Below are 122,386 nucleotides of genomic sequence, written 5' to 3'. Positions count from 1 at the left end.
GTGGTGTCCAAAAAGCACAAGAGATGAGTCACTGGGAGTGCATGTACAAGTCAGAGCTTGGCCAAAGTATAGTACAAATGATTCAGTGCTGCAGATGATGATTGGCAGAAGGAGCAGAAGTGCAGAAGAAAGGCTAGCGCTGTTACTGTGATAGCATTTTTCTTGTCAAGGTTGTAATAGAAAACTTGTAGCAGGTCCCTGCTCAATTGTGATGGACAAGCAGCAAAGAGAAGCCAAGCCAAGACATGGTGATGTCCTGAGAAAACATGGGATGTGTGCAATGTGCCTCACGACTCTGCTCTAAACTAATAAAACATAGCTGTGTGGACAGAACTGGCATCTGGCCTTCCGCTTCTTTTCCCCAGAAAAAAGAAGACAGTTGCCCATCCTTGATGTATTCCATGTCTGCTGCCAAATTTGCACTCCCCCACTCAGACACAATCCCAAAATAGGATGTGATGCCTTTCCCGTTGACAAAGCCGTAAGTCACTGCGAGCGAGACACACTCAATATCTTCCAATCACTTAAATGGAAAGAGCTCTCCCCCTCTGTTTCCCAGCATTTCAGCACTCATTATACCTCACATTAATTAATACAGGCGGTAAAAAGTGTGATGATAAATTACAAAAACCCATTAACCTGATTCTGTCCAAACTGGTGACATATGGCAACTTGTATGTTAGACAGATCTTCCCTGCTAATGTGAAGTCCTCATGCCTGAACTCCATTAAAGCTACAGCCATGAAAGAATATTCTTAATGTATGTACGTATGGATGTACATACGGAATGTATATCAATGTGCATGGACAGGGCATGCCTGTGGGAACATCAAAATTCATTAGATCAATCTGATATGAGATATATTGAACAGGTTCCATCTGACGTCTGTTACTGGGTTGTTCTGTCCACTCCCAAAGGAGTGAATCATATTGACAGGTTGAATTATATCTCAAGAGATATTTTTCTCCCCTCCTCCAAAGGCCATTTGCAATCGCGGCACATCCACTGCCTCTTAAAAGTGAGCTCATCTGGCACTGGGTTGCATTGAAGTCCTCCACCGTGCTTGAAGAAAGAATGCTTTTGGGTGGTGGGTACGTGGAGAAGATGCGGTCCATCCAGCTGTCCCTCGGAATGCTAGCCATCTTGACCATGACTGTGTATGTCCCATCTACACATGGAGTGCCTTTTTTCCTACTAGGTAAGCTGGAATACAGGCTAGATGACACAGGTAGGTCGTTATCTTTTTGCTTTGCTTTGCTGCTTGTCATGGCCATGCAACACTTGCTTATCCGTGCAAGAAAATTAAAGCAACCATGAGCTATACTAAATAATCAGTCAACATGGCTAGTACCCAGGGACTTGATCATATCAGCACATACTTCTGCTCTGCGGCTGGTCGCATATTCATATATCACACTGCTGAACAATGAAAATAGCAGATCTGGTGAAATCTGGTAGCGGTATTTTCTTCTTTCTTCCTGAGAGAAAATTTCCAAGGATATTACATTAAAATACCAGAGAGTAGCAATCCAAATATGTAGCATATGAGATGTGACAGCTCCTAAATGTCAGGAGTAGGGTGCTGCTGAACTTTTTTTAATCACAAAACTTCTGTTTATATGTTCTTCTCCCATAATTTAAATTAATCTTAGCTTGAACTTATTCCACAGGAAAATGTCAATCATTAATCTTCTTTCTTAGAGAGACTTGGCAGCAGGAAAAAAATTAAAGCGGCTAAATATAGGCTAGGAAACAACACTGCTTTTCAAATGATTTTTCCTCTTATATCACCTATTTATTTTTGTAATGACAACCAAAACATTCCTGAGGCCACCTTCTCTAAATACAGCTTCTGTTTAGTTTTTACTAGAGTGTTTATATACATATATGTATTTTTTTTTTCTGTATCCAATCCCTCAGATGACTAAAAGTGGCTCTTTGAACACTGTAACTGTCTTTCAGGCTTAGGTTTATAGCACATAAACTGCAGGTCTTGCAGAGTGCATAGCCCTGCTCAGCTCCTTGGGTTTGTTTCCTGAAATCACACTCGGTTTCAGCTGCACCATTAGGTGGGGGCAAACCTAGCCACACATATACTGGAAGCATCACCTTGGGGTGCATTCTCACACACTCTTGAGCATCTCAGGGACTCATCTGTCACATTGCTTTGTTTTGTCTGTATCACAGTTATTTGCATTCATCTCATCACAGCTATGTAGGTCTGATGGCTGTCCGAGACCCATTGCTCCCTTCTAATCTCCTTGAAGGGGTTGAGGTGAAGTCCTGAAGATCCCAGGAGAAGAGAAAAAATGTCTTTCTGCATCATTTCTTTGCATTTTATGTGGATTTTGTGGGCATATTCTAGGGCTTGGCAAGGTCTGGGTGTGGGAGTTAGACAAAAGATTTTGGGGAATGGTCACTCTGCGATTTTATGCTCCTCCCAAAAATGAATGCACCACACGAGTTCCAGATGCCCCTCGAAATCTGTTTGGCAGAGCTGGAGGCATCCCAGAGCCTTGTCCAGTCTGCTCATCCGATCCTTGTGTCCATCAGATGCTGCTGAAGCCCTGACCTTCACAACCACTCATTTGAGGGTATAGCCACAACCACTAGAGAAAAACCACTGAGAAAGCTCCCAAAATGGGCCTCATACAGAAGCCCAAATTGCTACAGGAAAGCAGTTTGGGGAGGATTTTTCCTGGAAAACAGGGAAGGAAATTAGGCATGGCTGACAGCAATCGTTAAGAGGATTCCTTGGAGAAAAAGAGGCTCACTTTAAACTCCTCCACACTTTGCCTACGAGCAAAATGAATCGTTTAATACCATAGGCAGCCAGGGAGCCCAGCCCCAGCGCTGGGTGAGCACAGGGCTAGATGGAATGCTGCACGGCTCTTCAGCTACATGCACACAAAAGGAATATCTCCCACCTCCACCAGCCCTGGGGAGATGGATGGGATGATGGGGCAATAAGGGGAGTGCTTGCAGAAGAGGTCTTAGCCTTAAATTTTGTCTTAATGTTGGGGGATGGAGGGTCCATCCGCTTTGGCACTAGAGACTGAGAAAGGCATGTTTTATGTGCTGCAGATAACCGAGTGCTTCCGGAGAGAGAAGATACAAATCACAAGGACACACTGCTTCCTCTGCTTAATAAGAAGTTTGCATGGAGGACACCAGGAAATTTTGGTAAGCAATGGGGATGGGAGATCAAGCTTCATTCCTGTATGAATGCTTTGGATGTAAGGAATCAACTCAGATTTTTTGCAGAGAGGAGGTCAAGATTTTTCTCTGTGTTACATGTACAGACACCAAATTTAAGCCCATCCTGTGTGTTGGGACAGGCTCCAAACTCAGGCTCTCTAAAGAGAAACTTGGGCATTCCACAACACTGCACACAGCAATTGCAAACACCAGATGGATTAACGAGGTCAGAACTTCCCACGGCCACTGCAGTGTGGGAAGGGGCTGGGCCATGGGTGGTGGTCTGAGGGCAGGAAGCTGATTTTCCCTGCAAAAACAACAGAGAATGAAGCTCAGAAAATTTTTTACCATGGAAATCCATTAATCAAAATCACTCAGTGCTCCTCCCCAGCCCCTTGTTAATGCAGTGAGGCAGTAGTTAAACAATCCAGGGACAAATAGATAAATACAAATAAATCAAGTCCTTACACTAACAAAGGCATTCTTCTTGCAAAGGGGACGCATTCAAAAAATAACATTTTTATGATTGCTTTATGGATTATTGCACTTATTACTCCTGGAGGAAAGGCTGCGTTTTATGCCAGACAATTGAATATAATGAATCTCCGAGCAGAGCACAGACAGAGGATTTACAGCAGGCAGTTTCTCAAAGCATCCTCCATAAATTAACTTCCTTCCCTCTGCTTGAGATAATCCGTTCCAAATTTCGACCGCTGCTCATTTTCTATTCATAGCAGCCATTGGCCAAGCTTACTCTTTGTGGGAAGTTGAGCCAAAATCAGCACTTGAAATTCTGAAAGAGGCAAAAATGTGTAGAATAATAATAATAAAATCAATTATAACGATAAGCTCTTAAGGGGCACCTTTTACTTATGGATGCATGAAGACACATTTAAGAGGAATCTGCCTGTGGATGTTGCTGGCAAAGCAAGGGAAGGAGCTGAGCCCCCCTACCTGCCCATAGCCCCAACACTCTGGTGTGATGGGTTTACTTAAGAACTGCTGATTTTTCTGTTTTATATCTATCAGAAAATATTCAGTAGTTTTCAACTAAACTGTTTCTTTCTTGGAGGAGAAACTGAGAACGGAGGCAGTTCTTTTTTTGGCACCTTTCTCCTTAGTTTCAAACGTTAAAAAAAAGCCTGAGTCTGGCAATGTGTGCTGAAGCCTTATCTGAGGTCAGGGGAATGAGCTTCTAAATCCCCCAGGAGATGCAGACCAACACCCACTGCCCCGCCAGGAGCAGACAGACAGCCCAGGGCTGGTGTTCGGCTCCTGGGCTGAACAGAGACATTCTTGAGCAATTTCCTGTCTCTTCTGCTTATTTTAGTGCATATTTTCACAAACTGGCACTGCAAAGCAGCTGATGGCTTTGTATTCTCCTTTCAAAAATGTTTCAGCTATCTTATTCAAAATCATTAACTGCTTTTAAGCTCAGCTTGGCCCTGGAATAGTGTCCCTCACCCTTCAAGAGGAGTGAGATGGGAAACCCACAATCTCTCCTGCAGCTTTCCTATTGCTAACCCAGTTCAGCTGGAGCCTCAGATTCTGTCCACAGAACCTGACTCTCTCCCTGACATCTCATGGCATCTCACTTTGCTCATCTGTGTGCACAGGCTTTAGACAGCCTGGTGCAGCACTCAGCCTGATGATCCGTGAAGATGGTGCCTGGCATCCAGATGCTGAGCAGAGAAGGGCACAGCAGAAGCTGGGCAGGAATTAAAGGGTAAATGGGTCTTTCCTTGTCAACCTATAGACAGGAGATATCATAGAATCAATAAGGCTGGAAAAGACTGCTCAGATCATCTAGTCCAACCATCAACTCATCACCACCATACATGAAGAAGCTGCATCAGATCTGAGCTTTAGGAATTACCAATGTGACTCTCTTCCTTTGCAGACTGGGAGCTGGCAAAGAAATTTGACGACTTTGAACAGGTGAGAGAAGCAAATGCACAGACACATACACGTCTACTGTTGCATAAATAATACCCTAGCTAAGTTGGAAAAAAAGAAAAACCAGATGCTAAAATAAATCTCCATGGAAGACGGAAGGAGAAGGGCAAGTCTTGGTGTCTGCCTGTGCATTGCATCAGCTTCCTCTATCCATGCTGGGCTCCAGCATTCATGGCCCCTGCATGCCTTCCCCCGACTGGCACTTCTCTGTGTTCCCTACCAGCGAGGCAGATGCAGCCCATGCCCTGAGCCTCCCCAGTTTGCTAGAAAAGAGAAGCTGCAGGTGGAGGCAAAACACTTTGGGCTTTCACGTAGTAAGCAAGTCAGCAAAAGCTGTGGATAGGAGGACACAAGGAGGTGCTCCAAGAGCAGATCCTCCTGAAACAGTCCTGCTTCTGTGGGTGCTGCCTGTAGGGCTGCCTACAGCCTGCCTCTACCACGTTGTGTTGATGTGTTGAGTCCCATCCTCCTGACAGAGCAGTTGCTCACTGCTGCGTTTGTTTCTCAACAGCTGTTGAAGTTTAAGGATCAGCTCTCAGCTGAGGAAGGGTCAGAGGTGGCGGATGCCTTGGAAAGTCTCTCAGCATCCCAGCCCAAAAAACGTGGTAAGTGTTGGGTTAGAGGCCTGCCTATGGGTCTGGCTGGCAGCAATCATCCCATCCAGTTCCCTGTTCCAGCATTTCCTATCTGTAGCAGAACAGTGACAATAAGCACGCCCTCAGCACGCTCTGAATAGAGTGTATTGGCACTCAGGACTTCACCAGAGGCAGTTAGAGCAGCAGCCTGAGAATAACTATGGACCTATTCAGAGGGCAGTTTAGTAGGAACATATCCCCACAGGGCACCCCTCACTCTCCTGCAGGGCACAAAGCTTGTGCTGGAGGCATAATGAGGCATGTGGCCTGCATGCGTCCACATCCACCAAGGTCACTGCTTCCCTGCAGAGAAAAAAGCAGCAATTGTTTGAGCTGCTGAAAAGAAGCAAAGAAAAGGATGTGGAAATCAAGCAGGAATGCAGGGAGCTAAGAGCTACTGTGTCCCCAGTCAGCCCCTCTGTTCTCTGCAGCACATCCTGAGAGCTTTGCACTCCTGCAGGGCTGCCCAAGAGCGCAAGGACATGCTGCTCATGTTGGCAGCAGAGGACTCCTTCACAAAGCAAGGACAGTATAGAACAGTAGTCACTAGTTGCAAATCTGGCCTCACCCCAAAAGAGCTCCTTCTGCCCTTACCCCACATGCTCTGTGCTCATGCAGGCTGACAATCTGCCAGACAGGCAAGGGAACATCCCCCTCCGTGCAAGGCTGGCTTATGTGCTTAGGTGATGCTTAGACAATCTGTAATTTGTAAGCAACCTTGGAGACTGTCATTAATTTGGCTTATCTCATTCATGCTCCCACCAGTCTGGGAGAATCAACTGTACATAAAACTGCTTCTCCCAGCCAGGTTTAAATCAGATTCTGCCAGAAAACAGAGCAGAGTGCCTTTGTCTTGTCTATCCATTTTGGGAGGAGCCTGTGTCTCAGCCTGAGCACTGCTGATGTAGTAGAAGTTTTCTCCTACAAAAAAAACAAGTTGAAATTCTTTCTCACACTTGACACCTGTACAGAGTTCAAAGAACCAGGCAGGCTGGCGATACACTTTTTTCCAACACCAAAATCCACATAATTCCCTAATTTTTCTTCTTGTAAGATCCCCCAGTCGTAAGTGTTGTTTGGAAGACAGCTGGAAGCAGAATGCTATAGTGATTGAGCTTTTAAAAGTAATTGTAGGGTCCAGATCAGGTGTTTCCAGGTCAGTATCCTGCTTTTCCCATCAGCCATGGGTGAGAAGCCCTGCCCACAACTCAGGGGCTGCAGAACTGATGTGTAGTACCAGTACACAAGAAAGAAAAAGCTGATTCCTGACATTAGTGAAAGAGAGCAAAAGGAACAGCAAACCATTATAAATCATGACCCCTTCTTTTTACTTTAAGAAACCGAAAGGATCACCTTCTAGAAGTTTTACACGAACTCTTAACACTCCAAATCTCTCAGGATACTGGGCTTGTGAAACCAACTCCAGGAAGCTATGGGAAGTTGGAAAAAAAAAAGTCTCTTGGATGCTAAAACTCTTCTCTTGTATTCCTCTCCAGCCTGCTTTTGGAAATACTGCATCTGAAGGCTTGCTAGGACTTGAAGAAGAAGATGGGTCCTTCCCCAAACTGCGTGCTGGGTGTTAATGTGTTAAGAGTTTGTTCTGTTCTCTCATCTCGTTGCTAACTTAGATGCCACCCTCTGTGACTGCACTACAGCCAAGTCTAAGAGGCACCACAATAGGTGCAGGAAGCTCCCTGCCACCTCTGCTGCTCCTTCTTTCCAGGCCTCACCTTCCAAGGTCTTCTGCTTGGAAGATGTTCCCCAACTTCACTTGCTGTACCATTCAGACTGCTGCCACCATACATTCTTGCCCTTCTCACCAGGTCTCCAAAGGCACCAAACACCAACCCAGCCCCCTGAGCTCGGCCCTCTGCCCACTTGCAGACGTTGCTCACGGTGGGGCCTGGGTTTTCTGTTGTGTCCCATGAGCAGGTCTCAGAAGCCCCAGCACCCTCTGATAGGAAAGGAAGGCAGTTTGAGTGCAATGGGAGGGCTCAGGGCTGCCTGCCTTGGCTTGCTGAGCCAGAGCTGTTGTTCCTTGTCATGTCCCACCAACATATGCAGTAGGTTTGGGGGAGGACGGGCACAGAAGTCTGGATCTTTTGGATGTCACTCCAATAAAGATTTTCTGTTGCACAGAAGCACATGCTGTTTTCTTTCTCATTCCCTCCAGTGGCCTAAAGGGGGAGTACACTTCCATGGATGTGGGCTCTGGTTACATAATGGATCATAAAGCTCCCATTAAACACCTTGTTAGAGCAAGGCAGGTTTGTTTTAACATGCCTCAGGAGCATGTCCTTTCTTTAGCCACAACATGGGCATGTGTGAGGACTGCTGTACTCATGGGACTGGACCATCCCTACTCACTTCTACCTACTTTACCCCAAAAAGATCTAGACGGTTTTTCCTACTGCAGAATTGACTGAATCATAAGGTTTGAAACAGACCATTAAGAACATCTGATCTGATCCAACTGTCAAACTGTCAGTTCTCTGCACCTGTCCTATAGGAAGTGATCACAATCCACCAATCACAATCACATTATCTAAGTTCACTTGCAAAGCAGAAGGATCGTGTTCCCACAGGTCTAAGTTCAGAATAAATCTTGAAGCCATTGATGTTTGCTTTGAGATTTCCAGCAGTATAGATGACAGCAGAATTCAGTAGGCACTGTGAAAGCATGGACTGATTTTCACTAGAATTGAACTGACTCTTCAATCCTATGTAGTCATGTCATTTAACTGCAGCTTGCATGCTATGTATTATCCAGAACTTTACTTTTCCCAAAGTACCAATTACCACGTTACACTAAAAAAAAAAAAAAAGCAGTGATTCAGAAGAAATTTCCCCTTTTGTGTTGCATTTGCGAACCTGAAAAAGCTAAGTGGAAACACACCTTCACATACGCTCACAACAGCAACAAATGCAGGAAAAAGTATGGCCTATTGCTAAGAGAAGGGCATGTCTTCCCTTTAAGCTCACAGTACCCAGACTACTCAAATGTTCCCTACATGCTGCTATGTTGGCTGCTTCTGCTGGAGTGCTGAACATCAATGCTGAAAGCAATTCATTTGCAAGTTCAGAGAGTCTGTAGGGACGTCTTCACTAGATTCACCATTAACAAGGACTCCTGTCTTTCCTCCTAAATGCAGAACAGAACTTCTCCTCAGGTGCCACCTCTACATTATGGCTGTTTGCACATCATCCATGCTTGGGCAGTCAAACTTACTGAAGTTTGGCAATAATTAAAGGATTTTCCTCAGGCATTCTACTTGAGCATGTTGAATTGTTAACAGAAAATCCTCACAGGCATCACAATAGATTTGCAAGCAGGCAATATCCTGCTCGTATATCCTCTTGTTGACCTCCATACTACACATGATAACTGAATCTATCTAGTATTATTTGAAAACAAATCATCGTACCCAACCCTTCAGACATCACCATACTCTAAACAGCACCTGTCAATTTATGGATGTTAAAGGAGACAGCAGTGTGTTTGGATGGGCAGATGAACGGAAAGGCCATTGCTTTCTCCCCATGCAGTGATTTGAAGCTTCCAGGTCCCAGTTTCAGGCAGCACCACCACAGAGATCTCTGTCCGGACTTGCTTTCATATTTTCCTTCAGACGGAGAGCATTTCTGCATCCAACTACAAGCTTTAAAAACCCTCTTTATTTAAAGCCCACACTAATACCAGCTGACTGCTGAAATACTTTAACTATCCAACAGTATCTTTGCAGATCAGATGTGTCACCATTGGATCCCTCTGATGCAAGCCTTCCAAAATATGCCCTACAATAAGTCTGTCCATGCTGCTTTTGAAAGACAACTATATGAGAGGTCAGGAGTACATGACTTACATAATCTGCCCATAGCCCATACATACGGCTGCTTGGCAATCAGATTATCTGCAGACTGTCTGGGTGAGCTCAGTGCAATAAGATAACTGTTTACTGAACTACAGGGCAGGCTCAGGATAGGTGGCTTCAGTAGACTCCAGAGGACAGGGAGCTGAGCTTGTGCTGGAGTCCATTTGTGGATTTGCTTCTAGCATAGACAGAAAATCCTCATCTCAGATCAGCACTCAGTCCCAAATCCTTTATCTGCAAACTTAAAGGTAAAGTGAACAGTGGGACTCAGGGACATGCACTGGATTCTGCCTGCCCTTCTGAATGGGAACCTCATTGCCCACTATAACCTGAGCAGGGGCAATTGCCCAAGTTCCAATCCTTAGAACAGCTTTAATCTCAAGGACTTATTCAGTTAGCTGATAGACAGGTGCCTCACATTAGATCAGGAAGTTAACACTTATTTCTCTCTCTTGCCTTGTTGCAACTCTCTGCCTAACACAGGGTAAGTATGTGGTAAGATAGAGAAGCAAACTGTATTCCTAAATAATCCTTTTTCTGTGGATCATCTTTTGCAATTCTAAGGATTATTTATACCCAGGAATAGCAATCCAAGGCATTTAGCTGATGTAGACTACAGTCTAACAGGGAGGTTTAGAAGAGATCAGTTTGGAATCTGAGCACTGAGATGTCAGCCAACAGCTCTTTTCAGCTGTATTTCATGATCTGGAAAGAAGCGAAAAGCAATGAAGCAGAATTCAAGATAACCTGTTTTACTCTGAATTGAAATAGAGAGAACAGGCACATGTTTACACGTTATCAGACTAAGAAATGCTTGAACTTTTACAGTTGCATATGCGATTATGCCCTATGCACACATCAAGAGACTAAAATAAGGCATACAATGCAGATGGCCTAGGAAGTAGATGACTTCATATTTGGACACTATCCTATGTTATGCATAGGGAGGACTGAAATGCATTTGTTAGCTTACAGGAGGAAGCTGACAGTCTCGCCACATGTCAGGATATGCTGTACAATGAAAACATTTCTAAATTTGGTGCAAGGAAGACTGTTAAAAGCATCAGAGCAAATCCTAAGATTTTTTTCTTTCTTCTTATTCAGATCAACTCCTAATGATATCAGTAAATGTCTTCTCCCAAACAGCAGTTCAAATACAATATGGATTTGTCCCATAGCTATTAAATCCTCCCTTCATCTAACAGAAAAACACCTTCTTGAAATACATGCACAAAGCAAACTGCCTGCACTTCATGGACTGCTGTTGGCTTTTCAGAGAGTTTTATTTTAAATCCAAAAATTCGAACAGTCTTTGCTAGGAGAAGGGATTTCTGCAGGTTTAAGACATAAATGCCATATGATTAAACCATGCATTTTTTTCTGTCTCCTCCTATCAGTGGCACTGTGCTCAGCTGTGAGAGCATTCTGATCTGATGAACTGAATTAGTTACTATTTGTAAATGCAATGTTTGTAAAACACAACGTGAAGAAGGTTTTGCAGGAGGTCAATTCCTTGAGTGTTGAATCATTAGTCAATGACAAGATGTGCTCTGATGCATCTTCCACATTTCTGTGATGTTTCCTGTATGGCATCAGTCATTCAGAACAGAAGAACCTATAGGCAGAAAAGCAGCAAACATTATGCCTTCTCAAATCAGAACTGCAAGGATTAGACAAAGACAACATAAGGAGAAGAAAAAGCTAATAAATACTTCTTGAACGGGAGCAGTACTGATTTAGAGGATTCAAACTAAACTGTGTCACAATCTATGTTATAGAAGAAGCCCTCCTTCCTCAAGGCTCCCTTTCCGAACCTACTGGCATGACCTGAGCATTTCCATGTGATTAAGAGCAGGGGGGGCTCTCCAGCCTGCGCACACCCGGACACTTTGGCTTACTTGCAGGAACTGCTAACCCTTGGTGTTGCCAAGACGATTCACTCCGATTCGATCAAGAGGAACTCCAAACCGTCTCTTAGGCAGCTCAACTGCTTTCCTGCAAGGGGAAAATGGGAAAGAAGGAGGGAAAGAATTATGGAAAGACATCATAGGAATAACCAAAAGCGTTACTACATCTTTGATTCCTCCATTCATCCCACTCACAATTTTACCATTCAGACAGAACAGCTGTGCAGCAGCAGCTGAAGATGTGAGAGCTTAAAAATAAAATACTTCTCTTAAAAATTAATGGATAAAAGCGGCACCTGCTTTACAGACTAGCACTGAAGCACTACCCCGTTTTAATCCCTCAGAACCCTTTCCCCAAAATCCTATCTATCAAACACTTTTACACAGTTCATCACCCCACAGGCAGTACTCTTTCCAACACAGATTAGGCATAAGGTGATGCAAGTGGGACCGAGGCTGCTGAAGTCGTACTGAGCCTGATCTGATAAAAAGAGGCATCAAACCATCTGAGTTGGAAGGGACCCCTTAAAAGACATCTGATTCAACTTCCTCCACTGAACAGGGACACCCACAGCTCCATGCCCAGTTCAGAACCCCACCCGACCTGACCTTGAGTGTCTCCAGGAATGGGGTACCATCACCTCTCCAGGCAACCTGTGCCAGTGTCTCACCACCCTCAGTGTAAAACAAACCAACCCCTTTTTCCTTACATCCAACCTAAATCTCCCCTCCTAGTAGGAAACCATTCCCCCTTGTTCTCTCTCAACAGATCCTGCTAAAGAGTCTGTCCCCTTCCTTCTTACAGCCCCCCTGTAACAACACAGGCTGGTTTACAAGAGATGCATTCTGCATATGCATTGGTTGCAGTATTGCCGTGGTCTGTAGTTAAACAGTAAAATTGTAAAATCACATCAACAAGAAAGGCTGAGCAGCCTGAGAGGTTCTGTGGCTGAGCTTCCCCTCTGGTGGCCATCTGTAGCCATAGCAGGACACTCCACTTACACTGTCTTGTCTGCTGCTCCCTTTCTGCCTTCCAAATGACACTGTACCAATTTCAGCACTTACTAAAGGTAAAGTGATGTATTCCATTTCAAGTGCCCTCTCTTAACAATAATATATACATAAAAAGTTAAAAATTCCAGGGTATCTTTCCACATGCCAGCCACGTGCCAAAAAGTAATCAAAACTGATATTGTTGTCTCAAAGTGATACACAGATAAATAGTTCTACTTAAGGACTTCAGAACTTTATACTTTACCATTTTCAGTTATATTCAAAAAATTCTACTAGCAGGCTGGATGAATAAGTAGAAAAATGACAAGAAACACAAGAGAAGAAAAAAGCACAACAAAAAAATAACTGATATGTTGACTGGCTTTTGGGAGTACTTCCCATTTCCAGATTAAGCTTTAAGCATGTTATTAAATACATTACAGATGGGGGGATTCCATCCAGCAGCAGCAGGAGGGAATAAGACAACTCAGCTCCTTCAGGCATGGTGAAAATCACCGCCTGCTTTGCCTCAGACTTTCACCACCTGTACCAAGTTGTTCTTCAGCCCTCAGTTAAAAACATACTTATCTCCTAACTTGTACTGTGGAGGTAATGGTGTACTGCTGTATTGATTAAAGCCTGACTTGCCATAAGTTGACCAAGATCTTCAAGCTTTTCTCCTTGGAAGACCATTTTGTATCCTGACTGTCCATTTTTACAATATGTTCTTCATCTCAAAATTCCAGATGTGCACCACCAAACCTTCTCTTCACCTCTGCCTCTTTTGCTTTTGAACTTCAGGCATACATTGGCTTTAAATAATTTCAGGACCAAGAAACTAGCTTCAAACTGCTTTTTTTTTTTTGGTACATTTCTTTCTGTTGCTGTGAGCAAATACTCATGTCCTTGAATGTTCTTTGTTATCCAGATGACACTTTAAGGATAAATGAACTACTGTGTATACTATCCATCACAGCTGAAGAACTATATATCACACAGCCAGAATGATCTCTGAAGAGTTTCTGATACCCTGATCAGACGTATCTCACAACTGCAATAAAATTGTTAGTGGCTAAAGCTACACCATTTGCATCCAGGATGACATATCAACAGCTTTCTCCCACCTTTATCACTGGTAGGGCCCAGTTCTTTACCTCTGTTTGCCTTTAGTGTCCACAGATGTCGCAGAAATTCTGTCGATTGGGGAACCAAATCCTGGAAAACTCCTTTTCTTCTTTGTCTCAGTCACATCGTTCTCCAGAGACACCAGTTCATCAAGAAGGAGCAGCTTGGCTGCCAGGCTGGAGGCTGACTTCTCCTCACTGGCAGTAGGATGCACTGCCATGTCCAGAGCAGCAGAAGGGTCCAAAGACTGCAGAAGAAAACAGCAATTTAGTTTGTTGCTGAAGAAAAATGATTTCAGGCACATTCTAATCAAAGGAGTAATATGATGTAATATGCTTGTGGACAGTAGTAGTGGTCCACACCATGGTTGTGGTGGTGGCACTTCCTACTGCTGATGAGTATAACCAGGCATGGATCGTATAGAACTCTGACCTTTATATGAGGAGGAGCAATGATGCAACAATACTTTCATGAAGGTTCTCAAATCGCCCTCTGATTTTCCCTTCTTTCAGTTGCAAGTGCTACTAAACGGTTATTTCTGTTCCTTTTCAGGGTTATAAAACTTTCATAAAGGTCTGAAACAGAACTGTACCTTCAAAAAAAACCAACAACAAAAAAAACCTCACCCTTACAATTAGGGGCAATAAATATCTACAATAATGCAATAATGCTTGAAAGTGGATGGCAAAATATATCCTCTGCTCTTGAGTACTAAGTGTGCTTCTACTCATTTAATCTTTGAAAGGGTATTATGAAATTGCAAAAAGTAAAGAGACTGTTAAATGGTAATCAGAAGTAGACAAAGGTTTTCTTATGGTGAGTCACTGGACAAAGCACAACTTCATAGATGAGCAAAGAAATGAGTGTTGGGGTGAGGGTAAAACAGAGGGTTGAAAAACTTAAGAACAGCAGAGTCAAGTAAGGACTGGCAAAATTAGCAATTTCTTAAAACAAAAAACAACCAACAGTTCCCCCTTTCTTTAGCTGAATTCACTAGATTTAAAATAAACGAGGAGTTACTTTTTTAAAACACAAAATGAAGTAGAATGCATTGTCTGAAGATGTCACAGATAGCAAGATTTTAAACTGCTTTAAAGACATTCCGGCTCCATCAGCAGCTGAAAGAACACCCTGATCCAATGCAGAATCTGGATCAGGAAGTCTCCAAAGATGCTGTGCTCTTACACTCACTTCACAAACATCTGTCATTGACAGAGACAAGATATCAGGTCTCTGTGGCATCAGAATAGCAGCTGGTACAAGGAATGGATCCCTCCAAGCCCTATTTTCTATAACCAGTATTATTTTGTATAATCAAAGCATGCTCACTTGAAGACAGTGTGCAAGGCAGAAGAGAAGTATTTGTCAGTATGCATCTAACTCCTAAACTGAACCATAAAACACCACACAGTCAAACAGTGCTACTCCATTTAAACTTTTAGACCTTTGATTTTTATGACATGCGACCATTACACAAACATCTTTGCTGCCACATCTGTTTTAGGGCAAGGTGACTTAAAAGAGAGTGGACTAGAAGCATTTTCAGATGCAATCCCTGCATATCCTACCAGATGAAGCTAGAGACAGGAGCTCTCCCATTGTGCCCACTGTTTTCCTTTGCCAAATTAGGCAAGTTTCTCTGGCCCTTCTCTCTCCTGGCTCTTGTACTTCCTTTAACTGTTAAGTTTTATGCAGGCAGTGTTCTATCAGAGCTCTCCTTGTAGCTCCAATTCACATTATTATTTGTTTTTAAGAAAGAGGGAAACTTTCCTTTCAGTCTTAGCTTATTACCCCCCTCCCAGCATCCCATTTCCCCCTGCTAGGAGCTCTCTCTCTGAAGTCATCAGAAAGTGTTTTTACACATGGAAATCCTACTGTGTTTCAGGAGAGTCTGCATGAATCAGGGTGAGGCTTCGTTTGGTCTGTCCTCTGAGAGCCATGCAATTTACACTGCTCTTTTCACTGGGGAAGCTGTCTTGCTCCTGATTTGTCCCTTGCAGAATCAATACACAATATTTCCCTTTCAGTACTGTTTGGATATCACAGTATCTTGCACACATAGCAGCCAGGAGCAACCTACAAAGAGTAGTGTTATGTGACAATGACCAGAAATGACCTACCTCTGGAGCTGCCTCTGCAAGGAGCACTGAGTTAGAATGCCACTGCAGCAGGGTGATGACAAGGGCCAGATGGACCACAACAAGCTGGAACTGCAGCATCTGCAACACAGAACAGTTAATGGCTGTATAATCAATGAATGCACAGATGTTATAATTATGAAATATACCAGACAGTTTGGCTAAGCAGGTTGTTATACCAAAAGAGAATAGACAGAATGCTTACCCATATCCTGGGCTTGCTGTAAAACTCCAAAGGAGGGATCTCCAGAAGAGATCCTTCTCCTCTGGTAGTCGGCTCTTAAATGGGTCTAGGAGAGGCAGAACCAGGCTCCACTCCTTCCAGCAGCACAGGTGAATTGCCTTCACCTGTGCTCCTGTGGCTGACTCACTGCTCACCTCAGGTGATCAGAGGTTCAGGCTGTGATTCAGCAGTTCCCATACAACAGCTCCATAGCCACATCCCCAGAGAGAGACGGCAGGTAGCAAACGGTCGTGAAAATTTATACAGATTGACAGTGAAAAGACAAGAAGAGAACACCTTCCTCAAAAGATCCTTAAGAAGTGAAAGGAAAAATCTGTGCCATAGTTGTTAATATATTACATCTTACAAGGCCACTGTGTAAAAAACAGTAACCAGATAGCACTGAGTGTCCTTCGTTGATGGGTACAAAATCAGATTTCTGCTCTGTTAGGACCCTGAAAAGCTTTTAATTTCCTTCTGCACAATCGTGCCATCCTTGCAGTGGAGGGAGTAATGAATGCAAACTTGTGTTAAAACCAGGTGAGTTGGAAAGCAGAGGTGGCCATGAGCCACTCCAAACTCAGGACAGCTCTCTAAAGCTGTTACAGAAATCACAGATCTCCCCAGCAGCATTTTGATGTCTGCAGAGCATCAAAGTAAGGTGAAAAGGTTCAAATTTTGGCAGCATCAGGAAGATGCAGGCATTTCTTCAGCTGTGGTTTAGGCTAAAGTTGTTTCAGTCCTTGATCCACTAGCATTTAAAACTTGACATGCCTCCAACGTGACCAGGTGGGAATCTTTCAGCTGATGTTAGTAAGAGCTAGGCTAAGGCCTCTAGAGCCAAGATACCTGCTAATTTGCTGATTTGTTACCAGGTTCAGCCCCAGAGAAGAATTCAAGTCTGCTTCTACTGCTCTTTGCTGACCTTTCTCTTGGCAAAAGCAAGAAAAGAAAGGATGTATGAATGCATTTCTATGATATACAGTGTTTGTTTTATCATTTGCTTAGCAAATCTCTCATAAGCTCATTTAGAGAACACATGGTAAAAAGTATTTGGCTTTCTACTTTTTTCCCACACTACAAAAGAGAGAAGCTACAAAAGTGCTTGGAATCCAGTTTTAACAAGATATAACATTTATGCTTTTTCTCAAAGCTCTGTTTCTTGCTTGTTTTTCTTTCTAGTAAGTTTTGTGTGTGCTTCTGTTATCTGGTTAGCCCATTACACGTATCTTCTTTATACTGTTCATGAGGGGCTGTTGTAGCCAGGAAGAAAGCAGCTGATTAATCTGTATGGAGCAAATCTCTCCAGTGAGCAGACTAAACTTACTGGAATCAAAGGACAAAGCCAAAGCAGCAAACCAGGTGGTAACACCATCCTTCAGTTTGATATGAAAAGCCATTAAAGCCAGACAAGGGTTTGGCTTGGTGTTTTTAAAGCTCTGGCCCTCTACAATGTATATTTTTGTACGTGGGTGTGCATTGAAATTCTAAGTAGTAGTCTACTACCTTCACAGGTAACCACATCCTGATTATTTGGATACAGAGACATAAAAATAAATGGCAAGGTTAAAAACACATGTTTATCATGGTTTAAAGTCTGTGCTGGTATTCATTCATCCCTAGGACCAAAGAGCTAAAAATAGCAGCTAGTACACTAATCAAAATAAACATTAAGGCACCTGCAACACAAAAGACATTTGATTAACTGGTCAGAACTCGACGCCAGTGAAATTAGAAGCAGAGGAAATTGTAAGGACTTGAAACTTGGCTTTAGCTCCAATGGAAATCAGTAGCTGAGAAGCAATATCACTGGTTTAAAAGGGAGCAAAACTAAGTCCAATAAAGTCCAGTTGTGCTGGATTGCCGTGTAGCAGTGTGACCATAGTAGGAAAAAGGAGCAATTCAGCCTCCTTCTCTTCCATCATTTTTCCACTGGTTTTGCACAGATACATCATGGGACTGGGGTGTTGTTCTGTGTCTTCAGTATTTCAGGGTCTGGCCTGGTGTTATCTGACATAAAATAGGGTTTAACATTCACTAAATGTAATTGCAAGTCTGAAATTCAGACATATTTATGTGCTTTAGTGATAACGATGCTTTAGCTTGAAATGTGTCAAAACTCAAATTCCTTACACAAATAAGTATCTTTGTTGCAGATCCAATTAAAATACAATTAAAGATAAAAGAGACAATGTTATTTTACCTTATCAAAGCAGGATAAACCTTCAAACCCTTTTTTTTTTTTTTTTTAAGGAATCTGTGTAGAACCTTTTTCCAAGATCACAAAAAAGCAAAATTCTTTACCAAACAGAAACTTTATGTCTTCAACCTCAAAACAAAGGACTTAAAAGATGTTTTTCTTTAACAAAAAAAAAAAGACAACACCCCCTTCAAAAATAAAAAATAAAAAAATAAAATGACATCCTGAAGATAAGTGGGTTGAACAAAGCCCAGACAGCGTGCAATTTGTCACCAAGCTCCAAACCCATTGCCTGTCAAAAACAATAACAGCTGTCATTGCTCTTACCCATTTGAACTATCATATTTCACATTACTACAGAGATTATCCTGCAAGAATAAATCACAAGAGCTTCATTTTTCTTGCTGGCTTGTTAGCAAGAGAGCCGAGGCAAGACATCATGCCTTGCACTGTAATCTTTCACTTCAGCTGCCACCATATATTGATGACTATGCTCTGCTTGCTGTCACAGCACCAACATAGGACACATCCAAGCTCACCTGCAAATGAGGACCTTGCTGTTGCAAGGAGCATGATGTGGCTGAGCCCAGGAGATGTGAGGCTTTGTGCTGTACATATGCACAGAGCCAAGCCCCAACTGTCCCCTGGGCACAGGAGAACTCCTGGCAGTAGGACTCATTAGAAGTCATTCTCCTGTCTGAGCACTGGAATAGTGTTGGGAAACCTTCACCACCCAATAGCTGGGAAGGTCTGTGATGCTATGCAGGTTCCATCATCATCAAGTCTTAAGACCGGTCTCCTCAGCCTCAGACCGGACCCCTCACGGCAATCTCCCTTATAAATAAAATCATGATGGTGAGTATTTTGCCATAAGAACAATTTATTAATAGCCTCTGTGAAACTCTGAGAATAAGCCTGTTCCTGCTGAAACCAATTTGCCCTACTTTTAAAAGCTGTATGATGGATCCTCTGAGCATTTTCATTACCACAAAGCCAAAAATATGTGCATAGCAGCAATCCTAGCGCTTCCAGAAACTCCTAAGGGACAGTGTTTATCTCAAGCATAATTTTCTAGTCACGTGAATATCAAAGAAAAGTGAGAAAAATCAAAATATATCCCACCCTCAGAAAAATAGCAGAGTCCAAAGATAGGTTAGAGTGTTGTTTTTGTTCTCATCCCACAGATGAGATACAGAGCACTTCTTACATACTGCTTTCTAAAAAGATACTGAAGCAAGACACTGAGGCAAGGGACATGGGACTTTGTCACATAATGAAATGCAGGCAGTCAGTCAGGCTCGTCATGTTATTAGTAATGTGTTTCCTGGAGTAGGTTTAGATTTTTAAGCAATTCTATACAATTTATTAGATATATAGCACAGACACTTGTCAACTTCTACCATGTCAGTCCCCCTCTATTCTCAGTTTCCCAACTACGTAGACAAATAGTTGCAGGCAGATTTCATCTGATGCAAACACAGAGAATGTAAAATTCCTGAACTTGTGCAAGAGGTTTAAGACTAGTGATTCTTAGAAGCTATTTGGGTATAACCTGTGCCCCAAACAAAACATTTGGTCTGACAATATTCTGGGGACAGGAATGCTCCACTTTCTGAAAATGAAATTCTATAAAGATTTCTCAAAAAGGCATTTGGGATCAGCCATTATTTTTCAAAACCTTCGTTTTAACAACTATTTCCATCTTAATGATACAATTTTCAGTGTTGGGCCCGAACTACCAGAGTTTTCATACCATCACAAGTTATCCCAGCCTTCATTCTACTGAAGTTTCCATCAAAAATGCAGATGCACTTACTGACAGTTGTTCTTCTGGGAGAAGCAGATGCTGTTGGTGGATGCTCACATAAACAGCTGTTTCTGTCACCTTTACAGTTTCTGAGGTGGTTGGGTCCCTGCCCACAGAAGGCTCAGTGTATGGGACAGCACACGAATCATACCACTCAGAAGAAGAAAGGCTGAAGATGTGGCACCTTGGTTTCCACACAGAGTATGGAAAGTGAACAAATGCTTGTGCCGCAAAATGAATACTGCCCTGTCAGGAGAAATTTAACTGACACAGGTGGAAAAACACTAGTGGAAAAAGTCAGCTGTGGTCCTCATCTCCTTGTTTGCAGAAAGAGAATGAAACCCAATGGAACAAACAGGGACAAATTTCCTTGGAACGGGTGGGAAGGAGACAAGTTGGACATCTTACAAAACTGACTACATTTCCATTTCTAGCAGAATTATAGCAATTAAAAACCTCCCAGCTCATTTCAAGACCATAAAAGTAGGAGACCAGGAAGCAGTAGGCACAATTAGAGTGACAGAACACATCTAGGAGCCCAGAGACTATCAGATAAGAAGGACACTTGAATTATAAGAAAACATCTGTTAATGAGAAGAGTCTATTTCCACCTTTCCTAAGTGAGATGGGTGAGTGAGTATTCTTGGTATGCACAATGGAAAACAAAACATTATTAGATTATTCTTCATTGCCAACAAACTCTCAGCCCTAAATCATTTATATATTTACTGACTGAACTCACCAACTTCTCCTAATGTTTCCAGTAACTTCACATTTAGTTTTCTTCCTTCATCTTTAGCATGAGAACTAAAAACTTTGTTGTTGGAGTGCCATTATCAGCAATTAAAATAAAAATAAGTACTGTATCAATAAGAATTGAGAAATATATTGTTGTTTTTTTCCTAACGGCATTGGAGTGATAAATGGATCTTTATACCTGGTATGAAGAGCATATCATCAGAATATATTATCAATACAAAGACATAGGCCACTTCAAGGCCAGTAAAAATAACCTTCAAGATGTGCCTTTGAGATAATGCCTTAAGAGACAAGAATGGCATTGGAATTTGCTAACAAGAGAATCAAACCCTGACACTGATTTACTGGATAAAAGCTTTTAAATGTTCTGATCAAGGGTATTCACGTAAGAAGAAGAAAATTCAATTACTTGATGAAGATGAATTGCAAAGGGAAATTAGAGATTAATCTGTTTCTTTGGGTTGACCAACAAGAAAAGGGAAGCTGCAACCACTTGCAATTTTGGCAGGGTCCATCAAGAGAGTTCTTACAACTCTCATCTGGTTCAAATTTTTAAATGTACACCTTAAAAAGCCCAGAGAGATACTCCTGTCATTCATTTGAAAAGTGAAAACCAAGCCCCAGCCTGCTGAAAGCAGCATGGTAGGTATTCATAAATACTAAAGAATACCTGGTTTTGCAGCTTTCCAATCATTTACACTGTTTTGTTTGTTTGCTTGCCTTCTACTCCTCAGGATGCTTGAAGTGTTTTATAAGGAAAGTAAGCCAAGCTGCAATTTGGATACAGGTGAGCAGAGACAGGTAAGCATAATCTTAGGAAAGATTAAACTTAGGAAATCCCTGGCTTCCTAAGTGAATCAATGGGCAGGGGCACAAAACATCCTCACAGTTCCTCAGCTTTCAGCTCTGCACTCCCCATGAGGACAGTCACTCCAGACTGAAAAGCCAAGTAAGGAAAGCTGAAGGCAGCGTGTGTTTGTGCTTCAAAAATTAGTGGGATCTGAACTTCACAGTAGCCTCTGGACATCTAAACCAAAGATTATGCACATGTATTTACTTGCATGACTCCAGTCTGGGAGGCAAAAAGAAGTGGTGAAATAGTTTTGAACCCAGAATGGAGAAATTACAATGACTATCACTGAATCAGAGTCTGACTTCACTTACAGTGGTACGAAGCTGAAGTAATCAGATCACTGGATAATGATAACTGCTCTGTCAGTGTAGGAATGTTTTTGCAGGATTATTCTGTTACTGCAGAAATGTGGCAGAATCTAGCTCGTTTATCTCATAGGGGACATAACAAAAACCTTTTGACAGATTCATAAATTAAAGAAAAAATATTTCCCTAAATCAATGGTATACATTGTATTTTGCAACATACTGCACAATGCTAACTTATCTACTGTGTATGATATACACTAATGCAAAGGAATTATTCTGTCATAGCTTTTCAGTATATTTTAAGAAGTAATATGTATTTGACAATAACATACACAAGCAAATCCATAACAATGAAACCAGACAGCAGTTTGCTGCAGAAGCACTGCAAAAGGCATGAAAGCAACTAGTCGGTGTTGTAAAACGCAGACACATCTTGTTTAAATATTGGCTGATTAACTGAAAGAAATAAGTTTCCACAGGATATTATTAGTTCCGTTCTAGTACCAAAAATACTAGGTGATAGGCATCTTGTTACCCTAATCTCAAACTGGAAAAAGAAGCTGCACTTCTCCCATCTGACATGGGCATGTGTGTACTTTGTGCATGCCTGTTAGTGTGAAAAAATAGGAGAAAAAGTAAAAAGAAGAAAGCATAGAAAGCAAGAAAGTAGAGAAGTAAACAGAGCACAGAGACACAGAAAATATCCCAAACCTCTCTGTCCTCACTTATCTTACCTTGCATTGGATACAAGCAATCCCAACCTTAATGGTCCTGCTATGTTCTTCTCCCTAACTTATCCCTAATGTTCAGCTTTCTTTCAGAGTTTTTATAGTCTCTGCTGTAGGCTACAAACTCCAATCCCTGCCTTTGCTTTCTCTTACATCATTTCTAAAGATTTTCCACTGATCCTTGCCCTAAACCTTTCTCTGTCTTGCACTCTCACACACATTCTTGCCTCACATTTGTTATATTTATTGCTCTGATGAAGATGATTAGGTTATAATTAAAGGTCTCGACTTTTGTTGTGTGTAGTTTTGTGTTTTTTTCTTTCTTTCAGAATATGAGACAGCCATGAAAGTGGCAATATTTTCCGCAGCATCACCATTCCTCTAACCCCTCCTTTCTACAAACTGCAGTAGAGAAACCTAATGACTTTAAATATACATATATTTTAACTGTGCTCCCTGGGCACAACAGAAATAACTTTACAGAAAGAGTACCTAGTTCAGGAAGAAATTAAGTAGCATGAGATAAGCAGTAGAAAAGGAGTGTGCTTTTGTAAAGCAGCTTACTAGAACTGAAGTCTTTCAGACACATTATTTCAGCTATTGAAATCACTGTTGTATGAGCTACGGAAGAATCTTCCCTAAGCAGCAGCAGAGGACCTTTTATTTTCTTCTTTGCCTGTACACTAGGAATGAGTTTATCTCATTTCTTAACTAATGCACATAGAAATTATGGACTAATCTGGGGGACTACAATTCCAAGCTGTGCGGACTCCTTATTAGTTTGTTCCCAATGACTTTATTCTCTCAACAGGTAGGCACAGTACTTTTAAAATAGTTTGACTTTCCAAAAGCACTTGCTATAACCAACAGAGAGTAAAAGGAAATTTCAAATGTTGCTTTGCATTACATGGCAAAAAAATACCAGCCAGGGAGCTACACCTTTGATTTCATCATCTGTCTTGATTGGAGTGATTAGAAAAAAATAAAAGGTTTGGTTTTTGGGGTTTTTTTTGTTTGGTTGGTTGGTTGTTTTTTAATACAGCTCATTTTTCCAGACAAAGATGGCAGCAGAATTTTGCAGAGCTGCCATAAAGTGCCAAATCAGGATTCTTCACTGCAGAGAATGTTTCCACCACACCCCGACTGAGGAATCAAGGGGAAAAAAAAACGGAAAAAGTAAACGCAGAAAGAGAGCCTTGTTTAGATGAAGACAATACAACTTGCAGCCCCAGAAGACAAAGGAATTATTTTTACAGCATTTCTCAGAACACGCAGATCTTTGAGTATGAGTGAGTCAAGTGCTACAAAATATGCACAGCCATAGGAGCATCCACACCATGCTGGAGCATGTAGGCTGGGACTGTTTTCCATTGTGGGGTATAACAAAATAATAATAGCCACCACAGAAGTCTAAATGGGTCCCTGTGGTTACTAGAACTGCAGCAGAATGGTAAGCACAGAGCAAAACACCAAACTGATAAAACAGCCCAAAACGCTGCCATTGGGAAAGAACTGGACCTGTCTCAGTTTTATACAGCTACCTACATTGAGATGCTGGAGCCTAAAAACATGGCAGTACTTGATTGATCTGCATAAAACACACGGGCAGGACCTCAGAAAAAAGGTAACCATGGTGTAATAACAAGTTATTAATAGATTGATGGGGTAATTTTGCTATATATGATTGTGAGGTTTTGCCAAGCAGCAACTGCAGTCCTATGCACTCAGCTTCTTTCTTCTCTTTCTCATGTTGGACAAACACAAGGCAGCACTTGCCAGCATTTACTTCTGAGGGAGATTTTACAGGTTCTATCTCAAGTTAGGTCTCTGCAGGGCTCCGCTCTGCTTAGTATGGGTAGGGCTGATAAGAGACACAGGCTGTACCAACATGAGTAAACTGAGAACTGACCATTGAATGCTTGCAACTTATGCATTTCAGTATTTCACAACAAATCACAGAATTGTAGAATGGCTTGGGTGCGAAGCGACCCCAAGGATCATCAAGTTCCAAACCCCCTACCACAGGCAGAGCCACCAACCTCCAGATCTGATTTAGATCAGGTTGCTCGGGGGAAACCTGGAGAATGGCTGAGGCTCAGTGCCTCACAAGACAGGAGGATGCTGGGCTCAGGAAAGAGCAGGAGAAATGCAGCCACGTTGCCAGTTGCTTTGACTCCAAGAGCATGAGAAGTCCAAGATCGGGTATTAAGATTTTCTTTCAGGCTCTCTGCTAATTGATAATCTGGTAATAAAGCTTCAATTACTTTTTTACTACTTGGAACTACCACGAGGTTGTGGGTCTTCCTTTTTGGTAAGTGATATACACTTCCTCTAATTCAACATGAATTGATCGCTCTTCTCTTCCTACAAAAGCACACAGTCTAAAAGATTTCTGAAATGGATGCTGATACACATAACTATCACCAGCTCTGACCAGGAGGTGAAAGAGACTCAGATGTGAGTAACCAGCCATCTTCATGGGCTGCTGATGACCTCAGAATAGGACACGTTACCTGCACTCACCATTTGTGGTTTTTTTTCTAGGGGGAAAAAGAAAGTATAGAGCGTTAACAGTCATCAAATAGCAAGTGACTTCAATTTAGCAACAACTTACAGATATCTTTTTGACACCTTCTGGAGAAAGCTGATAAAGAAGCTTCCCAGATAATGAAAAATGTGTATGGTGGTTACTTAGCTGGCAGAGTGCCCAAGGAACAGATGTCCTCAACTTTGCTGTGGTTTAATTATACTTCCAACACACTTAGCTAAGTTAGGGCAACCAGGAGTTTGGTAGGAATTTTATGATCTTAAATTCAAGTGAACAAACGAAATTAGATTTTCTCTACAAAGAAAATAAAAATAAATTGGAGGAGGGAAGGCAAATCAACTGAAAAGACTCAAAAATTCCCTAATTTCTTCAGTAGACAAGGTCTTATTTAACTCAAGAACTGGCGTTAGTAAGGGTTCACTTATATAAGCATTGCACAATCTTGCCCTTGCTTTCATCAGCCTTGCCAGTGGAAACTATATTTGGGTTTGTCAGTCCTTGACTTTAAAGCTTTAGGAATGATATGCAAATATGGTGACATATGCTTGATGGTTTTGCTGTATTGCACCTTTAAACTTCTCCTTCTCCCACTAAAACATGTGCCAGTAATGTCAGACCATGCTGGTCCAAGTTGCAGAAGTGCTCTTAGTGTCTCACGGGCACCCTACCCGCCAGCCTCTCCAAGTCATGTCATCCTCTCATTGGTCACAGGTTACTCTCATAAGGTCACATATCTGTCATTTATAGATGAACACAAATAGTGCTGGATCTAGAAGGTGTTATGGCCAAAGCGACAGATTTGTCCTTACTAATTTTTTATTGAATTTCCATGAAGCAAAAGCATGGGACTCACTACGTGGATTGTTGAGACTATTTCAGGGAATGATGCATTTGTTATTAGAAGTACAGTCTTGTATTAGAAATATAATTCTGGTTTTTGTCTGGGAAATAAGAACAACATGAAAGTGAGAAAAATGGATTTTTTATCCAGTTTTGACAGGTTTGTCCCAAAAACCTAAGAAATAATCAAATATTCCTTTTCTTTTTGAATGAAAACTACAAGTGCTTTTCCTTAGAACTGATCTTTACAAGCTAGGTACTCGCCAGTACTGATTGTACTGATTCATGTGGTTCCATTTAAACAACTGAGATATTCTTATTTTTGATGTCTTCAGCTTATTTTCATTTTCTGAAACAAACAATTCTGATAAAATTGGCTGAATTCTGACCACTCTTAAAGTTGAATAACATTCAACTATGGGATTAACCAAACACCCAGCATTTCTGGTTTGGGAAAAATATCCAAGATCACTTTTGTTGTTCATAGCTTGATGAGAGAAGGAGAAACGTTCTAAAATACCTGTGACGTATTCCCAGTTAATACATAAGAGGAATTTTCAAAAAGCAAGGTGATTCCCACCTGCTTTCATGTAGACATACAGAGCCTGAGAGCAGATGATTCATCAGAATAGAACTATGGGAAAGGGAATCTACATTAACAACGTACATGCATGCTTTCCAATTAAAGGTATGTTTCTTCAGAAGGAAAAACTATCTTAAAACAGCTATTCTGAAATCTGTAAGCTACCCAAGTAGCTCTTGTTGTGTCACCTCTTTTTAAACTGAATCCTTGCAGCTAATGAAGTAAAACCCACAAAGTGAAGGTAGTGTATAAAAATCAAGCCAGTCACATTTTCAGGAACACTAGACTTCCTACAAACAGTCTCTGCATATACTTTTAAGCCCTTGGTGCTTGTGACAGACTCTGCGTCATGACAACTATGCATCCATAAAAAGTACTGGCAAAATGAAGCAAAAATCCCAAAGACAGCTAATTGGAATGCATGCTTCTTTTGTAACAGTCATGGTATGATGCAGAAGGATGCATTTGGAAATGAAAAATACATTTTATTTTTCATGCATATGACACTGACTCATGGCCCAAGATGGTTAGGAACAGTGATGAGGCCTTTTTTGCTATGGAAGAAGTGGTCCACAGGACAAAAAGCCATGCAAAGAGGCCTCAAACTACTACACAAATGATAAACTCTGAGCCATCACCAGCCTGGTACTAATTTAAACTGGCAAGATAGAAATGAAAGTCAGTAGATTGAGTTGCCACCCCCTGTAGCCATGGTGTGTGGAGTCAATGCTAAATATAAAGATGACACATAGAGAGCAGCCCATCTTTCTGCACTAAGGAAGAGGGAAGAGGAGTGGTTCTGATGATGTGCATGCTGATGTCACTTGTCACTGAAATAAAATCTTTGACCCATGAATCCCTGTGGCATGGTGCACTGGAAGTGTGCATCCTGGCTCCAGGGCACGTACTTCAGCTCAGAGCTAATTACAAACCTGGCAATGTACAGCAACAGGCTAAATTCAAAGATATGCTCACAAGAAGAAAAAATACATCTGTATTGAATTCTGTCCTGACTTCACACTTTCTTTTACACAACTCTTAACAATTTTCTGACCAGAGCTGAGAAATAAGATGGAGGAGAAAGGATACAGAAGAATTAAAGTAGCTAAGTAGCAAAATGACAATGGTCTTAGTTGGAAAAGAGTGGTTGTGAGTGGTTGTGAGTGATGTTCTTCAAACATAAAGAGCGGTCTGGAACTGGGCAATGCCACAGGAGGACTGCATACAACAGGATGCTGCAGGAAACACGAACAGTCATTTCTTACCTGGCAAGCAGGTAGAAGAAGATGCAGCCATGCAAAGCTGGGGCTAGGCACCTGCTTCTCCCAAGAAGCAATGGTGCCAAATGATGTTAATAAGGTACAGTGCTCTCATTGCTGGTACGTCTCACACAGTGGGACCATTCTGTGCTGGAGGCTAACCAGAACAAGCTATTAACATGATCCTAGAAGTTTAGAGCAATTGAGGACTGATTTTATTTCCTTCCCTGTTTTGCTCTGGTTTAAATGTCCTTATGGTTTGGTTCCTGCAAGGAACCTCACAAGCAAATGCTGTTCTAGTAATGAAAGCTTCTGGTACTACTGATAATTAAAGATCTCACAACAGTTTGTAAATCCATCCTAATGTTCTGGCCAAACTCTGCTATGCTTCTTGGCTGCATTTCCTCTATCATTTCAACTGGACAGAGATTTTTTTATGTTAGACTCACTGCAGCTTTCTGCGGTGAAGCTGTAATTTGCTAAATGGCTGCAGGATGGCAACTGGATTAATCCAGGATAAGCCAGTAATCATTTTCAATCACAGCACAAACATTAATCAGTCAATCATCGCCCTCTAGAGGTAGCTGCAGTTCTGGTTACCGATATTTGGGTTTGCTGCGAGCGATGGACCAAGCGCTCCTGTATAGAGGAAGATACTTGCTGATTAGGGTAGACCCACGTACCATTACAGGAACAAATTACTGAGTGCTGATCATCAGCTCCTCGATTATTCCTGCCCTTCTCTTGCCTGGGAGGTCACCCAACTTGCAGCATATTGCATTAAAGTATTTGTCATGGCTCTGTGGATAGCAGTGAAACACATAGACAGCTAATGCCATAGATGTCATAAAAAGCAGTGAAAATAAATCCCATACCAGATTCTCATTACAGCTTATTTTTCTCGAGCAATGTGCACAAAGTAAACCAGTGGCACAACTGAACTGACTTCACAAAAGCAGCAAATCTTTATACATAAACATAACTATGCACTCTCCTTTCTTTCCCTTGTCTGAAATTGTCCAAGAGTTTTAAAGGGAAAAATACAAAGAGCAATAAGTAACAAGCAAACCACCACTGTAACTGAGTGATGAATATACTGTTTCTGGGGTGTGAAGATGTTGTTTGAGTAGCTGAGTATTTATTCAAGGAGACACTGCTCTGTGCAGAGACTTAGCACAAGATCCTGGAGGCACAAATAGCTCATGTCCAGGTTTTCTCAGACACATCCTCTCTTTTATTTTTTTTTTCCCAGCTGGAAATTCTGTCTAGGTGGAATTCAGCAATTTTTTACATTTATTTTTTTTTTCTGGCAGGCTGGCCGGAAGCTCTGGCTCGCCTCCCTGTGTAGGGATTCTCCAGGTATCCACACATGCACAGACCATCTGTGCACGTGAAGTCCCATACCTGGACACATATTTCTGTTGGCAATGTTTAACCAAAAAAGAACAGATGTCCAGGACCACAGTAACCATTTCACTGTAATCATTACTCTGGCATTCAGGAGAGTTTATTCTATTAAGTTTATTCAGGAGAGGATTCATTGTTCAATCAACATCACAAAAAAGAAAACAAAAAAAAAAAACCCACTTATTTTTAAGTGTAATTTCCCTATATTCATCCAGTTCATGCCTGTTGTCTTTTGTATGTTTGCTGAGCACCCATCAGGTGTTTATATGCATTGATAAGATCACCCCTGCTACACAGTCCCAGCTCTCTTACCCTCTTCCTCATCTACCAGATCATCCAAGCCCATAATTATCTCTGTGGTCCTTCCAGTATGCTCACATCCCCCTCATATGGGGGAACACAACACTTCAGACCTGTGCATGCACTAGCATTCTGGGTTCCTTTGCTGCAGGACTACTGCTGGCTCACAGTCAACTTTTTCACCACAACCCTCAGATCCCTTTTAAAAGCTGCTTTCCAGAAGATCAGCCCTCAGACTGTGTTGGTGCACAGGACTGTTCTCACTTTCACTTCTGCCTTGATTAGATGTCCTTAGATTAAGCTTTCTGACACTCACTGTCCACAGGTCTAAGACAGTGTTGATGATACTTTGCCTTTTTTTTCCCAAACTGTTGTTGCCTAAAGCAGCTCCCACTTCCCTTTGATCTTCGTAGGTAACTATCTTACCATCTTCTGTAAATGTGTGGCCTTTCATCTTGACAGCATTCATTTCTACATGGGGCCTTATAGCAGTCATTATCCTGCCTAGGTGCTTTGCATACTTTAATTATTTTCTTTACTGTTATGTCCTTTCTTTAGGAGCTTACACACACACTCACACACACACATATTATTCTGCTATGTACACTTAATGTCTACAAACTGAGACAGAATACTGAGCAGTGTATAGTACCCTACAGCCAGGGCCTCCAAAGCCCTCTTTAGAACATAATGACGAAGAAAATGCCCTTGGATCTTATCACGCTTTTCCCTCTGCTGCTGCTATACTCTAGCCTAGCCAAGAAGAAGAACTTATTTTATTCTCATACAGAGTACAGGACAGCAAACATTATCCAGTCCCTTCTGCATGGAACTGAACAATTTGTGCCTGATTAAAGCAGAGGGATTGCCAACTTCAGAAAATCAGGGTCCTAAAACTGCCTGCTTATTCTTGCTGTGTGCTTCTCCATCCTTCCCTGCACTGTATCAGCCACACAGCCAGATCCTTCCCCTCTGCAGGCCTACGTTTGTCTTCCACGAGAAATTTCATGAGTATCTTAGCTCTGAAGCAAACTAAATCCCCTGGTGAGTTATTCTCTCCCATGTAAAGTTCTGGTGTCCAAGATCTTTGGGAATAAACAGTGATCCATATATTTTCACTACACCTTCAGGGGCAAAAAAGTACAATTATCCCCTGCCAAATTTCAAAGCCTAGCTGTAAAAGCACAGGTTTGTCACAGCTCCTCAACATAATTCTTCCCCTAGGCATACACAGCTGAAAGCAGGCTTGTAGCCTGCACAGCATTAAGCCACTACTACTACAGGTATTGCTGCCTGGATACTAATGAAGGTATATAAATCATTATTGATGCACTGGTGCTTCGGTTACTCACACCAAGCTGGTCTATGCCCCAAAACCACACACTGCTCCCTTTGAAAAGCAGTGTTTCCCTGGAGCACTGAGCTCAGTGCCTCTCTTTACCTGTCCTCTTCATGTCCATCCCACAGAGACCCTCCACCTCTCACACACAGTTCTTAGCAGAAGGGACAAAACCACCTCCCCACCACCCGGTCAGTCGCTCCATCCCAGGTGTGAAACGACTGGCTTGCAGGCAGGAGGGGATTGGCCCTTTGGCTCCGTAAGTGCAAGCACACTGAAGTCGTGCTTACTTTACAATTAGACTTGGAACCCAAGAGCAAGAACGTAACATAGTTTCTTATGTAACCATATATTTATTTTGGTTACGTGCGGCTTCAAGACGAATCTCAAATGGTGCTGGACCGTGCTGCTGCCCTCAAAAGAAGTTTGTCAGCAGAGTAACAATAATGTTCTGCTTCTGAAAATGATGTGCTGGGCTTTATGGTCAGCTTTTAGGTTTGAATGCTTTTTTTCCACTTTGATATTTGAGCCCTCTGCTCAAAGCAAATCCTTCGAGTGTGTACATGACTCTCCAAGCACTGGTCACGGGAGGACATGGACAAGCACTGGAAAAGCCGCTGACAGCATCTGAAAGTGATTTGCAATCTCTTAGCCACATGAGCTCAGTTGCATTAACATAGTGATTTAAATACTGTGGATGGCTTTTCTGATGTTCTTTTAGAAATTTCTTATTGGAATTATTAGGCATCCAAAATATATTTAAAACCAACCAACCAGAGGAATGAAACTGAGCAGATAATACTGACTAAGCACTCTGAGCCCAATCTTGCAGTCCCAAATCAAACACATTGCCACCAAGCACACGACTAGATATTGTGACTAGATTCTACTGACTGCATCATAACACATGCATCACTGTCAAAGTAATTTGGGTGCTGAGTCACAAGCAGATCTTTCATAGGCCTGAAGCATCTGTACTGCCTGTTGCACAGCCTTGCCGCAGCAAAGCCCAGTTGTCACTGGGGAAAAAAAAATGATATAGTGAGGTTTTCAGGGCCTTGCATACTGTAAATAACACAAGGAGAATTCTAAGCACAAAGAATAGGTGGGCTGCTAAGGTTGCCACTGAAAAAGAACAGAGTATACACCCTCAGCTCTACTCATCCAACAGGGAAAAACCCATGCCCCTGGTTGTGATGCCATGGCTCCGCAGCTCCATGGGAATGCCTGGCTGCTGAGCTGTATGGCACTGCTTGCACACAGACATTGCTGAATGCATAGTAATGCTATTGATGTAAGCCCCACTCCTTCAAAATGTTTGGAGACACCCATTACTGTCAGGAGCAGGGAGTGACCACTTCACTGAGAGATAAACTTGGTTGTCAGTGGATCAAGCAGAGAGTCAATAAGTGGAAAATACAGCCAGCTGCCAGCCAGACCCTGTCTTCCCATCCCATACACAGGATTAGTTTCTATGCAGTCAGGTTACAAGCAGAGTAACCACTCTGGAGTCAAAAGCCCTGATAACAGAGTGCTGGCATTATGCTGCAGTCAGTGGAGCTATCTGTGCTCACAAGTATGACCAAAATCAAAGCCTGGCTTCCTTGAGCGAATGGAGTGAAAAATCAGACCCTCCTGAGGCACTTATCACACAAAACCATGAAGTGAAGCATCTTATCCCTGTCCTTCTTTCATCCCTTCTTCTACCCAATGTTGTAAGTTTTGCAAAGCAATGGCTGTCTTCTTATTCAGTTGGTTTTTTTTTCCACTCTCCTCCATCTCTAGCAGGTCCCTTGTTCTACAGCTATACAAATAATGCAACGTAACATGCATTACCCTGGGGTACAGCCAGATTTAATGAACAGTGTGATATTTGCACAGGTTCTGGGGCTTCAGACAGCTGGGCACACCTACCAGATACATCCTGGGTTGTTTCTGGGGGGCTCTGTCAAATCCTCAGTGCTAGAAAAGGAGTTGAGGCTCAGCATACTTAGTTAGAAAGCAGAGAAACCTCAGCCTGGAGCTGACAGTGACTGATGACTGGAGGTGCGGTGAGAGTTCACCACTCCTCATGTTACCAAAATGCCAGGGTTTTAAAGTGATGTTATTAAAGCACCACAGGAGTGCAAAGATCTGTGTAAACTGAGAGCATAATCACCATGCAAGCGGAGCACGAACTGTTTGACTGTGTTGAAATTATGTTATTTGGTATCCCTCTAGTTTGTCACATGACTTGATACACTGAAAAAAAAAACAAAAAACATATAGTGCTTTTATATTCTGAGTCTATGACAATTCCCATTCCTATAGCAGACAACGACTTGTAAAGTGACTTTTCTTACACCCAAATAATCCAAATATATACAAACTGGTTTCCATGAATTAAAAGTGTTTTGCATACAACCTTGGCTCAGGGACTAACGCTGCTATGTGGTTTTCATTGCTGCGACAGCTAGTTGAGGAAAGACAGTCACTTCTAAATTACTCTATTTTACATTAACATCTCTTCTAGGTGTTAAGGTAAAAAACCAGCAGTATCAGCAGTATTATCTCCATAGCTTGCTCTGAAACACGACTGCTTCCTAGGACCCACAGCTGTATATCATCCTATCACAGGCGTCCGTGGTCATAGCATAGGAAAGTTTATCCTCTACCTCCCCAGTCTCAAGCCCTGGGCTCAGTGTGGGTGTGCAGGGAACACTTTCTCTCCACTCCACCAGCAGCTGCCAGCAGCAAGACATTAAACTTTATGTCAGACAGCCTTGCATGAACAGAACTCAGCAGGCCAATCTCCCAGAAACCAACGTGGCCTTTTTCACTATATTAACAGTGGCTCATAACAAGGTAAGGTGAGGATTTCTCATTTCCCAGGAACCCATCAGTAGGCTGTAAATCAGTGATAATTTCTGTTCTCCGTAGTTTGGGGCTGGTTTGAATCCACACTGCAGGACTTCCAATTAATATACTTGACTCACACACGTAAGCCAGGAGTATTGATATTCAAAACCACAGATGTTCAAGCCCAGAGAGGTTCAAGAGCATCCTTGTGTAAAACTCTACAATCCAGGTTAATCCAGAGATCTCCTGTCCTCTTCTGTTTGAGCCCCATTCTGTTTAGAAGAGTACAGAAAACCTGAACAGCAAACACTGTCTTCTCCATCAGTATTATGGTCCCTTTGCTCCTGGATCAGGAAGGATCAAATCTGATATTTTCAAATCTTTTCTTCTAGCAGTAAGGACCCAGATGTGGTGAATCTCTGGGGATCAGAGATGTGTCTTGCTCTTGGTCATTTCCCTGGGCTCTTCATGTGTCAGGAGATCAAATGTGCAATTCTAATGTTTTCAAAGAAATTGTAAAAATGACTTAATGCCTTGCTTCATTTTAAAATATTTATCATTACAAGAGGAATCCAGCAACTTACTGTGGGGAGCAGGAAGAGGGGAGGGGAAAAGGTAAACAAATCAAGAGAGGCACAATACCAAGCTGTATTCCAAGCACATACAATGGAAAATGCAGGCTGGTGCCAGCAGCCTGATAATCCAAATTCTCTTTCTATGCACCAACCTCTTCTGAGAAAAGGAAAGAATTTAAAGGAGCATAAATGATAACTGTACACATTCTGGAAGCAAAGCTGAAAGTGCTGCCAGGAAAAGTCACCCTTCTACATACAGACCATTAACACATTCCCTTCCCCTTCCAATGCAGTAGAAGAGCACACACCTCCCAGAGGAAGGGCAGGGGGAGCACTTCTTGTCCAGCAATGTACAGCCTCAGTGCAGCAGAAAGATGGACATTAACTCTCTAAGTGACTGACATGGGTTACAGCACTGGCAAGACAGATGCATGTTCCTGGGAAAAGCCACCTGTTGTGGCGGCACCCAGGCGGTGACAGCAGCTTTCTGGAGCACACAAAAAGCATTCCACCAATGGGAGTTCCCAGGAGAGAAGATACAGGTCACTTGCTCCTTCCCTTCCCACATCAGATGACAAGAACTGCTTTAGGTACTAACCTCCATAGAGCTGGGAATGAAGGGAATTGTCCCAACTGCTTTTTTGGAAACCACGAGCTGTGATTCATCCTTTTTGCATTCTACAGATGGTTGTAGTAGCAACAACTGATTCACCAGAACACTGCCAGCAAGATCCACAGATAACATTAATCTTTGTAGGGTTGTGTTCTTTGTTGTGTTCTTTTCCTTTTTTTTCTTTTTCCCCTCAAACAGCTATATCCTTACACTCGTACTGTGCATCATCCTTCTTTCTTCTTGCCATGCCATACTTCCCCTTAGCCCCAGTGAAATGGAATTCATATTCATTTTGCATACCTATTTTACGACACATTTCCTGGATGGCTTACATCCTGCACAGATAATAATTAGGACTTCAAAATCTGTCCCCAAAGTTACCAATAGAGGATATTCTTGCGGACCTCAACTTTGTATTTGGCCCATTTGTCACAGTCCTTACAGGGATGAGGCAGCATCAGCATTACAAGCAACAAACTAAATGCTCCTCAGTGCTAGAGAAAATCCAGAGAAACTCACCAAAATCAATGGAGATATTCCAGATGAGGGAGGTGTATGGCTTAATGAGAATAATGGAACAGAAAACACCCACAGATACAGAAGATGTTGTCCAGATGGTTAACCTCGCCTGGTGTCTGTCAAGAACACATCCCTTAACACCCAGGCAAAAACCTTTTGCACTGTGTCTTTAGCCCATGACACTCATCTCCCTGTCACTGACCCAGAACTGCTGACTTTGTTGGCTCATGCTGACTCCCACTAGATGAAAGCTTTACCACTGATATTAGATCAAAAATACAACCAGGGGGATGGTCAGCAGGGGTATCCTGGGCACCACTGCCAGTCCTGATGGCACTCAGAATGACTTCAGAGGAGGATGTGGGTCAGGAAATATTAGAAAGTCCCACTGTGCTGAGGCAGGGTAAAGGATACACAAGGAAACAGCACAGGAGGGTGGATAAACTAGAAAAATAAGAAAATATCTCACAGTGTTAAAATGTTGAGATAGCTTCTCTGTCCTTAGTAGCATTTAGTTTGGTGCAACCTAAACGAAGTTGTGGTCCAGGAGAAGTGGAGCACTCTGAAACCAGCTGAGATCAAAGGAAACACCTCCGTACTCCATTAGCTGAAGCAAGTTTCCAGCGGGGCAAGTGAGCACAAATAACGTGACATCAAGTGGAAATAAATCACTGCACAGAGCCGTGCGGATTTTCACAATGACTTTGAACCAACTCAGCTTTCCAGCAGCTGAGAATTTGGCCAATAACCCGGACTGGAGCTGAACCACATCCTGCCTTACAGTGAGTCCTCTGCGAATTCCAAACCTGGTGCAAGACCTAGCTATACCATGTGTGGCAGGTGAGCTGCTGGTAGGATGGACATTGAATTCAAGCCAGTATCTCCAAACAGAAAACAGAGCCACAAAAAGAAGCACACACAGGGTCATTTAACTACACACCTGCTTCGGACAAATGAACCTGGACCAAAGAGTGGACTGGTGGAATTCCACACTTCCTTGGAGAATAAATGTCTGCACTTACTGTGCTTGTTCTACCCAGGTTTTGTCTATCAGAATGCTAATCTAGTACAACAAAAGTATGCAGTCACCACCCGTGGGGCTGCTGAAACCAAGCACTCCTGCTACTTCTGGGAGCTCACTAGGTATGTATAAATAAACTTGGAAGATTCCAATATTGGAGCAGTTTAACAAAGTGCTAGAATCCCTTCTGAAATGTTTATGAGGTGAAAATAAATAAACAACCTCTCATTTGCCTCTGCAAAACCAACTGACATTTTTCAATTTACGAGGCTTCCCATCTTGCAGCATCTATTATTTTACATGAAGATTTTAATTTAAAAACTGCCCTTCTGAGTTGCACTGGGATGGGAAGCTGCTGGGATTCTGGGCTGACATCCCAGGAACCGCAGTAGATTGCCTGGTATTCACAGTCAAGTTTTCTAATAAGGCGGTGCACATTTCCAAAATGTCACTGCACAAATGGCCATTGGTGGAGTTATTTTAAGGCACTGGTTCAGGAAGGCACTTAGACTTGTTGTGCCTGTTTCTGAATCTACAGACACGCATTCCTTGAACTTTCTTAAGACCCTGCTGTGAAGAGAGACTTTAATGGCAAAGACAGATCCAGGATTACTTACTGGAAGAGATTTTTATCACTTGATGTTCTCCTCTTTATACTAGTGTCAATTAGAAAAAAAAAAAACCAACACTGAAACCCAGGGAGCTAGTTCTGGTTAAAAGCAGGCTGAAGCCTGAACTCAGCCATATAAAGCAGCTTCTGTCTTACGGCAGTGGTATTTTCCACTGCTAATCCACACTAGGATAGAGAGCTAGAAAGAAACAACCAGGTGGACTGCTATCTGTGAAAGCTCCTTCCTCTGCCTGTAAAACATCCAGTACTCAGAGATGGCTTTGAGGCAGACCAATTCCAAGCACACACAGCCAGCTTGGCGAGAGGCATGAATATAATTTATCCTGCCAGGTAGCATCTGAAAGGTCTTCCTGATAATCTCTTCCTTTCACTGAGGCTCTGAAAGGCACATACCTTCATTCCAGCCCTCATCAGCTCCTCTCTGCAAGAATTTGGCTCATTTTCTTGTTTGTTTGTTTTGGTTTTGCCTTCTTTTCTCTTTCCTGTTAAGTTGCTCATGGAAATTTATGCTGTGGGGGACTGATTCCCTTTTCTTACTGGAAAGATCCTTCATCCACTGCTGCAAAGCAGATGAAGGATCTGACAAAGCTCTTTGAGCCTTTATGAAGGTCAAAATGTTTATTTTCCTATAGTTTCCCTAAGGAACCTCCTTTTATCCTCACACCTTTGGCTTGGGAATTGTCACACTGCTGGTGCCTGCTCTTCTTTAATGCCCAACAGGGCCACTGATTCTGAGCAGAAAGGAGAATAACATCTGGATTAGCACCTTGGTCACACAATTTGACTGGGGGACTGAAGTGCCAGGTGTAATGAGAATATATCACCCAGGTCCTGGAGTCTGCAAGCAGGAGTCACATGCACTGAGGCAGGACTAAAGAGCAAAATACCCCAATGGTCTTCTGAGACTCATGGAGTCTGAGACTTATTGAGCAACTCAAGGGATCTTAGAACAATATTGCCCAACGAAGATCCTGTGCATGTTGGTACATCGTTAGAAACCACCGATGCAAAAATGAGGAATTTCTTTTTTTCTTCTAACTAAATCTTCCCCAGTTATTTCTGCTACCTATTCATTGCATCACCTTATTACTCCAGAGCCTTGTCCCTGAAATGAGACCCCTCTGAGTTTAGTCACAGTTTTCCCCAGTCACGAATAACCCAGATAAAATAAAGCTACACCTGCAAAGTTTCCTATTTTTCCAGTTTTTCAATAAATTAATTTACATTTTAATACTAAACCTTGTAGTACCTGCAGTTGTCCCTTCAGACATACTGAAACTAATTCGATTTCTTTTTTTTTTTGGTCCACTGCTCAATATTTTATCTTTCCTTCTTGTCTACTCAACTTCTGCAAGAACATTTTAAAGGCTGACTTTGTCAGAGGATTAAGACTGCTGTAAACAAGTGAGTTATGTCTCCTTTAACTACTGCTTTCCAACAGAGAAAGGGCAATTTACTGTCATTTGTGGAACAAAGTGCTTAAAAATGTGCTCTCATGCCTTTCTTATCTGTGTAAGTGTAAGTCTCGACTGTCCTCTATGTTAGAAAATAAAAAGCAGTGAAACAAAATCAGTGAAACTGTCCCCATAGTGGTGGAAATGACTTCTGGAGGTGCACTCATTGGAAAACAAAGACATAAGTCAATCCTGTACTCAAAAACTAAGCATGAGTGGCTACAACTGGCATTGAAAGGATGCAGCAGAAGAGGAGCAGAACTCCTTTAAGATCACTCTCGCACTTCTGTGCTCTGCTACCCTGCACATTTCTTTTGGAATGATTAATCTTCTCCTTATTTATCCCATATAAGCTAAACTTCCTGTCCCTGCTTACCCTCTGCTTTTACTGTAAGTCAGTGAAACTTGTTACTGCTCTGCTCTCTCAAAAAATGCAACAGAGTCTGGAGTTTCATGGTTGGACTCGATGATCTTTAAGGTCTTTTCCAACCTGAGTGATTCTATGATTCTACAGAGAGTGGACCGTTTCACACTGCAAAAATGACACAGTGAAGGAGGAAACACTAACTTCAGACTGGGTAAAGGGAGATATTGGGACTATTTTCATTCCTTTCCTACCAGACTCTTCCCTACTTCCATTATTTTTTCTCCTTTTATGTTGGGGAAAAAGTGTCATCTAAAGGAATAATGGCAGTTGGCACAACTCAAAATTCCCCTTTAGCAGCAGGCTTAGGTCGAAATGTCCCACTGAAATGTACTGAGAGCTGACAGCCGACTCCCTTAGGAACTTCCAAGAATCCCATTTCTAGCGAAGATATCCACTACCTTTACAGATGGAAACGTTAAACTGACTCAGCAAAGGAGCTATTACTCTGGAACAGATGTAACAAAGGAACAAAGTGGAGGCACAAGAAATCCCAGCTACCACTTCTGAGGCAGAAGGGTGCCTTACCTCATGGTAAGGTGATAGATGTGATTCTGTACAGCCACATCCTCCTCCATACAGCTGTTGTACCTGCCTGACAGTCTTATGCAGGCAATCCAAGTGCCACAGAAATCACTGGCACCCTTTCATGTAGAAATATCTGGAAAAAGGAATTTCTGATCTCCGAGAAATTCCAACATTTTTAAATTTGTTTTTCTTCCAGATATAAATGAGAAGCCAGAATTCCACAAGCCGTGTGGAACAGACCTCTCGGAGAGAAAGGAGGGGAAGAAATGGAGATTAAGAAACTTTATTACAGGGAGGGGATAAAAATCCTTTTAATATTTTATTGATAAGCTTCAGCAGGGGCCAAAACAGACCCACGAAGTCTGCAGGTTGTGATTTTGGGAGGAATGCATGAAAAAGAAGAAAACAACTGATGATCTGTGATGGTCAATAGACAGAAGCACTATGATTGATAGGTTATTTTCAAACTACCCCTGGCCATATACTGCAAACAATTCACATATTTTCAACATTTACAGACAACTATAGTGTTCACTAAGGGTCCAGCAAGGCATTTAAATACGGTTTTCAATTTCAGCACATGTAACCCCACTCAAGCATGTACAGCCATCCATTCACTCAGTTGATTTCTTAGACTAGTTCTCATTTATTCCTAATCCAGGAACGTAATTTTTATACCTCACACAACAGTCTACTGATTTCTCAGCAAGTCTTACTCTCAGTTCCAGTCACTGTTGGGTCTGCTATTTCATTCTTTAGCTAAAAACTGCTGATCCTTGGTATCTAAAGTCAGCCCTTTGAAGTCACACCAGTAAAATGGAGTAATATTTCAGTGAAGCTGAACATCCAGTTTCTTCCAGTACTGGTGAGAATCTGCTTTATTCTCTTTAACATGACCCATGACACCTTGAGATGCTCACAGGAGTAGCAATATGCATGTTTGTGACAACACTGTCTCCCATTTAAAGTCTCTTTTCTAGCACGTGAACATGAGCTGCTCAAAGGAAACTTAAAATTCCTAAAGTGAGAAAAATATGCTTTATGCAATGACCTAGAAAAGCAAGACAACAGCGAGAAGACAGTTTGCCACTGATAATATGCATTCTATGTGTTTAGTGATGATTATGACAAACTTTGGATGAAGATGACAGAATGGAGTGCCTGGCCAGAAAAGGGGAAGATTACATTAAGTATCAGTAAATGTGAAACTGCTCATGGAGGAACAATCTTAAATATTTCTATTCATCTACATGGTAAAGGGTTCTGAGCTGACTGTTACAACTCTGAAATGAGGACTGAGATGGGGTTTGGCAGACACTCATCTTCTAAATGATTGCTTCCAATGTAACAGCTCAGGACCTTCAATTGAAAATGACAGGAAATAGGCTCAGAAAACAGAAAGGAGCTCTCTTCAACCACTGGGTATTTAAACAGTGGAACTCCTCACCATACTCCAAGCCAAAAGCTTACACAGATTCAAAAACAAAGTCACCGAAGGAAAATCCCTCAAAGACTATTAAGTACAAAATATTGTGTCTGGTTCTAAAATCCCTCAGCCACAAACTGTTGGAGGCTGCAAGACTATATGAAGGAAGTGTCAAAAATGCTTGCATACTGGCCACTGTCAGAATGACTACCCTGAGCTAGACAGACAGCTGGTCTGACCTGGTATGACTGCTCTTGAATTTTTATATTGCATTTTTCTGTTTTCTTGTTTTCAGAAATAGCTTAAACATATTAACTGAAATGATTGTAACATATACATTTACCATATTACGTCTGATGCATGGAAAATTTGGCACAGAAAATTTCAGCCCAAAGCCTTCAAACTCAGTAAATTTATGAACAATCAGACAAAGGTAAATGCTAAATGTTTTCAACTTCAATAAAAGAGATATTTATCAAAGCCTACCTTTAATTCAGAAAATATACTTGGTACATCTCAGCAATGTAGGGTAACATGCAATACAGCGACAATATAATTATCCTAAAGTGAGCTTTGTATACTCAAGAAATTCACAGTTAATCTTAAAGTTCAAAGAAACCCAAATATGCTGAGATACAAAAACACATACATATTATGCATCCAGACATAGTGTGGTAACATTTGCAATGTTTCCCACAGTCTAAAAGACTCTAGTGGTTTTAGAGATATTCTTTGCAGTTAAAATACAGAATACTAGTAAACCTGATAATATTCATCAGTTTGGATGGAATTTCTTGTGTGCACATATATGCTACGTCTTCGAGAGGCCGATGTCTATTAAATTTAACTGCTTCCCTCGTGGACTTAAGTTGAGGGTGGATACTAAACTAATATATCACTATTTATAGTCTGTTTGTAAGTCATTCTTGTTTAGCAGCTGCACCTTTTCCACGTAATTCAGAATAGAAGCCGCCCTTGTTCTCTAGCACAACCTTTACCATAAAAGCATCAGAAGAAAGTAATTAGATTTAACAGGCACTACCCTTTTTAATGGTTTACAAATATCCTGGTGCCAGTCCTATGCTTGGCACACAAGGAAAGGTTAAGCACATTAAACATTTGAAGCTCAACAGAGAGAAATGCTGGAGGGCAGATGATAACTATAGACAAGCCCAGAAGAAATGGAAACACTAATGATGGAACGGGATTGTTTAGGATAACACTTGCAGAACGATACTTTGAAAGCACGGGGAAAACGATGTCGGAAACATTTCTTAATGGGGAGACCTAATAAGCTGTGGAATAATCACCCAAGGGAGATGGAGGAAGCCCTTTTGACTGAGTCATTTCTTTCTGGACTCAGCAATGTGTTAAGAACAGTACAGGGAAAAAATGTACCAGCAGATGGGAAGGCTACCAGGTCTACTGCTCAGAATCCCAATGCATTTTTGTTCTCAGCACTAGCAGTTGTGCTCAAAACAAAACTAAATTAATCAAAACCTTCTCAATTGTGAATGCTGATTAACTTGCGTAGCATCTTGCATCTCTTTTTTGATTTTAATATATTTATGGCTCTTTCCTAAATTGCATTTCTAGAACAGATGTTTCCCCTTTTGTATTCCTAGATCTGCAGTCACTGCCTTTGTTCATCCAATGCTGGGTGGTGAGAATGGCTGCAGCTTTATTGAAAACCTGTCCTGCCCAGGGTTTTGCCAAGCGTGACTAGTTTAATGTGACAGATTATAAAAGAAGAGTGAAAAAAGAGGAATAACGAGTGCCAGGGAAATATAAGATTCTCTGCACATTTCTGCATTTATTGACCTTTTCTCCTTCGATATACCATTACTTACGCAGATTTATAGCTCAAGATGGCAGGCAAGCTGTCAGGTGTACTATTTAGGTCATTGATGATGTTATGAACTATACTGGAAACTGATTTCATTAAATGGAAGTATGTGATTTGACATTTGATACAGCAAACATCTGACATTTTAATTGGTACTTCTACAATTCCTTGGTAATTATTGAAATCTTGCTAATAGCTTTGTAGGGACTTAAAAATTAAAATAGCTCTGAGAAAATTGCATATTGGGCACCAACAGCATATAGCATCCATACTGGAAAGTCATCGCATGCAAGCACACTTTGGTGTCAGTGTATATAAATCTATAGATCAGTCCGCAGAGAAGCAATGTTTTATCCTGAATTTCCTGAAGCTTCTTTTGGATGGTTTCCTTTCAGCAATCTCCACATCACGTCTTCAGTCATAAATCAGACTGAAGTTGCATTTTATTCTTTAATAAAATACCATCTCTTGGACTTGACTCAAGGAGGAAGCAGCTGGCCAGCAGAACCATGGCTTAACGTGCAGGACACCACTCACAGCAAAGCTCTACCTGACCAGCTCATAAGCAGTATGATCTGATGCAACTATCTATAACAACAGAAGCAAGATTCCAGGCTTACATTTCAGAAGCAAAAGCAATACTTCAGTGAAAGCAATGAAGCAGCAGAAGCCTGTACCTGGGTTCTCACTGCATCCACTTCACTTGTTACATTAATAAAAGCAACATAATTCCAACCTTACACAAGATCTCCACTACAGGAACCTGTTCAATCGTAACATCCAAGATGCTCACTTTCTCTGAATACTTTCAGGTTACAGCAGCTGCCTTTTAAGAAACTCCTCACCATCTGGTAATGTTTTATTAACACAAGGACTTGGAGGAAAATGATTTTCATGCCTGATCATGACACAAATCCAGCATTCAGTGTCCTGATCTCAACGCAAACAGGGAATAACATCATGAGAATCTATACAGCAAGTTCCACTGATGTTTAGGTAACATAAGTGAGGTCAGGCTGCCCAGTTTATCTCCGTTCTGTCAGCTAGATACAAAGACTTTGGAGGATGCAAGTCATTTACAGTCTTCAAAGAGTTAAAAGCAATGACTGGCACTAGCTCTGCACTGAAGTTTGTGGAACTTTAATCTCCACAGCCTTGAAATGTGTCCTGTTGCCTGAGTTAAGGACGGCCAGAAAAGCCACATCTAAATTCTAGGACTCCTGTTGCTGATGACAGTTCCATGCAGCTCTTGTTTTCCTCACGCTGCAAGACCTGGCTGGTTTTGGCACATCCTGTCTCACTGCTGCTGAGTGATAAGGAAATATTTCCCTTGAGCCGGAGCACTAAACACCTCCTCTGTGGTTAGAAGAGATGTGGCTTTCCCCACAGCGGGCTGGTGATTAGATTGCACCGTTACCTCCATTTTCCACCTTTGCTGCATTAATTGCTTTCCCTTGTGCCCCTCGCTGAACAAATGAGCTAAGGAAATATTCTGAGAACAGCAAGGATTTTTGAACACAGTGTAACGTGAGCATGCTGACTTTTGGAAAAGGGGTTGGCTCTGCAGAAGCGTGAGAGGAGGAAGTCAGCTATTTGACCCTCAAGCAAGAAATTAATTGCTGTGACTCTGGTTCCTCTTTGCTGTGAATACACTTGGCAAACCACGGCTCATTCCCATCACATGGGGGTCAGTATTTTATTCCAGGTTTATTGTCCTGTACTTCACACCAGCTTTGCTGTACTTCATAGAAATACTATCTGCAGGGCAGAATATGTCCCTCTGCCCTTGCGAAAGGGTCAGAGTTTCAAGGGGCAGCAGAAGCTTAACTCCTCTGTGCAGAAAACTGAAGATGACAAATCAATCTTGCCTGCACGACATCTGTAAAAGAGCATCACTTCCACCTATGTGGCAGGGGAATAAAGATGGTTTGTTGTATCATACCTATCTCTCAGTCTATGCTTATATATGGCCACAGGTACCTTGGGAAAGATTTAACACCTGAAGTGACGTGCCAGCAAGTACATCATCCTGCCAAAACTCCTGTAACAACCAACCTTCGTTAACAGCGTATCAGGAGATTCTGATCACCTCCAGAGGTCAGGACCAAGCTCTCCTGCATATCCTCTAGGCCCAAGGCAGTCCTCCAGCTGCTCCTACACTTCTGTGAAACAAGGTCCAGGTAGAACATTACACACCCTCCATTTTTCTCTGTGCCATCAAAGGAGAAGAGTTTCCAAAAATGCATTTGCTGCAGTTTTAAGCAAAACGCAAGATTGGACTGTCACTCATCGTCCCAAATACAGTCACAGCCCTGCCAGGTCAAAATGGGAAGAACATCTCCTGTCCCACAGCCTCACAGTCAATGTGAAGTAAGCCTTACACAGTACAGTGAAGTTACCACAGCTTACTACAGTTAGCTAATGTACAGTTATTTCTTGTTTGTGCACCCTTAATTTATAACAGGATGACTTGATTCAGTTTAACCTTCTTTCTTTAGCTTTTTTTCTAAGCTAAACTGTTATGTCCCTGCAGCCCCAGGCTCAGGGCACTGGGCAGACAGCATGTGGTGACGTGTTGAATTCTGGAACACAATTGCATGTCTGAACACCTACAGACAGACAATAATACATACAGGATGTGAGTGTTACATTAGAGACGTCGCCCATGTAGCAGAAAGCAAACAGAAAGCCAGGGAAATGTCTGAAACTGGCATTCTGGCTGCCACCTCGTTCATAAGCAGCAAAGGCATGAGTTATGCTTCCTGGTTTACCAGAGCCTGAGCTCCAGAAGTTCCAGGACTGACTCCAGGATGAAAAGGTGATGTGGTGACTTGCCTTTTCTGCCTGGCAAAGGGACAGTATGTTCATACTGATGACGAAGGAGACAAGGTCCCTAAAGAAAGGAAGGAAACACTGCATTCCCTTTCTTTAGGGTAGAAGCAGCCAGTCTGCATGCGTCACTGGGATTCAGAAGAAATAGCACTGCATTCAAGTTAGGCAGCAGTTCTGCTAACTATGGCACCCACAAAACAGAAGAACTGAGCTGCACTTATCTTTTTACGATACCACATGTGCCTTCCCATGGATAACCCTTCTGCCATATCCACATGTTAGAAATGCAAAAGACCTCTGATTTAAGGTTCCGGCTCCAACTCCAAATGCCACATGACTTTGAATTTGCTCAGATCTTCAGCCAATATGAATCAGCATAGCTCTACTGAAGTTTGACTCATCAGCACTGGGTTTGTTACCTTCAAAGAAAGCCAGTGACAGAAAAAAATACATACTTTTAAAGTCTTTAACAAATATAAATAAATTATTTGGAAGTGGGTTGCTACATATCTTAGCTGGTGCAAATCCAAACAAATCCATCAGTTTTAACTGATGCTATACAAAGTGGTGCCGTTTTGGGATAAACTGTAATGGTTCCCACTGATCCTTTTATGACACTGTACAGAACAAAAGAAGAATGTTCTGAGATGTAATGATGCTGGGGCTAATACAAAGAGAGAATGAGTCCAAGAATGAATGAATGCTAAAAGCAGTTGAAGGGAAAAGTAAATTGAAAGTTAAAGTCGGAATCCGCTACGATATGCAAGAAAATTATCCCCATGATTGAAAAAGCTGACAGATTTTCAGTAGTCTAACAATTGTTATAACTTTCTCAAAGTGCAGTTCTGATGGAAAATGACTGTAAGTCCAAATTCTGAAAATGCAAAGTTTTCTGGAATTATTTCAAATACCCTTTTCCTTCCTTTGCCCAGACTTATTTTACATAAAACAGCTTTTAAGAATGGAGAAATTTAACCCGGCTCTCACTGTACTTCATTTTCGTACAGCACTCAAAGAAGTAACCAAACAAAACCCAACAAATTATACCTGTGGAAACCTCACAAAAACTATCTGCTTGGATAACAGTAAGAATTTGCTTGCACATTACATAAGGTGAAAAGAAACTGCTGAAGAATTAATAGTCCCTTAAAAATGAAATCATTCATTAAAACTAGCATGAAGAAGCTCCAAATGTAGGTAACATCAGGATAATTTTCTAGGCAGAGTTAAGGCTTCTTTAAGATGGTTTTTGTCTGGATATCATTGAATATTCTAGAAATCTGCCAGAGCCATAAAGAGAAAATATAACTTACAATATCAGAGAATTATCATTCTCTATGTCGCCTTCCAGCAGTCAAAGGGCTGTGATTTTATTAGAACACTGCTGTTGTCAGACCACAGAGTAATATGCTGACATTTTGAGCTCCACTTAAACCCAATATATATTTTTAAAACTGCATTTACGTTCCATCATAAACTGACAATGGACAAAACTACTGCCACCATGACTGCAATTGAACTTAAAATGGAAAAGACTCTACTGAGAGTAGCATCAACTATGGGGGGGCTTTGCAACAGTGCCAGACTCTTGATTCTGAGCATAACTCTCTCAAACTGCAAAGCAAGTTGCCAGTAGGGCTTGTGGAAGATTCAGCTTTTTAACCATTCTCCATTTGCAGGGACTAATGAATTTTCTAATTACAGGAAGAGGATAGACAACATCAGGGATTGTAGTGGAGTTCAGCCCTTGTTCAGATTCTTTGTCAAAAAAAGGAAGCTCATGCTGCACATAGTAAGAATAGTCAGACAATCTGTTGGCCGTGTATAGCAGTTGTCCTGTTCTGGCAGCCTATTTTTTGTTTTTAATGATCTAGCTCATCTGCCATGTCTACAGCTACCAGGGCAATTTGGTGGCATGGACCCAAAAGGAGCTCAGATAGTGAGAATAAGAAAAAAAAAAAAGAAAAAAAAAAAAAAAGGGGCAAAAATGGTAGAAATGAGGTTGTGCAAGTCTGAGGTGACTTTGTATTTCCAGTACTGAGCAACCATGGAGATATTTTTCTTCACCACATATTTCAGGGTGCCCTCTACATTCCCCCTCACCCATGGATTTCAAGGTATAAACTCTTGATGATATTATTTATTCAACCTGTATTAAAAGTATGAAAACTAAGCCAGTAATCACACTCATTTTCCTACATTCTCTACAGGTACATACAAGAAGAACTGTTTGACGCCCAAAGCAGTCTGAGCAGTTACACACACTCATTTGGGGGAACTCTGCAGTTCAGTCCAATACAAGTCCTCTCTCCCTACTTTTGCATGAATTCAAACATACGTGAACTCCTGGGACAAAAACTGTCTTCAGGTTGTATAACTGTGCAACAAGATCTTGACTGAAAAGCAGAGTAACGGGACAACACAGCAACTCCAGTCAAACAGTGAATGCTTGCTTAGATGCTCAAGCCAGGGTAACAATTGTGAATACAATAATAGAGAGCTAATCACCTCTAATGCTCCTAAGTGCCTTCTTGCTTAGTCATTCATCCTTAATATTTCTAATATGTTCCAAATGTTCCTAATGTGTACATGTTCCACATAGAGACATAAAAATAATAAAAATGTGGTCAGTTTTATCATATGCAGAAAGAAACATCACCACAAACTCAGAAGAGGGCTGAAAACCAGATCCGAGCACTATTTCTAAGGAATTCTGAGGTGCTCTCAGGATTGCTGTCACTCCTATGGATATTTTTGATATCCATATTTCAGTAGCCCCAACAATTTAATTCAGGGAACAGGATTGCCTTAGACAATGTGTACACACTCTTTACAAAGCAAGATAGTCCCTGGACATCAATCTTATCCTCTTGGCAGAGTATTTACTGTTACTAATTGCTTTACTGCTTTACCTGCCAAATGAGACAATCATGCTGCCCATCACAAGGCCAGACAGATGAGAAGAACAATGCTTTAAAAAATATATATATATCTTACAGCATAAGCCCAGAAAAGGAAGCAACTCCAAGAGGGACAAAAGAGCTATACATCAAATTCATGACTTAACAGAATAACAAATAGGACACAGGAATAAATGTAATGCATTCCAAAAAAAATCAATCTAATACTTCAAAAAAAGAGCAATATCCTCTTCACGGCTCACTGGTACTCCCTGAGGAATTTTGGAAAACATTCTATGAAGACATACTTTGGCTGATAATATCATAGGGCTGCTGGGATTTGATGTTTTCATTCTTTTTTTTTTTTTTTTCTCTGGTTTCTTGATGTTTTGATTTGTGAGAATGAACACTTGTCTCAAAAACAGGAACTTGGTCACTGAGGAATCTGTTTATTTCAGGCTCTTTTTCCTAACTTGGTATCAGTTGGAATTGCTCGCTGCTCTTGGTATTTTAGGGGCCTAATTTTAGACCCCGGTTTTTCAGATGTTGGACAGAGGCCCCACTCAGCATCTCTATATAGAAAAAGCATATTGGGAGATTTGCTTCTATCTCTGGTGAGGATTCAAAGCTTTTGAAGACATTTTTTTCCTCTAAGTTCAAATAGCTCTCGATCTGCCATCCCACTTGTGACACCAGCTAACTTCTGAAATGACAGTTATGTGACGGATCTACAAGACTTGAGTACCTGCAAGGGTCATGAGATGGAATTTGGCCCTGACCTCACTTCACTTCAGGCACTTTTAAGTGAAGGAGTGCCTCTGGTTAGCTGCAGTAACCTGGCATCTACAAGCACAGAAGGTGGGATATTCCATCACAGTCAGGACACAGCATCCTAGCATCCACCTGACAGAAAGAAGAAAGAGCCAGCAAAACAAAGAAAAGACAGGAGATCAATTACCTTCTTACAGGCTTGACACCAAGTCCACAGGAATTCTCTGCATCCTGACTTATCCCCATGCCACCCTGATCTGAGCATAACAAGGAATTTCCCAAGGATGAGCTTGACAGAAAGCAGTCTGCTTTTGACAGGAAGAAAACTCTTCCATTATAAACAGATATCATCCCAGGTATGAGAGGCAAGTGTCAGGAAAAAGACACTGGGGCTGGCTGGTTTCTTGTCCAAAAGGCAGTTCTTCAAAGAACTGTATCTCCCCAGGGTTCTGATATTCTGCAAAAGGGATGTCTCTACTGCTTCATCCTTCCCACTTTGACAAGCTACAAAGCTGGCCACTGCCCCAGAGCATGGCTATGATTTCTCCACTCATCCAAACACAAGTTTTAAATCCTCGTGAGGCAGTTTCTGACTCTTCAGACATTCCTCATGCCCCACCAGCAATCCTTATTGGGAACTGGGCTTGGTTTGTGTCTGCCACACAAAAGCTGAGAGCTGCTGATAAGCATATAATTTCTTCACACAGGCAAAGAAAAAAGAGATTTGGAGTACTACTGTGCTTTATCTGATTTACCTACTGCATGTGCTTTGCATTGTTGCTACATCCATTATGTCTCTTAGATACCATATATCAGTTGTTTATATACCATAGTTACCTTTTTCTCCCCAAAAGTGAGTGACACGTGGACCACTGGTAACTAACAAGTGCTGGGAAGGAAAACACTGAAGGCCCCACTTACAACCAGAGGTGAAGGGGTGGTAGAGAGAATTATTTGCACAGAATTCAGGTTGGGTTTTCAAACCAGTATTTATGGGTTTGGAAAGAGCCAAGAACAAAAACTTTGAAATGGTTATTAGGGGTTTTATGGAAACTAGATGAATGGATGGTTTCAATGGGAAACCAAATAAATATTAAAAAAAGATAATTTAGGACTGGCAGAGAACCTTAGGATCTTGCAATAATAAAGATAGGGGAAAAAAAAAAAAAGAAAATAGAGTTTCTGAAAAACAACACAAAGCCTATGGAGCCCAGAACTAACCCATGTGTCTTAACAGTAAACATGCTATATTTGGATCAAGGGATAACAGTTGTTACAGTTACTGCCTTTTTATTAATGATTATTATTAACACAAACTATGCTGTACTGTGCATTGCACTCTAACCACAGCAACACAGATTAACCATCCAGTAAGCACAAAGAGTGCATTTCAGAGAAGAGCCAGAATCACCCAAAAATAACACCAAGTTATATGCACTGAGTAGCTTCTCTCACTTTATCTAGTAAGCCATGCACATGCGTTTGAGTCCTTAGATGGTCACAGCAGTGCCTGAACTAACCACAGCAGTATCCCCACAACACAGCAATGTCCCTGCAATGGTGACCCCGAGTTAGTGGGAGCTATATCTGTCAAATTTCTTCAGCTGGGCACCTCAAAACCAACCTGCAGTCCATGGGGGAAATTGAAAATTCTTTGCCCACCTTCCTTTTCTGAAAAAAAATCAGGACACATTCAAAGTAGCGACTGTGGCTCCTTTGTACCCGAACACCTATAGTATAAATGATTCAGTGGTCTTTTACAAACACAACTGCTGGGAATGAGCACAGCAAGCCAAGGATACAGGCAGAAGCTGATATAGTTTTTTGCTAGCAAAATTGCACCTGTAGTTGAGTTTCAAAAGCCCTTTACAAAACCAGCACAGCAGGTTTAAGGTAAGCTGTACTAAGTAATTTAGTTACTTTTTATTTAATAGCCCTAAGGTGAGAGTAATAATCTATTGCACACTGCAACAAATAAGGGAAACTGAGGCAAAAAGCAGTGAAGAAATCAGCCAAAGATTGGAAAATGCAAGACTCGATCCAGAACTTCTGACTCGGGTATCTGTGGTCATTTGACCAACACTCCCTTCCAGTGAGCCAATCCTGATTCTGGTCCCATTGCAGCTAATGGTAAAACTTCCATATATGAGAATGAAGATTTGAGACTTCAGGCTGTCATCTGCACTTTACAGTCTTCTAACTTTTAACATAGGGCAAGTATTTTATTCTGTTCTGTGGTTCAGCCATCTGGATATTACTGTGTATATGTAAAGTACAGTTAGAAAAATAAATGGACAAATCCTGACCATTTGGTAGGATGCTAACTGACAAGCACTCTGTATGCCAGGGTTCCTGGTATGCATTTTCACCTTACCTAGTATGAGGCTGATCCAAACACCTACAGCAATGCTGTGTGTTGAGGGTGATTTACCTTACTGGAAAAGAGCATGTAGCTCCTCTGCAGGCAGGGTTACAGCTATTTGCTGAGCAGTGTTTCCAGAGAACATGACTGCAGCTTTGGCTCTCCCTGAAGCAGGGAGCTGGTAAGTGGAGAACTCAGACTACAGTTGTGTCCCCCAAGTCCCAGCATCACTCGGGACTTTGTCAGACATTATAAACCATTAGGCTTTTCTAAACTCTCAACACGTGACTAACATTGCTATCATCATCGAAAAGAAAGGAGCATAAAAGTAAAAGACAAAAGAACTGAAGGTCTAGTGTAGTTCCTACATCACCTGCAACGAGGAAAAGAAAAAGGGACTGCGTATTTGCTAAGATTTGCCTCTTCTCCAGTCTCCTACACTGCTAGCAAAGAAACACCAATGGTTCAGCCAGGGGTTAGCTGAAAAAATACTCAACTCTGCTTTATTCCAGCATATACAACAGTGAGCACCACCACCCTGCCATGGAACATGAAGACAATGAGTTTATTGCATATCCTGTCAAGGGTGAGGATCAGCATCCATTGTAATAAACCTGCAAATAACCTGAAGCTCACTACTGAAGCTTTCCTTCTGGTAGTACAAACTTTCATTACCTTTTCCTTCATTCCTTTAAGAAGGCTGTGAAAATTCTCCTTAATTTTGAACTATGGGAGGATGAATAAGGTATAAGACTTCATCTAGTGATAAGGAAGCAGAATTTTTGGCAGCCTGTTTGGCAGTCCTGCACCTCCCAGACAAAAAGGGATGTATCTGCTACTTGCTTGGACAGCCCATCCTGGGCACCTTTTAGAAAACCCAAAGGTGAGGGCAAATTGAACAAATGTGGAAAGGAACACAAGGCAGAGGCAAGAGTGATTTGACTGTAAAGGATGCCAACAACACTGAAAAGGGATCAGCTCTCTACTGCAACCAAAACTTAAACAGTGACGGTTTCAGTAACTGAACAGTTCGGACTTGAACAAAACAGGGCGCATATGTGCAAATACACTCACACAACACTAACCTCCAAATACTCCCAAACCCAAATGGAATCAAGATTTTATTTAATTATTGTATTTTAAAACCCTTGATTTTCTTGTGGTGGGGGCCTCAGAACCATTGGAGACCTTGGGGGGTGGAGGGGTGCCAAAGGCAGTTGAGGCCTGGGAATATTTGCCAGCTGGACTATAAGATTTATTTTTGGTTCTTAATTTTTTTTCCTGTTCTTGCAGATTCTGTGTTCTGGCTCACTGGGACCTGTAAATGCTCAGCTTTACAAACTGCAGACCTGGACAGTGCTGGGGTGTCATTCCCTAATGCTGAGAGGGCTACTCATGCAAAAGGGAGTAGCAGTTTTAATATATCAGGAAGCCTGCCTTTTCACAAACTGCACTCAATAGCCATAATTCTTATTGAACTTTGAAGACCCAATTTTGCTCTTATTTACACTTCTTCAGCTTTAACAGCTACCGCAAAGTTATACCAGGGATACAGAGCTTGGAATCTGGGATTCATTTCCTATTATAAAGAAAGAGAAAAAACACACAGTGAATCCAGCCATCTTGCAGACTGAAATTTTGTTCTGCATTTTTCCTTTCAATGCCACAGTCTCCTCTGCTCTTTCTGCCTACTTCCAATTTTCAGACGAACTGCTGAGATGCTGAAATTCAAACTACGTGAATGCATACCATATAAGACAATCAGAAGGACTATTGGTTCAATATCTTTCTATCTGTCCTTCATGCATCAAAGCAAGATCCTCTGGTTGCCTGACACAGCAAGGATGGCTGGAATTCTGCCAAGAAGTGGTAAGTGCCACAGAAGCCTGTCCCTGAGGTTTCTGCCCATGAAGATGTATGAGAGTGTCCTGAAGTCAATCCTCAGCTAAAGAGAAGCACAGAGCATGGAGAAGCCTCCATCACAGACGGCCGAAAATTCAGTTTGATGTAAAAGACACTGATCTTTTTCACCTGCGAAGAGGCAACCATGTCTACCAGCTGCATAAAGGAAAAGGAGTTAGGAAAGTATTTTGGATCACACAAGCCTTCACCACGAGGAAAGGCAGAGTAGAAGATCCTTTTAAGTAATAATTATGAGGCACTGTCAGAGGCTTGAAAGGAAAGCCAAGAGCAGGAAGAGGACACTAAGGATGCTAATAGACAGTAGTCACAGATAAGTCTGGGAGAAATTGAGACTGAAGGTGAGGAACTACTAAAGGGAAAAATACATAATCTCATTAGTATGAGTCACTTCACAAGGGACTGAAAGCAAACTCACAGCTCTTGCCACTCTCAGAACAAGACACTACATACTATATGTGGACAGCCTGAAAATTCCTCCCTTCAGCAGCTCTTGCAGAAGACTACACGAACCCACTTTGTAATTTATTACCTACCACATTTCTTAACTCTTTTATCTTCTCCTCATGAGTCAGCACCTGCGATACCTGAAGCAAAACAGATCCACAGCTCTGATACAAGAGAACTTGTTCCTTTTTATCAGATTTATCTTCAGTAGCTCAAAACCAGATAGGTTTTTCACAATCCTGCTAGAGAGCAAACAGGTAAAGGCTTACGGGAAAGTAAATTCTAGATGAGAACTACGCAAAGTATTTACATCTTTACCCCCTTTGTCCTCACTGCGTTTTCAGATCTATTTAACTGGACACAGTAAGCAAAACACCACTTGTAATCCATGATCCTCTCTTGAGACTTTATCTTTTTCTTCAGCCTAGTGAAAATGTTCTTCCTTACAGCTTACTGACAGCACCCTTGCTACAACTTCAGTCACTCCTTCCAGAAAGAACAAAACCTATCATCTGGAGGCACCACAAACATCAAATGAGGAACAGCTTGCACAAAAGCAGAAGCACGCTACGAATGTGCTGTCCAAATTATTTGGCAAGTAATAAGTATACTAGAAAAGAACAGATAAACGAGGGGAAAAAAATAGAGAAGTTATTTCCTTACAAACGTTATTCTTAACAAGTATCTTGACTCATTTTCCTGAGAATAATTTGTCTGGAACATGGTACTGAGATTCTTTAGAACTTTTCCTTTGAACTGCTCTTCATGCACAACTTTTGTCAGAATTTAATTTGTTTTACTGGAACAGAGGACAGGAATTGCACTCACCCACTGCACAAGCAAGCAGCAAACTTCTTGTTTGCTCACTGTTCATCTTTTGTGCTCCCCCTCTGTTTTAGACTTCTTCACTGTAACATACTTCTGTCCACATAAAAATCCTAAACAGCAACCACAGGGTAAGACCCAAAATGCCCAAAACAAGGATAATGAGGGCACATAAAAAACACATAGCAGAAGTTTCTCTCTTACCACTGAATACAAGAAAAACTCCAAACAAGGCCCTTCCCCTCCTCTTATACTCTAATTGATCCCACTATATATTCTTTCTGTACACAGTTTGATTTTCAGAAGTTTTTAGCTTATCTGTCTGGGTCACACATCTGTGGATGACACCCATAATCTGCACTGTATGTCTTCTCACAGCAAAGCTCCTAATGGCAAAGTTAAGCACACGAGCTGCATTTGGATATGCAGGCTCAACCAGTAGCCAATGCACCCCATGTGCTGCCACTGCTTACAAAGAAGATTTCCCTACCATCTTCTGAGTCTCTTTCTTTTCCTCCCCTGAGATCTGATGTCAGACAAAGGGAGATTAGAGCTTTTCTCTCTACTACTGGGTCAGTTTCATTCCGTCACATTAATGGGAATTGCAGGTGTACTTCAGCCCAAACGTTAACTTCTTCAAACAGCAGAGAAAAGGCTACATGCACTTGGGGAGGAAGAATATACGTCTGTCTGTACAATCTCAGCTTTCGAGGGGAAATGTGCAGCGGAAAAAAAGAAGGAATGATAGGGGAAATTAAATTAAAATGCAAGAAAAAGAATATTAGTAACAGAAGGGAACTTCTACCTGTGGTGATGGCCAAAATGCTTTCAAGATGCTCAGAGAGAATTCACGTGGTTGCAGGAAGCCCAACAGACTATCCAGATATGATGATGATTCGGAGGGTTCTGGAGAAATTGCTCTATTTCTACAGCCTCAGAGAACCTAGCTGCTGAGTCCAGCTCTCACCTTGGTGACTCTCTTGTCCCTTGCTTCTCTGGGTTAGCAGGAGCTCACCACAGAGCCAGGCAGGACAGCCCTACAGGCATTCCTGCAGTATCTCAGCTCCCTGCCAAATGGTCTGGTACATGTTCAAAGGCACAGCGAATGAAGCAGAGCAGCACTCTGAACAACACAACTTCTTGATACACAATGCACTTTCACAACTGTATTCAGGTACGATTTTCCTAGATACTGCATAACAAGAACACAGGACGTTGTTTCCACTTACAGCTCAAGATGTTTGCTTGGATCTACAGAACTGACCTCCTCAAGCCCAGTCAAACCTGCAATAGCCTTTCAGAGGATGGTTACTGTGTACAGGCTGCCATTTCCAGAGCAGGCTGCCTGGGAACTGCACATTTCCCATTTCTGTCCTCCTCTTCTCATCCTTTCCTTGCCTCATCCTGGCTGTCTGACTTCCCTCTTTGGCCACAGCAATGTTATTTATCATAGCACTACAGAGAACACAAGACAACAAGACCTGACTTGTTGGCCACCTTTTGGCACTAAGAGAATTATTAATCATCAATGACTTACACCCCAGGGATCTCAAAAATGCTTACCCCTGGAATGACGCTGTTCTATGCCTTCTCAGAGTCTTACCTTTACCTGGTTTCTGGCCCAACCCTTCTTCCTCAACCTCTTCATCACAGGGTCAGTCTTGTCACCCAGCCTGCTCTGTTCTTTGCCTATTTGGTCTCTCAAAAACCTTTATTAGATCACATAGAGAGAGCTAATCACTTCTGCTTAGCGTAAGCAGTGCACCCAATCAAGATCACTTCTGCCTCTGCTCCTAGACTCCCCTTTTGAGATGTCTTCCTTCACTGTCCTTTCCTTTTTCACTGATTCTTTGTCCCAAAGAGTTCCAGTCTGCAGTCAGATCACTTTAAAAATGGGAAACTGCTTTAAAAATAAATAAATAACAACCACATATAAATGACAGAATAAAACTTCCTGCCCCATTTCTTCCTTTAAGTTCATGGAGGTTGCAGGGTTTCTGATATGAACAACAGTCCTTTGAGTAAACCTGGCAGGTTTCACACCACTCATTTCTCTTAGGCCAGTGCAGGGCTGTGTGACATTAACAGCTTCCAGCCACACTATCGACAGGAGGAAAATAATTCCTTCTGTTAGCAATGACCTTCTAGCTAGCATGCTTGCAAAGCATACTAAGTACTAACAGTCCTTCTTTACAACATTGATTTTCCCAAATCATTGTCAGGATTTCTGGTAATAGGTTCATTAGTCTCACAACAAAAAGATGACATAGGTATCTGCTCAGAAGTAACCATCAGGAACTGTAAAGATCTCAAGGACATGAGAATGGTGTGATTTAAATAGTAGAAGACTGACTTGGTGCATGAGTTGTACTGCACGGCATTGCTCTCCTCTCTGTGCTGTTATAAGCTGGGTCACAGTCAGGCTCACTCCAATCAGACATAACTGACCAGATCCCAGACTAATCATGGACACTTCCCATCTTTGGGCTGTGTCCAAAGATCTTGAAGTTTCATCACTTAGCTGTGCACAGTTCATTTCACTCCATTCTGTTTACCTTCACTCAGCGCACCCATTGAAGCTCAGTTACTTTTATTTACTTACTTATTTACTATTTACTTACTCATTTATTATTTACTTATTTATTTATATACTTTTTATTCTCCACACTCATCTCTATTGATCAGTACTGTCTTTAGCAATACTTATCTAGTATGTTGAGAGAATGTCCACATGAGGTTACACTGTCCCACAGTAGATGACCCTGAACCTGGAATAACATATTAGTGCTCTGCTCCACATGCTGCTGAAAGACACAGAAAATGAGCCCACTGTGTAATTACGCTCATGCAGCAGAGCTAAAGCTCCATTCAATATAGTGCTGTGCAATACAGCTACAGCAGTTTGTTCAGAACTAGCTCTAACTACTGTTACTGTACTCTGTGTAATGCATATTTCCCCGCAAAGAAGTTTGGTAGTTTTCTGCAGTACTCTGAGTAATTACCATAAAACAGACAAAGATGACTGAAAACTCGCCAGTCTCTGCATTACCTACAGCTACTATTTGACCATGTTTGTAAACTTTGTCATTCACATAACTGAGTGTCATTCGTCCAACTGAGGTCTCAACAGCACAGAGTACAGGGGTAGGATTACCTCCCTCACCCTGCTGATCATGCTTTTATCATGCAGCCCAGGATCCAAGCACATTGCTGGCTCAGCCTATCATCCACCAGTACCCCAAGACCTTTTCAAGAAGGCTGCGCTCTACCATTACATCCTCCAACCTGTACAGATAATGGAGGGTTGGCACAACCCACATGCAAGACCTCACACTTGGATTTGTTGAACCTCGTGATGTTTTCACCCAGACCCACTGCTCAAGCCTGTCCAAGTCTCTCAGAATGGCATCCCAACCCTCAGTTGTGTGGCTGCACCACACAGCAAACTTGCTGATCCCACTGTCAACGTCATTGATGAAGATGTTAAAGAACACTGGCCCCAGGACGGGCCCCTGAAGGACACCACTTGTCACTGATCCCCATCCAGACATTGAGGCACTGACAACCACTCTCTGGGTATGACCTCACAACTAGTTTCTCCTCCAAACAGTCCACCCACCAAATCCACATATTTCCAATTTGGACAAAACAATATCATGGGAACCATGTCAAAGGCCTTACTGAAGTCCAAATAGATGACACGAGGGGCTCTTTCCTTGTTCATTGTCACAGTTATGCCATAATAAAAAGCAACAAAGTTGGTCAGGCAGGACCTACCCTTGGTGAAACCATACTAGTTATCCCATTGCCTAATTGTCTAATACTTGGAACTTGTATGGCACCAACCACATCTAGACATGCTTTATTTCTTGCATATCAATGTTTCGTTCCCCTGTATCTATGTCCTTCTGGAATGTGAGGTTTCAGAAGTATTGGTTCCTGCCCCCCCACTCTCCCCACCCCCCATTTCTCTTATATGATAGCATAAAACAGAAATCACAACAAACTGCATGGTTTATCTCAAAATCCACAAGAGCTAGGAGTACACCTAAAGTAAAAGATCCCAAGTTCAAGAGATTCAGTAATAGTGAGACCATTTGTGCTGTTCTCTTCTCATGGTCATCTTTAATATTTTGCTGATACTACACCTGCAGGCTGAAGTGATGGACCTCATGATCAGAGAGAAGCCGTTTTAACATTCTTGTGCAATCTTTTCTGGCTTGGTATTTCTGTTTATAGTATCACTAAGGAAACTAAACTTGAGATTGGTGATCTTTATTCAACATGTGCCTTCCACAGATGTGATCTCAGCTAACGCATATCACTTCACTCTGGGTCATTCTTTCCTATTCAAATACCCACATAACCAAGTTAAACTGGAAGTAAACAGCTATCACCGTCACTCTGATTAGCTTTTTATTCCCAGTATATAATAAGCTATAGTTACCTCTAAAGGCAGGCTGCCAAGCTTTGGAACTATAGTACATGTGATGCTAAGAAGTACGTGTTGTGTGTTTTCTCTCAAGAGAACAAGTCACACTTAGCTCTCACTGCAACATCTCCCAGCACTTTATAACAGTGGGATGTAACCACCTGTGGGAAACAAAGGCAGAGGAACATGATGCAACTCACCTACAGTCATGCATCTGGTCTGGAACAGTCACCGAGGATCAGGTCAGAGCTTCTGAGTCTCAATCCAATGCTTTCTTCAGGTGAAACTGCAAGTGAACCATAACAGGTAAGACAGAATTCATCACAGATTCTGCTTTAAACCCTCCTTCCCCTCCTTCACTTGGTAATGAAAAACAACATCCAGGTGTATTCCTTTATCAGAACATCAGCATTTCCTCTAATTGCTGCTTTAATTGCTTAAAAATACAGTAGCTTTCAAAAGTATCATTCACTTAAACAGCTGACAGCATCCGACTTGTTTCTGCTGAGGACAACACCAGATTTTTCCTCTTCAGCAGGTCTGGCTGACACTTGCATCACTTATCACGTACTGCAGCCAAACAAGTACATCAAATTTGTGTCCTTCCATGGTTCTCAGGAGGCATACGACCATTTTCACAACACTGATGCTGACTATATCCTCTCAGTTACTTCTGGTTTTCTTGTGAGTTGACAGCACTCTGACACTTTCAGGGAAGATTAAATACCTCCCAGAATTGGGCCAGTAGTCAGGGCACAGATTCAGCACATGATAAATATTAAGTGCAGTATCTCTTTGTTACCAGAGCAACTTGAAAAACACAGTGAAAACAGTCCATACCCCTGCAGAATTCCTGAGGATAAACAGACAAATGCTTTTGAAATATTGAAACAAATATAATGATGCTCCTGAATTGCAAATAAATTCTACTTTGTGCAGACATGACTGTCAGAAAGCCAGATGTTGTCTATTGATATTGAAACTTCCTATAATCCCCCTAATATCCATTGATTAACATACAGGGAACTGATTGCACCAAAGCTTAAAGGAAGAACGGTTTGGGGAAGTACTGATTTTATTTTACAAAATATTCTTTATAAAGCTTTTGCTTTTTTTAACAATAGGTATATCTATTTACTTCTTTGGATTGTGTAGTAGAGACCTTACCCTACCATCTTTGTGTACTGGATTCAATAACCATAAAAGAAAGAACTACGTTTGTTGAGCTTTGGCTCAAGGGTCCAGATAAGACCATAGCTACTCCAAAGGAGTCAGTTAATCAGTTCCAAGCACAATATCAAAGGAGGATCAAAGAAGGCAGTCTGATACCTCTTCAGCTGCGCTCTCCCTGATCTAGACTTAAGGGGCACTGCTCACAGTGGAAGATAGGAATCTAGCAGTCCCTGCATTCAGATGAGCTATAACAGACTTGCATAACATCTAGAGGCTTTCTGGTGTTGATATCTGTTTTCTCTGTTATTACAATATACTCCAGGAATACTTGCCTGTGGTCAGAATCAAAGTGACCACACACAATACTCTCCTTGGAGCAATACCCTCATTGGCCTAGCTGCACTGCAGGCTTCTCTTGCTGTCTACACCTAGTTATGAGTCCAGGTTATTGTAACACAATGGAAAACACAGCAATAATAGCACAGTAGCAAAGTCATAGACTGCAACAAGTAAGGATAAGCTCAAATACAACAGCTGTTGACACAAAAACAGAGAAAAGAATCTGCCTACCCTTAGAAGGCCTCAGGTACACAGGGATCTCCAATGAGATCCCCTTATCTCCATTGCCAACCCTAAAATGAGGGCTGGGAAGGGATGGATTCTGGCTCTGCCCCTTCCAATCACTCAGGTACATTGCATGCACCTGAGCTCCCCTGGGCTGGCCTTGCCTTCCCACCTGGTGCTCAATCACTGCTTCAAGCCATGACTTACATTTCTGCTACAGTTATTTTCTGGATCCATTTATAGCAATAATGAATACAGTCTCCGGAGACTATGTCACTTTTTTTTCATCACTGAGGTGGGAGCACATTCAATTAGAAATAAAATTGAGCTGAACCATCATCCAAAACTTGAGTCAAAGCTTTGGGAGTTTGTAAACTGTTCGTTAAAATTTTCTTCCCCAAGGGCTAAAATTGCTGTTTGCATTTCACTGACTTCAGCTATTGTTGTTATTAAAGGTAGAGAATACTACTCCAAATCCAGGATACAACAATATCAAACTTTTGAAGTTCATAGTAGCACAGAGTACTTCAGTCTGTGACTGTGCCCATAGATTAAAAGGAGAAGTCTCAAATAAGCATGAAAAGGTAAATATGGTAAATATTTAGGGATGGTAAATACCTGTGACTGGTTCTGCTGACAAGAATAAAACTCAGTATTTCAAGTCCATCTGTTTATGAACCATTCTATGGCAATGGTAAGTGAACCTCATTGAGGGCATGGCATCATCACGCTCTTCACTACTTGTCCCCCCTTCACAGAATTCAAGATGAGAAAGGGACAGAACATAACCCAGGACATCAGCCCCATCCAAACAAACACATCCCATGCTGCAGTTCCCACACTTTTCTTGATAAATCCATACTTGAACTTTGCTGACTTTCTGTTAGAAATCTTTTCTAGGAACAGAGCAGCTAGAAACAAAACAGCTATGTGCACGTGCTCTCTGCTATTTCACATTAGCCTGTTTTGCTTTGACTTGGGTTTCCCTGGGGCTCCTCTCCAACCTTCCTAGATCCTTCCCAAAGGCAACAAAAGAGGACAGACACCCCTGCTTTGTTGGAACTGGATTACTGTGAGATCAAGTGAGGTAGCTATAAGTGCACTCAGTCTGCAGCACAGCCAGATAAAAAGTCACTGAAACAAAATGTTGTCAGGTGCATACTGAAAAACTGCAGTTGTGTTTCCCACTAGAGAGCTTCTGATCATAAACCAAAGATGTAAGAGGAACATAAATGCCACAGACTGTTAACAAGGTCCGCTCCCATCACAAAGATACCTTTATCTAAACACCCTTGCTCTAAATCCAGAGCTGGATTTTTTCATTGTAAGTCACATACATGTCACAACAATTACCTGAATTGATGCCAGTGAAAATGTTGGTTGTGATTGCTTTGAATAGCTCTGCCCTAGTATTCTTCTTGTTGTTTAAACTATCCTTTACCTGCAAGCTTTTGCCTTTGAGTTCGCAGCTCAGTAAGAAAATACATTAAGAAATCAAAGCAGTTTTATTCTAGGAAATTAAGTGGAAGTATTTCTTAATTTAAATATAGTGATGCTTTAAGCTAAATAGCTGACACCACCATAGGAAGAAGGCTGGGAGGGGGTTTCACTGTGCACTTCCAACAAGACTCTTCCTTTGGTGTCAGAGAAGGTTGCAGACCTCCAACATGCTGTGCTGGCTGTATCCAAGGATCTTCAGAGCACAGTGTCACCCCCACCCAGTTCATCAGTGCCTTCACACCAGCAAGTTTCTGCTGGAAAAAGCTCAGTTGTGAGATAATCAGAGAGTGTAACATACAAGAAATTCTCACTGCATCAGTATTTCTTACAATCAAAGATAAAGCAGATTTAGAGTAAGAAGATATTACTGTGACCAGCAGAAGAAGTTCAAGCTGGCACAACAGGCACACAGAGCACCTCTGTGCAATGAAGAATAATGGAGTTTTCCAAACCACAGATAAGTGAGCAGTCTCTGGAATCAGGCACAGACAAGGCTAAGTCTGAAGGTGAGACTCCCCAGAACCGTCACTCAGAAAGAGGACTTCTAAGTTTGGGCTGAACAGCACAGAGATGAGACCAGCTCATGCCAGCACCAAGTCCTGAGCTCCACACACCAAACAGAAATGTGCAAACTCAAAGCGACTAGGTGAGTGCAGAAAAGGAGATCAGAGCCAAGGAGTGAATCCTATGGAGGTGCAGGCAGGAGGACCCAGAGGAAATCACACAGCACATTACAGCCGTGGATCTCAGAACGTTTTACAAACATTCATTAACCCTTCGTGCTACAGGACTCACCACTCACAAGTGTTCATTCCCTGTGAAGTGCAGGAGGAGCCTGCCAAGGGTCCTGCACCACAAATCATTACCAGTGCCCAGCAGATAAAGCAGCAGTTCAGTTCTGTGTGCTGACCAGGCACACTCACATCTTACCTTTCATCTTAAGATCACACAGTAGAATGAAGCTTATGGTCAGCCTGGAAAAGAAGCAAAAATGGTTTCCGAGCGCATCTGCTATCTTGAGACAAAGATGGAGATGGGCCTGAGTATATTCCTTCCTTAGAATAGGCAACAACTGCCTTCCAGCAGTTCAGGAATACTTAACAGAGTTTCTGTTTCCATTTGCTTATTTTTCTTTTTTTCCAGCTTATCTCTTTTTCAGACTGTAACCTCGTGAGGCAAAGACCAAATTAAGTCTGAAGAATTCTGTTTGTCAGGGGAAAAATGAAGATAGCCCCACAGAACAGTTCATTTATATTTTGGACAAAACAATACTATCACCCAAGTGGTCGCTACCCAGAAATGTATAATAAAATACATCACAGAGATGTGGTACTGATCATCTGACCATGTGACAAGACAACAGAAAAAAAAGGGTTCAGTAGCAATTCAACTGAAAAGTACTCCTAACACATGGAAAGCTGGAACTGTGTAGTTAGTGGAAGATGTCCCCAAATACACCTTTGGTCCCACATGAAATTAAATTGACTTCAAGAGTTTTTGTTTTTCCTGGTGCTGTCATTGAAAAGATGAGTCGAAGGGGAACAAAACTGAGCTGAGGCAAATAGACCACAGAGATGGCAAAGAGTCACTGGGGCTTAAAGAAAAAAAAAAATAGCCATAAGAGTTTATTTTAGTAACACAGGTTAGGAATGTTAATACAGAAATCTATCTCCACACAAATACATACAATGATTTTTCACGTTGACAGCATCTGTTTAAAGATTATTTCTATGGATGTTAGCCAAAGGTTTGGAGAAGTGTTGTTTGGCCCTGCAAGTCACTATTATGGAGACAGACCACACTCTTTTGGGTTATTTGGTGTATATGACAACACAGAAGTGATTTTTGCAAAGCTGGCTCTGGCTTTCTAATTAACTCTACTCTCCCCAAGGCAAAGCTGACATCTGCCAGTGCCAGTCCTTCATTTGGTCAAATCTTTTCCAGATCTAATGTTGGCAAGCAGCAAACTCTCATCTTGCTGCTTTCCTCTTAAAGCGTTTCTTTCCTCTGCCTTTCACCTATGAGCAAAGGGGAAACCTAAACCACTCAGCTTCTTTAATGCTGCTGATCTGCTGAAGTGTTCCATCACTCTCAAGAACAAGCAAATCTAATAAGCAAAGCAATGCCAACCATCTGGTATGATAGTAACCCTTTCCAAATAAACATTTTCCAAGACTGATTTTTCCATTAGGTTCTTGATCTCTTTGGCATGAACTGCTCTGACTTTAGTGAACTGAAATATGAAGCACACTACCTCTTAAGGAAGAAAAAGTCTTCGCATACAACACAAAGTTATTGCTGAAAAGCATTGATGGCTTTCCACGTGTGTATGTGTAATGCATACACAGGCAACCTCTGCCAGATGCAGGAGCATCCAGAAAGGAGCTGTGCATCACAGATCAACAAGTGCAAGGAGCAATGAGAAATATCCAAGCTATTGAGACACATTCTGTGGCTGAAGTAGCTGGATTTGACTCTTTCTATCCCTCTGAAATTTTAGATGTCATATCTGCATGCACAAGCTGGCAGAAGCAAAGGAACCTTTTGGAACCTGAGCATCAGCTTTGAGAGGAAGACCATGAAGGACTGCCCCTCTTTTCTTTTGGGACTCACAGTGGTGATGTGCAATACTCAGAAGAGTATTTCTGCTACCTTGATAAGGTGGGATAGGGCCACAGCTAGAATTTTGAGCACAGTGGCAACTAATTACTCTGTGTTGACATTTGTTTGGTAAGATAATGAGAGTGGGAATTACCAGGTCTGATCAGTTCAATGGCTAACTTCAAGCACAAGTAGCAGGCTGGGTCAGGGCCCTTCATTGTGGACAATGAATCACTAACCAGCCTAGAGATATTTCCTTGCATTAGTCAGAAGCAAGCCTGAAGAAAAAGAGTTTATTTCCCCTCTGTTTTTCATTTTCTATTTGTGGTTAGCCTTGAAAAACTAATAAACATGTAGTGTGTCTACCGCATAATTCTATGTTTGCTTGCACATATAGTAGCTGTAGGGAGCAAACACCATCACTCATAACAACAGACCTTAAATCAAACAGACAGCCCTCTGTCTGCACTGAAGTAATCATTTTTTCTCCTGTGACAATTTTCAACCCCTAATAAATTAGAAATCAATCATAAACACGAAAACAGAACAGGAAAATGTGTGTTGGCTAAAATACGTGTGTGCTTATATACACAGATTTAATACAGGGTGAAAATCTTTCCACAATTCATTCATTCTAGATGCTTTCCAACTGTGAAGTCACACCCCAAATCCTCTCCCACTGCAGTGAGTCCATTCACACTGCAGAACGCTTCTGAAATTACACCAGTGTATTTCTGAACACATGTATTGATATTCAAACTCTCTTAAATGATTAAAAAACTGCTGGTTTTAAATTGCCCATGGGTCCAATGCCAGTCTAACAGCCTGCCATTCGAATGATTTTTACTTAAACTTAAACCAAAAGCCCATAACATGGCTATCCTTGTCTAAATACCCTTTCTCATTTCCAGAACTTCTCTCCCTCCATCACTCATGAGCCTAAATAACACACAACAGGTCACATTAAGCCGCTGTGTGACAGCCCTGAGACAATTTGTCACACAGCCGCAATTCCTCTGTTCAATGAGTTCTTAATGAGTATTAGGAAAGGCCTCTCGAAATCAATCTGAAGCCTTATAAACACTCCTCAGTAAACTGCTTTTCAAATAAATGCTTTTGCTTTCGTGGCCAGGGAGATACGGGGCTGTGTTGGTTATCTAAGCAGCTGTCACAAACAGCAAGGAGTAGATACAAACATCCCCAAAGACAGGTCCAGCACCTGTGCTGAATCACCAGCTAAACCTGCACGGTACAGCAGGCTGTGCAGGATACAGAAACATGAACAAAAGCAGACCCAGTGCCTGAGCTCACGGAGGGATGTGATTCAGCCAAGATGCTGCTGTTATCTTCAGTTTGCAGATTAAAAGTGCTGCATACTTATGCACACTGTCCCGAAGTTCTACAACGTGTTATGAGGTGGACAGGCTGGTGCAAGAGCCTAAAGATGAGATACAGAACAATTTGTTCCAGAGTTCTGGTTTGTGTCTATCGCATCTCTTAGGGACATTGGGTGAAATTACTGCTAGCTGACATCAACAGCACTCCCTCCCAAGATGTTTCTGATGTACAAAAGTGACTCAATAACCACACACATTAGTCTCAGTGCAGATTAGCAGCAAGCAGCTGAGAGAGGACTCCGTTGTACCTGGTGTGACATACTCCTTGTTAACCGCCCCATGCGTTGGAGGCTGAACTACATGATGAATGCATCAGAGGGGAGAAAACTCACACTCAAAAATTAAACTGTTTGTGCTGTTGTGGGGGTAGCATTCTCTAGAGACAGTTAGAAGAGAAATCTAAACAAAAGTACAGCCTGCTGAGAGAAAAAAGGGACCAAAGGCAGCTGGTTTGATGGGTGAAGATACTACCCTGGGTGTTTCTGTTCTGTGTGATGTAATACAGCATACACATGCTCCTAATAAGACCAATAACTAAAATCTCTCAGTTCTGAAAATAGCTCTGTTGTGCCTCAGTTTCCCCTACAATAACATCAACATTTGTCCACAGCTCCGATGTGTTTTGAAATTTAATGTGTAGATCAGAAAAGCAACATTAACTCAATTGTCCCTTTGCAACACTTGTCAAGGCCTATAGTAACACTCACTGAAACAAAATAAATATAACTATAGCAATAGAAGACTGTGGTTGCAAATACTGCTGTACATTCATCACCTAAGCAGACAACAAAGTATCAGCACGCAGTTCCAGTGCTTCTACCCCTTCATTCAATAGCGCTGGAAGGAGGCAAAGCCTTAATCACCCTGTTAGAAGGAGAAGGTCTGCAGGTGCCTAATTTAGCAAGAAAGGATTACATTCTATGCTCATGACACTGATACAAGTAACACAGATTACAAGGGACTGCTGCCACACAAAGAAAATGCCAAGTTGCTCACAGCTGCTACTACTATTGGAATTTGGTGTAGGCTGTCTAGCAAGGAAGGGGGAAAACAAAGAGCAAGGCTGGATGTTTAACCACTCCCCAGCTGAACGTATTCACAAAGTGAAATACCTGAAATGTTGTCTGCAGTGTTAAAGACAGCATCCTGACCTTGGCTGTAATGCTGACTGCCTTAAGACACAATGTATGCCCCTGACTCGTGGAAGAGGGCTAACAACAATGAAGCTTGTTATACACAAAACAACAAACACCTATAATAAAGTCATTGGTTGAGTTTTATGCAGTATTTAACACTGTCTATGCATAAAGGCTGCATCTGAAATCAGTCCTCATACCTTACACAATTTAACCTACCCTTCTCCTAGACTGCTCTCAGTGGAGAGCTGAGCAGTAAAAACAGCATAGGATTTTCTCTCTCCACCTCTTCCAGGCACATACACTCTTTGCCAGAGAAGTGTATAGCAATTTTCACCCCCTGGATTTCTGCTTTCAGAGTTATAATCTGAGATTGCTTTAGAAAAACATACAGAGGAATTAAACCCTAGACTTAGTGGGCTGTTCCAGGAATATTTCGTTCCTGACAGCTTCCTGTGAAGTAATTGAAAACCCAGGATAGCTGTGTCTTGTATTGTCACGCTAGGATGTGCTGGATTTAAGTGTTACTGCACATGGTCCCATCAGCTGGGGGTGGGGAACTCTGGTGGCCATAGCGCTGCTCTGCCGCCAGGAGGCGCTATCGGGGCGCCCCGGCCGGACCCGCGTGGACGCAGGGGAGACGGAGCGCGAGGCTGGGGGAGCGAAGGCAGCTGCTTTCTGCACTGCGGTCTAAGCTTCAGCTGGGGGACAAAACCTCCCTGCTGGCTCCACTTAGGCAGGAGACAGAACCTGAAGCGGGGTCAGCCCCGACGGCGGGATGGGGCTCGGGAGCTTGGCCAAGGGAACACAGTCCTACCTGCAAGCTGCTTTTTGCATAAAGGAACGGGCAGGATATGCAGTGCTTTTTTATTTCTCACCAGGGCCTGTGATAGCTGGAAGGATGTGTGAGGAGGAAAAATAAAATGCTGGGAAGTGCAGACGGCTGCAGATATGCTTTATCTGAGCATCGCTGGGGGCTTATACACAACAGATGAGAAGTGTAAGTAAAATGAGCATCACAAAGGAGGTGAAGCTGGGGGTGACCTCTGCTGTCTCTTAAACAAGCTCCTGAACAGCTCCTGTGGAAGAGGCAGACTACAAGCAGCCCTCCTGGAAAGCAGTCCCTCTGAAGGCTGCTGCATGCACCTTGGGGAGCAGGCTTAAATAAGACAGTGAGAGCAGGGCTGGAACAAAAGGAGGGAGAAACCAAAGAGCCTCATAAGAAGCAGGACCATAAAAGAGGCTTCAGTAGAGGAGAGATGGTACTTTCTCTCGCCCCAAGGTTGAGCCAGTAGGTGCCTCCCCAGGAGAGAGGGAAGGACTGTTCACAGGGTGCTCCTTTTCCCTTGGCAAAACAGCAAGTGCATCTGCTAATGAATAGAACCCTTAGAAAAGGCAAGGAATTTTTTCCTTGCTGCAAATATTCAGAGAAGCAGAGACGTTTTTGTTGTTTTCTTTTTCTTCTCCCCCTGTTTGGGATTCTTTCATTTGTGATTTCTAATCATCATTCCACTCTTCTTTCCCCGCTTTTCTTCAGCCCACATTTGTGAGCCGCCCCCTGGGCTTGGCACCCCTCCAGACCCAATGAACTCTAGGAAGGCTTTTTCTCTCCCTTCCCCACCACCACCACCTTCTCCTCTCTATTCAAACTGAACTTGTGGACAAAATAAACGCTGGCACTGGGTTATTGTCCTTCCCCTCCCCATCACAGGGTTCTGAGAGAGGATTAAACTAATCTCACACATTGACTTGCTCGCGGGTGCTGGCCTGGACTCCTGCCATGCAACAAGATGGCATAAAGTGTAATGTCCCAGCAGCAAGCTTCTGCAGTGACTTCCTATGCAAAGGCAGCAAAAGCACTCGATAGAGGAGTGGGTGGCTCTATACCGTGCAACGTCAACACATCCACCATATTTGAGACACTATCTTGATTTAAAAGAAAAAAAGCAAAAAAATACAAGAACTTAGAAGCCTCATGGAATGGAAAGTCCACCCAAGCTAGTGCTTCTGTATTGGCTCATTTGCTAATTATTACAGAAGCAAAGAATACCAGAAGTTGTGTGCGATGGGAGGGAGGCTGCAGGAAGCAGGACAGCCTGGGATTTGTTTGGACTCTCTTTCCATCTCTTCTGTACACAGATGATCAGCATCCACAGCAACCTCCTGCAGACTAACAGCACCCACTTGCAAGGAGTCTAGCATCAGCTGGTTTCTGAGTGTTTCACTAAAGGAATACAATCATCACTGCTGCTGTTTGGCAGGAGAAACTGAGGTACCAACAAACACAGAGACTCCTGCAAGCTCACACTGGTAAACAAATGGGTTTGTTTTACTTCAGTGCTTTAGTTGCTTGAAAATGCCAATTCACTGCTAACACCTCAGAAAGGATACTGATAAGACTCATCTACTTGGATAGTTCTAATGAAATAAAGCTGTGAGCTGCATGTATAACTCCATCACACTTCTCTGACCTGCACAAAGCTACTCCTATACAAGGTACCAAAATGTTCAACAGACATCAAGGCCCCAGCTCACTAATGTGTTGAAATATGCCTTTGAGACCTATAACTTGAGAGCATGACTTGGTTTTTATGAAGGTTAAGCAGATTTTAAAGTGTTGGTGTTTTAAATTGGTAGAATTAACTCAACCTTGAGACTTTCCAGTGAGACAGGTAAGAATGAAAGACAGAAATACAGAGAGAACTCCAGGCTGTGCTGTGTCTGTGCTGCTGCAAAGCTAGCTAGCCTAAAGCCCATCTGTGTGCTAAATCACCCTGGTGGCACTGAGTCAGGAACTGTGTTTACTTCTCGTTCTGTCAAAGATTATCTCCATATCCTTCAACAGGACATTTAACCTCTCTCTATGCTACAATTTCTCATTCCTATGTCAAGATAATACAGTTAATTACATCTTCATATCCCGTTCACCACTAACCTCTGTGAGCAAGCTGGCAGTAGGGGAAAGATTGCTGGGATGAAATAACAGTAGAAAAATGGAAGACGCAAGATGTAACCAAGGGGTGAAGTCCCTTCTGGCCCATCTCAATCAGCAAGTACTACAGGTACGCATTCACATTCCTGCCTCAGATTCTCAGTTGGTGACTGAACAGCTCTGCAAGAGAAAGGAGCAAGTGTACAGAAACAATGCACAGACAGCAAACAATTCCAGTCACAAACATGCTGGCACAAACGTCTAGGTGGTTTGTCAGAGAGCAATTAAATCCTGTGCTGAATGAAAACGTTCAAAATGCATCACATTGTGACTCTAAATAGCCTCTTGTTGGGAAGGTTGGTATCACTGCCAAATTGTGCTTGGGTAAACTCTGTCTTTACTACTGTTGGGATTTGCTGAATGTCCATCAGGCAGTTGCATCACACACTGAATTGTTTGGCATTACCTCATGCCTTAGGGGGAAGACAGAAGAAAATAAACTAGCAGCTTGTTTTCTCCAGTTACTTATTTATTTATTTTGGGTATGTTTTAATTGCTTTTGTTGAGTAAGGGCTATATTTTTTTTAATTTTTTATTTTTATTTTTTATTTTTTTTTTTGTCATTTTTACTCCCAAGCAAAGAGTAACTTGAGTATATATGGGAATTAAAAAAAGAAAAAAAAAAGGAGGTAAGGAAAGTACTTTGGGAAGCATAAGTGGGTTTGTGGAAGGCAGAAGAGAAAAGGAAAAACGTGAGTCAAAGGATTAAACCCAAATTCCAGTCTGGGAGTTTTTAATGAAGATGGAATACTGACTAGTTGAGCAAATTAAGCTTTTTCAAGGGGGTCTGGGGAAGTGATTGGTTTCCATCCAAGCAGAAAATGTCATTCTTCCCCATCAGTACTAGTGAAAATAAGAAAAGAGAGACAAAAACACCCCCAGCTCTGCTCTGAGAAATGTGAAAAGATGGGAGAGCAGACAAGGACAAACAAGCAATTAAAAAGAAATTGCTTCTCCCTCCCTTCACAACTTCTTCTTTCTTCCCAAAAGAAAGTGGAAAAAATTGATTAGAGGGACAAAAAGAGGAAGGACCAAAGAACTGCATCACGTGCAATGCCATGTGAAACAAACACTGCTGGGTGTATGCAGGGTGTGTGCAAAAGTGTGCAGGGGCAGCAATGGGGCCATTCAGAGACCTTCAGGAATAGACCAAGCTCTACTTCTCTGCCTGTTTTGCTTGAACCTTCTTCCTGCCTCTGAAGCTTACTTTGATGATTACAGTTTCTCTGCCTAAATCAACCCTGGGAATTCACTGACAACTTGACATATTTTCATGTTCTTATTGTCTAATCATGCCACCAGGCCAGAATTTTATTTTTTTTTTCCCCTCCTCTAACATCTTTCTCTCTGTGGTTTCTCAGGACAACTGTTCCAGCAAAGCAAGCACACACTGACCAGCAGATACTCAGATCCTCTGCTGAAAGTCACTGCCTGCATATTAGGTCAGAAAGGGAGAAATGAGTCTTCATCTCTGTCACTGTAATAGGTAGTCAGACAGTCTATCAAATTTAGATTAATCAGTGGATTAATTAAGAGTATGCTGGTACACTGGCTAAAAAGTGCTTACATTCGTACACAATGTCCTATTAGCGTACAGAGTGCAGACCAGCTTTCTTAACTGTTGCTCTGGGATTCACATTGGAACTTCCCTTGGAGCCCAAAGCATAGCAGACACACAGAAAAGCACAGCGAGCACAAACACGATTTTTTTTGCACTGGTACAGCGTGGTTTTGGTCCAAATAAAGAAGTAAAAATTTTGCATCAAATCTAGAGTCACTTATGTGCCCAACAGTCCGCAATTTGCAGGGATTCACTCAGCTCTGGATGCAAATATGTCAAGCCACACCCAATCATCTGATATTTCAGTATTTAATAAAACTAGAGTATAATGTTATGAGAAAAATAGGTTAAGAGATTTTTTTTTTTTAATATAGAAACCATAAGAACACTCGCTATATTGGATGAGATTGAATATTGACCTAACCAAGTAGACTGGCCTCAGCAGTGACCACAGCAGCTGCTAGACAGACCACACGACACATCTGATACTTCTAGACTCAACCCATCTCCAACTATTTTCAGCTCAGACGCTTCCTGAGCCAGAGTGGTGCTTTCTATGTTTAGTAACCCTGACGGGATTTCTCTTTCCTGAACTTCTCCAGTCTTTTCTTGAACACGTGTAAAAATTAGTTGCTACAGCATCTTTTGGCAAGGAGACCCTCAGTTTCCAGTATATGAGCTTTTCTCCATGCTATTCATAATACTGGGTGGTGTTATACATCCTCGTCTGGCAGTTTGTAGGGTCAGCAAAACGCACATCCCCTCTATTTCAAAAACCATCCTAACTCTTCACATGTGGGGAAATCAGGACCAGCTCTTCTCCATATCCATATGATAAATGCCAACAATATAAACAGAATACTGGAACTCACAGAATTCATTTTGCTGTAGGAGCTTGAAACTCTCTCCAGACACTCATTAATCCCACAGTACATTAAAATTACATACATACCTGTGCAGCATTTGGACAATACAACCTACAACTAAGACAATTGTGAAATTTTCAGCAAAACACTATCAGAAACTGTATCAAAACCAACCAGGCTTTGTGAGAACCTTGAAAGTCATGTTTGTAAGCATTTGTTAGAGGTCGGCATGCTTCCAAGGAAACCTGAGAGAAAGTATTGCTGGTTTGAAGTACAGCCACTCAGAACTTTGATGAAAGTGAGAAATTTAAGACGTTTAGTCAAGCTCCACTTCAATATTTCAAACTCATGTGTGAATCCAAAAATGAAGTGACAGATTCTTTGCTAGAAACACATGGGCAATGTAAAAGAAAAAGCCAGATGAATTTCTACAAAGCATGATGGATGTTTCCAACATCACTCCTGTTTGACACATGCAACCAAGATACAAACCAGAAATAACTTTCTATAGTAATTTAACCAGAGCCAGAAGACTTCAGACAGCAACAGGGCTCCATCCTTCTCCCCCTCAGTCCTTTCATTTCACCACATTCTCTTTACACTGGGAGTTTTACGCTGGGAAATTCCTCAGACATAAGACATTACTGACACCAAATGTTTAGATGAGTCCTTGCACACAGCAATAAGAGAATATATATTTACATCAGGCAAAATGCACAACCAAAACCACATTACAACCTATTTATCAGAGAACAGGCTGAACATTCATTACTACCAACTGAAACTTCCTGGATGATGTTTGAATCTGTATTATTTTTTCATGCATTCTTAACTGAAGCATTCGTTACTGATTTTTTGCTGGAGGGAATGCATATACCCACTTGAGATATTCACTTAATGTATTACTGATTTACATAATTAAGTGATGTCCTTTTGCATACGTGCCTTCAGAATCCACTTGCAACTGACAGGCAGGCATTCCTGGACAGGTTTAAGGAGAGGTAGGGCAGTCAGCCTGCACTTGTCTTTCATTTTGCCTTTGAGTCTTCCACTCAGAAGGGCCAGCTTCAGTAACCCAAAGGTCCTGGGTAACCCAGAACAACGATGCTTCACTCGCATGTCCCAGGCTTTGGCTGGTACTACGGCAACAGCTAAGCCTGGCTGGGACATTTTCATTATACTCTCAGTGCTTGAAAACAAACAAATTTGTACAACGCACACAAACAGCCTTTTCTAATCTCTTTTAATGGCACTCCAAAGACCAGACTATCAATTGTCCACTGTGTTTTCAACAATTTACTAATGATAATTAAGGATGTCCAAAGTTTGCCAACTGTTTCAGCGCTCTATTCAACCAAGGAAGATAAGGGTTCGAGAGAAAAGCAAAAGAAATGAACTCGATCCAAAAGAAGGTGAGGAAACCACAAAGGCATAAAGATAGCAAAGGCAGAGTAAAATGTTTTCCTAACTGCACAGCGGATACACAGGGAGAGGTGATGCCAAAACCCTGGAAAGAGACTACAAAAGCAAGAAAGTGATTCTTTTTTCATTCTCTCTAAAGGATTCCATCCCAAAGAAGTTGCTTAGACAACAGCAATCCCCTACTATGCAATCTGTGCACAAGGAAAAACAAATTCATGCTGTAGTAAAACTGAGAGATCAAGAGCTGTTTTTCTCTAGAGAAATGAAATACTCCTTGAGTACCATTTCAGCAGGAAAGGACCATATTTCCTCTCCATATTGTAAGATACAAGGCATGCTGTTGGCACACGGGAAATGAAGAGTAATTGGAAGAACAGTTTCTGCTCAATTACAGTCCTGTGTAAAGCCCTGATTCACGGAATCACAGATTTATTTGAGTGAGAAGGGACCTTTAAAGGTCATCTAGTCCAACTCCCCTGCAAAGAACAGGAACATCTACAGCTTCATCAGGTGCTCAGAGCCTGGTCCAACCGGAAAATGATTCCACGATTCCAGAGAATCATACAAGACAATTCAGTTTGACCACAAAAGCTATGATTTGCACAATTATTCTTAATGCATTCTACTGTGGCAATCTGAAAAAGCTGACAGACACCAATCTATGGTACTTTTTTCCATACGTCAACAAATTTAGCAGGTAACCAAGAACACATCCGCTCCACTGCAAGACTGAACTCACTGTCTTTAAGGAAACACATCTGTATTTTCTGAAGGTAACCAGCTCTTGCAGCATTTCCTCAGCATGATTCATTTTGATCACTTGATTTTTTTAATAAACATTAAGACCTTAGCTGTGACCTCTTGGTATCCTTCAGTATGAGGATCTTAATATTTCTATTATTTTGTTGCGTTTCTTTCAAACTTATCATTTGAGTGTGTGAGTCAATTTAGAGCAGCATGCCAATTTCCCTTACACAGTACGAATGAGGAAAACAAAGTATTTTGCACATAGAATCACATACAAAATACTTCAACTGTATTCCTTATTTCCTTAATCTTGCTTATTTTCCCCACAAAAATGATTGAGATTTAAAAAAAATAAATCATCAGAGACCCTTTCAAAATGTTAATTTCAAACCTGACCATATTCTTGCTCAGCTTGCTGCTAATGCTTGAACGACTTCAAAAAAAAAACATATCCCTGTTTAATTTCAGATCGCAGCCATGTTTTCTAAAAAAATCCACATTTGTGTGAAACACCAAACAAATAGCAGAAATACAGAAGTGTATGTAATGAAAACTTCTGTCCATAAATGCACACTTCCGATGCAACTCACTTTTAGTGTCACTTATTTTACAGTACTTACGTTCACTTTGTAGATTTTATAATCAACGCAACATAACCCAAAATTTATTTTGCGTTTATAAAGTTTGCCTCATTTACTAATAACCCAGGAAGAATTTCATGTGAATATTCACTGGTTTGATGTTAGACCTCTGAGGCTAAAATGTACTTGGTTCTGCAGTTCAGGCAACGCAGAAGCCAAACCATTACCAACACACTAAGCATTCCACATCCATCTCATATCCGTTCTGACCAAGTGGAAATAACTCCACAAACCAGGGGAAACATAGTCCAAAACAGTCCTTGCTGAAAACACATCCGACTTGAAACATCAGGCTCGGCAGTGACAAATCAGGACATAAGGTGGCATTATTTCCCTTTCTTAACTATCTGCAGGGCCAGAGTCTAGATCTGCATGTCAACAGTGACACAGCCGTGCTATAAACAAGCTGTTTAGTATGCTAGAAACAAAACAACAGGAGAAAAAGAAAACAACTAGGAGAAAATAAAGTCTGTTCTGAGTTACATCCAGAATACTACACAAAGCCAAATCCTGACTCCTCCCCAGCTTAAAATTTTCCCCAAATTCCATGTGTCTGAAGTGTTCTGACCAAAAGCATTGTTGATGGTGCATTAACTATAGATGACTTCTTAAGGAACGCTTTGAAAAACTGGACTTCTCAGGCATCCTTGATTCAGCCAGCTGCGATCGCCTACACCATGAACTCATATCAGATTTGTATAGATATTTAGAAAAAGAAGAGAGAAAACAGTTGTAAAGGATGCAGAAGCTTGGGCTGCCATGAACATTCAGTTCATGCTGTTCAGCCCACCAAATAAAGACAGCTAGGATGTAGACCAAAAGCAGCATGTGAATACTCTTCCCATTCCAGGTATGCACAGGGTCTTTCAACAGTTGGAAGCTGCTGCTCACAATGGAAAAAAAATGGAAACTATGAAACACACCACTGATTAAAAAACTGGAATTGACTCTCAGACCCCCTCCCCGAGCAACTCAATCAAGGCAGATGCCTTTTGGAAAAGGACACTTTATTCACATACAGAACCTCACCCAGTACAAAGAGAACTAAGAAGAAAACTGCCAGAGCTGCACTGTGAGAGGCAAGATGGTTCTTTTTGGATTTAAAGATCTCCAGATACGTTACTTAAAAGAATAGAAAAGTTGCCTTTCTATCTCCAAAATAATATTTGTTGAAATACTGCTAAATATTGAGACACATTCATTCATTTATCCTGATATTCTAATGTCTTTATTATGCCTTTCATGTTAAATTCACAATTTAAGACCCAGGATTACATTCACTCAGGCCTAGAAAGGAAACACCCACCACTTGTTAACACAAATAATTCAGTATTCTCTTCTGCAAACCTTGCATTACTTGAACACTGAGCCACTGGGTCCAGAAAAAGGCAAAAGTGGGAAGCACACACTGACCAACATCACTTAACTGAAACAAGGCACAGTCCAAGAGATGCCAAGTACAAAGTCAAATAAACACCTATCACCTATCGTCCATTATTCATTCATTCTTGACAACTTTTGGATCTTCCTTTCCTCTTACCCCATGTTGCTGTAGCTCTGAAGGGTCTCTTTTATCAGCTTGGTTCCTGTCCTTCAGCAAGGGTATTATCTCCATGAAAATGCTTGGAGTGGGAATGGTTTGCTGTAAGACATGGCTTGATTTCATTTCATTCCATCACTAAGAGTCCCCTGACACAGTTATTAATCATGTCCTCTCAGTGCACTGAACTGTCTGCAGATGAAACTCCACATTCCCTACCAGGGTTCCCCAAGTACAACATGGAATTTGTTTCATCTTTGTGTAATGAAGAAGTGGAACACATTAGGGGAATGAATTAACCCCAACTCCAGGTTTATAAAGGTGTCCCTGCTCTGTTTAATTAAATGTGTCTTAAAATCTCCTAATCCCAAACTAAAGACTTAATAATGTTCAGGAACCTCCTTTTCCTTACAGTACATTGCTTTAATCTGCTGACAGCTTAATATTGAAATAAACTTACTGCTCCTCTACCTGACCTGGCCAGTACAAAGACAAAAACCCACATGATTGAGACCAGCTTCTCTTAGGAAAGCAAGAGCACAGTACATAAAGGATGCTATGTGACACTACTCTAAAAACATCTTAATGTCACAAAGTAAGTGCCAAGGATTGTTCATAACCTTAAAAAAGCGAAAAGAAAAAAAAAATCAGGAGTAAAGGTAAAACCAGGGTGAACAGAGTATGAAGATTCGTTTTCTTCTTCTGGAGATACAGAGATCTGTCTTTTTAGTCTGAAGATGGCAAGTTCTGATTCATGGGTCTGTGGCACTACACATTCCTTTCAGAGCACCCTGAGGCACCAGACTATCCCAGGTTTCTGTGTTTTGTAGCTCTGTTCAGGCTCTTTAAATTTAGTGGGAGATCTGATCTTGTGGCTCTTTAAAAACAACAAAAACAGACGCCCAAAAAAAACAAAACAAAACAAAAAAACCCTGCAGATTTGTTTCAGATTATTATCAGCAATAATCAGACCTAGACCAGAGCTTCCTTCCCTTCATAAAACACAGGTGTTTCAATTCAGGACTTTGGTGCCAGAACAGAAGGGTCCTGGAAGATTGATCTCAACATCTGTTTTGTCCCAAAGGTATCAAACCATCAGCAGAACTTCAGAAGAAAGCTGATGGATCATGGAATGTCTCTATATAAGATCTTTAGGAGGCAATCATATCAAGAGAGCAGCAGTGTGATCCAGTGATGGAGAAGAAATGAGGAGGGTCCCTTCCAATCCAACCCATTCTATGATTCTGTGTATGAACAGGGGCAGAAAGTCAGGCTATAAAGGCTGCCAGCCCACATGCAAAGTGATTCATGGGAAACAGACCAACTTCTATTGCTTTCTTTTCCACATCCATGATTACACCCATGTTCAAATGGAAATCACAACTTCAAGTGTTTCTCCCTTCCTAGAATCTCCTGTCACACTTTAGAGTGGGAAGGCAGGGAGAAATGTACAAGAATCAGACACAGCAAATGCTGCAGCCAAAGAATACATGCAACAGATGGACATGCTTTCTACTCTTTCTTTCCTTAAGAGGATTATTTCAACAGTGCCTGGCTGGCGTCAGCACCAGAGCTAAGCACCAGCAACAACGCCAGCCAGCCTTACTCTCCTGTCAAGGGGTTTCATTAAGAGTTTGGTTCCCTGTTGCTCTCATGGCAGCTTGCACGTGCTCACTAAATATCCCATGTTCACTCCCAAGGTATTTGCTGATACAGAAAACTCTTCCAGCCTCCTCCCAAGGACCTAAGGCCACAGCACAAGTCATTGTCCTGCTGGGAAATATTCATTACACAAGGATCGGACAGAGGACTCAAGCTGAATGTGTATTATCTGAGAGGAAAAACCCTTACAAATGGACATCATGCCCACTTCTTGGACAATGCCATCAGTCAGCAAGGAGTCCATGTAGGCCAAGTAGGTGAAGAAAACAGCAGTGAGCCCCTTCTCCTCACACACAGCCTGGTCTAGCCATGGCTCCTGGCCAGCTCTGGGCACTACATAGGTTGGCAATTTGGGCTCACCATCTTCATTTCTCTCCTTGAGGAGGAGGGATTTCAAACCTTAGAACTAAACAAACATCCCCATGTTCCAAAGAGTAAAGAAAGACCATTGTATTCCTTCCTTCCCAACTGTCCTGGTTTCAGCCAACCTGTGCTAATAGCACTGCTGCATCGCTGACTGATGGGAGCACGATGGAGGCTGGGCTGTGTAGCACTGAGCTGCCTTCCAGGTTAAACCACAACACCAACATATCTAGCCCTCAGGCCTGCCTCTGCACTACTCTTTCAGAAGGCCACAACAGCCATGCAAACTTAAGGGAATGAAATACATTTGATTCAAAACAAAGAAGTTAAGAGACAGTCCCATCCATCTTAAATACAAACGTAAATGTTCACTACAGTTTTGAGGTGAAAATGAGGGCTTTTTTTGTCACTAAGCTTAGGGGTAGAAAATTCAGTCACACAAATAAATCCATCTAACCATAGAGAATGACATCGAGGGTCATAGTCAGCAATTGTGAGGATGGATGTCCTCAGATGTTTAGTTCCCTAGGATCCCAAGAATGATGGATAGCTCTACATTTTTTCTATACAGGTGAGACTCAGCATCAAAATTTCTAGCAGAAACAAATCTACCTGAGAACCAGCTCTGTCCTTTAATCTCATTTTCCTATTACCAGCTTTAGTAAAAACACAAGATTTGTCTCTGACTGTGTGGACAGCTTAAAAGCATTCATATGACTAAATGTATTAAATAAGAACAGATACAACTTTTTCAGACATCACTTTCAAAAATCATTTACAGCTTCCTTTCAGTTAAAACTGAAGTCAGAATCTGTGCTTTCATGTAACTAATTTGTTTAGTAACAGCTCTTCAGTTTTCTGAAGCATCAGACTCCAGTATCACCTCAGCTGAGCACACCAACTGATATGAAACTCAGTTTTTCAGTATTTCCTACTATCAATGCCTGACTCTTCTATGGATATTCAGTAACTCAGCTGAAAAAGTAACAAGCTGTGATATTTCTGGATACACCAGAAATTGTTTGTTGAAAATCACTCATCATTTGGAAAGTAAAAACTATCTATATAATTGCCTCTCCCTTTTCCTTTATCCTATACCAGGCTGCATTCTGTTACTGGTGAAGCTACAGAACATTGACTTTTATTTCTAAGATATTTTTTCTTTTCCTGAAGACTGAAAAAAAAAAAAAAAAAAAAAAAAAAAAAAAAAAAATCAGAAAATCCAAAAATGGCAGCCAAAATGCTAATTTTGCAGAAAAGTGAGGAAAAGGGGGAACCTGCAAAGGACTGGATGAGTTCCAATAAGATAGCTTTGAATTTCTGTGGTGCAATATAGGAGAAAGCAGGAGGGATTTTGAAAATATAAATACTTCCCATTTAGAGATATGAGAATATTGGACAGAATTATTTTAAACAGTTTAAATTATACTTTCATTTTTCACTTGATTCTTCCCAAAGCTTCTTATTCACCAAAACGTTCAAAGAATAAACCATTCCAGTAGAACTTAAGACACTGTACACTCATTAACTCACTACTGCTTTGACTATCACAGTGGCTATTACAGAATCATAGAATCAACAGAGTTGGACAGGACCCATAAGGACCATCTGGTCCAGCTCCACTGTAATGAACAGAGACACCTACAGCTTGATCCTCCAGGCCCTTCATATTGTTGCATATCAGTTGCCTAACATCAGTCCTTCTCATTTTCATAACCATTTAGACTTTCTGAAAAGAAGCATAAGGAGCATATAGACCAATGTTTTCAAGTTAGGATGCAACATATGAAGTCTGGAGTTAAGGACCCAACTTTTAGCAAAAAAAAAAAAAAAAAGTGCATACATACATCAATACGTATCAATATACATATATCAATCTGCATATAATTCCGTATCAGCTTGTGCAGGAATTCAGATGTTACAAACTGCAGAGCAAAACTGAGATTCACTTTCACAAATTACTGGAGGTGGCATGCTTGAAATCTAAGTCTTAAATACAAGAGTGCCTAAGTGACAGAAATATAAATGTTTTACAGCTAGTGATTACCTGAACTGGCTTAACACACATTTCACTTGGGTCTTAAAACGTGTCACGTTTTTGCAGGCACAGACTGAAAGCAACTGCTAATACTACCCATCTCCTTTGGACATCTCCATCTGCCCTAGACAACATGAAGAATACAAGTAGAGCGCTCAGGATGTACTTGTACATGTAGAGAGCCCACGTGGTGCTCCCACACTTAATGCTGGGCATGTAAAGAGTTCAGTTTTCTGATAAAATCTTGAGATGCAACACTAGTAATACATCATAGACCTTCTTCTAGCCCTCTCCTAATTTATCTGATGTCACATCATCTTAACCTACTGAAAAATCTCTTTTTCAGGCATAACATCAACACTCCTGTATCTTGTATGCCTTCATAATTCTCTATGAAAATCACCTTGAGATTTGATCTGCCAATCTAATAACACTTAAAGTGATGTAGGTTTCAAGGACCAGAGCTCAGGCCAGAAAACTTAGCAGAGAAAGCAACTAATGACAACACAAGTGTTAACACTGATTGAAGTCCAGCCTCTCAGTGGGGACTATTTTAGGAATAAAAAGTCATATATGTTTGTACATGTGCAATATATGCATACTGCCTTTATCCAATTACATTCCATTCTGAACGAGTACATATGCCATAAGGAAAAGCCACCACCATGAACCCACCATGCACACAGCACCGTATTCTGCTTTACGTGCACAAATCCCAGTGTAAAAGCAGATGGAGGGGCCAGTTCTGTTAAGCCCAGGTGATTATGTCACAGGTTTGGGGTTTTGTTTTGTGTTTTCTTTACCAGCAAACTGTCCATTAACTTTTCAGAGAACTGAAAGCAAAAGGAGAGGAATTTGTGAAGTCGGTAGTCCATATGGCTGGCAGTGAGTTAATCTGCATCTAAGCAGCAGGTAGCATGAGCCAGGCTGTCTGTTGGGGTTGTTAGTAACCTAGGGGCAGATCATGGAACAGCAGGGAAGAGGATAAACTCAGCCTACAAATACAGTCAGGAATGCAGCAGGAAATTATTTCTGAAAACATATTCTGAAGCATAATAGCAACAATCAGACAGTCAGACTTTGTGTATGAAACCTATCTGGACTTGGAGTATACAGCAGGAGTGCATACAACAGTGGGATAAAACAGATAAGGTATATGTATGTGTGTGTGTCCATATATATAAAAATAGAAATGTACATTACTCATATAAAAATGAGAAGTATGTGCACACCAACAGAGAATATCGAGACAAACATAGCTTCATCTTACAATTTTATTTTATTACAGCAACACCAAAGAACAAAAGCTAGAATGGCAGAAACTGAAAGGTTCAGTAAGTAAGGGGAATTTTAAAAAGGAAAAAAACAGTGAAAAAACTTGCCACAGATTATAAGAAATGCAGAGGAGAAAGCCTTTGCAAGCCCACTACAGGCTGGGTAGAAAGTAACACATCTCAGTTAGCCAAGAATCAGGGAGCACAGAGGGACACACAACCGAAGATAACCTACAGCACATTTGTAGGACAGACTAAAATAAGAAGCAAATCTAATAACGTTTTCTAATTTAACATTATTTTCAAAATGTCACTCAATAATTTTGTTATTTGAAGTTTTGTCACCATTCGCGATGAAGGTGAGGCAGGAAATTATCATCCAGGTTGGAACATCCTATTTTATTCAGCTTTGTAACTCATCACAGGCAAAATCCCAGATAACATTAGCCCTCCAGCTATCAGCACCTTTTGGATGAGAAGTGGCAAACACTGATCAAATTAAGCAACGTGACACAGGAGAGCTTTACAACCATTCCTTATTTTGAAGAGAGGAGAAAGTTAGTCAATTAGACTTTATGAATAATACATAAAGGTTCTAAGGGGCCATACAGCTTCATAATCTCTCCTCTTCCACAGCCAGAAGTGGATGCCCAGGTAAGAATGAAAGAGCAAGGCAATACTTCCCCACAACTCGCTAATTACAAGGCATCTGCAGCTCAGGAACTTGTAGAAGTGTTGCCTTTGTATTTAGTACTAGTGATTAGTGCATAGGTAGGGCTTCTATTTCAGCTTCAGCAAACAACAGCCCTCTTATCTGACCCTAACAAATTACCAGACAGTTTAACACACAGGGAGATACTCAAAACTTCCCATCACAAGCGAGATCTATTCCTCCCTAAACTTAAGCACCAGAACAAATCAAACATGACAGATGTCATTTGTATTACATATTAGTGCACTACAGGAAAGCCACAGCCGCTAGCAAAATGTGCTTTATAATAATCTCCAGCACAGGCTGTGTAGTTAATAGAAAAAAAAGGAAGCAATAACAATTACTTTATCCAATAATTCTGACATCCTCTGCATCCACTCAAAAATGTACAAGGTTTTCCTCAAGTGGAAAATTTTTGAAACTCAGGAACGGAAAGAAAAAGAAAAGCATGCTCTTCCAAATAGTAAAGGTAATATCATAAAAATTATTACAAAACCTGAAAGCCATGCAGTAAGGATGTTTTGAAAGACACAATGTTCCTTGGGAATTAATATCTGTCCCCAAAATTGGAAGATGACAGAGATGACAGCAAAAGAGAAGAGCTTCGTGGAGATGATAAACGGGCTTTGAAGGGGCATAAGCCGGATCTTAAGAAAGAAAAGCATATCAACACAAGTGTGAAACCAACTCAAAAGGGTGTATGACAAAGAGCCCCACAGCAGACCTACAGCTAGGAACTGACTGTGTTTGTGGCAAACAAGGAAAAAAGGATTCAGTGGCTGGCCAGAAGAACTGCACGCTACTGCTCTCTGGATGATCTCTGATCTCTACCAAGTTTTAGGGGTGCTTGTCCTGGCATAGAAAGGTCCCATCAGAAATTCTACCATAACTCAGTCATCTCTCCTTTCTTCAGAAGTTCTGCTTAGTGAGAAAAAAAAACTTATTACACATATCCTCAAGAAATGCAAGAAGAGACAGTCTGTAGCAGATGACAGCTGGAGCAAAGGGAGTAGATTGATGTCTTTGTACTTTCAGTCCTACCAACTACAGGGCAGTGCCACATCCTTCACTGCCATAAGTCTGTACTTGCTGCCAGCCCTGCCACAGACATCAGTGGCCCAGTAGCTAATTGGCACAAGCGCACACTGTCTGGGCTGCAGGTGAACACAACCTTTTTTCTTTCACCTCCTCCTCAGTCCCACAGATAACGAGTCCCCAGAAGACTACATGTAAGTACCATCTAAATTTTAAGCTGCATCCAGGGTTCAGAGCAAATAAACTGCTGTCAAACACTTTGCCTCCAAAGGGTTTTCAGTCCTCCATTAGCTGGTTTTCTCCACCTCTTCAGGTTTGGACGTTCTACACAAACCTGTTCTGTCACATAACCTTCACACCTTGCTACCTTTTATTTGTGCAGTTTGTTCAATCCTCCTCCAATTTTGTTCCAGGTCTGAAAAGTGATCTCAATGATGCCAGCTCTCACAGATCACAAATACTGCCATGTTGGTGTTACATTCAATGCACGACTTCTTCTTCTTAGGCTCATGCATGAGAAAATCCCTTCCTCGCTCTCTGCATTCACTTCTTGCCACTCAGGTCCTCCAACAGAGCAAAATACTTTTCTGCACTGAGATCTACTGGTCTCAGAAGTAAGAAGGAGAAAAAGAAGAGGTTCTTTGGAGGGCTGGCAGTGACTCTTTGTGTGCCAGTCCCGATGTCACTCAGGCACACACAAGCAGCATGTGGGCAGACTCTGACCTTGTAGCTAAGTGACTTTGTCAGCTATCTCTACTGACCAGCTGGCACTGCCCAAGTTGCCCAAACAGTGACAACACACTTCCACAAGGAGAGCCCAGCTCCCATCTCTGATGGTCCAACAGTGCTTTACATTGCTCAATTCTTTAAAGAACAAATGAAAAACTGTCAAGGTAATAGGAAGTTTTTGTGTGTGCTAATTATAGCACACAAAAACACATTGTTTGTGTCCAACTGTGGGTCACACTGTTGTTACAAAGCTTTTGTAACTCTACTAATGCCTTTAATATAAGCTCCTATTAATTGTATACTCAATTCCTAAGCTCAGTGCTACTGGATTGCACTGCCCAGCAGCTAACTGTAATTGCAGCATGCTTATGGTGTGCTTAACCTGCATTTATAAAGAGCATTAATTCTCTGATTCTGTTTTAATTTAGTGTGGGGTTGACAGACAGGCTTTTGACTCTTTTCCACAGAATTGAACTAGCACAGCCAGGTAAATACATCATGCTATCCAGCTAATATGACTCAATATTGCTCTGAAAGAAGGTGACACAGCACTTCACCCTACTTAGGATAGCTGGAACTACACCATCCTTCCAGTGCCCTGCAAGCTGTCCTTCTTGTCATAAATACCAGTTCATTATAAATCTTTATTTCCAGAACAGCTACCTGTTAAAAGGCATGGCTAGAAACCCAAGGAAGAAAGGAGCAGAAAAGAGCTCAAACGATTACTACAGCTGCTGAAGACTTCAAAATAGAGTGTTTCCCTAATCAAGAAGTCCCACAGTCCCAGGCCACTAATATTTCAGCAATTCTAGAAACTAGAGGGAGAAAAATATTTCCTTGACTGCTTCAGAACAGTTGTGGACATATTCAGCTGTATCAGACTGTAGATCAAATGAAAACATCACTTTGCATATTTGCTTTCCAAGCCTGTATTGGGAAAAAAAAACAACTCATAGAAGCACTGCTAAAATCCAGTATGTTGCATAAATCTGGAGAGAAGCCAACATCACGCTTATTCAGTTGGCTCTCGGCCCATACAAATTGCCATTTTTGACTGACTCAAAAGCACTGACACATACAGATCTTCCTGGTGCTATCGCTATGAATTATAACAGGATCAGAGCACATATTACTTGTGTGTCATAAAGGACAAGATGAGGGTGGGCCACACAGGACCAAGAACTGTTGAAGCCTTAGATGCCTTCTGTGGATTAGCTGCATCCACCACCACCTTCACAACCCCAGCACACCCCAAATAGCCGGTAGCTCCTGCCTACAAAGTTCTCCCAACTAACAAGTTGTCTTTGCAGTATGTCTTCTTTTAGCTTTTTTTTTTTTTCTCTCTTCTTTCTTCTCCCCTTCTGGTTGTTCAGGAAAGTGATAAATAATAACTATAGAACATCCTTTGGAGACACCATTAAGATTAATGGACAGGATACCAGGAAAGAGGAAAAAGCAACATAATGTTTGCCAGGAAGAAGATAAGATTTAAGGAAATAATTCAATATGGCAAAGGTTGCTGAAAGAGGATTGATTTTATTTCCAAGAAATACACAACATGAAGCAATGGACTTCAAATGCTACAAGGATGGTTTAAGTTAAGCATCTGGAAGAACTGCCACAGACGTATAGTGAGGTACTGAAACTGGTTAGCTAAGGAACTTCCATTCTCCTGCATTTTAGGAACTGGCTAGATGAATACCTTTCAGGCAGTGCTTAAGTAGAAATAGCCTATTTTAGGGCATCTACAGGGGTCTAATGACTTCCCAGGATCTCTTACAGATATCTTTTCTAAGACTCTTTTAAGCTTTGTATTATCTTCTTTGTATGTCTGCCTATTTCTCTGTTATTAGCCCTTGCTTTGACAAAAAAAAAAAAAATGGCAACATATGCCCTTATTATAAAACTTAAACCAAAATCCAGTGTTTCTCTCTTTCATCCTCTGAAAAGAATGCACATAAAAAGACTTCCAATCTTGTTCATGTAACTACACTGACACATATTTATGCACAGAATGCTGAATTCTGAATAAATAAATAAATAAATTTTGCAAAATGCTAGGTTCTCAACAAAGACCTCATCCCTTTAGAACACATTTTTTCAGTAGGCTTTTTTGACTGTTTGTTTGATTTCACTTTTCACAAGAAGAAAAAGTAACTTTCCAGCTTGATACAATGATTGCTGTTTTCCTTTCGTGACTCCTTTTTGTTACTTCCTGCAGTAAACTCCACATTAGAAAGCCATTTCCATTTCTGAACTTCACGAAGATGAAATAAAACATAAAGGCAACAAAAATATGAGGTCTAAAAATGTTTATATTGCATACAGAGCAACTGCTCATGCATCCATGCTCACGCGTAATACACACCAGCAATATCTCACCTCTATACATTCATAACCTGCTTAATCTCTATTCAACCAAAACCAAACTGGGAAGCCCCCTGTCCCCAAATGCTGCCCTGCCTTTATCCCAACAAGCGAGCTGAGGGCTTTTCTGTGTATGTGATTATTGCTGTGCAATTCTTTGCCTTTCTCTCTGGGCCATTTTCTTTATGCAGGATGACTCATTAGCCTTTATCCCCGGCAGGGAGCTGACATCCAATTAACTAGCTGACAGTCCTCTAGTGGCTCCCACTAGTCCTGTAAGACTCTGTTTACAAACACAGGCTGTTGCCCCCATAAGGGAGGGGAAGCTGAAAGTCCCCCTGCCAGGCCAGTTTGTTCAAAATCTTTAGAGCCCTTTAAACAATACTTTTGTATGTTAAAGATCGGACATATTGCTTGCAGCAGGATGCAAATCATCCTAATGACTACATCTGTGTTAAGTGGGAAAGGGAGCAGCAATCGGTGTCAAAACAGGAGTGTTGTGACATGGCAGCCACTCAGATCAGGGTTTCAGCTGGGAAGCCAAAGAAAGCTAGGAGATAGGGAAACAGTGAGTTCTGTTACAGAGTGCACCTAAGGATTCCTCCTGTAGTGATGTAAAGCTCTCTCAGAAAAAGAAATGGGTAAGAAGCTACAGCTGTAGCAACATTTGCTCAACATCTGGACAAGGAGAGAAGTCATTTTATTAACTCATGTAGTACAGAAGCTTTGAGTCTGACTTTTGAATAGGAACTCTTTACTACTTGCATCGAACGCAGGCTTTCTCTTTGCAAGGACTGACAACATAGTTTTCCTACCTTTCATCTGTTGCTGGCACTAGTCCTGCTTACATTTTCCTTTTCAGCCAACTTCAGAGGCTATAAGGTGCCTATAAAACTATGATAGCTGATTCCCAATTTCTGTCTGATGCCAGCTAAACTGTATAGAGTTCCTACTCAGATACAATTTGTCCGTCACAGTAACTTCAAAACAAAGTCAGAAAAGCTTCTCCTAAAACAGCAGATATTTCCCTGGCAGCAAGTTTGAAATTGGACTTTATATTCAAACATTTCTAAGTATCATACAGGATTTTTGGATCATTATTTAAATCCTAATCTTTATCCCCAGCTCCTTTTCTGAGTTAGGTACAAAATCTCTTACTGATCCAAACCGTTTCAAACCTGAGCTCAATTCCTTTCAATATTCATGAACATTGCCTGATCTCTTGAAATAATCTGTACTTGTTACAAATCAAAGCAGTGGCTGTTTTTCTACAGTGAGCAATGCTAAAACCACCTTGAAAAGTTCTCTACTGTCCCCCCTCTGTTTCACTGGGTAAAGAATCAAAAGGAAATGGATTCTGAGAGAAACAGACAAGCATCAAGTCCCAGTTTTGATTTCCTCCAAAGCTGTTTTGCACCATGCATACACACTAATAAGGTGTTACACCAGGCTTAAGTGCTATTTCATGTGGATCTCTCCTGCACACTATTGGAACAATAATGAGAATTATTGAGAATACGAGGTTGAACATTTAGTCTCAGTTCTTTGTCTAACATACATCACAACAGACATGTTGATACAGCAATCTTCATAAGTAGTAACTGTTGCTGTTTGATTACAATTGAACGTAAAGCTTTCTGTCAGGGGAACTCCCTATAAGCAAATAAAAAGCAAGGCTTCAGTCAGAAATCCACTGTAAGAACAGCTTTAATAGCTTGAGAATTTATTCCTCCACTTCCTCTAGATGACTTAAGAAGAGATTAACATCATAGCATCCTGAATCCATAGTGCAAACCACATTAGAGCTTCCAGCCTGCAGCAGTGCTGTCAGGCAGGTGAGCTCTAACTACCTTCAGAAGCCACACAAGTTTAGTCAGGGGCTTCTCACATTCTGGTCCTCAACTTTTTGGCAGCATCCTCTTGAAGTCAGTGATAAGAAATTGTTGAGGGACAGGGGCTTATTTATCCCCATAACCGTTTCTGCCTTAACAATGCCATGTCACTGTCCCAGACCTCAGGCTGGGCTCCAGCTGCCATCTGTTCTAAGCAAGAATCCTCTCTGGTCCTGTGAAGAACAGAACTAGATTCATTACTTCAGATGCAGCTTCACCAGTGTGTAGCAGAGGTGACTAGGCCACCTGACCTTGCTAATGTACTCCAGTCTACAGATAGCCTCCACTGCCTGCCTGCTTCTGTTCTGTCTAGTCACATACAACCTGTTTATTGGTTGCGTGAAATCATTCGTCCTAGGAGTTCTTTCTGCTGCCAAACAGCAAAACTGCTATCTTCTTACCCTCAGCATTTCCAATCAGGAAAACTACATCAATCCTTAAACCATATTAACCTCAGTATGATCCAGTCAGCAACAAGCCTGCATTTTCTGGAAACCATGCACACCCATGGAAAAAAAAAAAAAAATGAAAAAGATTCTAACTACATTGATCTGAATCCTGTGGCACAGCCCAATTCACTTGTAAAAGACCAACAGATGGACAGGAAGAAACACCCTCTTCCCTTCTTTGCTGATAATGTTCCCACTAAATACTGTCCTGTGTCCAAGTTATGCACGCTGATCACTCAATGAAGACATTGAAATTCACCTTGATAAACTTCCTAAGTTCTGTGCATCTCCTTCCTCCTTCCTCTACCAGTCACCCTCTCTAAATTTCCCTCTAGTCAATTTCATACTGAGCACTGAAAATCTGCAAGATTCTCTCAGACATCCCTTGTCACTTTTTGTAGGAACGCTCTGATTTCCCAGTGGTAAGTCCATGAGTAAAAAGCTGACATCTGTGCAGCAGCTCACAGGCTGCAATTTCAGGTATAGCATGTGTTGCACCTTGAACTACCGTCTTATTTCAGCCCCCACCATTGAGACCAATTAAGCACAGAGCATGCAAGGAGCCGACCGAGTGTCGCGTGCTGACTATAACCACAAGGACTTAGAGGCCAGAAATCTGTTATTACCAAGCTGTTCCTGAGAGCAGCATGCTGCCTCCTAACAAAAAAGCCAGATTAGGATCAATCAAGTCTCCCTCTGGCTTGCCAGTGGGACTTTGGACCACAACTTCCACCCAAAACTTTCTTCTTCTGCTTCCGAGCACCTAGCTAGCCCCAGGCTAACAAGGTGTCTGCTGAGTCAAGCATGAGCTGAACCATATGCTCATAATTAGTTAACTTCTTGCTTTGTTGCTTAGAGGCGCTACCAATAAATCAGCAACAGCCCGTAGTGGCCTTAGGAGATCCAATGAGCTACCCCCAGCCAGCAGGCACTCCTCCCTGCCACATGGGTGACCAGCCATATTTCAATCCAGCTGTGGCATTGTGCAGTGAATTAACTTTACCCTCAATTTAAAATGCCAGCATGAAATCAAGAGACGAAAGAGAGAGAAAGAGAGAGAAAGAGAGAGAAAGAGAGAGAAAGAGAGAGAGAAGAGAGAGAAAGAGAGAGAAAGAGAGAGAAAGAGAGAGAAGAGAGAGAGAAAGAGAGAGAAAGAGAGAGAAAGAGAGAGAAAGAGAGAGAAAATCTTAGCATGTCAACTCAACAAAAGGCTAGTGAGGGACAGTCTGCAGAGATGGCCCTGCTGGAAGGCTGCCTGTTAGTAGCACCCTGGCTTTCAAAGCCATTCTGTCTTACTGCCCAGTGCTGCAATTGAAGGTTTATTGTTAAACACTGACGGGGGGGCACTCTGTGATATCATTGTCTCTAAACCAGTTAAACACATTGTTAAGCAGCAGCTCAGACAGTAGGTAAAGTGGAACAAGAGCCAACAGCACCAGGGTGAGACAGACTGGATGGAAACATCACCAGGAGGTGAGTGTGCTGTGCATAACACTGCGTTCAACTTGGTTCTTGAGTACACAGTCGCATGATTAGGGTATATCTTACAAACAACTGAATTTCCAGCAGCCTAGACAGCAGCTCAATGCCCCAGTCTGAACCTCTGGAGATCATTAGTGCAATCATCTTCCTGTACTGAATGTGTAACTGAAAGTAAGTTCCTGTTTGCATTGCTTCCATTAGCAACTTGTATTTGGTAAGAGATGCACTTGATGCTGACAGACAGAGGAAGTGCTATCATCCTCAAAACCACCCTTTCTTTTTTGCCCATTTTAGAAAGTCTTTGAGAGACAGTACTCCTCAGCTGCCTGTGCACATCTAGAAACACTCTCCACAGCACAGAACTTCTGTCCTATTCAAATTCAGGAACTGGCACTCTCTCAGCCAGGCTCAGAACCTGACACATCCAAGCCAGAGTGGCTTCTTATTGACGTATAATTCTGCTGTTTTCTGCCTTTTGAATATGAGAGGGCAGCATCAATTTAAACCCTAGCTCCACGACCCTGCTACTAAAACTTCACTTTCAAAGACTGCAACAGGACCGACTGATCTGAAATGCACTTACCAGGTGAGAAGTGGTTGTGGTCTTGCTACCTCCTGATCTTCCTCCAATTTATCATCTCAAGAAGCCACATGGCTGGTTACCTGGGTTCATCTCTTCTATGCTGATAAATCCAGGAGTGCTTCTGGCCACAAAGCCACAGGCATGCATCAAATCTCCTCCATCACTGACACACCTGAATTAAAGCCAAGCAGAACTATGTTGTTCCAAAAAAGGTTGTATTTTAAAAATTTGCAATAGTTAAAAGTCAAGAAGATCCCATAAAAGTCACAAAGATCCCATAAAACACAAGCAGATAAAGAGGTCTCCTGGTCTTTTTGTTTCACTTTAAGTACCTGCATGAAATACACACTTCAGAACATAACCTTAGAAATCAAGTCTGTAGAATCTGAATACACATCCCCATGCTACACCCAAGCTTTCTTGTTTTCCACACTAGGGATGTTTCATTATATGAAATAATTGTATTTACACAATCACCTAAGAATGCCTGCTTTAAAGGTCTTACAGTTGCAAAAACAAAAAAGTAAATAAACAAAACCACCACACTTTTAATATTTGAACCTGGGAAAATCCAATAATAATAGACAAAGCCAAACCAAAACAAAAAAACCCAAAACTCTGTGGTTTGCCTCAAGACTCAGGTAGTGTGACTTATACTATTTTACTCTTCACACGGACAATAGTCATTTAGTATCAAAAAAAAAGCTTTTTTTCCTTTTGTTTAAAAAATGGGCTGACACCTCCATTGCTCCATTAATGTCATTAGACAAAATTAACCAATTCTTTTGAATTTGGAAAATGCTGTTAAACAACGTGACTGTTTGAGACATATATACACACATATCCAGAGTCAGACTTATTAATGGATATACTCTGTTGGAAAATTGTGTTCAGTGAATAAATGAAAGATAACTGCACAGTGCTCCAAGCCCGTCCCAAGAATAAAGTCACTTTTCTTCTTGCTTTAGTATTTGGGACTATCAGAACTCTCTTACACAGCCCCATCTGAGGCACTGGGTGAGCAGAACCTTAAGTTTTTGTAGTCCTCAGTTTCCCTCTCAAGACTTAAATTCACTTGCAAGAACCTGAGCAAAGATTCCCTCATGGACCCCACTGAACGAGCTCCACCTGCACATCCAGGACCAGAGAAGGGATTCTAGCAAGCCCCCTAGTGTCCACATACTGCACAGTTCTTCTAAACATCACCATGCAGAGGTGCATGATGATCAAAACATTTTCAGCATTACTCTCCTCATTCACAGTATATATTCAATATGACTCTTGGAAATTAAAATACCTGCACTTGCAGAGGGCTATTCATCAGCAGAATATCTAAAATAGCATCTTCTTCATCACATATTTTGTTCTAAATTTGTATACAAAAAAATACAGTGGCTATCAAAAAGTCCCCAGAACCAAGAGTGATGAGGCTCCACAGAAACAAGGACTCATTTTCTGAAAGCTGTGCCTCAGAGAAACCACTGTGTTTTCTACACAAGCCCTACACTTGCAGTTCTTACTGCAAGCCACAGCCTCTTCAGACACTACACCCCTCTGCAGAGAGAAGCAGCAACAGACTTGGAGGGTGACATGCTGACACTGAAAAGTATCACATCTGACAAACTTGCTGTTTTTCAAATAACAATACTCCTTTCCAACCAAAAGAAGGAAAGTTAGCTAAAGCTGATCTGACAAACAAGGATCCTAGTGTGCACATCTGGAAACTGCTGAGCTTCGGAGTTACCTGTGAATGGCAGACCAGTCACCAGTGTTGTGTGGCTGGCAAGGGGTCTCATTTCTGACTGACAGGAAGAAATAGAAAAGCAAGGTGAAAAAGAGCCCACTAGAGCCTCCAGGTAACTCTAATAGCTGCCATTTAAGCTTCCTTCCCTTCTAGTCCTATCAAGAGACTGTGGCATAAGAACTCAGAGCCAGATGTCCCTTCTCCAAAGCCTACTCTGTAGCACCTTACTAACCTTGTTTCTTTCTCTTCTGTACTATTACAGTTTGCAATAGAATTGTGCAAGTGTAAAATTACAGTAAGGCATCGATCAATCCTGCTCACTCATCCAGGGGCAGTTAAAACCAAAGATTTCTCTTGTTTCTTATGCATTCTGAGGTCTTTTTACATTGCTTTGGCACTGTAAAAGGCTGCCAAGTGGACGCAAGCCTCCCCCCTGCCCCTTTCAACTCCGGGACAGCATAAAGTATAACTGTATGAAAAATCCTGTTAGCAGAAATTCTGCTGCACATCATTGCTGCAAGGGAGCTCACACTGCCACCGAAGTGTGTAAACTTTTCCTTAAAATGAAATTTCAGCAAAAATTCAGAGGAGAAAACAGCTCTGATGTGTTTGGAATGGAATTCTTCTTTTAAAAAGCTTTGGTATTTGGAAGACATTTACTCTTTTAATCCATTATATCAAAATCATTGACAAAATCACAATGAAACATTTTGTTCCTTCCTAAAAACAAAAACCAGCGAGGAAAAAAAAAATCTTTCACAGAGAATTAAAAAGCATTCAGGTTTCATTCCAACGAGCTGGGCGTCAGGACCTCAGCATTCTTTGAGAAAAGAGATTATTGTCTCCAGCCAGCTCTGGTGTAAGCCTATAAAATCCTCTGCCAATCTTTTAGATGAATTACCAGCCAGCTAATTCCTTTTCATCACCAGTTCATCGAACGCTACCTGCACGGACTAGGAGCTGGAGGGTTTATGTATACGGACAGAGCTGCTTTACTAGAACGTCTCCCTAGTGACTTACTGTTTTAACTCAGCCTTTGAATAGCATGCACAAAAACCCTGACATCTTTCTCAGCTTGTGACAACAACATCCTTCACCTTCTGACCCCCAACACATTTCCACACATCCTAAGACCTTTCATCCATTATTGATTAGGACAGGCAATGCTATACAGCTCGGCAGTGAAGAGATGCCCTCACATATATTTACTCAGATCAGAGACCTCTGCCAAACCTCCCAGCCGTCAGCCAAGAATGGAAAGTGCCCAGCACTGCACCCAAAGAGAGATGGAGGGGAGCCAGACTGCCAACTCCCGAGCACCAGCCGAGAGGAAAAGCAGTTCTAAATAGGTGAAGCCCAGGATGTAGGTACTGGAAGCACAGTGCACACTAGATAGCTCACAGACCAGGTCATGAAGCAGGCAGATGCACGCACCCGCAGCTGATTACACACAACTCCATTCAATTCTGCATTTGGTCCCATGAAAATTCATTCCATTGCATGAAACCCATGAGCTAAGCTCTTCTGGCAGATCTCCCTGCAAAAATAGCTTGACTTCAATACAAAACACCATGGAGAAAAACATGGCTCTCAGCACACCGTTGTTTCACTCATAACACTCAGCAGATTCACCAAAATGGTGATGGTGAATCCTCATAATGCAGTCATAGGAAACTGCCATTGTGATCTTCTTTTAACCATGGGTCTACCTCAGTGCACTTGTTTACACTGCACACTCACCACTCCGTGATGAAGAGGTTACTTAGCTGCAGCATGGCAACTCTGTTCAGGGAAATCTCTGGCCAGAAAAATAAATTTGGCAGTAGTATGCTGCTGATGCCGTGCCAGGAGGCTTCAGTTCAAAAACCACACCAAGGTTGATGCTAAATCTCCCATATAGTCCCAAAAATTCATGAAAAAAGTTTGCTGTTTAAAATTAGCATTGATTTAGGGAGCCCTTGGTAATAGCCAAGAACAAAGGGATTCATTTGGCCAGGGGCTACACGAGCATATTTTTGATTACACTAATATAACATCTAAGCAGACGCGCTATTGCTGACTGACAGATGAGGAACTGAAACACAAAGATGCAGAGAATGACCTGAGTTAACATGCCCACAGAAAACTACATCACTGCAGTGTCCTCCTGAGACAGAATATCCACAAGAAAATTACAGAACGAAAAGTGTTTCTTTTTATTATCATGATGCTCTGACATTCAACAATGTATAGCAGTGAATTACACAAATACATCTCACGCTGCCTAAAAACAGCCCTATTTTTCATTTCATCTTTCCATTTCAAGGAATAATTCTTCGCTCCTGTATCTGGAGATAAGATGGACTGAAATCTAGAGGGCTGTGGAAAAATATGGTCACTCACACTGAGGAAAGATGAGATCTAACTGCAAGAAGTATGTTGTTTCTCAGATGATCAGGAAAACAAAAAAATGATTACAGAGAATCAGACAAAATCAACATAGATTACTGTTTAGAAGCACATCAAGATGGCAAACACACAGGATGAGAAAGAACCACATAACATATAATCCAAAAATGGCAGAGGAGACATAAACCTCTTGAATAAATTTAGATGGGAAGTCAGAGTAGTATTTTGAACTGCCAAGGAGTAAGATGAAGTACCAGTGTTGTAAGAGAAAACTTGTGAGGGTTTTTTTATGAACTGACTGTGTAAGGAAAGCAGGAAAAGGGACAAGATGACTCATAAGTCCCTTCCAGTTCGGGATCACCATAGGTTGATACCCATGGTTCAAATAACTGAACTTCTATCTCTCTTAAAAACAACAGTTACATCCATAGGAGAGAACCAAGATGAACAGAAGATGGTGGAACACTTGTGCACACAACACAGGACACACAAATATCACTCAATTATTCAAACACACTGATTACATCCTTCATCTGCAAAGATATTGTTATGCCTAAGAAACATGTTACCTTGTATAAAAGTTTCATGTTTTGGGGGTAAATCTGAAGTATGGCTACAAATTCATGGAAATCTATTTTTACAAGACAGCATGACACAGTGGTGATGTGATTTTCCACTTCAAAATTAAGTGTGTTCTATAAAGAACATCCCTTCAAAATCCTAGTGTCTGCATTGGGTGATAATGAGTTCCTTGCATTGCTGCTGTTCAGAGAATAATGGGGAAGATGACTGCAAATTTGGAAGCATATAAGCTCCTCAGCACCTTCAACACTCTAAGACACTTTCTAAAAGACCACAAATACCACAACAACCATTCAAGATGAAATGAAAGTGACAGACATGCATCTGTTTTTTCATTATTTAAATGCAACCCATCAAATAATATCCATTCTTCAAATTAAGATTCCATATCATTATAATGTTACCCTTTTTCCATGTTGCTCCTAAAACAGATCTTATTTAATTAGAAGAGTTAAAAAAAAAAAAAAAAAAAAAAAGTCCTTTTCAGAACACAGCAAACTAAACACTGGTAATGCCAAAATCACTTCTGGAGATGTTTCAGGAATAAATCTCAACCAGAATGCATCAGAAACCCAGTCATAAATACCTAAATATACTGTGTGCCTTCATTTCCAACAGCATTTCAAAGCCACAACAATGACAACCGGATGGCACGGAATTATTCATCAACTCATTACCCTCACTGTAAGAAAATCCAGGATTAACTACAGGTAAACTGTTATGGTTTTTAGAGCCCTGAAGTTACCTTTTGAATTTGACTGATTCCAAGTACATGTGAAATGCCACAGTACTAGATAGTATCAAAGGAGAAGAGCTGGGTCCAGTAGCACTGAGGGCTCAGTCTGACAAACTGCATTTGCAACAAATGAAGACCACAGGTGGATATGCTGCCAGTTGACAGTAATTTCCAACAGGTCACTCATGGGAGACAGTAATGGAAAACAAAGTTTAGCCTAAAATGTATCAGCAAAAAATAAAAGATTTCCCAATGCTTTTTTCGAAAATTAAACAGCAGACAGATTAATTTTGGTTACTCATCTGAAAAACAGGTTAACGTCAGCTGGAACACCCTTTGAGATGGTCCCTGTGGTGTGTATACACAATGAGAAAACTATAAAAGAACCTGCCTTATTTGACCTAAAAAACATAGGAAAAGACAGTATGGGTAGCACTTTGCAAAGACATCAAGGACAAACACTACAGAGGACTGCCTAAACTGAAGCAAGATGTTGGCACAAGGACAAAAGGGATTATATCTGCTATGAATACATTCAGATTGGAGACTAGAAAGCATCTAGCTGTCAGAGCTCAGAAAGTATGGTGTAGCCTCACAGTGGGAACAACATAAGGAAACAAACCTAATTAGTTTTAAGAGCAGGACTGGAAAGTTTACGAAAGTAAACAGTGGGGGACTGGATTTGGGAAGTGCCTTTCAGGCTTGTGCTCCTGGAGGAAGACTGAGCAGAAAATAATCAGGACCTTTATCTGAATAAATTTCCATTAAAAAGCATTCTCGCAAATTAGTCTCAACAGGCTTAATTAATCACACCTTTACTTCAAAACAGGAAAGATTTGTGCAAACGCCAGATAACTCAAGTACCTGATTATCTGATCAATACCTGGGCATATTATGTCAGTCCTTATTTTGCTGCTGATAGACCAATCATTCCTAAGAGTGATGAGAAGCACTGCAGCAGCAACTTGACAGAATAAATGAAGGCGATTTGGAATGAGTCTGCACACCTGTGCAGGTGTTAGCATGAAAAGTAACACAGAGAGGTAAGTCTGGTATAAAAGATGACTTCAACTACATGCAAATATACTGTTTCTTCTCTTTACCATCTTTTCACAAAGATCCAAATGTAATTTTGTAGCCATTTCTACATAGAAATGAGTCACATAATAAAGATCCCAGGAGGATTACTTTCATCATTATAATAAGAAAAATCATATTTAAAGAACATACTAGATATTAAAACACCAATAAGCATATCTCTACTGAATCCAACAGTAATACTGAAGTCTTTATAAACATTTCATCCATGAATGTTATTTGCAACTGAAGTGCAAGATTAACTACAACAAGCAGTAAGAGCCCTGAAAGCAAGCAGCTGTCTCAAACTGTAGAAGAATTAGCAAGTGATCGTTACTGGGTCTTGTTTTACACAATATGTTTATGTGTAACTGCTGCCATGACCTGAAGCTTTTCTATCATCACTTGTGACATCCACACACCAGTTTGCAAAACTAGCTTTTTCCCTCTTAGACCAACTGCATTTGCCTTTCCTGGACAGGAAGTCAGTCATCAAACCTATGGGAACCTGGGCTCTGTTTCGGTGCCTTTTACCCACATACCATCCTTAATTCTCGGGCATGGAAACCACGGTGCAGGGACTCAAAAAGAACTATCTGAGCAGCGAAAGAAAAGCCAACAGTAAAAACCAATATGATGCCAGCTCCACAGATGCAACAATGGGGTGAACACAGGTTTACTTCATACCTCATTTTCAATCAAAGAGAGCATCCATACTCGTCACTCAAAAGCAAACAGCATGCCTGAGCATAAAGTTCTGCTGAGAGGAAGCAGAGACAGAGCCACCAGCACCGTGCCAGGAAAACGGCCATCTAGCAGCAGCTGTGGACCAGCAGCACCTGTCCCCACACCCACAAAGCAGGAAGGAAACTCTGCGTCTGTTGGTCTGCTTTGGGGCAGTCTGTGACTAAAAGGATGACCGGGGAGCCTACAGGGGACAAGCCTTATGCAGGGACACCCGCTCCACCATATTCCCCACTGCAGACTCCTCTCCACCTGCCCCTCAGGGCCGGACATTGCCCCCAGGCCGCGTGCAGACGCCAAGAGAGGCCCACGTGGAGGCACGAAGATCCGCGCCCAAGCAGGACGCTCACAAACACCCCTCGCAGCCACCACTTCCTCCCCCCGCTGTGCTGGCGCGTAGTGATGACGTCACTAGGACCGATCGCCTCCCCCAATGGCCGGGGCCGGCGCTCGAGTGCCTCTAGAGCTGCCCCAAGATGGCCGCTCTCTCGGGCGGCCTGAGGCCGGGGCTGCGGCGTCCAAAGGGGCTGCTGGAGCCAAGGAGGCCCCGTGGGGCCTTAGTGCCTCAAGAAGCACTTCTGAGGAGCTTGCTGTCTGCCCTCAAGGCTGCCTGGATCAGGCCCGCTCCTGTTGGGTGCCCACAGCCTTGAGCTCTAGTCTCTCTTGGCTTTGTCTGCTGCCTACAGGCCCTTCCTGGCCTGGGGATCACCATCCTCACCTGAGGTGGGGAAGCCTGCGCTTCCACAGTGTTCTAGGAGGCCTCCAAGTCATCCAACTGGAGGGAAAAGGGAATAAAACACACTAAGAACAGTAGTGCAGAACTTTGATGCCCTTTGAAAGCATTTTATAGAGATTGTGTTCCTTGCTAGAGTCCTTCCAGCCAAGCAGAAGAGGCATTGGCACCCAAAGAGTGTGGGATATTGTAGTAGTTACTGAGTGTATTGAATGCAGAGCTGGAGTTTGGAAAGCTGCTGTAGCCAGGTGACAAGAGGCCGGGTGTGGTGTGGCTCTGGAGCATGAGCCCTTTATAAAATATCTCAGTTGGAAGAAAACATAATCAAGGGAGGTGATGGCAGTGATTTAATTTGGCATTGCTGCCAGTTTACCTTGGGCAGCAACCTAGGAAAGTATGCCAGTAAGAAAAGAATGGTTGACAAGCAGCCCTCTTGGTTTTTATTGTCCCTGAGCCTTGCTCATACGGTAACAGCACCAAGCATCCTCTGGGGGGGGGAATGAAAAGCCATCCCATACGCCAGCCTGGCCTGCTTTTGGCTCAGCCTCACCCTTGACTGGTTGCAGATTGTATCCTCAAGCAGGTTGGGTTACCTCCCTTCAACAGCTCTAGCCATGACAGGAGCAGGATTTTGACTGACCAACTGCTCTGCTGGTAGCTTTATTCACACCAACCCCTGTGCAGACTATCCTCAGATTTTGTTTTGTCTTTTTTTTTGTTGTTGTTTCCCCTGGGACAATTTCAAGCCTACTTATGGATTTTGATTGTCATGGAATTGATTTGAGTCAGTTCTAAACAGACTGTGTATGCAGACAATCTTTCATACACCCGCATGTGACTTTTGCTATATTACAGTTGTGATAGTAAATTTTACACCATTTATACTGCATTTTTATCCTCAGGTTTCCTCCAGGAAGCCTGAGGCTTAACAGCAAACTGATTCTCTATAAAGTGAGGCTGTTTCAGTGTCATTGCAGACTGTGTTGTTCTGAAATCTGCACCTTCTTCCTCATCAAAACTGCTCACAGAGCTGCTTGGATCACGTTTGCTTCTACACATCCCTGGGAAGCCATGGAAAACCCACTCTGTTAGCCAGACATGCTGGTCAAACCTGCTTCTTCCTGCTGGATTTTACAGCTGCAAGCAAAGCTTTAAAATCAAGCAAATAAATCAAAATTAAAAACAAACAAACAAAACAAAACAAACAAACAGAAAACCTCAAACACAACAACAGCAAACACCAGCAGCCTTGCTCTGAATATGTGGGATGCCTCCCAGGATCCCTCCTCATTTCCCAGAGTGAAAGTCAGACACACTAGCTCAGTGCTGTCCTGAAGTGTGTGGAGGCTTTTTTCCTTCTCTCCTTCTTTTCTTTTCCCTCCTTCCTTGTGTTGATTTGTGGGACCAGAATGACTTTGATTTCAGCAAGTTTGCTGTTTATTCACGTCACAAGTTTGACAGCTTTGCACCAAATCAGATTGCTGGGTTTCAGGAGAGCTCTGAGGCGTCACTGGGAGCTCCTTTAGATTAAACTCGCCTCCTCGGTCTCCCCCCTCTCCCCCTCCTTCAGAGCCATTTAAACCTCGCTGGGGCTTTAAACGTACTCCCAAGACCTGCATTTCATTCTACCACTAACATGGTAAGTGCTCTTTGCATTTCTCTCGACCTGGAGGCAGAAAAGGAGCAGCTGGTCTCTTTGCCTTGGGGGCTTGCAGGAGGTTTTGTGCCCTCTGAGATGGAGAAGGAAGACGGCTCTCCACCACCTGCAAGAGCAATCTCTGCTGCTGTGCCTCCCCTTGGCTGAGCAGTTTCCCCTCTCGAGGCTCCAGGCTCCGCCGTCGTGCTTATTTGGAGGAGGGAAGGGGGGTGACTCAAGAAACAACCCCAGGCTCTGCTACTGTGCAGTTTGGGACTCCTGTAGAACCGCGGGGGCAGAGTAGAGCAAGCAGCCTGGAGGTGACTGCTAAAATTGTGCAGCTTTAAGAGCAGAATCGATCCCACGAGGTGGGAGGAAAGGACTGGCCAAGAACAGCCCAGCTCCCCTCCTCCTCTAAAACTCGCTCGGGACAGTAATATTTCCCAAGGGATCACAGGAAACTCAGCCCTCTTCTCGGCACACCTCTGCCTGGAGCCCCTCTGCCGCGGGGGCGGCACCGCACGGTGCCCAGCGGCGGTAGCGGGGGGCTGCGGAGCGCTGCCAGCCGGGAGGGGGGCGAGCAAGCGGCCGGCTCCCGGAGCGGCACACGGGGCTCCCTGCGCCGGGCACCTGAGCGAACCACAGCTGGCCCGGGGGGGAGCGCCGGGGCAGGGCTGACACCGCCTCCCGCCCCCCCGGTACGCGCAGAGGATGGGGTCTCAGCCGCCGGCCGCCCCTTCGCTACGACCCTTTGCTTCCGCAGAGCAGCAGCCGGCCGTGCCCGGAGCCGGGCTTCCTCGGGGGCCAGGGCTGCGCTCGCCCCTGGCCCGTCCCCGCCGGGGTTTCCAAGGAGACGTGGGCCGCCGTCTGCGCCGCGGAGCCGCCCGAGCACGGCCAGGGCCGGCGGGAGGCGCGGCCGCCGGGTAAGTGCGCTTTGGCGGGGGGCGAGGGGTCCAGCCCCGGCCGGCCGGAGCGGACTGACCCCGCTGTGCTGTCGCACAGGCCGGCTCTTCGTCCCCGAGCTCGTTGGCCAGGAGGAGGCGTGGCGGGGAGACCAGCTGTCCTCCCAGCTCTACAGGAACAAGCAGGTAACGGCCCCGCTCCCCGAAGGGCAGTGGCAGACTCGCCTTTCTCTGCTTTTGGGCGTTTTTTGGTCTTTTCTTGACGTGAGCGTCCCCCTTCCCCCCTCCCCCCCGTGTCATTCCACGAATGAGGTTCCCTGTACGTCTCTCCCTTCGTACAGCACCTTGGCGCCGCAGAAGCCCAGGGACACGGCTGGGAAATCCCTTAGGCTCTGATGTTGCAGAACCTCATGCTGTTAATTAGAAATATATTATCTATGTCTTCCTGAACCCACGACGATTACTGTCATGGGACTTTGTTCCCCAGAATCACCTACTCACGTGAAGGATCAATCATTTTAACCAACAAGCATTTCCTTGTTATTTTCCCTCTTTTCTTTGCAAATCACATCAAGCAGCAGAATGATACTGACCAGTTCCAGATGAAGAATCCCAGAAAGATCATTCTGATGAGATACTTGGGATGGTATTTTGATATAATGAAGATGATAGAAACTTTTATACCATCTTTAAGGTCCCTGTAATCGAACCCTTGTTAGGGTGCTTTCTTTGATTCTACCTCAATCTACCTCTGATTCCACCTCAATCATTTAAATTATCATCCTGTGGTCAGCAGGTCTCTGGGATCCATCACTGGAGCTCCTTAGTCCTCTTAACAGAGTTTCCAGAGCAGAGGTCAGGAAGCAGAGGTCTCTGCAAAGACCCATTCTCTGTTAGGGCTCTGCAAATAAAACATACTTGTTCAGTTGCTGGGACCAGGTCTTAGGTACATGAACTTCACTTGGCAGGGTGGTGTCCAGGATTGAAGGAGTCCCTGAGTAGCACTTTACTGTAAAGAATGGCAGTTGCATCTTCTTTCTGCATACAAGCACCATCAATTGTTTGCCTGCAGCTCCATCTCCTTTCCCCCACCAACCAACTACAGAGTGGAATGAAAGGGATGTAAAGGGATGCTTGCTGCATCTCAGGAGGAGATCTGGTAACTGCTGTTTTGACCGTGATGGTTTCTGGCTGTTCACCCGTAATTCTTTTCTGCTGTTATTCTGCACTTAGTCTTTTTTTTTTTAAATAAATTCCTTCCCCAGAGTAATCTTTTCAAACACTTGATAAAGAATAAAAGAAGTCAAAAGTGAAAACTGAACAGTCATGCCACTTAGATTAACAGAGGCAAGAGGCTTAAGGGGATGGGTTGAGTTCACAAAGCAAACACCCTGTTCATCAAATCCAAGCAGCCTGTACCATAGTGCAATTGCTATTAAGTTACAGAGTCAACACCTATTCATCAGTATCTCTATTCCACAGCTTCAAGACACTTTGCTTCAGAAGGAAGAGGAACTTGCTAGGTTACATGAAGAAAATAATAACCTCCGACAGTACCTGAATTCTGCCCTGGTTAAATGTTTAGAAGAAAAAGCTAAGGTATTGTGTTCAGAGCTGTTGTATAGTCGTGTGCAAGAGAAACAAATTGAATAGATACATGCCATTCAAATACATGGAAGGTCTAGGAGTGCAGACAACCTGCCTGGTGAGATCCTATTAGGTTCAAACTGTGCAGACAATATAGCCCATAGCATGGTTAAGTTTAGGTTCTAAGTAGAGGAAAGTAATAGTGTTATGTCCCAAATCTGTTTCTTCGGTGAAAAGTTCAAATTGGAATGTATCAAAATATTCCTTGAATTTGCCTGCTTTGTCATTTACCCCTTCTGAAAAGCCTTTTCTTTATTTTTTTTTAACATTTTAGATGATTTATGTTCTATGATTCATTTCGGTCACCTTCCAGTGGCACATTTTATTTGCGTGAGAACACTGATCTTCTTAAAAAAGCAAAGAACACCTATTCCAGACTTTCCTGTGAAAAGAAACTCTTAAAGTCATGGCAGCTGCAGCTCCATGAGCTCCCTGGCCAAGATCACACCTGCCCCAGCATGACTTACCTCAGCATCCTCCCTCTTTGTCATGCTGCCATGTTCCCCCCCAGCACTCACCTGCAGCACACAGAAGCACAGCCAGGCAGGAGCTCTCGTTTCACGCCTTACTGAATGAGAATGCAATCAAAGTACAGGCCTTATTGACATTGTCGAATTCTTCTCTTATAGAGACTATGTTGTTGCAGAGGCTGTAAGGACAAAATAATTAGTCGTATCCATGCGTCTAAGGAGGAAGGGTGGAAGAAAGTATCTTTTACAGAGACAGTGGTAACTGTCTTATTTATCTAACATTAAAGGTCAGAAATATGTTGTTTACTGCTAATTAGAAAAATGAGCTTTTAACCTCTCTCCATTTTTCAATTTATTTTTAATAGAAAGTGCTATCCTGCCACAGCCAAAAAACCTCTACTATTCTCAAAAACACCAAAAAGAGATTAAAAGAGGACTACTGCTTTGCTCTTCAAGAAACTCCTCATGCTTCTAAAGCTAGAAGGAACCTCTTCAATGAATTCTCTGCCTGTGAAGGGCAAGCCAGCCCTGCTGTGGACAGCTGGGTCTTGGAGACTTTAGGATTAAAAGATGTCAACACCATTGATGAATCTTCAGCTAACTACAGTGCCTTGACTTCGGACCTTGGAAAAGACACATACTGCCTTAGCCCTGGTGAAGCCATCGACTATGACCACAGTGAAGCAGTGGCAGCAGCATACAGCTGCAGCCACATGCCTCCAGCTGACAGTACCCATCCATACAGTGAGGACTCTTCCTTCCTTTCTCAGTTTCCTTCAGCACCACACACCTCCTCACCGGAGCCAAGCATTTCCTCCCTTCCAGCCTATGAGTTGCCATATTTGACTAACAATTTGTCACCTAACAAAACAGAAGTGGCCTTCACAACATTTCTAAGTCCTCACCGCAATGTGAGAACACACACCTTCCAACAAGGACAAGCTTTTGTGCGCAGAGAAGATGATGGAGGATGGAGATTCACCTGGGTGCCTAAACAGGCTGAATGAGGCACCTGTGTCAAGGGTCAGCCATGAGGGATGTAGGAAACAGACACTTCATCTTGTGATCAAGACAAGTTCAGCCTTGTCTCTCAGAAAGAAGTCCTTCTGGGCTCTGTTAAATGCTGCTTTTACACACATGCTCATGATTCCCTCCCAGATTTTCACAGATGTGGCTCCAGATCTCAGTGGGACATACATCTGCCCTAGGCCCAATGTACAGACAGGGCATACTTCTCTTGTGCCTGTGTTGAGAAGCATGCTTTTTTCTTGCATCGTGTTTTTTCTATCATCAGTTATTCCTTGTTAACTGATGACTGTCAGCCTCGACTACTTTCAGCACTGATGATTGCTCCCACGTTCATCAAGGTGGAAGGGATTGGAGAATACACTTTGGGAACAGCATCTCTCTGACATTCACAGATGACAAAAATGACATCAATCTCTGGCTGAGGATCAGCAGTGTCTGAGTGATTTGGGTCTCTCAGCTACATAGATTGCCTTGGATTAAGGCAACCCATACATTTTTGTTTGTATGTTACATTAGCTTGACCTACTCACAGTCACATAGTGCTGTCGTTTTCTGAGGGCTCTTCAAAAAAAGATAAGACTTGCTTCTATTGCCTGGAGGATACATAACTGCAAGTGATTCATCAAATTTAGGAGATTTTCCTCTGCTATGATTAAAAGTGTTCTCTCTGTTATGTTTTGTATGTAAAAGACCTATGTAAAGGTCTTTTACCTGCCAGATGAAAGGAGTTTAAGAAGTTAGAGCCCTGTTTCTCACCAACTTAAGCTACAGAACAAGAACCAGATTTGGAGATGCAGTTGGAACAGTGACACATTGCCACCACCAGCCAATGCCCTGGCCCATTGTGTTTGTGGCAGACATTTTCTCATCTGTGGTTAATGCACACTCAGAGCACTTTTTCTGCAAAGGATGCATTCCCCTGAGCTGCACCATCCCACTAGTCTTTTCACCGATTTTCTTCCCCCCTTCACCAGCTGAAGACTGGATGCTTTCATAGAAGGAAGCCACTCCTGGCTTCAAAAGTGCTTTGTACAGCTTCATTTCGTCTATTTTGCACTTGTGAAACCAGAGGTTTTGTTTCTAGGGAACAACTTGTTTACTTTTTTGTCCTGATTTATGAGATCGTACAGAGATTTACCTGAAGTCAACCTCAGCCCTGAGTAAGGTCTGCTTCCTCTTCCCATTGTATCTTTCATGCTTCCTGTAGGAAATGTTTGCATTTCTCCTAGCTTGGGGAGGCAGTATCACATAGTGGTTAGTGTTTGGAAACTACAACCTTCAGCACCATCTCTTACCTCTCCATGTCTTTATCAGGCAGCAGTGACAGGCAGGCATAGCTAAGACTATGACTGCCTTAAGGATGCTTTAAAAACCTCTGACAAGAAGGTGCTCCAGCACTGTGCAGGACTTTTTTTTTCTAAATACTACTAATTATATGAAGTCAACTGACATGAAGTAAGTTCACTGGTCATGTTTCATATTACCTTTGTTTTCTGCTATATAGTATTTTGATACTTAAGGATTGGAAATGAAGGGAGCAGTTTGATTATTCTGGCTTTCAGAATGGCCCCAGTAAGATCAGGAAGCACTTAGATAATTTAAAAATAACCACATGAGGGCATTTCCTTCCAGTGGGCATATTTTTTTTTCTATAGACAACTAGGTATTTTATCTTTGAAGGATAAAACTATTTCTCGTGCCTTGGAATTGCAGTATTTGGGATTCTCCATGTAGTGGTTTCCCAAAAGACTTAAATAACTGTATTTCTCTGTAGTTACTTTGAAGTCGTAGGGCAGACTCCCACAATAGCTAATTTGAAAACATTGATTGTAGGCAGTATTGCACTGAAATAAAAATACCACCACCACACAGGGAATAAATACAGTGATTTGTTCTGGGCTTTTGTTGTAGTCAGTAAAAATGTGGTCAGCTGATAAATCTGGTCAGACAAGACCACTGTTTCTATAGCACTTTTCTGTATTCAGATGGAAGCAGAAAAAAAAAAAAAAAAACCTGTCCTACAAACAGCTAATTTCTTTCTCAAGGCAATTTTTTTCTGCTGATCTCCTCTTGCCTTACTTTATAAGGTAGCACTGAAGAAAACACTTGTCACCAGAGCTTTTATTGGTGCGTGTGACAGTCTAGAAATTGCCTGACCTTGACTTGAATAAGTGATGAGAAACCCTGTTTTGTGTGGTGATGTGGAATTAACAGCATATAGCTAATAGAAGTGTGACCAGAGGATTACACTCAACATAGCTGTACATACCATGTCCACCAAGCAGCTGTAAAAGTTACGTGAGAGAGTTCTATATATTTTAATGCTACTGGATACTACTGCTGTCGTGTTCGAATGCTATCAGTGAACAGCAGTAGCAAATACATTATTTGTTTTGTCAGCAAACATTTAATCAGGTTTTGTTTTCTCTAAAGAGAGAAAATACTTCTCCACTTGACATTTCCTTTCCACATTTTTCAGATCACTTCATGTGAAAACCTCTGCGAAGAGCCAGCACAAAGCTGTCAGATCTTTGATACAATCCCAAGTAGGGTTTCAGTGGAACCAAACAATTCTTGTACCTGTAGAGCATTTTGTACAAAGTTGGCCGGTCCTCTTGTCATAGTAAATAATCTGTAGATATAGGAACATAGTTCAGTGAATTATGTACCTGAGTGTATCCTCTTTGTTTGCTGTGAGCTCCTGAGTTTTGCTCAGCGTGAAGGCATAGATCTTGTGGTAGGGATTTCTGTCTGTGCTTGGTTTACTGGAGCTCGTCTGGGCAGAGAGTCCCACAGTGCTGCTCCTTGTTTGCACATACAAACTCAAAGGCCTGGTTTGGACACCTGGGTGAGAAAAGGTGTCTGTCATCTGCTCCATGGGAACAGTACTGCTGATTGCTATGGAAGGAGCACACTGGAAACAAAAGACATACAAGCAAATAAAGGGTTATTTTTTCTTTTCCCATAACAGCATCATTTTTTGAGCAGTGCAGACAAGCTGTTCTAGCACCAATGCACAATAAGCAAGTTGGCCTCCAGATGAGTACTGAAATTCTTTTGCTTTTTTTATTACTCTATAAGCAGAATGGGTTCTAAGTTCTGATATCAGCTCTGGTATACCTGTTTGTTTTTGTGCTTTGATTTCTACACCACGAACCAGTTCATAACAGTTTAACAAGAAAACATTATTCTTGCTGCTGCAAATGTGAGAAGTTCCTTCTTGCCTAGGAGCATCCTCAGGCATGTAAGTGTCTAGGATGGGGAAGCCTGACTGGGAGGTTCTTTGGACAGTGGTGAACTTCGTTATCTGTAAATATCCATTTTGTATTAACATATTGTTTTATTTTTTTATTTGAGGTTCATTTATTTTCTGAATGTAACGTGCAGCTGCACCATTTAAAACGACCCACGTTTTTAAGAATGTATGCTAACAGTAACAACTTAATTTAACACTCCATGTTTTGATTTTTGTGATTGAAAAGCACTGTGATTATCTGTAAACATCAATTTTACCTGCGTCATTAAGTTATGCCTAATAAAACTCCAAATAACATCTAATTGGCGCATATCTGCCCACACCTTCACACTTAAGCATCTGTTAAACAGAAGACCTGTTGCTCACGCTGCACAAGGTAACACCTACAGCTTATGTGGCTCTGTAGAGGACTGAGAGGGACCTTTACTTCCTGGTAACAAGTGCCCACAAAAAAAGGATCACAATACATTAGAGGTAAACATACAACAGCCATGCACATGCCAGGTTCGGTCTGGGCTTGCACAATGCATTCTGGTGATCCATCACTGTTTAGACTCAAATGGATTCCATGCTACAAAGCAACTAAGGCAGAGGGAAGTGCTGTGCTTTTCTTCTGTTGCTTTTGCAGCATCAGACTATCACTTAATAGACCTGTACCTTCTTTCCTAGTCAGTTGAGCACTGTGATCAAGGGTGACCTGACTCATCATAGTACTCAGCGTACTCTTGATTTTGATTCTGTAGTGATGAATTATAAAGTAGTACCGAGGTGTGATGTAAAGAGACTGAAGATGAAAGAAAAGCACGAGTAAAGAAAATAAATCTCCATTTAGTCAGCTGTAGTCGACACCAAAAGTAAGACTACATTACTTATTAACTTTCTTCTCTGATCGTAGGAAGGTTTATTAGTAACCACACGCCAGTTAGGACCAGAGAGATCTATTTTTCATTGAAATGTGAGATTTTTTTATTGCTTATGAAGAGACACAAAGTGAACCCTAATGTTTAAACTCATTTGTCCTATAGAAAAGACAGTAAGTCTAGCAGTTGATTCATAAACATCCTGACTTATTGCCAGGTAGATAACATCCCGTAAGAGAGGGCAGTCTATAAATAATTTTTGGATGAGCCATGATTCACCTAAAATACAATCTCTCCTGTCATTCCTCTGGTCCATTATTTGTGCATCATTGAGTTATTTCAAGGCCAAATATTTACGTGCACTGCAGCCCAGGGAAATCAACACAAGAGTGGAGTGCAAGGAACAGACTATAAAAATCACCAGAGGCACGAGTATCTGGGCTGAGCCTTAACTTTTCCTCGATTCATTCAAAATCCCCACTCACAGATTGCACCAGTGATACCAGCACGGTTAGTTGAAACTCCCAATATCCTCCTCAGAAACTTATCAGTGAGAGAACACACTCTAATAAACGAACATCTAAAAGTCCTACTTACACATCCAACATCTTCCACCACCATCACCACACTATTCCCCGTTAAGAACGACAGAAACCGGAAGCGTGAGCACTACACAACGTTTTCAAGGGCACGCAGTGTGCCTTCGGATGGGTCGGAGCACAGAGCAGAAGCTGCACCTCCCAGCTGCGCACCGAACCCAGCAGCGCCGCATCCCGCCGTGCCCGCGGCGCACCTGGAGCGCAGCCGCTGCCCGTGGTGGGTGGCGCCGCTGTCCATGGTGCTGAAACGGGCCGCCCAGCGGCTCGGCGCTCCGAGCGTCTCCTGGGACAGATCCCGCAGCTGCACTCCCAATGTGCGCAACGCACATGTGGCAAGGCAGGAGGAGCAGCACAGCTGCCGTTGCTCAAAGGACCCTGCGAGGTGAAATGCCTGGGGTTAAGGATCCAGAGAGAGATGCTGTGTGCATGGAGCTGCATCTCGGTAAAGCAGTCATGATTTACCGGTACAAACAGTATTGCATTCCACTGCCCGGGTTGCAAGCAAGCTGGCTAACAGCCACGCTCAGCCTAAAGGATGCAACCCAAAGTATCCTACTACAAATCACTGCAGGTGTGGTTAAAATGCCATTTAGAAACCTTCCCTTACATAAGGGAGATTCTGCTGCTCCCAGCTAGCATGATAAGATCAAGAAATCCCTGTGATCTCTAAGCAGCAGCATCCCCTTTAATCTTAAGCATCGTACGTTTCACTTACATACAAGTTAAACGTCTGGACCTTAGAGAAACTTGTTCTGAAAGTCAAAATCAGCATTACTTTTTTTTTTTTTTTTTTTTAATCTAGGGTTAGATAGACTATCCAGATATCAATAACATTTATTATATTGGAAATTATACTTAGTCTTAATTAGTCTGAACTGAATTCTGTTTCTACTTATTAGAACCCCAGATAGCCTTCCCTCTTCTATTATCTGAAGTCACACTATCATAAGTAGGACCTGAAATGTTTAGCATCTCTTCACTTCACAACATTCACTCCAGAATTACATTATAGATACATTATAGATATAATACATTACATTATTATAGACACCTGCTGTGAAGATTTTTGTAATCAAAAGACAAAATAAGAACTCACTTGCCAATCAATCTCGTTTTCTTTACCTTTCTAGTCCAATTTGAATCCCATCAGTTCAAAAATCTGACAGTTCCAAGCAGTGATTAAAAGGAGAAGTCAATATAAGTAGAAAGGTTCCATGCAGTTTTATTTTGTTTTTAAAAGTGTTGATATCTTTCATTATAAAACTACACAGTTTGAAGTTACAAGCAACTCCTTTCTCTGTGAAATAGACACCACTGGCCAGCCCCAGACTAACAATGCATAACCCAGAGCAGCTCTACTTAGAAGCTCAGAATACTGCTGTAAAAGAAGTTAGAATTTAGCTTGGCAGTATTTGCAGTCATTTACAATTGTTGTACCTGCTTTCAATTCCAGTTTCCTCACCTGGATGTGGAATTAAACAGAACAAGTAGGAATTAAATGATCCCTTCTTGCTTCAGGAAACAGGGCTAATTTTCATTACCTATGGGTCATGAAATATGTAATGACACCTTTCTGCAAGTGAATGGAAAAAGGTCCTGATTTAATACTGGTAGGTATTGTTTAAATCTGCTAGCTTCAGTTTCCCTCAAAGGCTGATACCAATCTGATGTTTATTCTTGCCTTCTTAGCTGAAGCATTCAACAATACTGTTGTGTGAAAACTGCCGTGTTCCTCCATAATTGTCTCATTTCAGCACAAGTGTTTTTTCTGAAATAAGTGGGGCTTTTTTTCAGTCTGAAAATTGCAGCACCCACTGAAATCTGCATGAGTTAGTGCAATCCCTGAGAACAAAATGGAGCTGAAACAGCTTTAAGTTTCTTCTTACTAAAAGACCTTTTATCAGTATGAAATATCATTGCCTCAATGGCCCTGTGGCTATTTCAGAGGTGTATAAACACTTGCTGCCTATCAGTTAGCCATTCAATTACTAAGATCTTGATACTGTGTAAATATTTAACTACAATAGAGGATATAAATCAGAGAAAGTGATTTTGTTTCATTCCACTGGTGGCAGTAAATCATGGGCTATTGAGACTACTGGGCTACACCCAAAGAGCTGAGCTGTGACACAGGTAGACATTATCTAAGATTTCCTGTAAAACAAGTCCTAATCTAATTTAGACTTCACAGGGGGAATGCACACTATACACACTATACCACAACTCCAGAAGCCAAGACCACTTCCAGAATATTTTTTTTTAGGTCAACCAGAGAAGGAAAAGCTGTCAATACCCAACTATTTTTATTTTTTTTCTTTAAATCAGGTTTTTGAAGGATTTGCCCAGAGTACACAGGCTGCGAAAGCAGATGCAATAGAGTTTAGGCTGCTGGATATCAATATTAAAAGGACAGCAGAGGAAAAAAAAAATAAAAGCAGTCAGTGAGTTGTGGTCTTTGTTTTCTACCATAGAGGTCAAAGGATTCAAGTACAGCCAGAGACCATAGCACGATAGAGGACAAGACCAGACAGTCTCCCAGCTGAGGTTTCTCTGCCATTACATATCCAGGAGCTGTTCTAGAAATCATTCTGCTGCTGCTCCAGATATGCAACACTGTGCTTCCTATTGCAGTGGGGATATGAGTTTAGTTACATCTCTGTCCCTAAATGCACAGCCTGTAAGGCCCTGCCTTTTTCTAGCCGTTCTTCTGACGGGCATTTCGTCTCACCAGTGCCACCTGGTGGGCCCGGCTCCACCGACCCTCCATGGGGAGCAAGAGGAGGATGCAGTCAGAAGAGCTGCAACCAAAAATCCCCAGCAAAGGGTCACGATTGCCAAGAGGACAAATGAACACGCAGGCATAAGCACATCTGACACACTTTGCTCAAAAACGTTTCTAGGCTGCACGGCATCACCCACAGCTGCTGACAGTGGAAGTCATTCTGCTGCTGCAAGAGCAGCTTTCTTTCTCTTTTAGCTGTCCTCCTTTCCCACTTGGCCCACATGTGGGTACAAGTCCAGAAAGTGTCTGCAAGCCCCAGTGCATACAAACAAGCCTTGTGTTGCATTCTATTTTGATTTTCTCTACCCCCTTTGCGGCCTCCCCTGGCTAAAGTCAAAGAAATACTGAACCATCCAAGTAAATCAGTCCATTACATTTTCTCATTGGTTTTAAAATGCCCTCCTTGCTGCCAAAAAAATGGCAATTCTCTGCAGAACCAGGCTTACAGGATGGTTGTATTGAAGCTATTTCTTGTTCCTTTGCCTTCTTGAAAAGTGTGTTGGCAGAGGAACATGTCTCCAGATTCATGTCCAGTGCCCCATACTGAGCACACAAACAGCTCTGACAGAGTGCACAGGGTGTCCCGGCATGAATCTGCTCTGTGGGCACTTGCATCCTACTATGGTCATCCTAAGACAGACCAACTTAATTTCATCATAACTGAGAGATGCTAAGTAGAACTCCATGAGAAGATATGAGCCCAAATGTTCTTGTGTATTAGTCTGAGGGACGGAGCTGAACCATTCTTGAACAAAGGCACAGTAGGATAGAGTTAGCATGGTAAGGAGTTTCTGGGATGGCACAGGTGCTTGCTCCCACAAGTTGTGGGGGGATTATAAATGAGAAACAAACCAGCATCCCCTACAGAAGTGCCCTGCAACACCACATAGTCCTGTCCTACATTTGATCTGCTAAAGCCTTTACAACTACTTCTGCCACTAACTGTACCACTCCCTCTTGCTCCCCTCTTCAACAGCAGCAAGTGCACAGAAAAAAAGGAGGGAAGAAACTATACCTCAGTGTGAGAAGAGCAGGTTATAGAGTGATAAAAAACACTGTGATTTGACCTTGTCAAACTGTGCCTGCAGAAGGCAAAAAGCAGGATCAATATCAGCTTATTGGAAAGAACTAATTGGTAAATTGATAGGTAAGCCTATTGAACTTTGAAACATCCATAAACAATTGCATTCTCGCAGCATAGAAATGAATACAATCTACTCCTGTTGTTTCAGGAGTTCAGTTCAAGGGAGACAGCACATGCAAAGGGCAGCAAAGCTGGGCAAGGAAGCAATATTAGTACTCAGTCCTTATGCTGATTTTATTTTCTGCCCACTTTGGGGTTGGCTGTTCATTTCAGCATGGATGCACTCAGCAGTTTCTGACACACTGTGCTGTTTTGCTCTGCTGGCTGTGTTGTGCCTGCCAACATTTGTTGAGGAATAACAGGAGGTCGCACATGGTGTCAAAAAAATACCTCTGGCACAGCACATAGAAAAAGGCATTGTATTAGTGGCAATGAATTCAGACCTACTGATGGTGAAATTAATGAAATCCGTGACTGGCACTCTTCGCATCCCACTAGAGGCTACAATGAACAAAGCAAACATACTGGCCAGTAGCCCATAGGATCAGCAAACCACACTCTTCCAAGGCAGCTGAATGCCCATTTCCTTGCCTGGCAAGTCTTTAGTGGAAAGCAAATCGCATGACTTACCCAAGATCTCTCCTCTCTGACTCTAAGGCAACAGGACATCAAGAGACATGAAAGCAAAGTAATGCTTAGTGACATGGAGAAAATTACATTTGCTGATCATTTTGACTGTCATGGTTTCCTGGGCTCTTTTCCATCCAGCTACAGATGAGGAACATCCTTTCCTTTTCTTCCGCTTTTATTTGCCATGAAACTGAAGCCTATTACCTGAGCAACAGGATTCAGTCATCTTTCTTTAGTATAATGGTTGGCCTTCATCTATCATCTCTTTCAAGCATAAACCAGTAAGGATGTCTGTACTTTCATATAAAATTCATGATGTTAAAAGCAGAAAACACTTCTGCAAGGCCACAGGGTGTTGGTGTACCACCTCCTGCTTGTAGACCAGAAGTTGTCTGGACAAGACCCTCAGTAACTTGATTCAACTATGAAACTACTTCTGCTTGAGCTAGAAATTAAAGAAGAAATTCTATGTAAGTTCCTAACTCAAATTTATAACATTTCAGTGATTTTTTTCCCACACTTACAATCAGCCACATCTCCACATGCCACATACATGCATATAGAGTCACTTAGCCATCTTAGACTAGCCATCTCTATACCCAGGGTGCAGTCCATCAGTACTCCCTGTAATATACGGTTACATATTTTCATTGTAACCCATCCTCTTCCTTCTGTTCAAATGCCAGAAATCCCACCCAGCCACTCTCTTTCTCCAGGAATTTCAAAGGATGGTCATTTCAGGTGGTTTCTGTATTAACCCTGGCTAGATAGTAACGTGATTTCAAAAGAATAATTTATCCTTGTTGTTTAAAATATAACTGAGTGCATCAAGTCAGACACATGTCAGGGTCAAATCTTCTAAGAAAAGATTAAAATATCAAAAAGACTCAACTCCTTTCTCCTATGGCATCTTAATGTGATTCTTTCATGTTTAATGTTTAATGTGAGCAGAGTAATTGTTTGTCTCTCAGATACAAGCCACCAACTGCTCAGAATCCACTTAATACTTCCCAGCTGGTCCACACAATTGGTAGCCCGAACTGGAAAAAGCCTTTCCTCTTTCAGTTCCTAACATGCCAGTAGGTAAGCATGGGTGAACCCCCATCCCCTCTCCTCCCCCCCCAGGACTCCATCATAGCTCTGAGTCCCAGAGCAGGATTTCACTCTGTTCTGGACAACACCCATCTCTGCAGAAAGTTCATATAAAGGCTATTTCAATTTTACAGCAGAGTGGGATTCTATTTGTGCCAGACCAAACTACTGGGGCTTTACTCTGAGGTAGAAGCTCCCTAAGATGCAATGTTCTTTCTTGTCTTCCACGAATTTGGCTAAGTTCGTCATAAACTTCTACTTTTGCATTTCAGAGGAAAGAACTTCCTTATCAAGGGATGAAGGACAGGATACAGGTTCACAAATCACCTTTCATTACACTGATAGAATCAAGCTGTTGTTAACGTTAACTGACAACTATTCAAGCATTATTCCCTTCATTCACTCCCACCCTCATACCCATTTAAATATTGGAGCAAGAGCTGGGTGTCCAAACACAGCTCTCTAACACAGAGGTGGAGAGCTGTGGCCAGGCTGACTAAAAGCAGTTTTACATCTTAACACAAAGTCTGATTAAAAATCCACTGTTAGACTGCCATGCAGTTCCACCGTAATTCATCCCTTACATCAACCTGAGAAGTCTGCTAATCTTTCCACTTACAGGTTGACTGATTTCTCCTAAAGCTATGATGAAAGTGGTTGACTGATTCTATTTTATGGAGGGCTTGACACAGCCTCTGATCCATTTTGAAAAAATACCTAAAAAACCTAAAATTAAAATGCTACAACATGTTCAGGATGATTTTCTACCTGAAGTGGGAATCTCAAAATCAATAGCATTTCTTGAAGTATTTTGATTTTCATAGAAACCGCATTTTTCCAGTGCAAAAGAGTTCTGCTGAAATTGTTTCAGGAAAGCTATTCTCAGCTTTGAAGCAAAAGACAGGGCAGGGAAACAGAGCAATCAAGTGCAAGTGCTCACACATGGGAGATCCAGCTGCATGGAATCAGCTGCCTGGTGGAATCTTTTTTGCACCAAAGCTAGACTTAAGCTGCATAAGTAGGTAGACAGATTGAAAATGACTTGTGATCTATTGATGCTCAGCTGACTGTCCCTACTTAAAACCAGGGCGAAGCATTGAAATATTACTGATCAACTCCAAGCCAGCTGTGTATCTGGTAAATTAAGAGGGGTTTACCGGATAATGCTGTAGTAGATCTGGTGTTGGAGTTGCAATGTCTTTTTAAAGATGAAGCTGGCAACCATAACATGAATTGATGAAACCAACAGACTTGAGACCAAGGCCTTTTGTTTTCTTGCCTCTGATGTCAGAGAGGAGCATGCCTGGGTCTGCACAGTGTGTTCCCACCGAACAATGTCAGACACACGGCAATTTGGAGGCCTGCCAGTCCAGAGCCACCTTGGTGAACTTGTACTGTGAAGCAGAAGGAGCACACAAAGACCAGGCCTAGGTTATCACAGTCTTCTCAGAGAAGGCCAAAGCAGCCATTTGTCATCATTATGTTCATTCCCTATTCTTATTTCTGTACTCCCTAGAAAATAAAGTAATGCTTGCTGAGAAATAAAAGGAGAGAAAGAACAACTTGAATACTTGAGACTGACGGAAATGATGAATAACCAGCGTGCTGGCATAACTCCTATTCTTCCTTTATGACTGTTGCACAACCTACTGCTTAAAATATCAGAGCCTTTATTTACTGCTTGCCATGGCGTAAAAGGTTTCGATTGCTTGGCACTTCCCTTCTGCTGAAAAATATGGGAGAGCATCCACCTGTTCTGCTTCTGTGTACATCTTGCAGGGCTGAATCCTCAGACACTCACTTTTGCAGACTCAGGCTTTTAAAGCCCAGCACGTGCCCTGCTGTACTAACACTAATGTCAGACTGGAGACCCTACACCTGTTGCCAGAACATATTTTATATATGAAAGAATGTAATACATGATAAGTTTCCTGTAATAAGCAGAAAACTAGAAAGTAAAGATGGGAAAGCAGAACTTTTTTTTCCCCCGTGTTTTTCTATGGTGTTTTCCTGTCAAAGAACATTAGAAGTGAAGACTGCAGAACCCAGTCTCTGATTTTTCTCTTCAGCAGAGGAATTTCCCAATTAGATTTGTCTCCACTGTAGGCCCCTCACTTAAGCTTGGAAAGCTCAAATTGTAACAGGAAGTCAAAGATCAGGGACAACCCCTGTCTAAGCACAAGAATACAAGAACTCAAACGCACACATTAACACACAAGCCCCCACTTCCACATTTTTATCCAACAATTACCCCTTTTCTGCTGCAGAGCTCCATGCAGCCAGAGCACAGGCAGGGATGGTCTCAGAAAATCAGAGCTGTGACTGCCATCCACAGAAGTGAATGACACTGACAATTTAGTGTAAAACCAAGGAAAGGCAAAGAGTGAACTGAGGGCACTTGTGGAGATATGTTAGTGATGTTGTCTTGGGTCTTGGATCTGATTATTTATGCAACAACCTTTAGTTAGCTGCTTCTTTGTTGAGCTGAATGGCAGAGGACACTGGAGTTTCTTCATTGTAACAGCTGAAATGAGTATGAACAAGGAAGTCAGAGTTAACCACTGGCAGGTAGAATCATTGAGGTTGAAAAAGAACTTTAAGTTCATCTAATCCAACTACCACCAATATTGCCCCCTAAGCAGTATCCCTCAGTACTACATCTGCCCTGTCCTTAAACACCTCCAGGAATGGTGACTCCACCACCACCTGAGCAACTTGCCAATGCCTCACTGCTGTTTCTGAGACAAAAAAAAATCTTCCTAATATCCAACCTGAAACATTATACTATCACTATGCTCAGCACTTGCCATAGGCTTGCCTCAACAGAGAGAGCCCCACAAATTATTCTCCCCCAAAATGCAGTTGCAGAGTAACAGGTTCACAAGCTAGCTAGTGCCAGCAGGACCTGAGCTCCAGATATGCTGGAAAAAGCATGAGTTACATGATAAGGCAAGCTCTCAGCCTGGCTCTAACTTCTTACTCCCTCCCCTTGGTGGCACTTCTCCTGTGCCACTGCCTGACCTCCCCAGCATTCATATTGTCTCCTTCTCTTTTCCTACTGGAAACAGATCTCACTTCCTTGGGATCAGCAAAGGTCATCTTGTGAAGACTCTGCACAAAGTGTATCTCCTGGTTGACAGAAAAGGTTTGAAGGAACTGATAATTCACGCAGGTCAGAGGGAGCACTCAGTTTTACACTACTCCTCTTTAGGAACTAGCCATGCAAAGTCAGTTAAATGAAAAGTGGTCTTACACCACCTCTTGTCCCTCAGACATTACCCTAATAGTTCATCAGTATAGAATTGAAGCTGTTATCTTGTAATTATTAAAAAAAAATCTGTTTCGAAGTCTTTGATGCAAGCTGTGGTAAGCTTCATGTATCACTACACGATGCTTGATAAAGAAATAGTTAAGAGTAAACTTTAATTTCTCATTGCCATCTTCTGGTCAGAGTGGTGTAGTGTATGTTCTTGCTCAAGCAAGATGCAAAATAGGACAGAAATGCAAGATAGGTCACAAGCACAGCCCTGGTTTGTAGTGATGTGCTGTGCAGGTAAGGAAGCAGCTCTTGGCTTCACTGCCCATCTGTAACTACTCTGCAGGAAAGAGATTCTATGAAAAATGATGCTTGTAACTTGAAGTTGGTCAAAACCAAAGTTCAGTGTAACCTTTTTCTTAAATGATTTATCTTCCATTCTTTACCAACTTTAAGTTATATTAAAATAATTATCGACCAGTTCTCTCGGTCTTAATTATGCTTAGTGAAGGACAACCCACTTTTAAAAAAGTACCTCCAGTTACAGTCTGATCTTCTCTAGGTCAGTATCTTCAAGAGAACTTGAATCCTCTTGGAAATATGAAAACACAAGTTACATTCAAAAATATTTGTGCTATGACCAGTAGTTCTGGTATAGATGCAAATTCTCCTTGCATACACACACCACAGCTGCAGTGATCTGATTGCGTACCTATGGATGTCCTGCAGATGCCAAAACACAGCCTGACACCAAACACTAAGAAAATCACCTCTGTCCCAGCTGAAACCAGAGCAACTTGCTATATTCCAGAGAGCATGTGTTTTTTGGCCATGAGTCACACAACAGGGAAGCAGTTAGATGTTTACACACGTCACACCTCAACAAGAAAATAATTAGGAAAATTTTTGGCTAATCCCCAAGCTCTGCTCCCTTTAGCCTTTAGTTAAACAAGCTGGAGAACTTAACTGTTCTGTGAATTTGAAGCAGAACAAGCAAGGAGCAATGAACATAAGTTTAAGCCAAGAGAGAGTAAAAATATAAGGAAGAACAAATATAGCGTGAGCTGTTTGCAATAGCAAAGTCCCCTGCAGACTCCTGATTGAGACAAGGAGTGGGACAGCTACTGAGGGCTGCTCCTGGCACACTGGAATGGTGTCCATGCCCTTCCTAGAGCAGCACCATGTGGCATTTTGCTCACGTTCTCTGACACTCTTTATACCACTCCACAGATTTCTCCTCACATCTCTTGTGTAATAGTTTCAGCACATAACTTGGTTCAAATCATGTTTACAAGGTCTTTTATCATTACATTACTGTTTTCAAAGACACGTTTATCTTCTGAGCCCTGGAGGTAACATCCGACTGTATATTCCTGCTTCAAAAGCAATCTCTATGCACTTTGGTTCCCTTTAATCATTTGAATAGTTCAGTAGACAAATAAGATGGTTTATTCAAACATCTAGTTATTGTATTTGTTTATAGATTTCATTTTCTCCACTCATCAGCTGTTTTAAATACTGTTAGGGTGCTGAAGCCAGCCTGCATTCACACTCAGATTATCTCTGTATTTGTTTATATAGAGATCAGCATTCAATATGCTATTTTTAAAGCCACTAGCAGCTTTGCTTTTATGGGCCAACATTGGCATCCACATCCCAGGAATCAAACACTTCTAAAGAGATCCAAGCAGTGAGACCAGCCCAGGAGTTAGTCTGCTTTGGTATACTTATTCCTTGAGTAATATACATGTTTTCTTGCTTAAATCTGCTTTAGTAAGCTAGTTCTAGGATCATTCACACTGAAAGCAATTACCAACAACTAAGGGGAAATGGCTTGCATAACAGCATACCCAGGAGAACATCTTGCCAGGAGAGCGTTTATGAAACACCACTTACTGGCACTCATTACAACTATCTGCTGCTTCTGTTGTATTTACAAGTTCAAGCTTCACTGCACAAATCCCATGCAAAGCTGCTGTAATTCCAAGGGGGTGGCATGAATGAGACTAAAAATGTTTGGATCTGCCCTATTAATAGCATTTTACACCATTAGGTACTACTGGATGTGCTAGGTCAAGAGCAGCCTATATACCCCAAGAGCTGTGCCTTACCAACAGCCCTGGAAGCCAGCAGAATTGCAGCACAAAGCAGAACAAATTGAGGTGGCTAAGGTTAATCCAGAAGAACAACTGAAACCTTGAGGAAGTCCAAGAGGATCCTCGACTCATGCAAATGAACAGAATTTACAGGAAGGGAGCCACATGTGAGCAATTTTAGCTTTTCACTGCATCTCTGCAGCAGCGTAAAACTCTCACATCTGCAACTTGTGTTTGCAGTGCAGGCTGCCAGGCATAAAATCCATGGACTGCATAGAGGATATCCAGTGCGTGCAGGTGGCTTGCATTAAATACCCATATTCCATGCACTTCAGCTTTCGTGTCATTAAAAAACATCTAGGAAAGGGTTAGGTGTGCAGTATAGAGGAAAAGGGAAAAAAAGAGGAAAGGGGAAGAAATCAAGAAAGGAAGAGATGCAAGATATGTCAAAAGAGAGCTGCTTCCCTTACAAAGCAGCTTGATCAGACACTACTGATTACTCTCAAGCTGTCTGATTAAAAACTGAGGACTGGGATGCCCTAGGACACCTGCAGAAGTACCATCTGAAAAACTGCACTGAGCAGTGCTGTTATCCCCAAGTGGCAAAGGGTACTAAAAACCAACTGGCCACAGCAAACCCCAGGGCCCATCCCTCTACCTTAGCACTACAATCCTCAGTCTGGGTTCCAACTCCAGCCCAGCAGTGTAAGGAACACATGGATTGCTGCAGCTGAACAAGAAAGATGCTAGCATTGCAGTCTTCATTTGCACAGCAAAGGCAAATAGAGGAATTTTGAGGAACTTTCCTTTGAAACAGCTGAAGCATACGACAAAAAATTTGAAACAAAAACTAGTTTTTCATACACCGCAGCTCTTCCAAGATGACTGAGAATTTTTGGCTAGCACATCCTGTAATCAATAGGTTCTGCTTCTACCTCACCACTGTACTCTCCCACTGTAACTAATGCAAGTGC

At 42.0% G+C, this 122,386-nt stretch overlaps 3 protein-coding genes across 7 annotated transcripts; 2 read left to right on the top strand and 1 right to left on the bottom strand.

Moving 5' to 3' along the window:
- The first annotated feature begins 1,035 nt into the window (after positions 1-1,035).
- On the top strand, positions 1,036-7,967 carry UTS2B (urotensin 2B). 2 transcript variants are annotated; one of them, XM_048955387.1, is made up of 5 exons: positions 1,036-1,199; positions 3,086-3,184; positions 5,100-5,137; positions 5,667-5,760; positions 7,287-7,967. In XM_048955387.1, the coding sequence occupies exons 1-5, from the start codon at positions 1,076-1,078 to the stop codon at positions 7,310-7,312; spliced, it is 381 nt and encodes a 126-aa protein (XP_048811344.1). In that variant the 5' UTR covers positions 1,036-1,075; the 3' UTR covers positions 7,313-7,967. The 2 variants fall into 2 exon arrangements, with proteins under 2 accessions (XP_048811344.1, XP_048811343.1); XM_048955386.1 differs by having other exon boundaries at positions 1,036-1,229.
- A 2,431-nt stretch (positions 7,968-10,398) lies between these two features.
- Positions 10,399-61,194, bottom strand: OSTN (osteocrin). Of its 4 annotated transcripts, XM_048955383.1 has the most exons (6): positions 61,087-61,194; positions 59,544-59,629; positions 15,808-15,906; positions 13,717-13,934; positions 11,578-11,657; positions 10,399-11,277 (listed from the first exon to the last, which is right to left on the bottom strand). In XM_048955383.1, the coding sequence occupies exons 3-6, from the start codon at positions 15,904-15,906 to the stop codon at positions 11,255-11,257; spliced, it is 420 nt and encodes a 139-aa protein (XP_048811340.1). In that variant the 5' UTR covers positions 59,544-59,629; positions 61,087-61,194; the 3' UTR covers positions 10,399-11,254. The 4 variants fall into 4 exon arrangements, with proteins under 4 accessions (XP_048811340.1, XP_048811341.1, XP_048811342.1 ...); XM_048955384.1 differs by lacking the exons at positions 59,544-59,629; positions 61,087-61,194 and adding an exon at positions 55,717-55,902; XM_048955385.1 differs by lacking the exons at positions 59,544-59,629; positions 61,087-61,194 and adding an exon at positions 16,031-16,132 and having other exon boundaries at positions 11,561-11,657.
- A 37,962-nt stretch (positions 61,195-99,156) lies between these two features.
- On the top strand, positions 99,157-109,300 carry GMNC (geminin coiled-coil domain containing). The gene is made up of 5 exons (XM_048955251.1): positions 99,157-99,217; positions 99,581-99,736; positions 102,205-102,797; positions 104,094-104,210; positions 105,094-109,300. The coding sequence occupies exons 1-5, from the start codon at positions 99,157-99,159 to the stop codon at positions 105,733-105,735; spliced, it is 1,569 nt and encodes a 522-aa protein (XP_048811208.1). The 3' UTR covers positions 105,736-109,300.
- The last annotated feature ends 13,086 nt before the right edge of the window (positions 109,301-122,386 follow it).

Source organism: Lagopus muta, chromosome 9 (genome assembly GCF_023343835.1).
Source record: "Lagopus muta isolate bLagMut1 chromosome 9, bLagMut1 primary, whole genome shotgun sequence".
In the NCBI taxonomy this organism is placed as follows: Eukaryota; Metazoa; Chordata; class Aves; order Galliformes; family Phasianidae; genus Lagopus; species Lagopus muta.
The sequence above is the reverse complement of the archived record's forward strand: the minus strand, read 5'-3'. Positions and strand labels throughout refer to the sequence as shown.

Bases quoted from the DNA above. Each gene is read 5' to 3' on its own strand.
- OSTN (XM_048955383.1), bottom strand. From the start codon at position 15,906: ATGCTGCAGTTCCAGCTTGTTGTGGTCCATCTGGCCCTTGTCATCACC. The intron at 13,935-15,807 runs GTAGGTCATTTC...TTTCTTCTGCAG, and splicing joins TTGCAGAGGCAGCTCCAGAG to TCTTTGGACCCTTCTGCTGC. The intron at 11,658-13,716 runs GTAAAGAACTGG...TTCCCCTTGCAG, and splicing joins GACACTAAAGGCAAACAGAG to GAAAGCAGTTGAGCTGCCTA.
- GMNC (XM_048955251.1), top strand. From the start codon at position 99,157: ATGGAAACCACGGTGCAGGGACTCAAAAAGAACTATCTGAGCAGCGAA. The intron at 102,798-104,093 runs GTAACGGCCCCG...TCTATTCCACAG, and splicing joins AGCTCTACAGGAACAAGCAG to CTTCAAGACACTTTGCTTCA. The intron at 104,211-105,093 runs GTATTGTGTTCA...TATTTTTAATAG, and splicing joins GTTTAGAAGAAAAAGCTAAG to AAAGTGCTATCCTGCCACAG.
- UTS2B (XM_048955386.1), top strand. From the start codon at position 1,076: ATGCTTTTGGGTGGTGGGTACGTGGAGAAGATGCGGTCCATCCAGCTG. The intron at 3,185-5,099 runs GTAAGCAATGGG...CTTCCTTTGCAG, and splicing joins GAGGACACCAGGAAATTTTG to ACTGGGAGCTGGCAAAGAAA. The intron at 5,761-7,286 runs GTAAGTGTTGGG...ATTCCTCTCCAG, and splicing joins ATCCCAGCCCAAAAAACGTG to CCTGCTTTTGGAAATACTGC.